This window comes from Patagioenas fasciata, chromosome 3 (assembly GCF_037038585.1).
Source record: "Patagioenas fasciata isolate bPatFas1 chromosome 3, bPatFas1.hap1, whole genome shotgun sequence".
Taxonomy (NCBI): Eukaryota; Metazoa; Chordata; class Aves; order Columbiformes; family Columbidae; genus Patagioenas; species Patagioenas fasciata.
In genome coordinates this window covers 19,647,187-19,791,365 of record NC_092522.1, presented here as the reverse complement: position 1 = coordinate 19,791,365, position 144,179 = coordinate 19,647,187, and the positions used below count along the sequence as shown (strand labels likewise).

The window sequence follows — 144,179 nt, the reverse complement described above, 5'->3', positions numbered from 1 at the left end:
AGCGAGTGAAAAATAATTTATTTATTCAAAATTGACAGTGTGTGAATTAACTTTGTTTTCATTTAATGGCCCAATTTTGATCACTTCTGTAACAACACAAGAAAGAAAACCGAAATTCTGCCACCAGCCCTGAAAAGATCTTTTTAGCGGTACTCAGTGCCAATGGCATTGATTTACAGCCTTAGAGCACTTGTAGTTGAAGGCATTTCCCCAAGGCTTCTTAAGAAAAAGCAAGACTAAATCAAGGCAGACCCTCCCTGAGCCATGGCTGGCGGGGCCAGAGTCCTGCCTGCAGGGGCAACCAGACCCCTGTAATGCTAGTCGTTACCCAACAGACTTTGGTATATCTGATATGGCAACCTCTGACTTAGTTTTGAAGGTAACTGAGGCTGGAGAAAGCATTTATCCTGTGAACATCTCCCCTCAAATGGCAAGTTTTTCAGGCAGTTCTCAAGTATGCTTTTGTGATGGCAATCCACAACATATGAATCTCAATTCAATTGCACACCATGGGATCATGCCGGATGAAGAATGCCAAGATTCCAGAGAGCAGTAAAGGAAAAACATTTATCCCCAGCAGACCAAGCTGTTGAGGACTTGATAAAACACAATAGTGATTTCTTCTCCACAATGACATGCTGACCCTATGGATATTTTCTCCCATGTCTCCATCCTCTCAGATCACTCTTGTTGATAGAATTGTAATATACAGGGTAGGATGGAACAGCAATACAGAGCCAGAAGCAGTGGTATCATGCTGATCAATAACAGAGTGGAGGTTTTTGGGTTTTTGCTTTGGTTTGTTGGAGTTCTTCATTTTAATAAAATAAAGCCCCTCTCTCATTGAAGTTGCACAGAAGGCAGGGAGATGGTAACTTTCTTGTCCTGCAGCAGGTTTGTTTCTGGAACGGGACAGTTTGGGTGATTTTCAGCCAAGAGGTGGTAAGAACCTAGTACAACAACTTCTGTGAGAGTCCAGTCGGTGTTGCGCTCTCAGAGAACACGCACACAGAATAACAGAATCACAGAATGTCAGGGATTGGAAGGGACCTCAAAAGATCATCCAGTCCAATCCCCCCGCCAGAGCAGGAACACCCAGATGAGGTTACACAGGAAGGTGTCCAGGTGGATTTGAATGTCTCCAGAGAAGGAGACTCCACAACCCCCCTGGGCAGCCTCTTCCAGTGTTCTGTCATCCTTACTGAGAAGAAGTTTCTTCTCAAATTTAAGTAGAACCTTTTGCGTTACAGTTTGAACCCACCACCCCTTGTCCTATCATTGGTTGTCACCGAGAAGAACCTGGCTCCATCCTCGTGACGTTCACCCTTCATATATTTGTAAACATTAATGAGTTCACCCCTCAGTCTCCTCTTCTCCAAGCTAAAGAGACCCAGCTCCCTCAGCCTTTCCTCATAAAGGAGATGCTCCACTCCCTTAATCATCTTCGTTGCCCTGCGCTGGACTCTCCCCAGCAGTTCCCCGTCCTTCTTGAACTGAGGGGTCCAGAACTGGACACAATATTCCAGATGGGGTCTCACCAGGGCAGAGTAGAGGGGAAGGAGAACCTCTCTCGACCTACTAACCAACCCCCTTCTAATACACCCCAGGATGCCATTGGCCTTCCTGGCCACAAGGGCACAGTGCTGGCTCATGGTCATCCTGCCGTCCACCAGGACCCCCAGGTCCCTTTCCCCCACACTGCTCTCTAATAGGTCATTCCCCAACTTATACTGGAACCTGGGGTTGTACCTAACCAGATGCAAGACTCTACAGTTTCCCTTGTTATATTTCATTAAATTTCTCCCCGCCCAACTCTCCAGTCTGTCCAGGTCTCTCTGGATGGCAGCACAGCCTTCTGGCGTGTCAGTCACTCCTCCCAGCTTCGTCTCATCAGCAAACTTGCTGACAGTGCACTGTATTCCCTCGTCCAAATCACTGATGAACATATTGAATAATATAGGCCCCAGTACTGAACCTTGAGGCACTCCACTAGATACAGGTCTCCAACTAGACTCCACCCCATTGACCACAACTCTCTGGCTTCTTCCCTTCAGCCAGTTCGCAGTCCATCTCACTACCCGATCATCCAGACCGCACTCCCTGCATTTAGCTATAAGGATGCTGTGGGAGACTGTGTCAAATGCTTTACTCAAGTCAAGGTAGATCACGTCCACCGCTCTGCCATCATCCATCCATCTTGTTATGTCCTCATAAAAGGCGATGAGGTTGATTAAGCATGACTTCCCCTTGGTGAAGCCATGCTGACTGCCCCTAATGACTCTCTTATCCCTTACATTCCTTGAGATGGCACCAAGGATAAGTCGTTCCATCACTTTCCCAGGGATGGAGGTGAGGCTGACCGGCCTATAGTTACCTGGGTCCTCCTTCTTGCCCTTTTTGAAGACAGGAGTGACATCTGCTTTTCTTCAGTCCTCAGGCACCTCTCCCGTTTCCCAGGACTTGGGAAAGATGATGGAGACTGGTCCAGCAATGCCCTCAGCCAGCTCCCTCAGCACCCGCGGGTGCGTCCCATCTGGACCCATGGATTTATGGATGTCTAGATTACTTAATTGGCCCCTAACCCAATCCTCATCAACTGAGGCAAACTCCTCCATTGTCTCGGCTTTCTCTGGGGCCTTAGTGATACGGGGCTCCTCAGGACAGCCTCCGGCAAAGTAGACAGAGACAAAGAAGGCATTCAGTAACTCTGCCTTCTCTATATCTTCTGTCACCAGGGCACCCACCTCGTTCATCAGTGGGCCTACATTGCCTCTGGTGTTAGTTTCATCTGCCACATATCGGAATAAGCTCTTCCTGTTGTCCTTGATCCCTTTTGCAAGGTTTAATTCTAAGGAGGCCTTAGCTTTCCTAGTTGCCTCCCTACACACTCTGACAACAGCCTTATATTCTTATATTCTCAAGTGGCCAGCCCCTCCTTCATGATCTGTAAACTCTCCTCTTCCACTTGAGCTTACCCAGCAGTTCCCTGTTTAACCACACAGGTCTCCTGGCTCCCTTCCTTGACTTCCTACGTGTCAGGATGCTCTGATCTTGTGCCCAGTAGAAAGAGTCCCTGAACACTGACCAGCTATCTTGGGCCCCTTTACCTTCAAGCAGCCTTGCCCATGGGATTTCCCCTAGCAATTGCTTGAAAAGGCCAAAGTTTGCCCTGCTGAAGTCCAGGGTTGCAATTCTGCTTGCTATCCTGTTCCTGCCACACAAGATCCTGAACTCCACCATCTCATGGTCGCTGCAGCCAAGGCGGCCCTCAACCTTTACTGCTTCAACAAGACCCTCCTTGTTAGTGAAGATGAGGTCCAGCAATGCACCTCTCCTAGTTGGCTCCTCCACTATTTGCATCAGAAAGTTATTGTCAAGGCACTGGAGGAACCTCCTGGACTGTGGCTGGCTGGCTGAGCAGTCCTTCCAGCAAACATCAGGGAAGTTAAAATCCCCCACCACAACCAGGGCCTGTGACTGTGAGGCTGCTCTCAGCTGCCTGTAGGAGGCCTCATCAACTTCCTCACCCAGATCTCGTGGCCTATAACAGACACCCACAACAGTATCAGCCCTGCCAGCCTGCCCCTTAATTCTCACCCATAGACTCTCAACTCAGCCCTCATCCATGCCTGGACAATACTCAATACATTGTAGTTGCTCTCTCACATAAATAGCAATTCCACCACCATGCCTGGCTGGCCTGTCTTTCCTGAAGAGGACATAGCCATCCATGACCACATTCCAGTTTGTGTGCTGCCCCACCATGTCTCCGTAATTGCCACTAGGTCATAATCTCCTGCCTGAACACAGGTTTCTAACTCCTCCTGCTTATTCCCCATGCTGCCTGCATTGGTGTACACGCATTCCAGAGAGCGAGCTGTGCATTCCAATTTCTCCTCACAGGTATGGGAGGTCTCCCAGCCTTCATGAACTCTAGAGTGATGCCCTACTGATGCAAGCCCAGCTACAACCCCATCCCCCTTTGAGTCTAGTTTAAAGCTCTCCAAATGAGCCCTGCTAATTCCTGCCCCAGGATCCTTTTGCCCCTGGGAAGAGAAAATCACTTGAGCCCCAGACTCTTTTACTATCCATCCCAAGGCCTTGAAATCTTTTTTCATTCCTGTCAGACTGTGGGATGCAGCTTCCTTCCCACCTGTCTGGAAGATCAGCAGTGGGTAGTAGTCCGTTGGGTGCACCAGGTTGGGGAGCGTCCTGGTGATGTCCCTGATCTGAGCTCCAGGTAGACTGCACACTTCCCTACGATGAGGGTCAACTCTGCAAACTGGGCCCTCTGTCCCTCTCAGAAGCAAATTGCCTACTACAATTACCTTTCTTTCTTTCTTATTTGAGGCAGTCTTGAGGCGTGGGGTCAACTGCCTCTTTCTGTGTGACCTTGTAGGTGGGCCTTGCACCACATTCTCACCTACCTCCTCTTCAAGATCCAGGGCCTCAAACCTATTACAGAGGGGCACCTGGGGAAGCAAAGCAGGTGGGAGGGGGTTGCCCACAGCCCCAAACTGGAACTAGCTTCCAACCCTCGTCATCTTTGCTGTCCCCTACCTCTGCTCGACAGCGACAGGGCAGGGGTTGTCTCAGGTCTTCTCCCTCTGCCCGAAAGGGCAAGGAGTTCATCATCTTTTGGGGGGTATCCCCCTGGAGCCTCTCTGAGTAGCACACCTACGCATTCAGATGTGGACTGTAGCGTGACAGCTTCATGCACCCCGGGTTGCAGCCACAACATGCGTTGACTCCTGCTTGGTGCCACCTGCACACCCTGGCAGGCCCGGGTGGCAAAGTCCTGTCCCCTCAGCTGGGCTGGCCAGCCAGACCCAGTCCCATGCCAAGTGGCCACAGGGTGTTTGGCCATGCGGAGGCAGATGTCACCAGTCTGGGAGCCTGGGCTGTACCTGCTCAGCTTGTACTGAGGTCGGTATGAAAGAAGATTAGGAAAGGCACAGGAGTGTAAGGATGAAAATCAGCCTTGGCACTAACTTTTCCAGTGCATCTCCACATTTTTGCACTAATTACTTTCATCGTACATGCAAGCTGATTGACCCAGGACTGGTTAGCTGTGATATAGATGACAGGAGTCTGAACTTTCCTGTGCCCCCTGACATTCCATACTGCAGTAAAAGACGTGTAAGACACAGGGGCTCAGGAACTACAACCTGAGATTGCCAGGGTAGCAGTTTAGCGTCAACGGAAAGAGTCCTGGAATGTGAAGTTCACTTTTTGGCGTGATTACACTGACTTCATTTCACCGAGCACACTGGCATTTCAAAAAATATTATCTCTCAAAGGTGTTCACTGGATTAGGAAAAGAGCAAATTATTGTTAATTATGTCATCCTGAAAACATAATCAGACTTAAATTTCTGTATCTTCTATTTAATCAAAGTGTACAAACAGCAATAGAAGTGTCCTTCTCATTAAACTGAGAAGCCTCTCCGCATTTCAGAGCCACTAGTATTTAAGTATACATTGAAACGTTTAATGATATGAAACTGTAACATGTAATAGGCAAAAGAAAACTTAATATTCTTAATGCAGTATGTTTCCTAGTTGCATATCACCTGAACATAAGATGTGTCAATCTACTGATCTCACTAGTTCTGTGATCTGCCTCCAGCACACAGTTGCTACACAATGCTTGGGAAAGAGATAAAACCCAGCAGTGCTGTAACACATTAAACAATTGTTACAGCATCATAAAGTGAAAAGAGGTCAGTCTTTTCTGACCCCTGCAAGATATTAAATTTGCTGCATTTATTCTCTTCCAAGGTACTGGACAAACTCAGACTCAATGATCTCACAGAAAGAAAGAAAATCCCTTTTGAATATTGGTTTGCTAAGGATAATAAAGTTGAAATACAAACCACCTAATCTGCAATGTGTAGCTTCAGACCTGACCCAACTTTTCTGAAAGTTCACAGGAATTTTTACTCCAAACAGCATCGATTTGAGGCCCATCATGAGCGTATAACATTTAGGAAAACACAGTTGGGGATACAAAACAGAGCTTTAACTGAAATGAAGAGACAAAATTCAGAGATCAGGGTTCCATTTGCAGACAAGAGAATCATAAAAATGTTGGTTGGAAGTCATCTAGTCCAACAGATACTAAGATGATGTGCACCGTGCCCTTTCCGCAGACAGGAATGGGGTTGATGAGTTCCCCAGGTCCTCCACTTTCTTGCCTTTCCAAAAATCTGGCATAACACTTGTTATTTTCAGTCGTGAATTTTCTGGCCTCCTTTTCAATTACCATAAGTTGTCATAGACATCATAGACAGCCCCACAAGCACATCAGCCTGCTTTTTCAGGACGCTTGGGTCCATCCAGATCTATGGGTTTGAATACATGCACCTCCTGTAAGGTAGTCCCTGACTTGTTGCTTCTCTGATGTTGGCCTCACTTCTCATTTCCAAGCTGTAATCACATGCACATAGGTCTCGGACCAGGCTTTGTACTCGGGTTAAAAAAAAATCCATCACTTTCACCTTTTCCTTTTACCAGTGGGCAAATACTTCCACTGAACTTGCTTGTACTACTAGAGTACCTTCTTGATGGCTTTCACGTTTGCTACTCTTTCATCTCCAGCTGGGCTTTGATATGATTTTGGATTAATTACTTAGGTCAATGTTTTCAAAAATGACCATTATTTTGGCTTCATAATTTCACTTGAAGGCAAGAACTGACACAAGATTAGGGTATCACTCAACTTAGGGGATCTATGTAAGGAATCTAAGCCCTCAAAACAGTCAACAGACAGTGAGGTTGGAAGTCGGGGAAATGGTGTGAAAATGCCCAATGGCATTGCTAGCTGGCCAATCAAAAATTCAGACAGACTTAGCAGATATAAATGTGTGGTTTATAGCACCTCCTGACTATGATTTCTGTGAAAGGAAATAACACCTATCTAGGGTCTCACTAGGGTGTCATTTCAAAACTACATGTGACCACTCAAATATTTCCAAAAGACTTTGCAGCCAAATGTTTATAATTTGGGTGCTACAACACCGCATATTCTTCAACAAGGTCCTAATGTTCTTCAAGGCTGAGGAAATTAAGATCAAAAGCCTTGCTCAGGATCATGGAGCAGGTCAACAGCCAAGCCAGACACAGAACTTCGTTCTCTTCCCAGCTCAGTCAATGACACTGGACTGCATTGCAGTGTACAATTGTATGCAAAACAGAGAGTACAACATATTATTGCAGAAGGACAAATTGCTAAGAAAGCAAACAGAGAAATTCTTGCACACTAAGGACACAGTGTAAACTGAGACCACATACTCTGTATCTCTTCATAGAGACACAGTCAGAAAAAAGAAGGCAATTAGGACCCTGGAGCAATGTAAATCTGTGATATACCATGTACACATGTAATATTACAAACAATATCAGGACTAAGGAGGCGTCAGATCCTAGTCAGTCAGACAAGCATCAAGAGGTACTTGAATTTTATTCAGTGCATTAAATGGATCTCAGGAGGGGTCTATGAGTCAGATTCTCTTTCAGGGGAATCTCACATGAGAATCTGAAAGCTGTCAGCACCAGCACCACAACAAAAATTGTATGGTACAGAGAGAGTAACACATGTATGGAGAGCTCAAACAGAGTGATGTCAATCAAGCAGCAACTGAGGAGAGAGGTGACAGCAGTGCATACAGAAATGCTCTAGTGAGTCATGTCAGGAGAAAGGGAGCAGATTAAGCTGTTAACTCATTGCACAGACATTCACTCGCTCCTCATAGAACCAACACACAGCTGTAACAGTTGTCACAACTCAAAGCCTCCTCCCAGAGTAATGACAATTATTCATACTTCCAAACATTACATCTGGGAGACAACTAATACTAACAAACAAGCTGTCTTTTGTAATACATGGCATTAAAACTACCTAGTCAGAGAAGGACTACATCTTTATAACAGTACCTAATATTAAAAATAATAAAAAGGATTTGTTAAGAAGACACTCTGTTGGGAATTATCTGGCTAAAGGTGTTTTTGTCTCAAATTGAAAATGTATAAGAACAAAATTTTTGATAGAAATATACCAATCTGAATTGTACTTCCATCTCTAAGTGGAATTTCTGTTAGCAGAAAGAGGGATCAATACTCACCTCACTGCAAACACCATTCAAATGGGCAAATCCCAGTTATGAGCCAGACAGAACCATATCTCAAGGCTGATACTCATTGGGAAGCAAGTAGTCTGGGCTGTGGGTCTACGGTGTGTGCAAGGAAATATGTCAGGCTGCTCTGCAGGACAGGAGAGAAAGGCCTGACAAGGAAACACACACCTAACACTTGAAAAGATGTTGTCTTCATTACAACATAAAACAATTAAAGGTAAAAAATTAATTAATGACAAACAAAAACTTTCCTAAGATATTCTTTTATGAACCTAATTCTTTCAAAGCCTAAAGCAGTTTTTAGCTATAGAAAATACTGGGCTAAGAAAGCAGGATAAAATCTATGATGTAGAAAAGCAGATAATCCAGCATCAACTTAATGCGAAGTTTTTCAAAAAGCCTGTTCCACTCCTGGAAACAGAATATTAGACTGAGAAAGATCTGATCTAGCCTGTGTTCCCAATAACTCACAAAGCCAAATCTCAGCTTCCACATTTGGTCCAATTCCCATGCTTGGCCCACTCTCCAAGTCCACATGGGAAAAGAGGGCAAGCCACATTGCCCATCAACACAATCCTACCACCTGTGTGCTTGGATCCATCACAGGATGCTGGCAGCCTGCAGAACATAATGCAGAAGGCTAAATGCCCTCCAAAATTGCTATATGCAGTTCTGTTTGAATGCCATGTGTGAGATCTCTATACTACACACCAGAAATTAGAAACGAAACAGTAGAAAGGAAGGATACCTAATTTAGCAGGTTGCAAGTGGACACATCTCCACTGATTCAGTCAGGAACAATGAATGAATGAATGAATTTCCAAAGACCACTTGAGATTTGAAGAAACTGTGTGTAACACAAGGACATGAAAGTTTTCAATACCAGCACTCTGTGCTGTGAAGATTCAACTTCCGTTGAAGAATCATGCTGAACTTGAAAGCTGATAATGATGAGTGAAAAAGAGCTAAAGAATAAAAAGAGAGCTCCACAGACTTCAAAACGTCATTCTTTATAACTGTATGCCTGCACCACTGGTATTACTTGTCTTCCCAGAGAAGGGCTTTCCTGCCACTTGTCCTACTTGAGGAAACCTGGATTGATTTGGCACTTATATCAACAGCTTCTGAGAGAGATGAATGTCAATAGTTGTTATAATGAGTAGAGATTCAGGTTAATCTTACAGTCTTTACAGCAGCAGAGACTCTGCATAGAATGTTTAGGATTGGTCTCATAATTTTAATTACTGAGTTGTATTTGTTATTTTGACGAGGGAAACAAAGAGTCCCTGTGCAAGGAGAAAGAGGAGTACAAAAGGGAACAACAGGGACACAGGGTTAGCTAGTGGTCCCAAGTCTGACCTAACCCTCCCTATGCTATAAAATTATCACCTGAAGTCTACCATCTTTTCAGGCAAGGCAACAGCAAAGGCTATGAGCTGTGCTAGGAAGAGAACACGCCAGCAGGTCAAGACAGTGTATTCAGCTACTAGGAAAATATTCTATCCATGTCACCATACTGACTAGTGCTGGCAATCTGTATTTACACTTGGCAAGAGTCCAGCACTACCACTTGTTTGTTGAAGGGATTACACTTGCTATATCAAGATAAATGGATAATAATAATACTAAAATATGAAATTGTCACAAGATTATCTTCCAGCCTCCTCCAGTCTGTCTGAAGGCACAAAACCGCTCCAGCCTCTGTGGTGGTGGTGGTGCAGAGTGCTATACTCTCTCTAAGAATCAAACATTTTGGAATCTCTATAAATTTCACGCTTTGTACAATATTCAGAATTAGGGCAGGTTCTCTTCATGCAAACGAATTTCCCAATGAACTCTGGAAGATATTTTAAGACATCATACCTGCTCTGGGCAACAGTTTACCCTGATCAGTGAAGTGAGCCCACCTGTTGTTCTGTTTTATCAGACTAAAGCCATAAAATCTCTCATTACAAAATTTCCTTTTAGCACGTAAAGAGCTGAAGGTTGGGATCCCGATTACAGCTGTTTGATGACGAAGCAGCACTCACAAAGAACAAAAAAAAAAAAAGAGAAATATAAATAATGTGATGAAAAAAAGTTCCTCAAGGGTCAGAGCAAGCATTCAGCAGGACAACGGCTCAGAAATGAAGAAGTCTGACAGTGCCACACACAACTGCGACACAGGACTGCTGGGCTCTGAATACAGAGCTGTGAACAGTCCCTTAGCATTGCTGTTCTTCTAATCAGCTATCTCTAAGTCAGCAGGAAAGATGTCATAAAAATCCTTATTATTTGATAAAGTCTGTCAGATTTTTACCTGAAAGTTGTTGCTGAAGTGCAAAGCATTAAATTACATATGGCTAATTCATATCATATATTAGAGTACCTTATTTGTTGCTCCGGCACAGGGGTGTCAAACTCATTTTCACTGGGGGCCACATCACCATCGCAGTTGCCTTCAAAGGGCCGAATGTAATTTGGATTAGGATTCAGCCTGTGGGCCTTGTGTTTGCCACTCAGTTACGTGCATTTTTCTCCTTTATCACCGACACTGTCTCATAACACGAAAGACATACTGGTTTTTGTCCTTGAAACACAAACATGTATTTGCATCCCATCTATCATTAAATTTCCTTCCTTCTGCATAAATCTTTCTCTTACTGGACATTTTGGGATTCAAATTGTACCACCAAAGATGGTACGGGGAATCACAGGATCACAGAATGTTAGGGATTGGAAGGCACCTTGAAAGATCATCCAGTCCAATCCCCCCACCAGAGCAGGAACACCCAGATGAGGTTACACAAGAAGGTGTCCAGGCAGGTCTTGAATGTCTCCAGAGAAGGAGACTCCACAACCCCCCTGGGCAGCCTGTTCCAGTGTTCTGACATCCTCACTGAGAAGAAGTTTCTTCTCAAATTGAAGTGGAACTTTGTATGTTCTAGTTTGCACCCATTGTCCCTTGTCCTATCATGGGTTGTCACTGAGAAGAGCCTGGCTCCATCCTCCTGACACTCACCCTTTACGTATTTATAAACATGAATGAGGTCACCCCTCAGTCTCCTCCAAGCTAAAGAGACCCAGCTCCCTCAGCCTTTCCTCATAAGGGAGATGCTCCACTCCCTTCAGCATCTTTGTTGCCCCGTGCTGGACTCTGTCCAGCAGTTCCCTATGCTTCCTGAACTGAGGGGCCCAGAACTGGACACAATATTCCAGATGTGGTCTCACCAGGGCAAAGTAGAGGGGGAGAAGAACCTCTCTCCAGACTTATCTGCCACACAGTAGATACAAAACCAGATAGATGTAAAAATACTTCATAGATGCAGTCATCGATTCCACCTATTTCAAAGCACATTAGGAAAGCAAAACACATCTAAAACAGAGCTGCACTCCTGGCTGATGATTTCAGACTCGACTGAAAGACTACTAAACTCTATGGACAGATTCATAATCAAGAGGGCTTGAAATGGACACATGAAAGACCTGATGTTAATTCACTGAAGACACACAGCATAAGATACCTGTTTTCCTATACATTAGAAACCTCATGTTCCACTTAAGTGATGCCATGCACACTTGAGGACACTCTTCCCATTGCCAGTTGCCTGAAATGTTTTACACACATTGCTGAATTCAGCCTTACAGCATCCACACTTGACAGGTTATAATATACAGAAGAAAGCAACAAGTGTGTTTTCAGCACCTATTTGATCTTTTAAAATCAGTTTGCTTTTATTCAGATTGTACCTGTTTCCTGCGAATATCACTATAAACACATTTACTACTACAAATGGTCATGGATGAGAAATTGTGAAAGAAACAGCAAAGTATTCATAAAAAAGCCCTCTTTGATCTCTCTGTTTTGGAGAAAAATGAATACCACAGGAAGAAAACTAATTTCCAAATACTAGAAATATTGAAATAAATAAAGGAGGAAACCCAAAAACCTTTCCTAGGTTAAGCTGTTTCATTTCTAATCAGCTGGACACTGATAAGCACCTGTGTATTATGCTGTACTTACTATATAGACTGGCAGCTGTGTTACCTCTACAAAAGTAAATAACATCATTTCATCACAGTATGTCTTTAGTGCAGTGCTAATTAAGATGTCTCCCTTCACACCTGAGCTCCAAGATTAACCTACTTTGGATGGGAAACCTCATGGCAAATCAACACTTGAGTTACTGTCGCTCTCACCCGCGTTTCTCCAGAACTTTTGGGGCTCGTACCTTCTTGACAACACATGGGACTGCAAGTAAATTGAGTGGCTCAGATCCTCTGCCAGACAAATGTGAAGAGGAAAAATATTCACTGTAATGTTAAATATAGAGACAGGATACTGGGGGTGCCACTATGGCTTGCTATCTCAATGTAAAAAAAAGGAAAATTAACTACTTTCATTTAATTTGAGAGTGTTTCAGTGGTTTGCTAGAATCATTTCTGGTTAGCAATACAGTACTTAGCAAAACTCTTTCGAGAAGAGCATTTTGAGAACACACTACTAAAGCAACACTATAATATCAGTAAGATGTTAATGATCTTGTTAACATAAGTTTAATGCAAGTATGAATGAAGGAATGGTGTTGCTGATATGGATCAGACATCCTACTTACTGTCTTGATGCAACATCATTAAGGCACAAACACGAGCAGTAGGTAAGACAGAAAAGGCAGGCTTTGCGCAGCAGTTCTTTGGAGCCTCCTCCAAGGCAACCATGTCCAGCATCCCATCCTGCCAGACCACAAGGAAGGTGAGCAGGGTGAGACAGTGGAGTGTTGCCAGAATGCAGCAATTATAACAGCAGAATGAAACCCATGTGAACCCCATCTCTTGATTTCTGCTAATGTCAGCCTAGGTCTTCTGTAAGTTCAGAGTGATTTGCCAGTCAAAGTGTTGAGATGTTACTTTGACCCCATCTAATCTTAGGTCAGCCTGAGAGTCTGCCAAACTGAAGAACCTTAAGATAAAACACTCTTTCTTCCTCCTGCCTTTTATATAAGCTAATGCAGAAACTGGAAATAGGACCCAGTTCTCCCTTCATTCAGTTTTCTGATCCTTAATGGAGCAAACATAGAACTAGGAACTTTGGTAGCAAGCGACCTTTGGAACAACTGTTGTCTCTAAGACAACTTATACACCCCGAAACTAACACACTACAAAAAATAATTTCTCTCTCACTTTCACACATATTTGAAGCCAAATTCCAAAGTGCAAGTACATATCAATAATTTCATTCAGAAATCAGAAGCTGGAAACTGAGGTGTGTGGTCAGAGCCAGCTAAACTCAGCTCAGAGAAGAGCTGGAGGGTGTTTCTTGGGAGCATAAAGGGAACAAAGTGGTGGACCACTTGGCTCTCCAGTCAGGGGAGGACAGTAGGTAAAGATGAAGAGACGACACTTCTTCCTCTAGGAAGGAGACTGGAGAAAGAAGGAGAAAAGTCATCATTTCAACAACACAAAAATAGCTTTCTGCTATCAGCACGTTCATACAGAAACTCTCAATGCTAATTGAAACTTCTTCTCCAAATGGTTGTGAAGACAACTGTGATCACCTGTGTAAGGTCATGAAATTAATTATAGTGTAAGAAAGGAATTAAAATAACCAGCTTTTCACACACAGATCCCTCCTGGATGGAGAGAGGGGAGTGGATGAAACTAAGCATTTAATTAATTCAAAATTTTTAGGCATGGTGGGAAAAATGCAGTTTGCACTTAGAGCACAGATACTGTTATTTGGTAATATTCAACTTCTACGACATGAGGTCTGTAGATCCAGTGTGGGAGACCACCTCTTACCAGATATATCCAGCAAGTCTCATTGGCACACAGGGATACCCTCTTCCATTTAAGCACAGTGTAAGTAAAGAGATTAATATATTCAGCCACTATCAGTGTAACCCAAACTACATGCCTAAGTCTATCAAGTATCCTATAACAAACTGGCTCATCATTCTGTGAAAGTATTGACTTAAATTTATAGGTTAGAACTAATACATCCAGATGCATAAAATCTTAATTATGCTTGCAGAAGAAATACTAACTGTATCTTTCATTGCTTTCCCTGTAACAGACAAAATTCTCCTTTGAAACAATAGTTGAATATGCAATAATAATTTGTAATGTGAAATATTGTTAATGTGTTTCCTCTGAGGGTCCCTTTTCTAGGACATAGCAGAAGATACTTTTATTGCTCAAGTTTTCATTACAGAAGTGGCATAGTACATATATCTTTGGTCTCCCATATACCTTACCACAGAGTGTGACAAGCTACTGACGAGGCTTTTTTCCTGATTCCCTCCCCCTACCCCCCCTTTTTTTCACTATCATAACTGCACTGATATTTAGATAGATTTACTTTGGAGCAAATAAATTGGAAGCTGTTTCCATTTCTCATTCTCATTCTGATTAATGAGCTGGAGGAACACTCTCTCCCTTCCTTCTCCTTCTGTCAATGAAAACATAAAGAGCTTATACCTCTTCTACAACATTAAAAAATAACTCTAGAATTGCATTCCCTAGCAAATGGATGGGACTCGCATAATACTGATGGCTTTTGCAAAAGGGAATAAGGATCGGCAAAGCCACCCTCCAGCAGTCATTCCAGGATGAAGGTTGTAGGATGATACAGTACAGATTATTGAAACAGAGTCAAAACCAAACAAATAAAACCAGGAATATCACATACAGAAAGAAGCAAATATCAAACATAGCTCAGTAAGTACTGGGAGTAGCCCAGAAGCAAGACTAAAGTGGCTTTTGGCCTACACAAGCTGTGGAAAAAAAAAAAATTATGGTGTTTGATGTCTCCAGTTTTCAGGAACACAAGGCTTTCCAATCAACAGGATAAATAAAACCACTGGCCTCACTGCCAACTTTTCTTCCTGACAAAGACAACCTGTGGATTTTCAATCTGCATAACTATTCTCAACAGAACAGGGAACTGCATAAAAAGACAGTCAATAAAGGCTATGTCTTTGTCCCCAAGAACATCTTGAACTTTCCAAGAGGATGTTTAAAATACTTTTCTGAGCTAAAATGGCATCAAAATCCATTCTACACTTAAATGCTGGGAAAAAAAACACAAACTCCAACCACTGTCACTAGAGCTGTCACAGACCAGGAACAGAAAACAAGATACTTTCTGATGCAGTAACCTGCAAAAGTTATTTCCAGGGCTTCCTGTGCCAGTACTGAACAGCTCCATTACAATGAATGTTGTCTGTAACACAAACTCTATGATCAGCCAGTAGATAATAACTGAGCACGACCACGGGATAAATTATTACAGAAGGCTACAAGCAAAAGTCATTAAGAAACAGTCAATACTGGGAAAAAGCAGTCACATCAGTCCTAGAAACAAAACAAGTTGGTAAAAGGCAACAAATACCAGATTTGAAATTTAGCAATTTGACAAACCATTTATTTTTCACTCAATAATTAATAAATTTTTCCTATACCAGAGTGTTTTTTATCCACAAAGTAACTTTACTCTTAAGTCTGAGAAAACACGGGACCCTTCGGCTTTGCTATTACACTTCATTAAGTTCAAAACACCTAAACACTGTGTAAAGCAGCAGCACAGTTGCATTTTTAAAGCAAAATAGGAATGTTCATTCATCAACATGTTTTGCTTTGCTTTACATAGCTGACTTGCGTTATTTCTCTCAGAGTCAGTTCATCATTCAGTTGCACTCCCTTATGATGCCATAGTACTGGATGGCACAGTCATACACTGACACTCAAATGGTGTCGATATTCCTTGTATAAAGAGTTTTCCCATCAGCACTCATGATGATGGTTCTCATATCATGCAACTTCCATGGCATGCCACGTTGTGGCTGGAGGAGACACACTTTCCCATTAGAGGGATAAAGAACGAACCCTGTGAAAAAGGACATAAAAACTTGGTTGTGCGTGAACTAAGGGAGAATCTGCAAGAAGGGCCAGAAGGAGAATATAGGTAATTATAGGCCAGCCAGTCTGATCCCTGTGCCAGGCAAGGTCACGGAGCAGATCCTCCTGAGTGTCATCATGTAGCACATACAAGACAAACAAGTGACCAAGCCCAATCAACAGGGGTTTATGAAAGGCAAGTCCTGCTTGACCAACCTGATCTTCTTCTCTGACAAGGCGACCCACATAGTGGATGACGGAAAGGCTGTGCATGGTGTGTACTTAGACTTCAGTTAAAGCCTTTTACACTGTATCCCACAGTGTTCTCCTGGAGAAGCTGGCAGCTCATGACCTGGATGGCTGCACTCTTCGATGGATCAGGAACTGGCTGGATGGCCGTGCCCAAAGAGTTGTGGTGAACAGAGCCAAATCCAGCTGGTGGCCGGTCACGAGTGGTGTTCCCCAGGGCTCAGGGTAGGACGGGGTAGGACAGGGTGGGCCTTACTGGAGGGAGATTTTTGGTTTGTTATATTTAGTTGGGTTTTTTTCTGTAAATATATATATTTATGTTTTTTCCGACCTGAGCTCTCTGTCTTTTTCTTGTATTTGCTGGATTGTGGTTGCTGCTTGCTCTGGGTTCCCGGGACTGGAGGCAGCTGGGGGTGCTGGCACGGCCACCTGGGGGGCAGGGGGTCCCTGTGCACAGATCGGGTCCCACTTGCAGAGGTCGGGGCACTGGGCACCAGTGGGGTTCATGGGCTGCTGGAGAGTCATGTCCCCAACAGCAAAGCCACCACCAGCAACAACTGAGCTCTGATGTGACCAAGCCCTGCATTGATGCTACCAAAGTACATAGAGAAGGACCCATGGGCAACGTGTCTGTTGGAGGTCACACAGTGGTCACGAAATGATTGAGTTTTGTATTCTTGGAGAAGTTAAAAGAGCGGTCAGCAGAACTGCTACTTTGGACTTGTGAAGGGCAGACTTTGACCCTTTCAGAAGCCTGGCTGGCAGAGTCCCTTGAGAGGCAGACCCGAAGGACAAAGGATTCCAGGAAGGATGGTCTCTCTTCAAGAACGTCATCTTTGAGGCGCAGGAGCAGGCTGTCCCCATGTGCCGAAAGGCGAGCTTGCGAGGAAAAAGACCCGCCTGGCCGAATACAGAGCTGCGGCTGGAAGTCGGGAATAAAAGGAGAATTTATAACCTCTGGAAGGAGAGGCAGGCCGCTCACGAGGAATACAAGAATGCTGCAAAGTTATGCAGGGAGAAAATCAGAAGGGTCGAAGCCCAACTAGAGCTGAGCCTGGCCACCGCTCCGAAAGGCAACACAAAATGTTTCTAGAAATAGATCAGCAACAAAAGGAGGGCTAAGGAGAATTTCCATCCCCTGATGCATGTGGGGGGAAACATAGTGACAGAAGATGAGGGAAAGGCTGAGGTACTTAAATGCCTTCTTTGCCTCAGTCTTTAACAGTCAGAAGAGTTGTGCTTCAGGTACCCAGCCCCCTGAGCTGGAAGAAAGGGATGGGGAGCAGAATGAAGCTCCAATCATTCAAGGGGAAATGGTTAGCAACCTGACACACCACTTAAACACCCACAAGTCTATGGTGTCAGATGGGATACATCCAAGGGTGCTGAGGGAGCTGATCAAGGTGATCACCACGCCACTTTCCATTATCTCTCAGCAATCCCTGTGTGATGCCCAACTACAAGAAGGGCTGGAAGGAGGATCCGGGGAATTACAGGCCAGTCAGTCTGACCCCTGTGCCAGGCAAGGTCACGGAGCAGATCCTCCTGAGTGCCACCACACGGCACATACAAGGCAAACAAGCCATCAGGCCCAGCCAACACGGGTTTATGAAAGGCAGGTCTTGCTTGACCAACCTGATCACCTTCTATGACAAGGTGACCCGCCTCGTAGACCAGGGAAAGCCTGTGGATGGTGGGTACTTAGACTTTGACACCGTATCCCACAGCATTCTCCTGGAGAAGCTGGCAGCTGATGGCCTGGGTGGGTGCACTCTCCAATGGGTCAGGAACTGGCTGGATGGCCGGGCCCAAAGAGTTGCAGTGAACAGAGCCAAATCCAGTTGGTGGCCAGTCACGAGTGGTGTTCCCCAGGGCTCAGTATTGGGGACAGTTCTGTTTAATCTCTTTATCAGTGATCCGGACAAGGGGATTGAGTGTACCCTCAATAAGTTTGCAGATGACACCAAATTGGGTGGGAGTGTTGGTCTGCTGCAGGGTAGGAAGGCCATACAGAGGGATCTGGACTGGCTGGATCGTTGGGCTGAGGCCACTTGTATGAGGTACAACAAGGCCAAGTGCTGGGTCCTACCCTTGGATCACAACAACCCCAGGCAGCGCTACAGGCTCGGCGAAGAGTGGCTGGAAAGCTGCCTGATCAATAAGGATCGGGGGTGTTGATTGACAGCAGCTGAACATGAGCCAGCAGTGTGCCCAGGTGGCCAAAAAGGCCTACAGCATCCTGGCTTGTATCAGGAATAGTGCAGTCAGCAGGAGTAGAGAAGTTATTGTCCCCCTGTTCTCAGCACTGCTGTGGCCCCACCTTTAACCCTGTGTTCAGTTTTGGGCCCCTCACTACAGGAAAGACATTGAGGTGCTGCAGAACATTCAGAGAAGGGCAACAAAGCTGGTGAGGGGTCTGGAGCACAAGTCTGATGAGGAGCAGCTGAAGGAACTGGGGCTGTTCAGCCTGGAGAAAAGGAGGCTGAGGGGAGACCTTATCGCTGTCTGCAACTGCCTGAAAGGAGGTTGTAGCATGGAGGGTGTTGGGCTCTTCTCCCAGGTAACAAGCGATAGGATGAGAAGAAATGGCCTCAAGTTGTCCCAAGGGAGGTTTAGATTGGATATTAGGAAAAATTTCTCTACAGAAAGGGTTGTGAAGCACTGGAACAGGCTGCCCTGGAAAGTGGTTGAGTCACCATCCTGGGTGTGTTTAAAAGATTAGTAGATGAGGTTCTTAGGGACGTGGTTTAGTGCCAGACTTAGGTTATGGTTGGAATCAAGGATCTTAAGGGTGTCTTCACATCAAAATGATTCTATAAAGAAAACATCCACTGTAATCCTGGACAGATAGCTAAGAACTATTCAAGGTCAGTTCACAAAACCAATATTTCATCTAGGTCACTCTAAGGGAAAATACTTTTCCCATGATAAGTTCTGATTTCATGGAATATTCAATTTCTGGATAAAAGAAATTGTGTGATTGTTCTGAATTACTTCTGGCTTTTCAACTGGACACAACATGATTCACTCCCATTTTGTCCCCTCTGATACATCTCCGAGTCTCCATTATATATTAGGTGTTCTAATCTTTGCAAATGGCAGTTTCCTTCCTATGTGGAGTCCACCTTCAAAAGAAAGAGAGTGCTCGTTTTACTGATTTGCAACATCTCACCCAGAACATAGGTAAAGCAGAACATGTTCTGTGTTCTGGAGCTAGAATGTAGCCTTTCCATTGTGGTTAAGCCTGTGGCTCTCTCAGAAACGTAAACCTAATAAGACAAAAAGTCCCACCAACCACACAACACCAAAAGGCATACTATTCAAGTTGACTGCAGAGTCAAATAACTACAAAAAAAAAGCCATCGAGATTTTGCAATTCTAATTTCTCTGCTCTTGAAGCTTTTTACTTTCAGGTAATTAAAATGAGGCATCAAATGCACAGGAAATTGGGATTGGGTACTGACTAATTTGAGAAAGAAATGTTCACAATTCAGTTAGATGGACACGATTCAGACATCCGTGTCTTAGGAGTAGGTAGTATGAACACAATAAGGGGAGCTGGGAGGGAAATAGGGAAGAGAACATGGAAGGAGTACATGCATTGCCTGTTACCTGCAGGGTAGAAATGCATCTGCCATGTGCTGCTCATGATGAGGACTAAGGAGCAGATGCAGAGGTAGGATTTTCCTAGTCTACAAACAATCCATTGCGCTTTTTTTCTCTTAACTTTGCCTCTACAAGTGTTTCTGCATTGCAATAAATGCAGAATCTAGATTTTTGTGTGTATGCTGAAATTTAGTGGATTAATACCTGCTCCTCAAACAGTGCCAGAGGTGAGGGAAACATCAGATTTATTTCTCCCCATTAAAACCTGCACTCTTCTACTAAAAATAATGCTGTAAATGCAATGCCACTCAGCCACACTCTGTTGAATATCAGCCTCACTAATGTTCTGCTAGAACATCTCTTTAACATTTGATTGTGCCCATCTGCGTAGTACCACCTACTTCAGCAGGGTCTTAATGTTCTTGAGAGTCCTTCAGATCACTTGATGAAAGTGCTTGCTTCATTTGCATGGCCCTTTCTGTGAAATTCACCTCCATGAGGCCAGTTTTCAAGCCTCTCACAACCTGATGTTCATGTCCTCTTGGCAGACATTTTTCCCCAGAAGTGGCAGCTGAATAGCCCAAGAGAAGGTGGGCAGCACTCACCCTGGGCTGCAGCGGGCAGCACCAGAACTGGGCACACAGAATAAGCTGCTCTGTGCCTCCCCCAGCCTTCAGACCAGAAAGGTGAAGAGAGATATGCTCAAGTCAAAGGCAAGCACAACAGGAGCAAGAGACAGGGAGTGAAGATGAAAGGAGAAATAGAAAGAGACCTGTTGAGGTGCTGGAAAGCCTGTTTAGAAGAAAAGTCTGGAAGACAAAACTAGAAGGGAAGAGTATGTTGAGACAGAGGGAGCAGGGAACAAGTGAACCCTTGGAATAACCAAGAAGAGATAAAAGAGCTGATGGAAAGACAGAAATTCTGTTGTCCAGGACAATACCACTCTCCCTGTTTTCAAATTATTATGGAAAGAAGTCAGTAAAATTAGATAGTATTTTTTTTCCTTTTGTAATAGAGTACTGGTGGCAAGAAATAAGTGAAAAGAAAGCAAGACATTCTTGAATAAAACATTCAAAAATTGATGGTGGTCTGATTGTTGATAACCATAGAAGTTGATGGTATCTCCCCTTGTTTGAGAGGAGCTGTTTTACTAGACACTGTCAGCTGCAACTGCCTTGATACTGGCAATCAAAATCCCCTATCTAAAATAGAAGTAGTAAGAGCAGAGTCAATTCCCTTTCAAATAGTCCAGATATGTGCCCCAGCCTTCACCTGGAGAAATTGCTGAAAGGAATGAAAGCAGCCCACATTTCCAGACAACTAACTGGCTTTAAAAAACAAAAAAAAAAAAGGAAATCAGCTTGTGTCAGATGTTATCTAGAGACCTCTTAGAAATGAGCCTCTGAATAGCTCATCTGGCATGAAATAATAACAAATTGCAATCATCATGGGTTTGATATGGGTCTGAATTGTCAAAAGCATTAGCCCGCACTTCCCACATCATGGCCTCCTGAAAGCCAGGCATTTAGAAAGGAAAGGAGCGAGGATGCAAAAACCAGTTACTAGAATTGAGAACACCGTCTCCGTTCAAACTAAGACAATATCCAGATGGATGACCTCAGGTTTTTATTTTCTGGTGTGGTAGTACATTTAACTGGACACTTCTAGGATGTTTAGCATCCTAAAAATAATCAGATCATCCATTGCACTTAACGTACTGATAGCAAGATTCTAACTAAAGTCATCTTAACATCTCTGAGCAAGCACATTGCACAGGGTAAGTTTCTTCTACATTTTGTATTTTTCTACTGCTGAAGAAAATCAGATTGACTTCTTTATTAAAAAGTATTTCAATGTAAATATTTTGATAAAATCTTCCCCTGAGTGTCATTTTATCCTGTTATAAAGGCATCATAATAACTGGCCACTGAGCTGAATATGAGAAACAGCTGAGTTTGTCTCATTTACTCTACTGCTTGTATTCCTTGCTAGATGAAGCGGAGTCATAAACACTTCATTGCCTTGTGAAAGATTTAGACTTGCGCCGATCTTCTGCAGTCCTGTCCTTAGGTAAAGTTCATCAAGGATGGCAGACGGTGCTGCTGATTCAAGTCCCAGATTAGAATAGCTTTGTTTTGTCAAAAGGAACTTGATTATGCATCTTTATGGACTCAATCCATCAGCATGAACACCAAGCCAGGGATGATCAGGAAAAGCTCCAGCTACATTCAGTAAACAAACTTTGCTGCTGCTATTTTCAACAGAAAATCATATTTAGGCAGCCTGATAGAAGAGGCAACAAATATCATAAGGTTACGGACTGACGTATAAAGAGCTGGCAACTGTACTCAGTGACTCAGAGAACTCAGTGTCCATAAAGAAAAACAGATGAACACAATCCTTGCAAAAGAGGTAGGGAAAAGGCAAGTATTTCCAAATGCGATGGGGAGGACTGTTCATTCCTGTATACAAGATACCAAAATGCTACTGTGCAAGCCATGAATGTTCATGGCTTCGCAACACTGATTCATTTTAAGAACAAGCATTATCCAGCAGTGTGTGGAAAAGCCTTCTGCCACAGTGCATTGGTCAAGAAATAAGCTGTATAAAGCCTTGTTCAAAGCAGATCTGACAACCCTGTCTGAAATCTGTACCTTTGGTGTTGACCCAAACCCATGTTTCTGCCAGACTAGCCTCTGACATTAATGGCTTGACATCGTCAGTACAAAAGAGCCCTTGAGACAGTACTTTGTTGTAGGAATAGAATTGCTACTGTACCAGATGTGTGCCATAGAAAACCATAAAATTGCAAAGCAAAACAAGGTAGCTATTTGACAGAAAAATGACAGAAAAATGCTTTCAAGTATTAGCAATACTAGTTAACAAATACGGTACATGGGTTTTAAAGGACAATCTCTGCAAAGTGCTTCATACTGGTGTCCACACTCCAGTCCTCACTGTATTTCTGTGGAAAGCCTGTTCAGCACTTTCCTCAGTCACAGAAAAGAACCCCAAGCCTCCTCCTCTGCCACTACAGCAAGTATCAGAATCTAAATAGTTTCTTAGACTTCATTTCCTTCAGTTTTCAAGTTTGGAATTTATTGAGAATTAACTTGCAAATTCTTCTTCAATAAATCTTTGATTTCTTTTTAATACGCAGAAGTAAATTGTAAGTTAGTGTTACGTTTATCAGAGTTGTCTTTCTTCTTTCTTGAGTGGAAAACAGCTAACTGACCAGCACTTGAGAACAACGGGCACCATATTTTGTGAGGCAGCAATACAGACGGTGCTCTTGAAAGTGCAGGTGCAAAGTTGCCCTATGGGACTCGAACCTTGTGGTGCAAGTCACAAGATAATTTAAGAGCAAGACCTGAGACCCTGGCTTAGGAGGCAGGATCAACGGCATTAGCACTGCACTAACACTCTTAGCAGCTGTATGGGTTAAGGACATGATCTTTAAGTCTTGCAAGGTTATCAGCAGCTAGTTAATAATTTCTCTCTGAATTTGAAGGGAGGAATACTACCTTGTAAATCTTCTGTAATACTTACTATCACAAGGTAGATCTGCCTTGAATAAGAAGATTCTTAATCATCAGCAGAGAAAGCCCCGAGGAAATTGCGCACAACGACAAAACCACACTCCAAGGTGGGGCAGCCACACAGGAGGCTGCACAGAACTCAGAAGGAGGTTTTTAAGGTCATAAATAAGTAGGATATACAAAAAGTGATTATACCTCAGGCTAGCTATAAAACTTTGCCAACAGCAGAACAACAGAGAGCTTAGCAATAGGGCAGCAGAAAAATAGCTAGAAACAAGGCTGGCAATATTAATTAGATGTGTTGCCTAGTCTCTGGAAACAAATGTTGGAAGCATTTTGGTGGTGGGAAAGCATACTTCGAAGCTACGCAGCAAAGGATCCTAAAGAGACTGCTTGTAATTCTGTGTAGCAGAAGGGATACCTAAACAAAGAAAAGAAAGATAACAAAATGAAGTGTGTGTATGTGCTTGGGAAGAGGAGGCCGGGTCTTGAGTGTATATGTACCAGACTGCTGCTTGTTCAGGTTTTAAGAAAATGAAATTCATTCTGGCATGTCTGCACTGATAGGAAGAGCAACATGGGCCAGCATCAACATGGGGCTGTACAGATTGCTTTGGGCTGACTTTTAAAAATCGAAGTAGAAGCCTCAGGTAGAGAGGAAAACAAGAAATGTTTAAAACAAGGTCTGAAGAAGGGGAAGGGAAAAACAGCCCAGAGTTTGGAAAGTGAGAATAGCATAACAACCAGAAAAGAGGAACCTGCAAATAATTCTGAAGGGTACAATGTATAAAAGTTTAAGATGACAGATTTTTGTGCCCATGATTTGGACAGTATAAAATCAGTTTGCTTAGAGTGCTCTGAAGAAATTCTTTCAGCCACACAAGAAATAATCTCTATTAAGGAATCTTTGGTGTCAAAACAACAAATAAGCAAACCAGCCACTTTCAAGGGTGCCCCAACTCTGTTACTGTGGTCAGTTTGGCATCATTTCTACAGGACCCGATGTGGCAGCCGCTGGGGTTTCATGCACAGAAGCAGCTCTCAGAGCCCAAGGAGGTCACCAACAGATGCTGCCATTATTTGGGATGCCACAAGGATCCCATTGCTGATGCACAAGAGGCATCCAGCTCACCACCTCAGCCCTTCTCCACTACAGCATTACATGAAAGCAGCAGAAAAGGCTGCCCCACTAGGTATCTGAAAAACTGAACTCTTACGCTGAAAAGTTTATTTTTCTGCTACGGTTTTGTTCTCTACACATTAAGTAATTTGTTTCTGTACTAAGCCAATGTGGAGAGTCTCTGGCTGTGTGCTGTGAACAAGCCAGGGCTTGATGCGGCTGTGCTACACGGAAGGATTTCCCTGAGACACCAGAGACAAAAGGAAAGTAAACAGAAGCTGCTCTGCCCTCGACCCAGGCTGCAGGAGGGGCGTTGCCGCTGCGCATGAACAGTCTGTGAACAGTGCCCTGCAGCCAATCACCATAGTGGGGGGGGATGAGTGACTGTGAGTGTAACCAATTGTAGCCTGCACTTGCCGCATGGCCTTTTGGTATAGAGTATATAAGGCTTGGAAAAACGTGGTCTCGGGGACATTGATATTCAGTGTTGTTTAAGAGTTCATTAAAGAGTACGGATGGTAAATTCACATTGAATTAGACTCCTTACTCTCGCCCGGCCCGCCCGTTCGATCAAAGAGCTTATGCCGGCGTCTGGATTCGTCGAATTTGCTACCACTACATTTGGTAGCAGAGGATGGTTCGTTAGCAAAGCATAACGCTCCGGATCTACAAATGGTAGCAGAAGGATGGATCGTTAGCAAAGCATAACGCTCCGGATCGAAATTACTGCGGTAAGCAGCGTTCATAAAAAACGGAGCCAAGCCGGGGTGTGGGATAGTGTGCTTAGTCCGATATCAAAAGACGGGCACCTGTCGAGCTGGCCACTCGCATCCTACGTTAAGACCGCGCTGATAAGATAATGGATATTGAAACAGCCGCGGCACTGCTGACGACTATTCTCTCTAAGAGAGGTACTGAATCGTCACAGGAAAAGCTAATCACATTGATTTTTTTAGCTCAGAAGTGGGGACACTTTGGAGAAGTTCCACTTTTGTTTTCCCCAATGGAATGGAGATCAGTGGGGGACACTATGTGGGACAAAACTATCAGAGGGGAAGAAGAGAAAGAAATTAAAGCTGTGAGAGAATTGTGGAAAACCGTATTAGAATCATTAGAAGTTATGAAATCGGAACAACGTGCCGCCCTAAGAGCCGCGGAGGTGCTTGTCCCAGAACAAACCTGGACTGATAAAACTTGTCCAAAAGAAAAGAGGTGCCTGTGGGCTACTCTGTGGGGTCTGCCTGCCGTTCGGGGTGGTCGCGGGGTCCCGGCTCAGCCAATACTTTCACAATCCGATCTGCAACGCGGATTAGAAACTGCGCGGCTCGTAAACAAAGGACCGGAAGTTTCCCCCTCCGAGTCTCTGGGGCAATGTGCCAAGAAGGCGGAAGTGCAACTCGTCGACTGTCCGGATGTGGGAGGCCCTGAGTGCCGCCCTCCTCCTACCGCTCCGCCTCTGCCCTGCCCCGAGCCGGACGCCCCCCCTCCCTCCGAGAAAAGCGTGGGGGCCGGGCACGGACCAGCCGCGCCGCCGCCGCGAGGGCCGGGGCCGCCTCAAACTTTGCCTCCGCAAGCACCCGCGGAAGTTTTTTTGTGAGCCTCCTCCTACATCATTGGGCTCACCCCAAGCAGTAGAGCAGTTACTGCAAGTCATTACCAACAAGCTTGAACAACTCAAGAGTGTCAAATGTAGAGAAAAATAAGGAACAAATTGAGTTTCAAAAACCAGCTTGCCCTTCACAAACAATGCAATCAAAGGTGCCTATAGATTCTACTGACCAGCCGCAGCCCCGACGTGGCAGATGGTCAGGGGTCATCAAAGATGCCATCCTAGAAGGTGATTGGTCTCCAGCAAAATTAGCCCTACCGGTAATTCAAAATATGAACACTCAGACAGCGGTATGGGAACCACATGATTGGAAAATTTTGCAGCAAGCAAAACAAATAATCACAAACTATGGTGTACGTTCAGCAGCTACCAGACACAAAGAACATCTCCGAACCTGTATCACAATCAGCGACCCAACTGTGAACCAGGCTTCTTTCACCTCAACAAGCCAAGCACCGCAGGAAGCCTCGGAGTTGATGTGGAGACAGCAGTAGATATAACATTGACCAATACTGCAATTCATAGAATACCAACTAATGCTAAAGGACCTTTATTTAGACAAGATAGTCACATTGGAGGCCTATTGATTGGCCGTTCTTCTGCTAGTATCAAAGGTCTTCTAGTAATACCAGGTATAATTGATGCAGATTTCACAGGAACTGTTCAAATTCTGGCCTACACTCTGCATCCACCAATTTTTATTCCTTCTGGGAGTAGAATAGCTCAGGTAGTAGCACTGGAAAACTGCCTACCAATGCTTCCAGGAGTTCCTCCAGCATCCTCAACACAAAGGCATGATAAAGGATTTGGATTGACCGGTCCTGCAGTTTGCTTCACCTCATCAATGACTCAGCGTCCCATGTTACGTGTGCAACTATTTCAGTCTGATTCTACTGTTGTTGTAGAGGTAAATGCAATGCTTGATACTGGAGCTGATGTCTCCATCATTAGTCAATTCAAATGGCCACGAAATTGGAAACTTCAAAAATCAATCTCTTCCACTGTTGCTGGAGTAGGGGGTCGAACTACTCCAAATATAAGTGTTGATCCCATTTCCATCAGTTTCCCTGAAGGTCAGTGTGTTACCCTTAGGGTGTATGTAATGGAATTGCCAAGCAGCCTTGAGGCGCTTATTGGCCGTGACGTCTTGGGGCAACTTGGTGCCGTGTTAACTACTTCACCTTTTCCTTAGTGGTCACTGGAAAGCAGTTGCCCAACCCTCCATTGACCTGGTTAACAGATAGCCCAGTTTGGGTTGACCAGTGGCCATTAACAGAAGAGCGACTGCAAAAGGCACGTGAATTAGTAGAAGAGCAATTAGTTGCAGGCCATATCAAGCCTTCTACTAGTCCATGGAATACCCCAATTTTTGTAATACCAAAAAAGAGTGGAAAGTGGCGATTATTACATGACTTGCGAAAGGTAAATGATCAAATGCAAGCCATGGGTGCTTTACAACCTGGATTACCATCACCTGTAATGTTACCAGAAAATTGGCATATTCTAATTATAGATTTAAAGGATTGTTTCTTTACCATTCCTTTACATGAGCAAGATACACAGCGTTTTGCATTTACACTGCCTTCAGTAAACAAAGCGGAACCAGCTAAAAGGTATGAGTGGGTAGTGCTACCGCAAGGTATGAAAAATTCTCCTACACTGTGCCAAATGTATGTTGCATGGGCACTTCAACCTATTCGTGCATCATGGAAACAAACAATTATTTATCATTATATGGATGATATTCTGTTCTGTCAACAAGCTGAGTTCACAGAAAGTTCCATAGTCCAAATTACGATCAAACTCAAAGAAAAGGGGTTGGTTATAGCTCCAGAGAAAGTTCAAAAGTCTGCACCTTGGAAATACCTTGGTTGGTCCATTTGTGATGCACAGATTCGTCCACAAAAAATTGAATTACATACTGATTTACAAACATTAAATGATGTCCAAAAATTGTTAGGGGACATACAATGGATTAGAAATTGCGTAGGCATTACTAACAATGATATAGCACCTCTTACTTCACTTCTAAAAGGAGGTGATCCAGCTAAGAAAATAAGCTTAGAGTCCGTGCATCTCAAATGTCTTTCTGATATTACACAAAAAGTACAGACAAATTGGTCTAGCCGAAGACTTTCTGATCGACCAATTTCCCTCCTTATTAGCAATCTAGAACATCCGTGTGCAATCATCTGCCAGTGGCAAAACAAAAACGGGGAATTCCCCATAGATGTTGCTACAGATTCTTCCTTTTGTGCCACTGTCAGATTGAAAACAGAAAATGATTTGCGATTATTAGAGTGGATTTTTCTCAGTGTCCAACCAAAATTCAGTATTCAAACGAGACCAGAAGCAATTGGAGAATTGATTCAAAAAGGAAGATCTCGAATATTAGAAATTAGCGGTCAGGAACCAGATGACATCAGTATTCCGATAAATGGAGCTGATTTAGAATGGTGGCTGAGACATTCGATGCCTATACAGAATGCATTATTAGGATTTATAGGCAAGGTACATTCACGACAACCAAAAGGTAAACTATGGCAATTCCTTAGAACAAATCAGTGGTTAGAGAGAAGCAAAGTAAAAGCAAAACCTGTTGAAGGCCTTACAGTATATACAGATGCAGGAAAACGAAGACACCAGGCAGCATGTGTCTGGCAAGAGAATAGTCAATGGAAACACCATTTAACTGAAGGTTCAAAAGAGGATTCATTGCAGACTTTAGAGCTCACAGCAGTAATATGGGCCTTAAATAATTGGCTGAAATCTGCTTTAAATGTTGTCACAGATTCTTTGTATGTAGCAGGTGTAATACCCAGAATGGAAAATGCTCTGTTAAGACAATTGAATAATCCTCGATTAGGAAAATTGTTTGTACAATTGAGAGCTATTTTAAATCAAAGAAAAGAACCCTGTCGTGTGATTCACATCCGCAGTCATCAATGGAATCTTGGTCTAGGTGAAGGAAATCAAATTGCAGATAGTTTAGTAAGTTCAGTACAGCACATGCCTCCAACAGATAAATTCCAACAAGCGAGACAAAGTCATGAGAGCTTTCATCAGAATGCCAGAGGTCTCCAAAGACAATTTGATTTAACTTTAAATGAAGCAAGAAGTATTGTACAGGCATGTCCTCAGTGTGGAAGCCAGATGTTAGGTATAGGAATCGGTGTCAATCCTCGAGGTTTAAAAGCCTTAGAAGTATGGCAAATGGATGTGACACATGTGCCAGAATTTGGAAAACTTAAATATGTGCATGTCACAATTGATACTTTTTCAAAAATGATATGGGCTACTGCTTTACCAGGAGAAAAAGCACTACATGTATGTAAACATCGCACAGCTTGTTTTGCTGTAATGGGTGTCCCAGAAAAGATTAAGACAGACAATGGCCCTGCCTATGTTAGCCAGAAAGTTAGAACTCTTCTAATGAAATGGGGAGTGAAACACGTTACAGGTATACCTCATTCCCCAACAGGCCAAGGAATCATCGAGAGAGCACATCAAATGATTAAAGGGTATTTGAGCAAACAGAAGCAGGAAGAGTTAGATTGTCAACAGCGTTTAGCAAAGGTGTTGTTTACCTTGAATTATTTATGTTTAACTGGAGACCATGAGGAGCCTCCTGTGATCATTCATCATTATCAGATCAGACTAGGAAGGAAAAACACTTTACCGGAATTCATGGTGAGATATCGTGATCCCACCACTGGATTGTGGAAAGGACCAGTACCTGTTATTTTTAATGGTAGAGGGTATATGTGTCTCTCCACAGATCAAGGTCCATTGTGGGTTCCAAGCCGAGCAGTAAAGCCGGAGTTGAAACAAACTCAACCAAGTCAACTCCCTGCAGCAGAACCCTCGGAGGTCACAGAGTGAGGTGTAACCTTTGCATTGATTTAGCTGTGACATGTATGCGTACTATAGTTATATAAGTAGATCTTTAAACACCACTACCTCTTGAGTAAGTTTATCAACACCCAGCACATCGTTTGTTATAAGTTGAGTATCTTTAAACCAAAGTTCTTGGAATTTGTTTAATCAATCCATTGCGATATTTAAATGGCAATGGAATACCTCAGGTTTATTGCAAAGTGCACTGTTTATGTTGATTGTTATTGTTATTTATATGTTATGTATAAGTTGTTTTTTATCACATATCAAAGAAGGATTAGAACACACAGCTAATCAATCCTGGCTTGTCCAAAAAGAAAAAAAAAAAGGAGGAATTGTGGAGAGTCTCTGGCTGTGTGCTGTGAACAAGCCAGGGCTTGATGCGGCTGTGCTACACGGAAGGATTTCCCTGAGACACCAGAGACAAAAGGAAAGTAAACAGAAGCTGCTCTGCCCTCGACCCAGGCTGCAGGAGGGGCGTTGCCGCTGCCCATGAACAGTCTGTGAACAGTGCCCTGCAGCCAATCACCATAGTGGGGGGGGATGAGTGACTGTGAGTGTAACCAATTGTAGCCTGCACTTGCCGCATGGCCTTTTGGTATAGAGTATATAAGGCTTGGAAAAACGTGGTCTCGGGGACATTGATATTCAGTGTTGTTTAAGAGTTCATTAAAGAGTATGGATGGTAAATTCACATTGAATTAGACTCCTTACTCTCGCCCGGCCCGCCCGTTCGATCAAAGAGCTTATGCCGGCGTCTGGATTCGTCGAATTTACTACCACTACACACCACTATTTTATGGTAACGCCTCTAGCTGACTGCTGCGCCAGCTCTGTTAGATGATGCACACATGTTTAGGAAGAGACAATTCCATCCCTTAAAGGGTTTATTGCCTTAAAAGAAAACACGGAGAAAGGTGAACAAGCAGCATTTCTGCTATGCTTGCTTTGCAGACAGAGGCTGGAGCAGATTAAGTCTTACCTGAAGCCTGCAACACGGCTGAGGCAGAATTTTTCTTGTGTCTGCTAAGGTCTAAAGCAGTGCAGGAGTCTGAGGGCAGTCCTCTGCCTCTTGTTTGTAGCAAAAGCAAGAAGTCTTTCAGGAGAATTCTCCTGTTTCATGCAGGAGATGGCAGATTTGGAGACCCATTTGCTGCAGTCAGTTCATTTTCTGCCATTCTACAATATATATAGGGTTGTTATTTTCTCATATATGTGATTACTCAGCCTTGGAGAAGCTGAGAGAATGGTGTGGTTTAAGGTGACTCATTGTAAGGCGGAATCCTTTACTCCTACAGTGCTGGTAACAACAGGGTGGCTTGGCAGTGACTAGAAGATAGTTCCCTTTGGCTTTGCTGCTGCTTTTACCAAGTGATGTGACAGTCACCTCCTCAAATCGCAACAGGGTGTGTGTGCTGCCTGTGCTAGTTGGAGAAGGATTGTTAACTCCTGCAGATGGTTTTCTGTGGGTTTTTTTCTCCTGTAGTAGCTGAATTATTGTGCATTTTTACAGCTAATTATCCTTCCCTACTTATCTGTTGGCTTACAGGTTGGGTACACTGGCTTGAGACTCGCTGCTTACTGTCTGAATTCCTTTTCTCATAACACTCATGGGGACACTTTCCATACAAATAATTGTAAAGACAGGTTGAGCTGCTGCTCCTCATGGTTAACAGAGAACCTCAGGTGTGCCCTTGTACTTCGGCACAAAATTTCCTTCTCTTTTTGTATACATGGGGTTTTTAAATACAGCCAGAAGCAACCTTGTTGTGGACGATATCCAAACTCAACATGGACATTATGAAAATATTATAATTTTTACATTTGAAAGTATCTTCTGAGTGAGCATAACTACAGCAAAGCTAAATTTCTGTTCTGCATTGCCTATTGCACAATTATCCACAGCAGAGGGGATAGGCATAAAATATTTGTAATGGGGGTGGTGGAGAATTGCTGTTTGGCAGCTTTTAGTGGAGACTGCAGTGAATGTGGCCATGACACATTGGAGAGGGCCAGGCTGAAGGAATAATTTCTCCGCTTTTCCTAATCTTGCCTGAATACAATGCTTTCTGTAGGGCTGGTATGGACTTAACACGATCTGAGAGGGGCTTCAAACTCACACTGCCCAGCTGAGCCATTTGCCATGCAGAGATGTCATCAAATCCTGCAGCAAGGGGGCTGGAAACATCCCCCTCCCTTTTATCAGTTTCCAGCACCTGCAGACTTTGCTGTTTGCTCGCACGCTGTGCAAAGCTTTAGGGATGATTCTCACGCAGTGGTTGTAGGTAGGCAGGGAGGGACCAGGAGCACAATGTGGTTCAGAGCGTGTCCCTGCCTGAAGCTCTGGGTGCTGCTGAGGTCCCTTGGGTGCTTTTGGCTGCAGCACTCAGGGACCTGCCTGCCAGCCCTGCAGGCAAAACATATTCCTTGCATCTCACGCTCAAGATTTCTTCAGAGAAGGGGTTGCTATGCAGCCTTGTTTATTCCTGGTATGTGACACTGTTTGCTTGCTGAGCTTGTACACCTGGAAGGGGGAGCCTGCTGTCCTCCTGGAGAAGGGGTCCAGCTTGACAAATGGCCATCCCTGCTTCCAGTTTTGAAAACACAGGGTCTGGAGCAGAAGAAATCCTCGTTCCCTTGTGGGTGGCAATCCGCAGCAGGGCTTTACAGCTCCTGAGGGCATTGCAAGCTTAACAACGTGGAGCAAGATTTCCAAAGTGAAGGACATGTGTGTTTGTGAAGGAGGTTGGTGGACAGCCCTGTCTCCTGTGCTATTGGTTTCTCAGCAAGGTGGTGCTCCAGGGGGGCTGGCAGTAGCCAGGCAGAGGGGTTGCTTTTACTCTGCTCTGGTAGAGGTTGCTTGGTGCAAGCATCTTTCCCAGAAAGCAATAAACTCTGGGAAAAAGAGTTGATGATTTTTTCTTTATTCCTTCTCTTTTCAACAAATTATTTCAAAAATTCTTGAAACTGTTGCTGTGTGACAGAGAGTTTGGGTGTCAGTTAAAAGAGACACAGTCCTGGGAAGTGTGGAAGGAGAGCGATGCTTGGGGTGGCAGATGGAAGGAGGGGAGAGGACAGGTGGGAGCTGCAGTGCAGATGCGGTGGTTTGTTGACAGGGAAGCTCCTCTTCATAAGAAGAGCAACAGCCTGGCCTCTGCCACGCAATGGGGAGCAGAGCAGGAGCTTCCACCTGGGCTCAGGTGCTGCTCCAGGGCTCCCTTTGCTGGTATGTGTGGGCAAATGGGCAGGTCTCCACTCAGCTCCTGCTCCAACTCCCCTTGCTCTGACTGGGGCCAAAAAGCAAAAACTGCACTGTTTGTCCTTCCTGGCTCATACTTTTATTTTCCAGGTAGAATTGAGGAAAGTTAAAATCAAATCAACTTTCTGACTCAGCCCCTGCTAAAGATTAGGTCACTGTTTATGGCTTCTGGGGTGCTGGTTCATCTGTGCAGGATGGTAATCGAGTCTGCTCTTGCCAATGGTTTAAACTGTTGTGTTTCACGAAGTTTAACCTTGGTGATTTGCTTCAAAGGATGTGGGGGAAAAGTGGAATCTTTTTACTCCAAGCAAAGAGAGAAGTGAACCTTAGTGAGCTTACAGGCTCTCTGATACGTAAATGCCTAGTCCCAAAGCAATATCACTCTGATCAACAAACTTGCCTCCAGGTTAGCTTCTGTTTTCAAAGCTCTTTATTACTTAAAGTATAAATCTCTGAAAATTTGATCTGGGAAAGATGTAGGAGGAGGATGAGGAGGGAAGATCCAGAGTATGACACATCTCAAATTGCTTCTGGGGTGCAGAGATGTCAGCCTGCCACAGCAGCAGAGGGACGACAAACCAAACTCTCTGAAGGATTGAGATATAGGGACCCTGCTCATTATCAAAGTGTTTGCTGGTTACTTTCTCCCTCTGCTTCTCTCTTTCTTTCTCCAGAGACAATGCCTTTGCTTCACTTTTTTTTTCATTCTATTTCTTCTTGGTAATACACCTAACAATTAGCTAGCTGGGGCTCTGCTGCAGAGACCACTGCTATAATGACAACAGTAACTGCTCATATTAGCTTAATATCCATCATCCCAGGGCCTTTGAGAGCTTTGCAAAGCTTCCAGGCATCATTTGCTATTTTCTGTTGGAGGATATGTAAGAAACTAAAGCTGACTTTTTAAAAATCTGTGTCCTGCAGAGGTCACATTTATAAGCTCCTAACAGTTTTCTGGCCCTAAGATTTATGTTTCTGAGCCTTCTTTTTCTCTGCAGGCCAGTGAATGAATCGTCAGCAGAGCAAGCCCTGCCTCTGCATTCTTCCACTTGTCATGCCGTTCCTTGGCTTCGCTCACTTTCGGACATTGGAAGTGATGGCAGTTGGGAAACATGGTGTTTTCTCCCAGGTTAGTAAACCCAACCATTGCAAGTTTCGTCAGCCAACTCTACAGCGTTGCATGTCCAGCTCTGGCAGCTCCTTTTTATCCTCTTCCCTGTAAGTTCTGCGGTTTGTTGCAGAGACAGGCTATTACTCCTTGGCCTCTTAGTGGCCTCGGGCTCATGCAAGGTAGATGCTGCCAGCTGGCAGGTATTGGAAAATAAACATTTGTCCACCTTGACTGAAGGTCCTGCTTTGGGTCCCCTGGTCACCGTGGTGTGGGGCTCTGAGCAGCAGATCAGATGCAAGAAAGCCCCTGTGTTTAGCAGGCATCAACCCGTGGACACTTGGGCACTCCAGGGATTTAAATGCCTGTGGAGTTAGGTGATGCCTTGTAGGTCAGAAGAATGGAGATTTTAACTATTTCAGTGATACCTGAATGGTGGACTTAGGACCTGAACAAGACAGAGGTGCTTGAATACTGTAACAGTGGGAACTGTTGTATTTCAAGGTTCATACGGCACTAAGAACAGTACTGGGACTTCAGTGGAATAGATGTAAAAGCAATAAAACGGACAATTAAGCTGGTCTTGTTACAGGATATGGTCTTGTTTTAGTATGTCAGCCCTGCACCTCATGCTCCCAATGCTTGTTACTCATAATGAAAAATTTCAATACAGACCTCAGATCCCATGCTGCAACTGAACGAAATTGCTTCAGATCATTGAGAATTTCCCTGCCTGATGATTACACAGGAACAGGACAGAGCCCTGTCATGGTTCAACCGTGATAGCCACTCACTCACCCCCTCCCTCTCCCCCCCAACAGAGGAGAGAATCAAAAGGGAAGAGAGAAACTTGGGTTGAGATAAACACAGTTTAATAAAATAACAAAATAGTAACACACTACTAGTAAATGTGTGTATATATATATATATACATATAATAGAAATAAAAGATACTCAAGGCAATTCCTCAGGAAGACACCAAGCAGCCACTCCTAGGAAACAGCACCTGTTCACAGAGAGAGAAGAAAGAGGAACAAAGGCAGAAAAGCTCAGAGGTCTCTGCAAAATGGCAAAAAGCTGAACTAAACATCCTGCACCAAAAACTCCCCCGGCTCCGAAAAAAAAAAAAAAAGAGAGTACGAAAAAACCCAACGTGTGCAAGAGAAAGCACCAGAGAGAAAGAGCAGAAGAGCCCGCAACCCGGAAGATCCTGACTTTTCTTAAATATGTGGCAGGATGCTAGTGCGATGGAATACTCTTATTGATCGGTGTGGATGTCAGTCAAGCTCTGCCCCATCTCTGCCCCCTTCCTCACTGCCTCACACCTGTGGGCAGAGCTCAGAGTGTCCTTGGCTCTCAGCCCAGAGCAATTAAAAACATTAACTCTGTCCTGGGGTGTTATCTCTTGCTCTCAAACTAAGTCCAAATAATGAACATGCTAGTTATAAAAAAAGAACGGTTTCTAAATGCATGAATAAAATTTACCCATTTTCAGTCAAACCAGCAGGGCCCTTAGAATGCTCACTTGCAGTTATCTTGGATTTATGCAGCTGTTTGTGGAAACCTGCTGTAGTTAGCATGCTTGGCATTGTTCCGTGCTTGTATGAAAGATGTGTGGAACACTATTCAGGGCCCTACCAGGAGAAAACTACTGTCCAGGGAATGTATTTTAGTAGCCCTGAGAGATGGCTTCACACAGGAGTACGAGGCAGGAGATCCCTTTCCCCGAGGCTACTGAGAGGAAGGCACTGATGAAGACGAGCCAAATATTTCTAAGGAAAATGCTTTTAGAAGAAACAGACGTGACCTGAGAAACAGCTGATCTAACATTTCAAGACATGGGCCACTGGTTGGACTTAATATGAGGATGCATCTAGTTCAAGGTGCTGATTGTGACTGCTTCTGTACCCAATCCTTGAGTGTTGGGCATCTAGGGCCTTCATCCACGGCAGAAATCCTATGTGCCATGAAGACCCGCTCTCAGAAGAGACGCAGCAGCTGATTGTTGCATGCTTTTTCTAGCACTAGCCCCTGCAGTGAGGACCTCTCTGCATGAGATGCTCTGCAAAACCCTGCATGGGCTCCGGATCTCACTTTTTGAAGGTTTTCTTCAAAATGTCTAGGTGAGGAGGGGAAATGTTTCGACGCTTTTGGTCGAGGTTGGGTTACACTCAAAGCAAAGGTGTGTCAGTGTACTTGGCTCTTTCTCGTCTCATTGTGTCATGCAGTCACAGGAGCCCACAGAGCAATCGATCACCCACCTTTGGGGAATGACCGCCCTAGGCCACATCTCCAACAGAGACCGTCGCAGTGCTCAGTGGGAGCAAACTTGTGTACAGTACTCAAATAACCGTGGTGTCCAGCACAACAGCTCATTAGAGCTGGCATGAGGGATTGCTCAAGTGCTTTTTGAAGGAGCTAATGAGGTTTGGCATTCAGATCAGCTTATTCCTAACTCTTGATTTGCTGCCCTGGGTAAGCTGCTGCTTGTGGTAACTCTTGTTTCATGGTTGAGCAGGCCCGCTCTGCTGAGAGGCAGCCATTAAAGGAATTTTCAATAGGGGCATTAAACTTTTAAGATCTTCTGAATGAAAGCTGAGGGCAGAACTTATAAAAAAAGCATCATGTGGGTGATGCTTTTAACATTACATCTTTGGTGTGTGCCAATTGGTTAATATTGCTAACAAATTAAGCAAAATTAGTAACAATTGTTAGTAAATATTTGAGAAAGCAGTTTGCTGGTTCAGAAATTCCTCAAAACAGTAAGTTCAACGGTAAGTGAAAGGAGATTTTGAATGTGTAATCCTACTTGCACCATCATGCAGAGGAAAGATACAGGAGCACTTCCTGAGAGCTGTGCCTCTAACCTAAGCAGCTTTGACACGAAGAACATAGAAAAAGGGTGAGAGATACAATTAGTAGCCCAGGGATCTGACTCGCAATTCTCCCACAGGTCTGGGGAAGCTGCCCAGTGCCACCGGGCGATGGCTGTTTACTCCATGTAAAAACTTCATGTTAAAGATGCATTAGGGCCCTGTAAGCTGAAATCCACTGAAACCCCAAACAACTGTCATCACTCCAAGTTAATTTTATCCTAACAACAACTCTCTGGCTGGTGAGATATTTGATTCAACTGCCACAGTGGCTCCAATCCTGATGGACTCTGCAGGGTTGTTGGTATCAGCATGTCTCACGTAATGCTACTGTATGTTTACTGCTCTAGGAAGCTACCAGAGAAACAGCTTGTTAGGTGGGAAAGAAAGTAATGGTAGCATTAAATAATCTCTGTTTGAATTTACTGGTTACTAATGATCCAAAGAAGCTGAAAATCCCAGAGGATGCATTTCCTTTCGATTAACCCAGCAGAAGGATGACAGGGAGCACATTTACTGTTGACTGTAACATCACAGGGCCTGGAGCTGTTCAAATGCAGTTGTATTCCATTTTTTCCTCTCCAGAAAGCCATTTTCAAACACTTTTTCGCTTTGTAGGGAACCTCTGCCACCGTTCTCCTCTGTACAGAGAATGGCACCAGCTTGTTTTCCGATCTCCTATCAGTAGTGGCAGAAGATGAGTCCTGCACACCCAACACTTCCCCCAGGCTGCAGACAAATTGCTCTGCCTAATGATAATTCCGGTTACAGTGGTTTCAGTGCAAGGGAGAAAGGGGTTGCCCTGCATAGCTGTACATTTTGGGTTTTCCATATCATGTACCTGGTCTGAATTAGGAACTATGCCCTGAATTTAGGCAATTAACCCTGTGGAGGCCACAGAGGTGTTGTAAGTAATGCCTTTCTTAGTTGCACTTACAGTGTGTTAGCATTTAGGTAGGACAGCCTGGCAGAGGAACAGACCTGAGGCATGGAGAGCCTGGCTTTGTGGTGCAGGGTAAATGAGTGGCAGAGGCAGCCTTCTCCCCTAGCTACAGAATACACTCATCCTGGTACTTACAACTTTATCTTGGGCATTTGAAATACCTTCAGAAATGTGGCATCCTCAGCTTCTTTTATGAGGTGATCTTAATCAGCCAAAATTGCCACTGGCATGTTTCTTAGGTATTTATCCTATGCAGTGAGATGAAAGAAAATATACCTTAATCCCTGCTTTATGCCCTAGTCCAACTCACAATTATAACTCCATTGCTTGTTTTAAAGTACGCAGTCCAAATAGACCTACATCTCTATTTTTAAAGGTATTTCGTCCCTGCCTTCCATTTAAAATAATGGGAATTAGCCTCTAAAATCCCTCTAAGCACCTTCATTCCTTGACCTTAAGCTGTCTCTGTGAATTTATCAACACTAACAAAATAAGGGTGAAAGCCAGAACTGGCCTGACTGTGTCAGTTGACTCCAGCCTTTCTGAAATCACTTGCTTTATTCCAGATGAACACTTTGACAGCTTTTGAGCAGAGTTAAATCTCTTGAGTAGGAGGTGGAGGAGTACAAGGCCTTGCTGCAATATGAACAATTTCTGTTGAAATTTGCTTGAGGATAGCATTTTATCTGACTGTAAGTTTGACTGATAGGAGGGTACCTAAAGTCTCTGTACAGGCATTCTTCGTTATTTGTTTGAAGCTTACAGAATACATTAATAGGAACCTGCCTTTGCTTCTTCCATCTAGTGCAGAGGCATTTTTCCTTCTGTAATAATTTAACTGAACTGTTCTGTGATTGATCCTTCTGGCTGCACTTAGCTAGCATGTGATAGTTGTTCTGTTTGCAGACCTTTAGAGGCACCTATGAGTGGATTTTCAAAAGCAGCTCACATTGGCATCCTTCTATACTCACTGACGTTTGTAGGAATTTTACTGCTGGTTTATCATCCTGACCTCTTATCCTAAGGTACACTCAGCAAAATCCCCTCTTACCTCTCATTTAGGCCATAAGAAACGGGTTAATCCATTTAAGGAAGCAAAAGCCCTGTATGGTGACTGAAGTACCTATCAGAAGGTGAAAAGAAATCTCTAGAGTTTCGAAGTGAAAGCAACCAAACTGTTAAGGAAACGGACTGCAGAGACTGAGGCTGAAAAATGTCACATTTTGCTGTAGCACTAACCTGAAGGGCTAAGCATAAACTTCCTTTACTCTCATATACCCTGTGCACTATAACACTGCCTACAACTCCTCGAGCCCCTTGGGATGTGTGCTTGCTGATGTGAGAATGGCAGGTAGTTTCTGGATAGCTAGCAGCCCTGACTATGGGTTGTGCTGTAGCCTCAGGCTTGCTGAGGTGCTGCAAGCATGATAGATACCTCAGCAACGCTATAAATGTAGGCAATTCAGCTACAACAGCAGTTGTTTCAGCTGCTTTTCTTCTTCCTTTCCCAAGGAGTGGCAGATTTGGAAGTATTTGGCTTGTGGTTTGAGTTGTGGCTCAGAATTACTCATGGATGTGTCAGAAAATCTTACCTACCCCTTTCTGCAGAAAAGGAGTCTTGCAGACTGGTGGAAAGTGCTACAGATATGAGTTACACACCAGTCTCCACTATCATCAGCCTTGTAAACCCCCTAAAATCCAAGTACATTTGTATTAAAAAAGAGCAAACTATTCTATCCCCCATTTTTCCAGTTGTTCTTGGGGTAAGTCCAGCATGACATTACAGCTCTTTGTACCAAATGTGTGAAACGATGCTCCTGCTGCAGTGGCAGCAGCACTGAGGTCAGTGGGAACAACCCTGAGACACTGTGCTGGGCCCAACAGCACTGGGCCTGGTGAGAGACTTGCCTCTGCTGCCGTGCCCATACAGCCATGGGGAGAGCAGCTGCTGGGGTAGAGTTACGTTACAGTAGTCTTTGTCCAGCGTTTGTACTTTATGGCTATGATTTTGACAGAACGTGGAAAATGTAGCTTGAATATATCTTAATGTTGTTTTGTACGCAGGAACCCTGTAGGCAAGGCAATGCCAGGAATCGGTGGCTGTCACTTGCACTAGCAGTGTTATTTTTCCATCCAGGTTCCTGATGCTGCAGGGGAACCCATCAGCAGCTGTATCAGGCCCACCGACCAGCAGCACATCAAGTAGAGTTTCATCTGCAAAGAATCCATTGCTCCCCCCCACCATGGCCACACAAGATGATTTCACAGCAGGTAAAGGGCTGCAGCAGACTGGAGACTCCTTCAGTTGGGCTTGTTGCAATCCTGTTTCTGCAGCTTTTGCCTGGAGGATGTTTGTCTGCAGCGGCAGTGCCAGTGCCCAGGAATGCTGCTCAGCTCAGGGAGGAAGAGCGTGTTACAAAAGCTGCATTCAAAGTGCTGATCATGAGACCCTGGAGATGCTGGCAACTGCAGCAGCTATTCTTCATGCTGTACAAGTGAGAGGCCAGCCTTAGAGGCTGGGGAATGGGGAAGACATTGAACAGGACATGAGGCAGGGAAACATGCTGTGTATAATCTTGAATTTTCAGGAACAGCCAATATCAGAAATTTTGGGGGGCAGGCTATGTTTTTGTTGCTTTTGGGTGTCTCTGCAGTAAAGAAAGCAGGGAGTAAAGCCCTGTAATGGTGAAGCAGAACAAAGGAGAAGATTTGGATGGACAGTTTGTGTCCTGCAGATACAATAATCAAATACGCCAATGGGGACATCTAATGCAGAGTGCAAACCTTCTTTTAGTTATGATACCTAGTGATTAATTGTTTGTGTCCTAGTATTTTCTTTGTTGTGAAGAGAAATCTAAAACTAAACCAAATCAAAACTCAATCCAAAATGGAGTGGGAATTACAGGAACGAAGGACTTTCAAACTATTATAACTTCAGAAAGTATCTACTTATTAGACATTGCCAAACTCTAGAGACCATTGTGGGTTGTCTACACTTTGAAAGGAGAGGAAAGAAATCCTGCAGTCATGGATGGACAACTAGCAAATCATATGCAAATATGTAGAATGTTGAGCTGTCACAATGCTGGAATGCAAGTGCACCAACCAACGGAATCATTTGAGGTTACTGTCGTGGGTGACTGCCACAGTTTGCCACGGTGCAGTGTTTACCTCACTTAGAGTGCAGCTTAAGAGAGCGACAAAAGGTACTCTGCTACCTACTGCGTGAAGGAGATATCAAGGAGAATTGGGTGAGAGTTGTTTAGAGTGATTCATATGGGGGCAGGAAATGTGAAAGGGTAGAGGGAGGCCCTCCCGTTGAGTCATGAGGTTCAGAAAGGATCCCCTTGCTTTCTAAACTCCTTCTTGCAGAGGAGTCTAGGTGTGGCTAGATCCAAACTTAGCCCCAGACTAGGTCAACAGTTTATGTCTAAGAGACACAAAGGGTAAAGGAAAACAGGCCAGGGATTATAGGTGTTTATGGCGAAAGGATTATATGGGCACATGCAATTCTTTATATTGCTTGCCTAGGATTTAAAAGTTTCACCATTCTGCATCTCAACCTGCTTATGTCCCCTCATGCAATTATTCAGTCCAATAGCATTATTTGAATCTGAGGTCTTCTTGCTTCTCATTGGATTCTTTCATCGTCTTCAGACAGGCCTTTGTTTTGTTTAATTGCAGACATGTTTATAGTCCATAGCCACTTTGTGCTGGCCTTGAAGGCATTATTTGGTTGAAATGAATCCTCTTTCGCTCAGCAAAGTACAAAACCGGCCTTGTCTTACGTGTCCATGATTGTCTGTATCTGCTTTTGTTTTCATTAAGTAGATACAAGTTCAGTGAATATGAGCAGAACTTTACAACATACAGTTTAAGATTTCAGCAAATTTAGCTTACTAAGTAAAGTGAGACAGACAGTATCTTAAAAATTACACAACCTTATAATCTAGTGATTAATTCTATTTCAAATGCATTTACTTGAGCTAAATGATTAGTATAAAACTTAAATTTGTGCTTATCCAGTGATCAGTGAATAGTAAAAGATCATTGCCCTACAGCCACGCTTGTCTAGCAGAGACAGCTCACTGTAGGCTCACCCAGGCTGTCATATTTATGGAATAAAGTGGTTGGCTTGAAGTCAAATTGCATACAGTGGGAAAGGTCTGCATGAGACTCCTTGCACCCACAACTTATCATTGTTCACTCTGCCATTCTATTTTCTTGTGGGTTTCCTAAAATAAGTTCTTGGCCTGGCTAAAGCTCAGGCCTTTGTCTCCTTTGGAGCCTGTACCATATTGCTGCTGGTGTGGCTGGGTGTAGGTTGAGAGCACACATCACAGTGACCATTCCAGAGGCCAGGACTAGTGTGTTAATCTTCTGTGAAAAAAAGTGTCTGGTGGTTTTTTTTTGTCTCCATATCAAATGTTGTGAATTTGAGTCTTTTGTACTGTTCTTATTTTAAAGCTAAATACCACACCTCAATTGCTGTCTACTACAGGAGCGTTCCCAAATTCAAACCCAGATACAAGGCTCTGCGAGGCAGAAGCATTGATTCAAACTTGCGGTTTTGTGGCAGCAGTTGGACTACTGAAGAAGGAGGTGAGGATGGAAGGGGGTTGAATGTGCAATGGTCGCCTCAGCCAAATGAAAAAAAATAAAAAATCAGGGAGAAAGGGTCCGTGGAGGTCAGTCCTCATGTGCTGGCTCTGCATCAGAGTAGGTGGCTGACAGAGAGCTGCAGATGATCCTGTCCTCCTTCAGTGGTGCATATGGCATCACATCTCGCTATCATTAGTTCATTACGCTTTCTCCTTCATCAACAGTAGCCAAATCACTACCACTGCCAGCCAGGACAGGGATTGTGGCCCAACTGCCATAAATCAGGCATCCTCTCCCGGATGACTGGGCCAGTGAGGCTGATGTGCATGACTTCAGCATTGGGCAAGGAGGTGACCACCCCCACCTTTCTCACCAAGCCTCGACCCAGGACCCCAAAGAGAGGGAGGCAAGCAGCGCTGACCCGGGTACCATCCAGATCAAAGACAAGCTGAAGATGAGGAGGATGTCTGACGGTCTGTCAGCCTCATACAGTGGTAAGGCGGGAACCTGCCTGCTCTCCTGTGGGAAGAAGGGTCTTTTCCCAGCCTAGAAAGCTAGTGCACATTCCCAGGGAACAGTTGTGCCCCCTGCAATAACCTTCCCTGTTGCTGTAGGGGTGTACAACTGTGAGGCAGGGAGAGGAGCAGGAGAGTGAATGTGCAGGTGAATAATTCTGGATATGCACAGGTCCATGGGCTCTCTGTTATTCGACAGGAGCTCAGAGGACCAGGATGCTCCTCTGGTGGCTCTGTGGGAGTGCCTAAGTGTTGTCCACTGGCCTGCTTCAAGTGGCTGCCAGCATGAGCATGTTTCCCTGTGCAGCTATTTAGAAGTTTCCAATAAATCTGTCCAATGAAATATCTAGCTTCAGGTGCTTTATGTTTGCAGTGCTGCTTCTATTATGCTTTGTGTCTCTGCTTTGCAGGCCTGACTGACTGTGATGACCCTGAGGGGGTTACCCTGAAGCCAGTAGTTTCCGGATCACCTTCCCCGAAGCTCCTGGAAACCTCCAAGACTATGTCTCCCAACCAGAACAGACCTATTTCCTCAGAGACCTGCATGTTAAGCGATGGAGAGCAGGAGCATGAGGAAAATGACACAGACTATGATGCCAGTGATGAGGATAACACGGAGCTGATGTCAGAGAGTGAAGGATGTAAAGTAAGGAAACCAAGCCAAATCATGTGTAGTGGGTCTTCAGTTTATTTCCAGTAGGCAGAGCTCTGAGATCTTCTTTTTCTGCAGTGTGAGCCCAGGGAAACAGCTGAGCCAAGAAAGTGCTCAGCTGGACATTGTGCTTCAGGCTGTTTCTGCAACATGCATGCTGCAGACTTGATGTCCTCAGTCTGTATCAATAGGAGAATAGTTTCTGTGCTCTCTAGTGGCTCCTGCTGTGTTTTCTGACTGAGAACACACCAGCAATGAATCAGAGCAACTAAATGTGTCTCACGTGGTCAAGCATGTTCTTCTACAGTTAGTAAAATCCACGTTTCTGTATACATGGTATAATAGTTACTGTTGCAGACACACCAGTGTCTTTGTGGCTTTTTATATCAGCTCTGTCTGGTTTAGACAGAAACAGATGTTTGCTGGTTTTTGCTCTAGGTTCTCTCAGTTTTTGAGTTATACAGCCACGTCCTTCTACAGGGTTATCTCTAATAATGTTTTTAGAGTTCAGTGGCTTCCGTGCAGCTTCATTATCTCCCATGGTTCTGCCCAGGGATAGGTGAAGGGAACTGCCAACTCTGGCCATGGGTAATGGAGTCCAGACTCCATCCACTTTTTCAGGATGGATAGAAGCTGCAGTTGTTTTGGGTTTGCTGTGGTGGTAAGGAGAAGGCAGATGAAAAACAATTTTTGTAAACTGGATAACCAATAAAAGGCTAATGTATTTGATTTCAGCCTTGCAGATACAGGGCCGACTGTATCCCTGACATTCGCTCTGTTGGTTTCACTGGAATTTGAACAGGTCTTGATTTGGCTCTTTATCTGTGACAAGAATGATGGGATACTAAGGAAGGGTGCATGTCTGCCTCCACTCCCTCCATCCCCTTCCTAGCCATGGCAGGGAGAGCCTGAAGTAATTTCAGCAGGCAGAGACACAGAGCTGCAGGGTGGGAGCTCTGCTGAACTTCAGAAAATGATGGTGAGCCTGAAATTAACTGTGTGGGAGCTGGAGAGCACCAAGTATCCAGAGAGCACAGTAGAATCTGGGCCAAAGGGCTAGTAGGGGAAAGGCAGAAAGCAGAAAAAAAAAGATGGGCTTGAGGAAAGCAGGTTTTGTCAGCCTGCAGAATGACTACGTGGGGACTTGGCTGGAGTTCAACAATGCCTGGTAGGTGCTTTAGGGACGAGAGGCTAGTGATCTAAGCCCATTCCCTTACCATCAGAAAGGCTTATAGAAGCAATGGCATGCAGAACATCCTTACGTCGAGCAGATGGATACCAGGTGGGAAAGCAGCCACTGCTAGAGAGGTGAGTGAGAGGAGAGAGCTGGCAACAGCATGGGGACATTGTCTCTCCCTCATCACTTCCCTTTACATCGCCCATCCTAGGTCAAGTTGCTCCACCAGTTTGACTTTTTTTTTCCTGGTATGTCCTAGCTAAGAGCATGGCTAAACTACTTCTGGCATCAACGGGGAACGCTGGATGCTCCAGCTGAGCACTGTTCTACTATTTCCAGGCTTCCCTGCTGCATTCGTATTGCAGTGGTGACAATGGGAACAAGCCACGGGGAATGGCTTTGCTTTCCCCGATCCCCGAGTCAGCAACATCTTCTGATGGGACTCCTGACAGTGCTGCAGGCTCTCAGAATGCGGATTTCGAAGAGGCCCCAGAGATGAGGTAAGCCAAAGTGTGCGCTTCTCCAATATGTTTTTCATCTCACACTTCTCATCTTGTGAGATTGTTTTCCACGGTCAGTTCTTCAATATATTTATGCAAACTTCTGTACTTTCACCACTTTCTGTATCTCTGGTGACCAGCACTGTGTCAAAGCCAACATCTAAGATTGGCTCTAAGCAACTCAACCAACTCTCACCAACTCTAAGATCAACTCAAAGCCACCTCTAAGATCTTGGGTAGTGGGGCACAGGAGGAGGCAGGACTTAAGAGGAACTTAAAAGCAAGTCCTCTGCTGAACTCTGATACTGATTCACTCTGTAATCTTTGTGGCACCCTTTGGGAACTGTATTGCATGGATCTGAATACAGCATCTGGTTTTGTGTGTGATCTTTGCCAATACCTGTACCTGCAAAGTTATGTTAGGGCAAATATTGACTATTGTAGAGCTGTCTGTAAATTCAGATGCTGCTTCTGTAAACATCAATTATAACTTCTCTGTGTCTGGGCCTTCACTGTAAAATGGAAGCCCAGATAAATCTCTGTTTATAGATGTCTAATTCTATAGATGCCTAATATTTGCATATGGTTTTAAGATCAAAGGGTGGAAAGTACTAGAGAACAGTTATGGGGCTGTAACTGATGGAAAGATGTTTGCTTCGATATGCGTGAGGAAATCTAGCTGTCAGCTTTATCCTAGTTATAACAATAAATAAGGAGTCATAGAAATATAGTTCCAATTCAAAAGCTTCAGCATAGCTTTTACAGTGCAATCTGAGTATACTTACCTACCAGCTGAGTTGGAAAAACCCTTCTTCTAAAAAGAACAGGGAGGTGTAAGATTATTCTCAGGAGACAGCAGTGGTATTTCCACGTGTAACAAGATACTGCCATCAGTTTAAGGCATGGCCAAGCAATGTTAGGCTTCTACAGCACTATAAAGGTAGCTGCACTCAATACAGACTTATGGCTGGCTTAACATCTCTTGCTGATTCAGAAAGGATGCATGAACAGTGAGAGCCACTCAACTCCGAAAGCAGAGACAGCAGAATTGGATAGTTAAGGCCCAAATTGAAATCCTGTGTTTCAGCTGGAGCTTGACCAGTTCTGTGTGACTCCAGCAGCTGAAAATTTAGTGACAATTAATCACCTTTGTGTATTGTTGGTTTTATGGGTTGCATTTTCTCCTTCATCAGATGGATCTTGCTAAGGAAGTTTGCCTCTCCTTCTGTATCCTCATATATTATTTTGTCCTCAATTTTCTTAAGGTCAAGATCAGGCAGCAGAAGTGAAGAGAAGACATTTAAATCTCAAGGTGGGTACAGGGCATGGTTGCCCTAAAAAGAACATAGGTGACTCATGGATGGCAATGTGAAAATTCAGCTGAAAACTGTCCTGTAACTTTTTTCATTCTTTGATGCACTCAGATGGCTCCTCAGAGACCAGCCACTGGGAAATGTGCTCTGTTGATCCAGTGAAAATGACTCCAGCATGGAGTTATGAATGGCAGGAGCTAGAAGAGTACCTTGGGGCCCTGCAAATGCACAGGAGGAAAAGAAAATGTTCCCCTAACTCATGCTTATACCTTTTAACCCCCAGCATGCTCTCTAATGTCACAAAGATTAGAGAAAAATGAGGCATTTTGCATGAAATGAGAAATGTGCCCACTCATTCCTCCAACACTTGAAGGAGAAAACCTTATCTTGAGCAGCTTCTGAACTGAACCCTTTCAGATCTGAAGTAGATTAATCAGCAGAGCCTATTTTTGCATTGGAAGAAATAGTGAAACCTTGTATGATAGCAAGTCCTTGTGAATTTTCCTTTTACAAAGAGACTTAAGGATCCAGCCTACGCAGGACCTGAGCTCTCTGTCCTTTTAAGTACAAGCCTAAATTCAATGCTGAGTAATGAGGTTTCCTTGTTGCAACTCATTTACCCCAAGTCACATATCCTGGGTTTACGATTACAAATCTCTTCCCCCACTCTATGTGCATATGTCAGTATTGCACACTGAGGCTGGGTAGGAGATGCTTACTGACTTTCCTCTGCTCCCTGCCTTGCGTTGTCACTAGCAATTAGAGTTCTGCAAGACAAAATCTGGTGTCTGGTGCATCTGTGTCAGCCAGTACTTCTAACCTGAAAACCTCAATGACACCGTTGCTGCCCCTTTGCCGTCTGTGGGTTTGTAGCAATAGGAGAGATGGGAATTTGAGAAACAATTGTGCTGATGCAGAAGAAGCAATAAGATCCACTGGTCCCTCAGCTCAGTATTAGTCCTGACAAATAATGGGCATTCCCAATAGGAATGATTCCTTTATTGCTGATATGCAGCTAGGATGCTGGGTGCAACTAGGGAGAACTATTGCTGAGCAAGTAATGTGACATTTTTGATGGATACATTATAGACTAGAAATGAGATATATCATTAAACCATCTTTCTCTCTCTTTTGTTATTGACCTGACCATTCTGCAGGGAAAAAATTCCTGATTTAAGAAAGTTATTCCTTTTTTACTGCTTGGCTATCACATGATTTTATCATCTGTGAAGCCATGTAAGGAATGATTAGTTCTCCGAGTTTTAATAGCTCTTTTTGGAGAGTATTTCAGAATGAGCTGTACTGTGCTATTCCCATTAAGAAAATCAGCCTTTGGTGAGTCTGCCCAGAAAGTGGGCTGACCTACTGCAATTTAGAATGAAACCCCTTGGGGAAAATGAATTCTGGCTTCAAGAGCACAATTCTGCTTTTGGTAACACTCTAGCAATCCTAAGCTTTTCTTTTAATGCCCTCTAAAATATTCCAGCAAAGAGGAGGAAATGTTAATTCTTACCTCTACAAAGACTATTAAATATAGCTATTAAAACCCAGTAGTTCTTTAGTAACTGGGGAAAAGAGGATGTTTACTAAAATCGAAATGGATAGGAACAGAGACAAACCCTTTTGGCAAGAGCAATCTCCATCTCTCTGTTCTTCTCTATCAAACACAGCTGCTCACCAGAATCCAAGGGCTGAGGCCTTTATCGCACAGTAGGTTTGAGTCTGGTGGCCAACAAAGCAATGTCATTTCTGCTGCCAGTGCAATATGGTAGTACGCCATCTGTTTGGAAAGGTGCTATCTTCCTTACTGTTATCATACACGATCTATATCCTTGTCTTATCAGAGGTCCAGACTTTGGAACCCATTTTGCCTCCTATCAAGCATCGCGTTGCTCGTGATGTGAAGTCTGCCAGACGTTTGCGTGAACCTGTGGTCCCATTGCCAAGCCTTCCACTCAGACAGGCCAAGGAGACAAACCATCGTGAGAGGCCTCGCCTTCTGAGTGTCGATGACTTCAAGATCAGCAATGAAAAGGTAATGGCTAAGGACAGGGGTGAGCAGGCTTCCTTTTCAATGACTGTTCAGTGCTTAGCACAAAATGTCACTGAAAATCATAATCTTCCCCTCTTGCGGAGCAGATTCTATTTGGAATACATTTGACAACTACAGAGCAATTACTTGAGTATTTTCCCTGGTGCAGAAGTCACTGGTTGAGAGGCGGTGCTAAGGTTAGGCAAAAAGCATTCTTTATGTGCGGAGGCCGATTTAGAGCAGATCTGAATGGCAGGGCAAGTTACACATCAGTGAACATGTGCACAGTGCATGCTTGGAAGCACAGAAGCAAAGATTATAATGTTGAATGCAAGGAAGGCTGCAGAATAAAATAGAAGACCTTGCTTTTCCTTAGTTACCTTTCTTGCTGTATCTCACAGCCATCTCATTCACAGTTTTTCTATTCAATAAGACCAATGTTCCTCCAACTTGTTTTCACATGACTCCTTTTTTGGACTCTGGGTTCTCAGAGAGCAGCTGAGTCATTCAGAAGCAAGGAAGTGAGAAGCAACTGCAATTACTGGCCATGACTGTTAAGAAACAGCAAATTACCTCTCATTGCTGGTTATTGCAGATGGGTTTTGTTCCCCTGCCATAGCCTGTAGGAACTGAACCACCTGCTCACAGTAAGGTGAGCTCTTAATCTGTCTTGGAGCGCTGCTATGACTCTCTTGGTTCAAGCAGGTCTTCTTGACATAGATTGAGAAACAGCATCTTGGGCCAGTAGAAGGTTATGGCAATGGAGTGTTACATATCACTAGCTGTAATTGTCTGCCAAGGTGAGGGAAGGAGGAATTCTTCTGAAACTATTGAGATGTATATGGAGCTGCAGTAAAGAAGATGACACGCTACCACTGTGTTCCTGATGAGGTGTTGTGTGTGGTTTGTGCATCTTTTTTCATGTGCTATGATTTATTTCCATTGCAACTAGATCCGCGTTGTCTTGTGCAAGTCAGCTTACAATAAAATGAGAGAGAGGAAGATTGTGCTTAGGGAGAGGGAGGAAGAGACAGAAAAGCCCTTGCAGCTCCCTGCACTGAACACTGACCCCAGGGATGCAGCCAACAAAAGTAAGTGGTTGCAATAGTTGTGAGCCTTTTTGTTTGCTTGCTTGCTACTTACTACATAGTGTTGCAAATGTCTATGAAATTGGACTGGAAGGCTGTTAAACTTGCATCTGAGTGGAAGCTTACACAGGACTTATTTCCACTTTTCAAAGAAAAATACAGAGGCATGATGTGTCTTGCTCCCGGCCCATACTGAGTCAGTCACAGTAAATCACTTTCCCCACTTCTCCTATGAAGTCTTTCAGACTGGATAATTCTGTCTTGCAAACTACACTGGGGATTCAGACTCTCTAATTGAGAGTAGCCTCCAGGAAAGGTGAATGGGTGAGTCCAAAAGAAGGCTTTTCAACCAAGGTGCCCCTGGAAGAAACAAAATCAAACTGTATCTAATTAAAACACAAAATATCTTGCTCACATGATAGGACAGATTATCCTGCTCACCCCACTCCTTGCTGAGGAGCTCACACTATAGAGCTGTGCTGGAGCCCTTAGCCAGAGCTTGCGTTTCACCCACATGAGCAAGCAGCATTGCTGACTTAATTGCAGCTGACAGACTCTGATTGTACAGCTGCACGCACTACCTTGAGCACAGCAGCAGCAAACTTAAGTGTCAGCACTCAGCCCAAGGGCATCAGACAAGGTTCTCTGCTCTTTTTCTTGCTATTATTTTGTGAAGTACTAGTGAGGAGTGCTGAGGTGGGAACCTCTAGAATGTAACTTCCCTATCCAGCCTCTGAAACAAGAAAGCAAAAGAAAAGCAGCACTGAGTTTTCCTCATTTCTTACGGAAAGCATCACCACATTGTGTGATCATTGTCTGGGATAACAAAGAGATGTTACCCAGCTCCAGCAAGACTTCTAGCCCTTTCCAAGCCCCCTGTTGAGGGATAGTCCACCCTGTTCAGATGTTTCCTCTTAACAAGATCCTTTTTGGTCTCTGCAGGCTTTGGCCCACCACCTGTCAATGGGACAGCTCCCAGCATGTGCAATACAGGCAAAGAGAGCACTGGTACTGCTTTGAGGAAGCGGTTCAACAGGCCCGCACTGCCCAGCATGCCTGTCATCAACAAGAACAGCAGCGTCCCACGCAACTCCTCAGGTGAGCCTGCTCCCCTGCAGCCCCCACACCAGTACGTAGCACAAGGAGCACAAACTGCCTCACTCCTCAACCACAGGTAAGATCTCAGGTCCAAAGCCTGTTCAGAGGACTGAGAGCAAACCTCCTTTGGATCCATTCCAGCTCAGTGATAACTGGAGCAGTTGGTGCTTACAGATCCACTGGGAAGTTGAGCTGCATGAAGTAGGGGTAAAGCCTTAAGCTATAGCTTTTGCCAGTACTGATAGTCCAAAACATAACACTGGTGCTGGGAAGCAGCTGTAACTGCAGGACTGAGCTCCAGTACTGTCTGGCAGGGTGTGCTCACCATGCACATATGTATACCACCATGGTCAGTTAGCCTGTGCTGCTGTCTGGCTCTGCAGCCAGTTTTTCTACTATCGCAGCAAGGGCTGCCTCTTCATGGAAATTAGAGAAGTGATACATTCATTCTATTGCATCTAGAAGTGCTTAACGACTTGTAGCATCTCTCATCCCACTGCCTGCAATGCAAACTGGGAACAAGCAGTGCCTGTATTTCCGACTGTATTTTGGTCAGCCCACCCAAATACAGTGGCTCTCTGTAGCAGAAGACGTACATGAGAGGTTACTGGTGCTCCCAGGCTGCTCACTCCCTGCAGCAAATATGCAGCAGATAGTGAGCATACTGATTCTCAGCTCTCCTTTGTGGGTGGCCTACCTTGTGTTATGATCCTGAGCACCAAGAGTTAGGAAAAAGGGAACTAAGAATGATATTTTGAATGCTCCTTCCTAGTGATGCTACTCCAGTTTTCAAAACTGATCAGAACTAGCCTGACATGGCTCTCCGTTCACCTCGAATATAGTTGTGTATATGCACATACTTGTGCATATGTACATATGTCACTGATGTCAGTGATAGTAGTATTGGTAACATCCAAATTAGTACCCATCTGAATATTTTTGATTTTACAGTTCCTCCATACTTCATAGAACACGTAAGGTAGCATAAAAACACTACAGAGTCCATAGTAGTGCCTAGATTCTATGTAATATTTATACTCAGTACTTTTAGACAGCTCAGATGTTTACGTCTACACTTTAGGAAATGAGCTTTTGCAGGCAATGCATGAAGTTTTTGACCTACAATGCTTTTGATGATAAATAGGTTTCATAACAAATGCATTTGTCATCTGAATGTTCTTATACCTGGTATATTTATCATCAAGAAACTGTATTTGCCAACAATTTGCATCTATATTTACATATTTTTATTCTCAGTTCACATTTGGAAGGCTTTTTTTTTGTCACAACTATCAAGACTAGGAATTGCCTTTTTCCACAAGAGAAAGCTTAGGCATTGCATAGTTTGCAAACAAATACATTTGATGACAAATAAATTTCACCTCAGCATCTTCAAAATACAGCCAATGGGTACCTCTGAAATAGTAAATATTCCTCATGCTCGGAAAATAGTGAAATCCATAAACTACTACTTTCCCAATGGTATGCTAAAATGTATGTGCACTTAGCTGCCTGCTGTCCAGAATAGTTGAGATAAATGGGAACAGAGGTGCTGTCAGGCTCAGCAGGTCAGGTATCACTATTCCCTGGCACTTGCTCCTTGTGGATTTGACCAAGCCCAGCAGGACTTGGTTGTTCAGGCTTGGTGCTCGCTGGGGACAGCTGGAGATGTTTCCTCAGAAAGTTACAGGGTCCCTCTGTCCTCACTGCCTCAGGTCACAGCAGGTGATACAGGGAGGTATGTGCACATCTCAGGAGCTTACTCCTGGGGTAGCAAGTCCTGCTGAGCAGCACTGGCTCCTGGTGAGTGTAAGCCCTGCAGCACTATCAATCTGCAAGCTGGCTGTGGTACCCATCCAGATGTGGGAGCTGGCTCAGTGTGTGCAATTTTCAGGTTCACACAAGGAGCTGATGCCCAACTGGGGATGAATGTGAGATGGTTGGGTGCTGGAAAAATGAACCAGACAGCAGGGAAGCCACTGAATCAATGCCAGTTTGCGCGCATATGTAATCTTGGCTGGGGACTGGGTTGCCATCTGCTCGGTGGCAGGGTGCCTCACCCTGGGGTACGCAATGCTGATGTCTGACACTCTCCTTACAGTGAACTCACTGTCGCCCATTGCTCTGGACTCCTCCAAGGGGAGAGATGAGCCAGAGTGCGGGGACGCCCGGGAAGCCAAACCCTACCCTAATGCACAGCAGGTGCTGCTCAATGCTCTCACATGGCTCAGCAGCGATGACTGGTAAGAAAGCCCCCTGTTCAGTCTTTCTCCCTCTCAGTGTAAAGGTAAGTTAGAACCTTTTTTCTAGTGCCTCTGAGCCCAGACATCCCAGATGTCCCAAGGGAACTACTGAAACCACTCCAAAGTAATCACAATATAAAGATGTGAGAGCAGCCTTTTATTTGCCTTGGTCCATAGCAGTCTTAGAGCCACAGCAGGTCCCTGCTGTTTCCTAGGTTGGTTTTTTGCTCCACGTAGCTGCAAATGAAACCTTCAGGGAAGAGAGAAAGTTGACAACAAGATGATTTGCTGGCTGAAGCCAGAAGCAGGATGGAAGTGGTCTTGAGTTTACAGATTTGGGTGCCTCAGGTCACTGGCCCGGGTGGGACTGAGTAAGGATTTATCTCTGGTCCTCCCGCAGCTAAGTTCCAGAAGCACCTATGGGGAGTTCCTATTTCTGAGAAATGGACTGAGATGTGGTACGGAGTTTCTCAGCCTGTCATTTCCCCTGAAAGCCTTGTGGCAGAAGACAAGTAAAAAGAAAAAAAAAAATCCTTCAGGAATCTTGCACTTTTAGAATGAAACTTTTTCTTCTTCACTGCTTAATATGGGCCAAAGATGTTTTTGTTGATAATCACAGTGTGTCCTGAAATTGAACACAGACAGGAGGAGACTCAGCAAATTTCAGGTGATATTGGTTTTCCCTTTGATTTCTGAGTCAGCATATGTGCACTAAGGCTCCATTCACACTGGGATAACCATGAAAAGTCTTCCATGATGCACCTCCTTGTGCAATATCACTTTGTTTTGCCCCTCTCTCCTTTCTCTTTCCCACTCCTGTTTGATGCCCTGTGAGGTGCAGGGAGCTGCTGCAGGGTCTGGGTTACACTCAGGGACCCCAGTGGGGGTGGATGCCCAGCCCTGCCCTGCCGCCCTGGTGAACCAGTGACTGTAACATGTCTTCATGTAGCTCAGGTCCTTCACTAAGAAAATGCTGAAAGAGGTGGGTTTTTACTACTTTTAAATAACATGTTGCTGTTGTAGGTGTTATTTTAAGTAGGGATTTTCTGGAAAATCCAGCTTTTTGTCTATTCTTGCCCAGGTATGGAGTATTTTATGACATGCTGTCTTTTTTGGGGGAGGGGAGGGCGAGGCTGTGGGGAACAAGACTAAATTGTAGAGTGCAAACTCAAGCTATGGAGTGGCAGTGAAGGCTCTCCCTCCTGCATTGCCCTATGGGGATGGCGAAGAGGGAAAACGCCCCAGTAACAGCCAGACGGGACTGTTTCTCAGACACAGGGTACAGGGAGGATGCAAGAAACAGAAACATGGCACAGTCTTCCAGCTTCTAGGAAGCAGTGACATAGAGACTTTGTGTGCCAGTGATTTCAGGAAGGGTGTCTTGTTTAACAGCTGCAAATTAACCCAGCCATTCTGAAACCATCTATTTGCCTTTTGCATTTATGTGTGCTTTTGAACACGACCGCATCCTGTAGCAACGAGTCCACAATTTAATTAAGTGCTGTATAAGAAGCACCTCCCTGTGCTTGTTTGAGCTGACACCCTGGTAATTTTAGAGGGTGCTGCCAAGTTCTTGGGTGGTGAGAAAAGTCGATCTTTTTGGTAATTGCCTTTCAGGGAGGAGAAAGTGAAGGGACTCACCAGCATCAGACGCCTGGCTGTCTCCCACTCAGAAGTCCTTCTTTCTAAACTTCATGATGTTTCCTTGGTAGTTATCAAAGAGGTAAGAATGTTATGTTCGATTGTGTCCTATGCACCTCGTACATGAGAGCATAGAGTTGATACGTGCTTCTTCATTTACGTGGGTGTCTGCCTTCATCACTATTTTATTCACTGTTTTTCTAAGGGCTATGTCACCTATCTATATGATCTGTCTGCACAATATAGCTGTATTTACAGGCATGCAGGGCTTCTGTGTCTCTTCTCTTTGAGGTAGGTGTCATTCTCATGCAATATACAAATACAGAAACTGCAGGTGATTTGCCACAGCCCAAGTCTCTGCCAAGCTGTAATTAAACACTGCAGCTTTTGCCTCCCAGCTTCCTCCCACTTCTTCCTCCTCCTCAGCAACCTGGGTGAGTGACTGCAGGTATTTATTTTCCTGTGTTTCCTGATGATGTTTTTTCCTCCTTCCTTTCTGCTTGCTTTTTGGCAATTTGCCCTTTCCACTAAACTGCTGACTCTGTGTGCCTGTGGAATTTTGCACAGCAGCAACTGGGTGCTTAGACCAGCCTGGCTGTGGGGTGAGCAAGGCAGTCACACACAGCTTCACTGTCTCATCTCTCAGTGAACACAGAGGTCTCACCCTAAGCTAATTAATAACATCTGTGGCTGTATTTCCAACTTGGCACTTAGCAGCCAGTTCAGGCCACAGACTTGTACTCTTACTGCATGATTGCCAAATATATTAAATTTTCCTTTGCTTGCAGAAGACAGTAGGACAGCTTATTTCCATGAAAGCAACTCCTCCTCTCCAATATTTAATGACATTGGAAGCTTGAATGTTCCTTGTGTTGTTGGACTCTTTAAACCCTTCTGTTTAGATATGCAGGACTCAGATTCTACCCCTGTGAGATCTGGCTTAGGGCAAGAAGCCCTTTCAGCTTAGCTCATCTGATTTTTATATCACTTTTATATTTCTGAGGAAATTTCCTCCTCTCTCTTCTATGATCATGCACAGAGACATCTTTCAGCTTTTGTTTCACTCCAGTCCCAGATTTTGCTTTCACAAGCACTTCTAGCACTTATATGGTTTTCTTTTATTAAGAGGCACAACTAATTCTGGCAGAAAGAAATACTGGTCTGTCCTTCAAAGTATTTTTCAAATGAAGCACGTGACTCTCAGTTATTTCTTCCTTACCCTTATGGGAGAGACTTTTGGAAGCAAGGGTCACCCAAGAACAGCCCTGAATGCTGCAAAACCCCATGGGTTGCAGCTGTAATTATATGTGACCTCCAAAATGCTTGAGTACCTTGAGTTCAACAGCTGGGGTTCTCCTGACCAGGCAGAGCAGTAGATGGACTTCAAGTCCATGCTGCATATTAGCCTGATTGTACACTTGAGCCTGCATTTTCAGTTTCCTCGTTGAGTGCTCAAACTGCCAGTGCTGCGATTTTGGACAGGAAGAAAGTACTACTTTTCCTCTGTCTTGTCTTTATGAATTGTACCTTTATAGTTTAAAAACAGCCATTGCCTTTATTTTTTTTTAAGGTCTAAAATCAAAGCAGTGCACATTATGGGTTGAGTAGCACACTTAGTTCTAGATTAAACAATATTTTTAGGCCTTCAGTCTCATTAAAATTGTATAAGTGGGCCTGAGAGAGAAGAAGTTGGCGTCAGAGTAAGTGTGTTCCTGTACTTGTGGTCCTCTGCTCTTACTGTGCTCTTATATTCCATCTGGACACAGTGAGAAGTCATGTTGTTTCATGGGACTTTCACCTGGAGAATTGATTTTCTCTACAGGGTGGTTCTTACATTTCCCCTCATGACTTCCCCAGGTGAACAATCTCCGCTCAAAGGTGTGTTGCTGTGCAATGAACACTCTTGGAGATCTCTTCAGGACCATGAAGAAGGACATGGACCACAAGGTGGATGAGATTGCTCGGGTCTTGCTGCAGAAGATGGGGGACTCCAACGACTTCATTCAGACAGCAGCCAATGAAGCCCTGGGGCTCATGGCGGGGAGTGTGACTCCTGCACGAGCAATGACTGCTCTCATGGCCAGTGGAGTCCAGTACGTCATTCTTTTCTTAGTGCTATCCTTCACCTTGAATTGTGTCGGTAGAGGGAAGGGATGGGAGGCAGAAGGGAATTGATGGGAGGGAAGGGTCCTGTCTCCTGCATCTTCTGTGAACTCGGTGATTAGATTCTCTGATCATAAACCTCTCTCCCTTCCTCTTGCATCTACTTCTGCCCTCCTGCAGCCTATTTGTTCCCACAATATGTCAATGCTGGTGAGATGTGGTGAATGATGGGGAAGCAAAAGTTCCTGCAATGCGTGGTGGTATAGTCTTGTGGCTTTGCAGGAAGAGGGACAATAGCTATTCTAGCAGTGAGTGCCTTTTGATATTTCACAACGCTAACCACAGAGGCACTGAGAAAAGCCATGCATCATCATTATGCCATTAACTTGAGAAATAAGGAGGCTAATTGCTAACACATGGAGCACACTGGGGAGAACGTGCTGGGTGCGGCTCAGCAGGCACAGCTCCTACTAAGTGGGCTCTGTCTGACCGTCATGTCCTTAGATCTCTACTTTCTATTCAAATTGATGTTGCAAGTCAGCCTTGAGATAGTGAGCAGCTTTATAGGTGCCTTCACAGGCTGACTCCCATAGGATAACTGAAGCAAATGCTGCCTTAAATCATAGAATCACAGAGTACCAGATTGGAAGGGACCACCTGGACCATCTGGTCCAACCTTACTTGGCAGAAGTGCAGTCTAGACAATGTGGCTCAGCACCCTGTCCAGCTGAAACTCACTTCCCTGGGGAGATTATTCCAATGACTGATTGTTCTCATTGTGAAAAATTTCCCTCTGCAGATTTGGAGATAAACAGGTGGAATAAGCCCCAGGACTGCTACAGTTCTGTTTGTGTAGTGGAGCCCTCTGATGAGTCAGTAAAAATTGTCTTTCATTTCCCTCTTTCCTAGACTAAATTTCAGGAAAGAAATTAAGTATCAAATAGTCCAGGGAGGTAGAATTCCTTCCTCTTACTTGCAGGTAGCCTCTCTGTACAATGCCAATTTTGTGTTTATCTGAGGACAAATCACCTACAGGTGGCTAAAATGGCAGTGAGAACTTGTGTGTCCTTTCCCTAGCAATGACAGGGACCATGCTGTGACCGAGGCCTGTGCTTCTGGCCCTCTTTTTCCCCCTACCCCAGTCTTTGTTGCCTTGTTTGCAGACACCGCAATGTCCTGGTGCGCAAGACTGCAGCCGAACACCTACTGACTGCGATGGAGCGAACTGGAGCCAATAAACTCCTCTCGGGCATAGTTACCAGTACTGAGGTGCTGGTGCACACGCTGGTGAATCTTGCTCTGGACTGTCATCAGGACACAAGGTGATGATCTTCATTTCACCTCCTAAAATTTGAAAACTGTTTGATGCCTGGCTATAAATTATAAAACCACAAAAGAGTGGAAGGTAAAATTTAAAAAGTTACTTCACAGTGTGGATAACGTCTGGGGAGATGACTGTACTGAGTAAGATGAGGTTGTCCAGCAAGAGAGGCCATTGACAAATTCCTGTGACTTGAATGATTCTTTATTCAGATCAGCTGAGCTCAGATTAGGCAGTCAAATAATTCTGTTTCACCTTACGTGTGCAATGTAAAGCTGAAGCATTGGCCACTGTTCGTCACTGAATGGTCCCAAACATCTATTTCTGGGAAGGTTAAGACTGTCCTAGAAAAAATCCAGCTGTTTTCAAGTGATATATTCAATCATTCTAAATCCCTTCTGCAGATTTAATTGCCTATTGTAGTCACAAATTTTTCTTCCCAATCATTGTATAATGTTGTTGGCTGTGGCTGAATGACGTCCAAATTTCCTCTTCACAGTAGCTGAAGTTTCATAGTAGCAAAACCAAAACAACTAACCAAAAACCAAACCAAACCATTAGTCTGATTATTAATTATATTCCCATTAATAGATGTGAAGAACACATGATCAATTAGCTGCCCATGTGCATACATGTCGTATAGAATAATAAATAGTAAGCATGAGGTCATCTGTCCTAGATTCTCTGTCAGTTAAGGGGAAGTAAATTATTGTGCAATGGCAGCAAGACACTGCAAATAAGCCATGACATCCAAGCAGGAGGTGGTCTTCACTTGTCCCATGGGATCTTCCGCTTCCACAGAAGCATACCCTCAGTTTCAGAGTGAAATTGTATTTTCCTGTTACCCTATGTTCTCCTCTTGTGTTCAGCTGGTAGCATTGTGCAGTTGCAGTAAGAGGAGGTAAATCTCTTTGCTGAAGAGGTAATACCTCCTCATGCAGGTATTACACATGATGAGTTTAAAATATCAGTTTATTAACGCTTTTCCTTCCTTTATTCACAAGGCCAGGGAGAAAAGACAGTAGTAGTCTGTATTAATTTCTCTTTTTCCTATGTTAGATATTATGGACGGAAGATGCTGAATTTATTGATGAGTCATCCAAAATTTGATAGTTATTTGAAAAAGTCTGCCCCCTCACGGGACTTGGAAGCTGTTATGGCAATGATTAAGCGGAAGGTAAGTGCTTGGCAGGAGAAATGTCTTCTTTATGCTAGTACTGAGATTGCTAATATGAGATTAAACATATATAATCTTTCTTTACCTCATTCTTCTTCTGCTGAATCATTTTGCTCCTGGGAATGAGCTGTTGATCCTTAGCCTGTTTATCTTCAGACAGTGAATGAACTAGTATAGTTAGAAAGAAAGTGGGTGTATTTTGAATATCAGCCACAAACAGGAAAGGAAAGTAGGAGAAAATGGTTCTACCATCAAGCATTAAAAAAACCCAATGCTACTCCCCACACCCCCCAATAAAGCAAGGAAGGGAGAATAGTGCTTCTGAAGGTAATAGAGTCTTTGCAACAGATGAAGTATTAGTGCCAAAAAAATTTCCAAATATACAAAAGATGCACAAGGCAATCATAATTAGTACGCATATTGTGTGTATTCTGGGAACACTGCCCTGCTGTTATGCTCTCTGAAGCCGGAGGAAGCTTCATGAATTCAGCATCCCATGGAAAATCATCCCTATTTTTTTTCATTCCTTTTCATTTACATTCTAGACAGGCATGTGCCTTTGTCGGGGATAGGGAGAATGAGCGTAAACCAAATTAACTCCCAACACAATGGGCCACCCTCCAGAAAGTCCAAATGTTTCCCACCAGTTTGTTTCCTTAACAGTTTGCATTATTCTTGTGCACAAGACTAATGAATTCTGGATTTTGTATTGCTGCCCATTATGGTAGCACCTATAACCTACCTTATGTTATTGAAAACAAATAGTAGACATCACTGGATCTCTGGCCCATCTCCCTCTCTAAGTTAGGAAATGTTTTCCTAAGCCTTTCTTGGTAGCAGTGATCCTTCCTGGTTATAATTTGTGTTTTAAACAAATAATTTCCTCTTTTATCTTCTATAGATTCATGTTTTTTTATATATTTGTGTAGGGGACAGAAGACCATGAATGTGAACCTCCTTCTGCCAAGGAGTCTGAGGAATCTCCTTCTGACAAGGAGTCTAAGGAACCTCCTTCTGCCAAGGAGTCTAAGGAACCTCCTTCTGCCAAGGAATCTAAGGAATCTCCTTCTGCCAAGGAGTCTAAGGAACCTCCTTCTGCCAAGGAGTCTAAGGAACCTCCTTCTGCCAAGGAGTCTAAGGAACCTCCTTCTGCCAAGGAGTCTAAGAAACCTCCTTCTGCCAAGGAGTCTAAGAAAAATGGCTTGATGATGCCCCAGGACAACTTGCCTTCTAATGAAGGGTACTGAGCACTTCTGTTATATCTGACAAAGCACATGACAAGCTTTGCATGTCTCTTCCTCAAAAAAATCTTTCTGGTGGAGACAAGGGGTACCAGAGATTGTTTCCTTGCCCCACAAATATTTCGTGATCAAAAATGTCTACTTCTACATTAGGCTGAACACAAGTTCTCTGGAGGGTTTTCCACAAAAATTGAGAGAGAGGAAGAGACACCCACCAGTTTTAGTTCAGAAAATCCAGTGCGGTGGCGAGGACAGTGTTGTGGAGGCTGCGAGAGGGCCATTTCTCTGCTGTTTGGTTTGGGACAAGTAATTTCAATCAGGGTATTATTATCTCAGTGGAGTCTTTTTGAGATGGGTGATTTGATGAGAAGTCCCATTCTAGAACCAAGATGCCATTCCCAAAAATAGCACTTCCTATGCATTTTGTTTGGCCTGTCTGAGTCATTGCTTTCTGACTCAAAAACAGTACTGGTAGTTCTGGTCAAGAGACATATCAATGTGGACTCTGTAGCTATTCATGTCATTGAGACCCATTATTGGTTGGTTGATGGACAGCATATTTTTTTCCCTTGTGCCTCAGTCAGCATTCAAGATAGGAGTTTGGTCCTTGCTGTCTCCCCATGCTGGTGAGAGAGCTACCTGTACCTGCCCTTCTCTGATAACAGAGTGGATTTATTTAGCTCTGTTGTGCTCAGCAGTGGCAGGAAGATCACCGCACACCTCAGTAGTGGGGTTAGGAGCTTCTCGTGCTCATGGCAGAGAGAGGCTGATCCAAGAGAATTGTTCCCATTGGGTTTGTCAAGCTGTGGATCCAGCTGCTAAGGAAGCAATAATGTGAGCGCAGTAGCGGGATGGCTGGCTTCAGTTTTTGCCTCTGTTACTGATCCTCTGGATCCCTTCAGTTATGCCCCTTGATCTGTCTGGGTAGGATTCATCTGTTCAGATGCATCTGAGCTATTTATCCAGATTCCCATACCTGTTGTAGAGGCACTTCTCCAGGACAATTAATTTCCTTATAATACAGACACCTGCCATAAGATGAGGCATTTAGACTTTGTAGTGCCTACTTTTCCACACATAGGGAAGCTGGATGAGTACCTGGGAAGACACCTGAAGATAAATGAGATGCATCCCATCCTTGGTGCCTTGGTTTTCCTCAGTAAGCACTAGTGATAATGTTAAGTCCAGATTGTCTCCTGTAATGATTGTCATGAGATCAAAGCTGCTTTTCAGATAAAGATCTAGCTGAAATCACATCATTAGGAAGTCTTCTCAAGTTGCATTCCTCACAATTAACCAAAGGGAGATATTATCACCAAAAGGTCTAACTTTGTTTTTATTTTCCATTTTAAGGTCTGTCTCTTATGTACCCATGCCACCCTCTCAGACAGTCCGTCAGACAGTCCGTCAGACAGCCCGCCAGACAGCCCGCCAGACAGCCTGCCAGACAGCCCGCCAGACAGTCCGTCAGACAGTCCGTCAGACAGTCCGTCAGACAGCCCGTCAGACAGCCCGTCGCCCATCACAGGAAGAGACTGAACAGCGCCAGGAGCTTTGCAAGCTCCTGACAGCTAAGGACTTTCAGACAAGAATGGAGGGAGTGCTGCTCCTCCTTGACCACTGCAAAAACAACCCCCAGCTCATCTCCACTAACATTTCCCAGGTAGGTAGGGCATCTCCATCGCTCCTTTCCTGTTAGGTCCCTTCCCAAGCCTGTACCAGTAAAGTTAAAACAGTGCGTCTTATGTTACCTACTAGCTGTCTGGGACAGGCTGGTCTCTTCTCACCCCAAATAATTTCATTCAACTCCAGGCATCAGGGCAAGCAATTTCAGTCCAACTGTATTTCTCTGGTAGGTGTCTCTTGGTGCTGTTCATGAGACAGAATTTCCTGTTGCTGTAGCTTTTGCTGTATCTTACTACCAGTTAGGTTAAAACAAAGGAAATACAGCCACTGAAAGGCTGGAAATTATTCCCTAGAAGAGAAATCAGTTGGGGTGGAGGAGAAGTATCAGGATGCATTGATTAAAAAAACCAAAAATTAAAGGATACTCCTGTAAACTTTCTCTTCTATTGCAGACACAACTCTGCCTATTTACTTCTATCCTCATCCCTTTCCTGATTGGGACCATTCTCACCCTTCCTGTGGGCCCTTTTTTCCCTTTGGAAAGAGGAAGACAATGGCTAGAGACAGATCTCTTCCTTTTCCTCCCAGCAGCTGTTTTTTTTCCCCTTTTCCAGCAAATGGTGCCTGATAATGTGGCTGTCAAGGGACTGAACCTGCTCTAATGAGAACTACACAACACATTAAACTTCAGAAGTCTACCTGTTAGCTAGACAAATGGTCTGGGTACTGAAGAGTTCATCAGAGCCCTGCACTCCTCCAGATGCAGGTTCTGAGACAGATAAAAACAAAACTTGGATCACATCCAGCCACAGTTTTGGCAAAATCAATACTGCCCTCAGTACTTGAGGCAACTTTATGGAAAAATGGGTATCATAAATACCTGTTTTCATACCTCTGCACCAAAGATATTGCATTATTAAAATGGGATTAATTTAATGATTTGTAGCGATGATTTATGTAAATAATAATGTAAATAATATAGAGAGAAACACCATATGAACTATCCTGTCTGCACTCAAACCTCTTAATAAAATATGAAGATCTTTCCAACCACCATTAGGTGCAACCACTACAGTGAGTAGCCCATAAGAAAACAGTGAAATTGTGCTAGTAAGTGCTGACCTAACAGAAAACATTATATTTTACATTTCTGGGTGCTTGTTTCTACATCTCTCCTTGAAGCAAGAACATTTTAATCCAGATTTCCTGTCCTTTGTTTTCTTAACAGATTTTTGACTCTTTTGTCCTGAGACTTCAGGATTGCAACAAGAAAGTGAACCAGCAGGCGCTGGAGGCACTGGCTTCGATGACACCCATACTTGGAGATGCCTTATACCCAGTCCTGACCTCTCTGATAGCAGCAGTCACTGAGAACCTGAACTCAAAGCACTTGGGGATTTATGCTGCAGCTGTGAAGGTGCTGGAAGCATGCATTGATCACCTAGGTAAGGCTGACCTCTGACACTGACTCTCCCCAGCTGCGGCTCCTCCATCTCAGAGCCAAGTGAGTGCTAAGTCTGTGGATGGCTGTTGTTGTCTGTGGGAACATCCAGCTGCTGCAAGATGTGTATGAAGTCCTGCCTGCATTCTTTTTATTCCAATCGGTTGTATCATGTTGGGATGTGTAGCTGAATGGACACTGCTTATCACCTGGGTCATAGATCTGATTATTACAGAGAGGACATTCTAGGGATTATTTTAAGTTTCCACTATAAGAGCATGAGGGAAGTGACTAGCATCTGTCATGACTGTTTTTCCTGGGAAACTGCATGCATTTTGTTTTTATTGAATTGGATTTCTAATATGTGCACTCTGTTAAGTTTACAACCACTAAAACAAGATGAAAGGAATGTGCTTTTTCCTTGAAACACATAGGGGGAAGTGTGGTGGAGGCTCTTTGCTCTTGCTGGGCTTCTTTCCCACTTCTTTAGAATAAACAAGTATAAATCAAGATAAATCAAGCTGTAAATGATGGCTTATTCCAAACGTTGTTCTGCATGGGGCAAGATTGCTATAGCCAAGGTCTGCTGTAAATTCTCTTGCCACACAGACTTATGTCAGCTGTGAAAATGCAGCACTGGGTGAATATGCCTGAAAAATTCAGTGTTGAAGAGGCAGGTGTTAAAGTGAAATTAACAACTTCTCCACATCAGCTGCTTTGCAAACTCAGTGAATCTGCTGACCTGCTGCCTTTCTGTATTCCAAGTATTGGGTTGTTCCTAATCATGAAGCAGGAGAGGAGGGTGAGACCTTTACTGCTCTTGGCCCTTACTGATTTTTTTGTGGTGCGTGGGAGAAGGTGTGGGAAAAGTTGCAGAATCCTGCTAAGAGAGGATGTGGCAAATAGATCCCTTCAGGGTTTTGTATGAAGCTTTCCGTCATTCCCCTCTCACCAATTCTGAGAGGTCACTGTAAATTTTCCATGCTGGCAGATGCTAGAACAGGAGCAAGGTGCATCTGTCTCTTATCACAGTGGCTTTACTCAGAGACAGGTTCTCAAGCAAACAGGGTGGGATATATATTTTTTGTTCTGCTCATTTTTGTGGACATTTGTAAAAGTTCAAACAGGTAACTGAATCACAGATATTTCAAAATTCAAGACCCTAGGGCTTTACTGGGGGAAGGAAGGCTCTACTGGAAAAATGCATGAGCAAAACCATACCATATGCTATAAAGTGACAAAACCACCCCAGAACGCTAAAGGATTGTTCAATGCTCCTAGCAAAGAGTAAGAGAGCACAACCTCTTGCCCCATTGCTCCTATGAGTTTAATAGCTAAGAGCCCAGCTATTGCACCGAGGCTCTGTGTTGACATGCCTCATATTCTGAGCTTTAGGTGAGACTTCCTCATCTGCCACCTTTAATGATCCATGCAAAAATGCAAGCTGGTTAGAAAATTGTTTGATCACTTGATGTGAAACAAAAAAACCCCAAATGACATACAAACAAATAAAGAACATAAAACACCCCCCCCCATCTGTTAGACCAAAATTCTACCTAAAACCAAACTAATTTGCTTCCCAATAGTGCCTGAATAGTTTGTTTACCTTAACCCTGGCATTGGTTTGGATGTCCCCAGCTGAAGACCACACACATTCATTAGCTGTGACCTGGGACCATAATCCCACTCAAGGGAGCCACCTTGTAGGTGGAGGTGAATCAGCAAATCAAGCTCAACTGCAATGGGACCAAGACATCTTGCTGTCTCCTCTGACATCTGTCCTGCCCTGTTCTCTGTCATGAAAGAAATGCCCTTCAGATGGCCACTGCCTGACACCAGGGCATGGAGTCAGACCAGCAGCCCCAGATGGTTCCCAGAGGAACCATCACTCTGAGAGAGGGGAGGGGGAATTTCCCTGTAGTTGTCAACATAGCAAAGAGGGGAACACAGTGAAAATGAGAGTGCGGAGAAGCAGATTCCTCTGCTCAATACAGCAACTGCGGGGCTGCCTGTCCTGTGGCCAGCAGGTTTAGCTGATACGTAGTACAGGGAATTAAAGCTGGGTTAGTAAGAACCAGACTGCCTGTTGCCTTGTTTTCTCTAGTAGCTATTAAAAGCTCCTCTGTCTTTAGGTCTCTCAAGGCAGCAAAAGTAACTGCTGGGTGAATTTGTTATTTACTTGAGCTTTAATGTTTCAAAATGTACCGAGCATTTGAAACTCTCAAAGTGAAAGTTGAATACTGCTAACATACTTATCTTCCTACAAAAACAAGAAAACAAGCAGCTCCCCCTCACCCATCCCAAACCCAAGTGTTCCCCTGAAAATCTATGTAGATACCAATATTAATGACAAATTAACATTTTGTGCTTCCACAAGACCTCCAGATCTTTTTTCAAAGCAGCAGCTGTAAGGTAACTCCCTGGGGAGGAAGAGCAAATGTGAAACAGCATCTGACAATACTGCAAGAGGGTGGGACAAAAAGTGAAGTGTCTGTTTGAAAAGATGAATGAGAAGAGTGTAATTACCAAAGCAGAAGCTTAATTAGCGTAGCAGAACGGATTCATTACTGCACACTCACAAGGAGATTGTTAGGGACTACCTTTTTTATATCTCAGGCAAAACGGAGCACTTAATAGCACAGTACTACTTAAAACCCCTTTGGGATTTGACTCTGTAGTGGTTCACAAAGAAGCAGGTTGCTTACTCTACCTATTGGTGCCACTCCCGGTGACACTGCGAGGTATCGTAGTGCATCCCACAAACATTCTACCTCCAAGAAAAGCTTTGCTTGGCTTATCAAAGCAGTGAGACTGGAGGCTTGCAGACCAATTCAGGCAGCAGTTTATTAATTAAAACAAGACCTCAAATCCAAAACAGGCAGCACAGGAGACGTTAAAATATATATGGCAGTCAAGTATTGGGAAATCAGGTTGTTTTTCAGTCTCTCTACCGAGATCTGATTTCAGAGATAGTATAAGAGCACCTGAGAGTGGATGGTGTTGGCAATGAGCAGCAATTATCTCTTGTAAGAGTAACTTGGAGTGTTGTCCATAGATCCCAACAGGTAGTTTAAAGATTTAACACCAGCTTATCCTTAAAGTGTGAATGGATGCGTGGACTCTTGAGCCTTCTCATCCTTTTCCTTAGACAAGGGAGGAGGTCACTTCTGCAAAGCTCCAGGATGCAAAACATTTTCATTGCTTACAGGTGATTTAAATTTTGAGGGCCCTGATGTGGAAGCTTTAACACAGCTCATTGTACAGCAGTTAACTCTGGATTTACAAATGTGAAATGAGAACTTTTCTTTTTGAATTTAAAATCCTCCCAAGTAAGCTGAAGGAAAGAAGTAAAGGACTCAGAAACTGGCATAAATTTCCTTCATTTTACAAAATGCAGTTACCTCTGCCTTTTCCCCTCCTTCCCTTTTTAACTATTTTTTTTTTTCTTATAACCTCGGAAGAGTGAGCAGAAATACATGTTTCTCTTTCAGATAACACATTGCTGCTGCAAATCTTTGCCCACCGAGCGCGTTACCTCAGCGGCAAAGCTCTGCTGGATGTCATTGAACGTCTCACAGGTATTGCCTTCTTCAACTAATCTCCACTTCTTGAAGTCTTCAGAGGGAATATTTAGAGGGAATACCTCAGAATAGACAGTGCAGTCGCTTATCAAACACCAGAAGGTCCTGAGCTTGTTCCTCCTGCAAAATACTTGTACTTGGTGTATTTGGCAGGGGTTTGCCTGGCCTCTGCAGAGGCTTGCAGTGTGTGAGAGAAGAACAGCGCTTGGGCTCCAGCGCTGAGCTCTCACTGAGGCATCTCAGGACCCGCCTCCAGGAAAGAGAAGGCCTAAAAATACCCTGGCTGACTTCTCTCTTTGAAGTACAGTACAGTAAAGGTCATGGAGGTCTCTAAGAGGTCCCTGTTCTACAGCGAACCAACATCCTTTAGAAAAAAAATTGTGGCAACTGGTATTTCTGAGGATCGGTTTGTTTTGTCATCATAGGATTCTTGTTGTCCTGTTGGAAACTTTTGAGGCGGAGTCCTGCAGAGCCTGGGGGGTCACAGTGTAGGTGAAAACTCAACACACATATTACAGGCAAGGACTTTGTGCAAGGCAGGATTTAGGGGCAGAAGGAGGCAGTTCAGCCCAACCCACTGAGGCTCCCTGCCTGTATTGCAGATATCATATGGACTCATTTCAGGATGTACAAACAGTCTACTGTATCAGCAGTGTGCAACACACTGGAAGTACAGCTGATAATTGATTTATAATAGTAGCTTGCTCTGTCCAGCAATAGCCAATGAATGGAAAAAATTATAATCTCAATATATACTAGAGAAGAGTATTTATAGCCTTGCTTTAATTAGGACTAAATCCACTTCTAGTTATGCCAGCATCTTTTAATCCAAGGTTTAATACACTTTGCTTCTTCATTATGAATCTCAAAAGGGCATGTTTAGCCATAACAAATATAAAAGGGCCTTTAAAGATAATTTGGATAAAGTAAATCTCTGTAAACATAAAATTTACTTTTACAGTTATTTTAATCTCTTTTTCAAATACAGCATTTGAACATAAATTGGAACTACTTTAGAAAGCGCAGATGTTCTCTCTGGGATTCAGTGGGAACAGACAGCTCTTTTTGTTCTGAAGCTCCATAGTGACCACTGTGTTTAATAGCATTTAAACATAAATTAACTCCTATTTTAAAATAGGTACCCTTTTCCTGCTTACTAGAGTTGGTTTTAGGTACTGTCAGGAGCCGTTTAAATGTTGATGACTGATGCTAGATTAACAGCATAGAGGAAATGAAGGTCCTTCCACTACAAAATAATAAATAGTTACTGCATAACGTTTCTACTGAACAGAAGATAACAAAGCTCTCTTCAGACCATTTCAGATTTTGATCTCTCAGCAAAATCTGCCATGCAAGGAGCTTATTGATAGTAAATTTTTGTTTGTATTTAATAGAGCTCAGTTCAGAAAATGAGCTGAGAACAGACGTCAGAGAGAATGTGCAGAATGCGTTAAATATCAGGCGCCTGTGTAAGATTTTTCTCTGTTCCCCTATTTTAGGGAATGTTGTGAGGGCAATTGCCATTAAACTCGTGAGATGCTCAAATGCCATGGCAATGGGGTTTGGGTAATTATCTAAGACATTCTGAAGTTTGAAACAGCTGTTCATTAGAAGCCACTAAGTATGAGGGGAAAAAACCTCAGTTTGGACCCTTCTGTCACAGACCTCAGTTAGTCACTGATGTTTGTAAGAAAACTGTCAAGCAACACACATCTTTTCTGGGCTGAAGTTTTGAAGTGTGGTGTCATACTGCTGTTTGCTGTGTGCCACTAAGCAAAAGGAACAGCCACACGGGACTTCTGTCATTCTTTGTCAAAGGTCACAAAAAAAGTAATCATCCTTTTGTTAGAAATCTTTCAATTACCTCTCTGAGCTGCATTTCAAAATCTTCAGCAGCTGGTTTAGACAACTTCTTAACGGAAATAAACAGCGATTTGCCATTTTTGGCATTTGTAATGCAGAAGCAGATAGTGAAATTATTTACAAAATGTGTATTATTCACTTTGATAAGTCTATCATGGATACAAAGCCTCTGATTTGGAGAAATTAAGGTCCTCAGAGGTTGGTTATGCTGTTCAGTGGATGATCAGCCACTGTTGCCTGTTTCTGGACCATTGGGCCCTTTGTGCTTGTTGATATTAGCCAGAAAAGCCTTCCAAGAACCAAAACTTGTAGGTACTTGTAGGTACAAGGAACGTACTTGTTTACATTACGGCTGTTAATCTGTTTGTCTCTCTCACCTGGCAGTGCTTGTGGCCACTGTTTATCCCCGGAAACCTCAATTCGTCCACCGCTATGTCCTGCCTGCGCTCTGGTTCCTTTTGGGAAACAAGGCCCTGCCTGTCCGAAGCGGCAGTGTCAGGGCTGTGCTCACCAAGCTTGCAAAGAGCCTTGACGAAGTGATGGGCCCCAGCCTGAAGAAGTATGCCACCAACCAGCCTCAGTATGTGACAAGAAACCTCTGGGATCTTTTGAACCTGAATGTGAAGGCTTGATGTGCTCCAGGAAACAGAAGGAGGGGTGTGGAGTGGGACAGCTGGAGGCAAAGGTGGATGTGGTGGTGGCATTCGTTTTATTCCGTGTGTTTGAAGAAGAGGATTTACCTGATAGAGTTTATAGTTACACATTTACTTAATATATTTTGATGTTGGTTTAAAAAAAAAAAAAAAAAAAAAAAAAAAAAAAAAAAACAACCCTTAAAAAACTTTAAAAAAAACTTAAAAATCTTAAAAAACTTAATAAAAAAAATTTAAGAATTCTTTAAAAATAAAAAATATTTTAAAAAAGAATTTTTCTAAAGTTTTATGTCTTGACCTCATGTTCCCTAAGAAGTTTGCACAGATACCAAAAAAATAAAACCTGTGTGTAAATGCAATTTGTAACTGTAAAAAGGAAAATACTATATTTATATACATAGAAATTAAGAGATGTGCACATACATATATTTTTACTTACAAAGTAAGAGATGGGCTTTGGAAGCATTAGAACTGTAGGAAGAGATGGTTTGATTTCAGAAGCATAGAATGAGAAGCCAGGACCTGCTTGCCCAGAAGGTACGCAGTGGGGTTATGGGAGGATGTGCAGCTCACTGTATATGCCAGTGTATGCAGCGGATGCCGAACTGCCGGGCAGCCCCTTTACAAGTCTCTGGTAGCTGCTGGTGCAATGGCCTGAGATGTCTAGGTCAGGCTCACAGCCCCAGTCCAATGACAGCAGAAACCTCACCAGATGCACTGAAATTTTCTTCCCGTTTCAGGGGATGCGTCCTGTCTGTGGTCCCCTGTGCACCACATGCAATGGACTGATGTGGTGAGGTGACGGGTGCCATCTGACTGCCACCCAGCACCCTGAGGTACCCCTGGGGAGGGGCAGGAGAGCGGTTTGTGGCAGGGGGCTGTGACACCTTGCACATGGGGTGCTGGCTGGGCAGTGAGTGGGCTGAGGGTGTCCTGGGCAAAGGTAAGCTGTGTGCAGGCATTGTGGGACAAGGTATATTTTTTTAAAACTATATAGATTTTCTAAATGTCTTTCCGTCTTTTGAGATGTGAAGAATTTGCCTTCTATGCAGACCAGTAAAGCACTTCTGAACCTGAGATTCAGGAAACAGTGAGGAGGAGATGTGCCAGTCCTTCACCATACACAGATTTGGAAGCACAAGAGGGAGGAGTGATGAGAGAAGAGTGGAAGGGCTGAAAGCAGCAGATGTTGGTGCATCTGTGTAGTCAGATATGAAAACAAAGCAGCCTTATCTGTGTTCACATAATCTTCCATATACTGGCAGGGTTTTGAAAGAAAGAAGAATAGAAGTTTTGGGGAGAAGAAAAAACAGGAAAATAACAGCATGAGACACACTGGGCCCATGGAAGTTTAAAAGCGCCTTGACAGGTTCTTGACAGATACAAGGACCTTGTAGGAAGCTGGGAGGTCAAAGAATAATCCAGGGAGATCTGACCATTCCAGGAATTTTATGGTCTTATGTTTATGTGCTGCATTGTTCGGTATGTCTGAAGCTATGCAGGACTCTAACTTGCCAGATAAAATGGTTGCACTGTGGCACCTCTTAAGGAATCTCTTTTTAGTACAGTATTAAAGTGGCAAAATTATTTAGTAGACTCTTCTAAAATGTTTTGTGCTGCTGTTTGTTTGTTTTTTTTTTTTGAACTCCCAACTTTTGGTAGCAGGGAGTACTCAGGAACTCATCTCTATGAAGTCTTGGTATGCGATCTAAGCCAGGGACCTGGCTCTGAAACACCAGTGTTTCTGGAGATCCTGCAGCGGAAGCCACAGTCCTTGCAGATCTCATATATAAGTGGAACCTCTTGTGTTCTAGTTGGTACCCATTGCCCCTTGTTTAAATTGCAGATCTGGAACTATGTCACTTCCTTAAGCACCTGCAGTTTGCTACTGCCTGAGATCTATTTCAACAGGTTGCTTTTCTGCCTTTTTTGTTTTGTTTTGTTTTAATTAAGCAACTGGCATCTCTCGAGGGCCTCCTGGTTTTGCTTCCTCTACCTCAAAAGTTATTCTTGCTGTTTTCCTCCTCTGCAGGTCTCTCCCTCCGGAGCCCCGTAAGTGCTCCCTGCACAGGCTGCTTTTGCTGGGCTGAATAACAGTCCTTTAGTTTTACTTTCTCTTTGGCTATGCTTGGGCCTTTGGGAATGTGGGGGGAACCTTCTGCACTTGGGGGGGAAAAAAGCTTTTGTGCACATGATATGAGGTCTCTAGAGCGTGTTTTCATGCATTTAGCTGTAGCACTTGCAAAGTTGGTTTGAAATGTAACCCCTGTAACTGGTTTCTTAACTCTCTGTTGGCCTTGAGTGGTGCTTTCATGCATACTGCTCCCCACAGCTGGTGAGAATAAAGCATTGCCTGCCAGTACCTATTCTGTCCAGGTGTTTTATTTTTTTAACTCTCCAGCTGAGGCAGTTTCCCTGTAAGAGGGGCAGTCCTACAACAGTGAGATCAAATCTAGCTGACAATGTCTCTGGTGACAAGCAGAGGGTTTAATGGGTGAAGGTTAATTCAGCTCAGACGAGCTCTCCTGCCACAGGTTTGCACAGGGGCACATCTCAGAAGCCATTAAGAAGCTACTAAGGTTTTTGGATGGCACAAACAAAAGGCAAATCAGTGTTGAACCTTCTTCCAGCACTGATAAGAATTTAAATATTTAACTTCTCAAACTTATTTTTATTATAATTTTATTACAGAAGTCTCACCAGAGAGGAAACTGCAAGCTGCACTTGCAGGCCCAGTTTAATTCATTTAATGTGCAGTGCAGTTGCTAAACCACAGAAGTTAGGATAGGAAAATAAATGAATGGCAACTTTGTACATTGGCTTACTCTTACCCTACATCCTTCCAGAGGCCCAGTACAGACCCTGGCTGTCACAGAAGGTTCTTCCTGCTTGATGAAGGTAGAGTTGTCATAAGGGAAGGCAGGGGAGAAAAGGTAAATATGGTGTCTACCATAAAGGAGTGAAGAAAGTTTACATTCCCCTGCAGAGTAGGGAGTGGTCTTTTGCCATCTCCCTGTGCAAGGGGGCATTAGAACTCTGAAGCTGCATGAGCAGAGAGACTGGTGCTACATACACTGAATCCAGTCTGCAAAATTCATCTTTTCCTCAAATGGGCACTTTCTTCTCACCGAGAGTCAAAGCACACACCTGATGGCATGACTTACCCGCTCTTCGGAGTGCATGTGCCATGCAAATGGGTTAGCTGGACCCTGAATCTGCCTGTGGAAGTGCAACCACAAACCCCTGCAGCAGAATGTACGTGCATGAACTTGGCAGTGCCAAGAAGACTTTGGGAAGGATATGGAAAAATGAATGGCAAACTGGGAGGACAAGGAAGGAAGGCTGGACCCAAAGCATGGTGCAGAGGCTGAAGGCTCCTGTTGTAAAGAATGTTGATTCTGCTTCATGGTGCTGCTGTGAGAGGTGGAGCAAAGAATTAAAGAATGCACCTGAAGGGAGCTGCTTTTGCTGAGGTGCAGCTGGGGCATGGATCATAATAAGGTGATTCTGGTAGAGTTTGCTCTTGCCAAGGTTAAAGGTGAGCTTGGGAACCAGGTGCTGCAATCCCTCTCTCAAGCAGAGGGAGGGGATTTGCACTGAGGTGGCTATTTTAGTCCTTGGTAAATAGTGACGATGGGAATAAAAGTGGTTGCATTGCTACCAAATCTCTGACAGCTGACACTGAATCCTGATACTGTGATACTGCCTTTGATACAGACAGAGGTGAGAAAACCACTCTAGTTAAAATTAGAGTTGACCCGAACCATTAAGCCTCCACTCTGCCTTGATATCTTTAGCTGAAAAAAACAGTAACTCTGGCCAACAAACTGCCCCTGTGTTTCCTTAAAAGCCCCCCAACAGCTTTGAATGCAGTTGGCAGTGGTAAAGGAGCTGTAAAAGCCATGCTCTGTGCTAATAGCTGTGCCCTGGATAAATAAAGGCTGTGCTATTTTCATGGTGGTTTAACATGTTTCACCTCTGCTGCATTTGAGAGCAGCACGTACAACCTCGGCCCCCTTTGGAGACTGGGGTGAAGGCTGCAGGATGTGCAGGTCTGTCACTCCCTGCTGCTGGCTCCTGGAAGGGACGTCGTCGGTGCCCTGCGGCCAGCACTGCAGCTGTGCCCCGGCTCTCGGGCACGGCCTCAAATGTCACATTCCCTCTGATTCAACTGCTGCTGCTGGGGCTTCCTCTGCAGATGCACACACATCTGTACGCACACATCTATACGTAGAGACACTTCCTTTTCACAATAGTCCTCGTCTGTGCATGCTGTCAGCGTATATAATAGATCAGACTATAAAACTGCTCAGTGTTGACACATTTCTGTCAGTGCAAACATACAAGTAGTAGTACGTGTTATTTCAAGAAGGGAAGTTGGCTATTCTAATAAGATGACTTTCACATGTGCATAATTGTGCCAGTACCAGGATCTCTATTGCTTTGATTACTGTATTATTCTGGCAGTTTTTTATTTTCAGTATCACTCAGTGAAAACAAAACATGCTCCTGTTTCCTCAGGGAACGGCCACCCACCAGCTAACTCAGCCCAGTGGTGCTGGTGGGTGGCCCTGCAGGCTGGACCTCCCTGTGATCCTGCCATTAATGCTCCATTTGACGGTAATGGTAACAGCGTGCCCCTCTTTTGGTCCTGCCCAGGGGTGACAGTAGTTCATGTTTCATGCCTGTAGGAAGCTATAGTTTTTGTTTGTTTGTTTGTTTGTTTTCAAAATTACAGATTGCACTTGTCCCAGTAAAAGCTGGCCTAAGATCTTCCTTAGTGCATTTCCAACAATGCATAAATCTGTCCCACTGTATCCTTTCCTTAGTGACCCTCTCCTCCTCTTTGTCTTTTGCCATGGCTTCTTTGTGTCATCCGCTGCTACTTTTCATTATTTGGCATTGCAATGGCATCATTTATTTACACGTTTGGGAGACAATGTACCCAAAAGGTCCTATATAGAATAAAGTTTTCTAACTAGATATATCCTTTGCTCACAACAGACCTGGAGAATACTTGGCCCAAATCTCAAAGCTTTGCACATTTGCAATCCGAGTAATTTCTGGCTTATAGCTGCCTTCAATCACAATTTTATATGTAAGAAGAGGAAACGTATTTCATGGGGAAAACATGCCCTGCTTTTCAGACGGCAGATATATGTGCATTTATCCAGAACAGCAGTAAAGTAGTGTTGTTTGTAACTTGTTTGTAGAGGATGAGCTGACCATAAGGCCAACAACAGGTGAGAAGGGTTTCACAAATCTATTTATACTCCAGCCTGGGTGCCGTTCAGCCCAGAGCTATGTGACAACTCATTGCCATGGGCCAGTGCTTCCCAGCGTAATGAATTCCTGTGTAGCTGGAACAAGCGCTTCTAGGTTTGGCTCTGACTCCTGATGAACTGCGTGATCATTGACATTGCTGCCTCTTAAGAAATTGTTTAACAGTTTTGTTTCATAATCATTTGAATCTGCTAAATTTACATTTTAACGTGTAGCTGCCATTATTCCTGTGCCTTAGGAAAAAACACTTCACAGCCCAGTGCAAACCATAACATTCTGTCAGCATATTCTGCATGGTTGCCAGTTTCTGATGTTACAAAAGAAAATGCATGTGTGAGGTATGAATTAGGATTTCTGGAGGAAAAAAATCTATTTTATGTAGCTGTGTGTGTTTGCTTAGCTATCATCTAATCCTGGCCTAGTAAAGCCCAGGCAGGGTAGCATGATGGAGGGAAGAACAGTCCGTGAGCTTACAGGGTTGCCATTACCAGCAAAGCGAATATGTCTTTTTTGTTTTCCTTGGAGACAAAATCATGGAAACAGACTGCCTGTTTACCCCCCTCTCTGCTCTAATATTTTCTCAGATCTTTTTAAAACACCGTAGTAAAGACAGTGAAACTTGCTGTTGGAAGGGTAGTATTTTTCCCTCTCCTTGAAGTCACTGCTCTTTCACATCAGAAACATTTCTTAGTCTTCAAACATGGTAATAAACAAACGTGGATGATGCATGGTCCTCCTGATGGTGCTTCAGAGTACTGCTAAGTGCTTGGCTTACAAAATTAAATTTAGATATAGCTCAGGTCTTGGCTCAGTATTATGCAAATTTAGGAGGAAAAAACAATTGAGATAGAAACCTCAAGATAACTGGATCCATTGGGCCCTGTGCTAGCTTTCTGCTTACCTCTTTGCTGGGCTGGCCTGCCATCCCAAAATGGGTGGTGGGAGATGCTCAGCCCCAGAGCTGTTGCCTTGAACTTCTGGAGCATGTCAGTCTCCTGGGAAGCATCATCTGAAGAACAGAGACGCTCGCACAAGTTCTAGTCTCCTTTTCACTGCAAGGAGTCTAAATCAAACCCATCGAAGGACTCCTAAAGTTACTAGTACACTGTTTATTTAAAGAAGTGCCTTTCTATTTTTGCTGGTTTGTAAACAGCCTCTGTGGCAGTTACGACAAACTTCACTGTGTGGCTGGAGCAGACAGGCTGCTGAGCCGTTGTGTTGGGAATACACTGGGCATCTAAATGCCTACTGCGCTTGTTGTGTGTTTCCAGCAGCTTTTTTTTCTTTTATTTCCCTGTGGAAAAGCTTTTCCTAGCTCTTTGGCTGTCAAGAGAAATCTGCAGGGCTGGATGGGGAAATTGTTGCCTCGCCTGGGCTGGCAGAGCTCAGAGGTGCAGTACGTGCTTTCTCCCACTCTTGGCTATTGGTAGGATAAGTAGTTCTGAAGTCCTGAGGTTTTCAACATGAAGAATGTAGCATTGTAATTTTATTTCAACTGTCCATGGTGCTTTCTAGATTATTTCTTCATTTTGCACCTTAGAGATATCCTGTTACCAGCTGTTGTTAATGTGATACGTGGATCGACATTATATTTGTCTCAGATTCAGAATTAGGTAACTGCTTACCAGGAGCCCTGTGTCTGTCTGCAGAGCGCTGAGCGCCAGCCGGGCAGCCCTCATGCTCCCCATTGCCTGGTTTATCCACATGAAAAAGCGTGCTATGGAAGCCTACTGGTATGCCATTAACGCATGTACGTATATGCATGTGTTTTCTCCGAAATATGAGGATGAAAGGATCTGCATTGGATATCAGGTTATTGATTAAAAAACATCAGTATTAAAAAACTCCAGAGAGATGCATTACCTTGTGCCCTCAATGTCTATGGTAACTCTATTTACAAGAAAAGACACAACACTTCGAAGTGGAGGAAAACATTAAAAATATTAAAAAAAAAAAAAAATTGTATTATACCGACAGGTTTAATTTAGAGTTTGAATATAAGACTCTTACACTGATATTGGGTTCAAGAGGCAGGAAGGCTGCAAGGTGCAAATTGCCCCATTAGGTTGACTTCTTAGAGTCACACTCAAAAGCCAAGCAGCCAGTGAATTTGTTGGTTTAGGTTTTACCTGTAGCGCCATGTCAGCCTTGCTATATATCTTTCTGTGTCTACTGGAATGCCTGGAAAGTTTTGTTCCCAGCTTTACAGTCACTGCCCTGGGGAGTCTCTTTAGTTTGGAGAAAAGGAGGCTAAGGGGGGACCTTATTAATGTCTATAAGTATATAAAAGGTGAGTGCCGTGAGGATGGAGCCAGGCTCTTCTCAGTGGCAAACAATGATAGGACAAGGGGTAATGGGATCGAGCTGGAACACAAGAGGTTCCACTTCAATTTGAGGAGAAACTTCTTCTCAGTGAGGGTGCCAGAGCACTGGAACAGGCTGCCCAGGGAGGTTGTGGAGTCTCCTTCTCTGGAGACATTCAAAACCCACCTGGACATGTTCCTGTGTGACCTCATCTGGGTGTTCCTGCTCCGGCAGGGAGATTGGACTGGATGATCTTCTGAGGTCCCTTCCAATCCCAAACATACTGTGATACTGTGAAGGACATTGCTGTGTTGGCAGCCCTAGGCCTCAGCTTTCATTCATTCATATGCTGAAGACCCAGTGGTTTAGTAATAGTAATAATAAATGAAGAGCAGCCTTTAACACTGAAAGCTTTCAGTTTCTTCTTAATTGCTATATAATCAATTCATCTATGCCTCAAGGAAAACTTTATTAAAGCAAGAGGGATTCATACAGAGTAAGACAGGCTTATAACCCCTTTCTCCTTTAAAAGAACCTTGATAAAGGCTGTACTCTATACAGTCTAACTCCAGAAATCCTCACAGGATTACTTAATGCAGTCACAGAGTGGAATATTACTAAAGAAAGGATGAGGACAGGTAAGCGGCCAGATTTTGAAATTCAGTATGTCAGTAAAGTGGAGAGCAATTAGGGATGGTGAAGGCTGCAGATAATTTTGTGCTTGCAGTGGTGGAACAGGGTATATGCAGGGCAGGCAGATGTGAGATGAACCAAAATGAGATCAGAGGGATAACGTGGTCCTGGGTCTTGACCACCTTGTCCAGCTGAGTGCCTACTGTCTGTATCTGCACATCTTTTTTTTGACATTTACATTTTCATTATTCATCCAAAATGGCCAAGAAATGGAAAGTTGGGATCTTTGCTCCAAACTTTCAGTTGATCCAATATACAGTAGTGAGTTTATATTTGTCTGAGGACAACATGGAAATGAGTCCCTAATCAATACTGCAAGCATTATGAAACCTGCAGTATCTTGCCCGGGAAGATCAAAATCTGAGTTTGAAGTTCATAACTGCAACAAGCATCTATACACACTGCAGTCATGATGGCACCGAGTGTATCTGCTGTGGATGGATTAATGATCTGCTAATCTAGAAGGATTTCTCTTCAGGAGATGTTGGCAGCTCCTTACTGATGAGACATGACAGTAAGAACAGGTTACTCTATCTCTGTGCTGAGATTTCTTTCCCTCCTACATAGAGCAAAGGGAACAACTTCTCAGAATATTCCTCTTAATGACGAAACTTCATAAATGATTATGAAATGCTTTGGGTGTTCAGAGGTGTGGCAGCGCAAACACTGTGACACGCTGGTTTTATTGATAACCTGCGTAGTGCTGTCATCCAGATTGCTAATATCTGGAGTAGTTCTTGTCAAAGAAGTAACTGGAGTATAAGTAGTGCTTTCATGTTCTTGTGGTCTTCAGATACTGAGGGTATGGAATGACAAGTCCCTGCAAGGTCTGAGATGTGAGCAGCGTCACTGGAAGCAAGGGCACCTGCCAGCTTTTTAAAGGTCTGCAGATAAAGTGCCACACAGAGCTGTTGGCCACTGTTCTTGCAGCAGTGAAGCCCTGGCTGGAAAACTGATACTGCTTCACTCTGTGCTCAGCCCCTCTGCAATGAGACTCCACTGCAGCAGGTGCACTCTGGTTTTAATCCTTAGGGGAAAACCACTACCTGCTGCTCAAACTAGCCGTGGTTGCATGCAGGAACTCTACTAAACAGAGTACAAAATTGCCAGGTAGCTCAAGCTTAAATCAGGGCACGGGAAGGGTGGAAGCACAGCTGATCTCTGCTCTGCTCTGTCAGTGTACAGGCTTGATCTTGTAGCCTAAAGAAGGCACGTTTGTGTAGTGGAAATGCAACCTTAATTGATGTACAAGTAAAACATAAAACAGGCTTGCACTGTGGTGAGGAGGAAGCAAATAGACTTTTTATAGCACAGGGCACTAGTTAGCGTACTAAGGAAGAAATCAGTAGTATAACATTGGGGTAAGATTTAAGCTGTTTGCATACAGAATGTAAGAGAGCTCAATTCATACCTTGCATATAAAAACTCTGATTTATTTACATCAGTAAAAAATAAATCTTAAATTTGAGTATGGTCTTATAAAACAATTGTATTCCAGAAAAATTACATTAATGAAAAATGAAAGTGTTGTCCAAAAAAACTGTATAAACGTTTTTTTTTAAAGTGACCACCCAAACTATAATTTCCTCCATACTATAGTTACTCTTAATCTCATGCTTGCGATACAAATTGAAGGTAAACACTTTATTTGCAATAGTCCTGTACATTAACTGTACTGAAGAGAATCTGTTAGCTGTATGTAGTCACAAATTCATATTATAAAGTTGTAGATCGCTCCTGGAGAAGCTCTGTTTCTTGAATATAATTCTCTGTTTTCTGCAGCGTCCTTAGAGCAGCATCCGAACCCTTCAGCAGCTGCAGTGTTCAAGTGGGGTTGTGTTTGCAATGAGCCTCCTGACGACCATGGGCTTAGTCAAAGCTGGGAGAGATGCTGTGGTCGGATGACAGTTTGTGTGCCAGGTTTTCAGGGGAGCCTGGTTTTTGGGGGAAGATGCTTTGGCTGACTCCACGTCTAGCTGGCACATGTGTGAGGAGGTTTCCAGCCTGATTGCTGAATTGAAGTGTTGCTCCATGTGCCGCTGTAGCTCTTGTACCACAGATTTTGGTGCCTGGGGTATATAAATGAATACTTTCTCTCATCACCCATCATGGGTGCCGGGACATTTCAGCATGAAACCATAAAGAGACAAAATGATTGTAGCAGCTGAGCAGAAGTTGTCCTCCCACTCTGTCACATTTTCATCTTCAAAGCCACATTTAGGCATGCAAAGCGCTGACTTTCTGCTGTCATGTTCCTGATTTGGTTCCATTCTGGGTAGTTCCTGCCAGCAGAACAGACAAACTCAAAGTGCACGCGAATGTATTTGTATCTCTGTGTATCTGGGAGGGAGCTACACTTCTGATGAGGGGGAAGGCCAGCCTGCAGTTTGCCCTGCTGTTGATCTTTGCAGTACCCGCAGTGATTTCCCAGTTCAACAGGGGACGGTGCATCTGCCTGTGTGACTGCAAGGTGGATGTGTTGACATCTCCTGGCTGTACACTCTGGGTAAGGCTGCTGTACCACCTCAAGCTCACAAAGCCCTGACGATCCACAGCATCTGCTTACCGGGAGTTGCTTCTTTCTGTTCAATACCTCACCTTAAATATGACAATTAAGGTGTCAGAAGATGGCACTGAAATAATTGAAGAAGGATCGTTGTGATTAAGGCACCAGACTAAAACCTCAGGAGCTCAGTATCCAAAGGGGTCCCTTGTACAGCACAACACGAGTCTCAGTTCTCCCACCATGAAGGTGGCAGGAAAGGTTAAAAATCCTGTGTGAAGGCGGAGTGCCCAGATGCCACTATCATGAAAACCATAAGAAAAATTTAAACTATTCCTATCAAAACAGGACCACAAATGGCTTTTTTTTTTTTCCTGGATCTCATTCTGTGCTGAAGTTGCATATAAAATCACATCAAATTAAAGTAATTAAAATTACATTAATTCAAATTTGCATCTTAATTGTGATGATAAATGAGGTGAGCAAGATCCAGTAAATTCTGAAACTGTATTCCACTGTAAAAGCCTGGGATTAATCGACTGTAAAGAACTTGTGTTTTTATTAACAAACATCTGTCTAGACTCTTCAGTGAAATGACAATAAATCCCCTCAAACGGCATAAATCAGAAAGAATATAAATCTGTTTCAGGGAGAGCAGGGTTCTCTATGCTAGCATTCTCTTCTCTTTAAAAAAAAGAAAAAAAATACATGTCCTTAGGTGCCTCAGGATTCATAATGTTTGATTGGGCTATTACAAAACTACTCTAATCAGGATTAAGCCTTGTACCCTGGAAACTAGAGGTGATGAGATTATATGATGATCAAGGGTGATTTAGAAGATCAAAGCCTTTTTTGAGGGAATAAGGTCCCTAATTTTACTCCTTTAAAAGAGGTTATTTTGTTTTAACTTGTATTGGTCTTATTCTCTTTCTGCATGTTGACAAATACCCAGTGTAAAGATGTGGTTTTGCTGAAGCCATTGATGTTTTTGCAAGAAAAATCAATTGGTTCAGGATTTTACCTCCCCCCTGGAAATGTCACAACAGACACTTTTTACATAACTGAAACTTTGGTGCCTCCTGAATAAATAAATTGTCAAATATTGATAATTTCTGAAAGTTTTTGAACTCCTTTAGCCAAACAGCGAAACAAAGGACTTCTCTCTGGGTCCTGTCTTTATCAAATCAAATTGCCTCAGACTTGACCAACTGCGAAGTATTTCTTTTGCTCAGTGTAAATCTTCGAGTTGCGCCACGAAATGCAATCCAAAGAAGAAGCAGCTGCCTACCCCTCTACTGATATTTCACTAGATTGTTGGGACCAGTCTGGGTTTTTCCATGTGATGCCGTCATATTGTTTCCTAAAAAAAACAATGGAGACAGGCTTTGGAGGTTTGGTTAAGGCCCCCTGGGGCCTCTGGCTTTGATTCTTTGCAGGTGCTTCTGCTGTCAGTCCCTCTGCAGCCCCTGGCCCACGATGTAGAGCTCGGGGTGGGACGCGGATCTGTTGGACTCTTTGATTTCGGGTACGCAAGGGCTGTTCCAAGAGTCGCCTGCTTTCCTAGGGCTCTCCTCCAAGCTGCAGAAGGAAAGATGCTTAAGTTAAGAGGCTAATGAATTGTGACTTTTTAAAACAGCACTGATTAGACCACATTAACCCTCAAAGCACAGATGCTGCACAATACTATGTAATTTCCTGTGTATATGCACTGTACTGTTCACTCCCAAAAGTCTACTGGGAAGCAAACGTTTCATATGTCGAACCGGGGATCAGTATGAATCTGGGTTTACTTGCAGGTGGACACAGACTTGCACAAAAAGTCTTGTTCCAGACCCTGCTGGAGGAAAGGTCTTACCTCTGTTACACATCTGTTGAGTGAGGTTACAGTGATTTCTGAGTATGCCAACATGACTGTGGGATGCTGCAGTCAGGAGAACTGAGACACGGAAAGTGTAAATGATGTTCCTGAAGTCACACTGGCAATCTTTAGGGTCACAGGGACTTTATGAATCAAGATCTATTATAGCAGTGGAGCTAGTCATGTATGTCTCACGCCTTGGGCCTTCATGCTGAAATGTGCCCTGTGTTGCTGTAACTAATTAAAGTGGTTTAAGCTCAACATGAGTTATCTGGGAATCATTATTGTGTTTTAAGTATATAAACTGTTAAACTGTATTAGCTTTCAACTACAGACAAGCTGTCGTGTTCCTACTCTGACTGCTAGGAGTTTAATTATTTGAACTGAGGAAGAGATTTCTGATATGTGACCAGTCATGAAAATAATCCAGACCCAAATATCACCCAGTTGCAGAAGGTCTCACTTGGGCTACTTGCTTTCGGTCTGATTGAGTCAACACAATCCATCCTCAAGCCCTCCTCGAACAATATCTTAAAGGCATGTAATCTTTTATCTTTGTTCTACCTCTTGGGAGATTAGGAATCTTAATAAAATATTATTTTGTTTAACTGCACACACAGAAATCCTATTACAGATCAGCAAGATTTCTGTGAGCAGAGCGATTGTACATGTTATGCCTTGATAAGATGCCAATAGCTGCTGATTGCTGTCAAACGACCAAGCTTAGAAACCAGCAAAGTCAGCTCATTCTGTCCATGTACTGGCTGTCCATGTGGGAACCAGTTGTACTGACTTGAGCACTGAAACCTGAAACTCTCATCAAGTACCCTAAGACTGGACACAAAAGCTCTAGCTCCCACCTTAGGGCTAATGATGTCTTAAGTCCTGATACTCCTTAGAGAACAGGATGGGCAGGAGACAATCTTGGGAAAGAAATGCTTTTTGCCTTCTAGGGGATCAGCGAGTGTACAGGAGACATGCAAGTCTGCGTATAGCAGTGACATTTAATGCCTGGCAACACCAGTTAGCAAGTGAGATGGAAGTCACCCCCCTTTTTTGGTGTTTCTTCTAAAATGGAGTGGGTGGGAGAGGGTGCTCAGCTGCCTAATGAGAAACATGTTGCTTGTACAAGCTCCTCTCTTAAACAATCTGTTTCTCAGCAAATTGATGTTTTAATTGGGCATGGAAAAATTGGAGGACTCTATCCTTGAGTTTGGGAGCATAGTAGAAACTGGCTAACTCACTGATTTTCAAAATGTTTTACCTGTAAAAGAGTGATGCTATTGCAGGTTTGCCTCTGCCTCTCCTCCCTCCTGTGACTAGTGCTTGGAGCTGCTAATAACACACAAAACCCCCACACAGACAAAAAAATAGGCATTGTTCTATTTGTAGAGGAGAGGTAGAGCAAGGGAAGGAATGAAGGAAAGGAGACTGACAGCTGGTTGGGAATAGCTTGTGAACTTGAGACCAGATGCAAACATGGCCAGAACGAGGAGGTTTAGGAGCACAACATCTGGTTTGGGGACATGTTTCGAAATTTCCGTCCGTCAGCTGAATGAATGGCAAGGCAGAGGAAGCCTTGTATGCTTAATGAACTTGAAGGAGAAAGACGGACCAGGGTATGGTGGTTTGTCTCTTATGGCATCTGCTGCAAGAGCAGGGGTCGGCATCTGTGCATGGGGATGTGGCGCTCACAGCTGTGGCAACCGTGCTGGTCCCCAGTGACTGGAGATGAGCAGCAGTGATGGGAGGAGCTCTTGGAGCTTCTGCCTTATGCTGGTTCCTAAAACAGTTCTCTGCCCGTCAGTGTATTTGCTGTGATATTCAAATAAGGCCATTTGATGTAAGGTCTGTAAAAGCTTCCTCCAGGCAGCTTATTTTAAATGTAAGAAAACACACTGTAGTGTATTGCATTTTAAATCACTGTATGTGGCAATTAATGGGCCAATTTTCCCTTTTGCTTATATTGATATAAATTTGGACTAACTCAGCAGGACTACTTTTGATGTCCATTTGTATAAATGGTAAGTTGAATTTGGCTCAGGATATATGTTGTTCTTCCAAAATGCTGTATATCATAACACTAGCATATATAATTTTTTTCATGAAAGGGAAGATTTTATTTACAGTGGTTTGTTTTGGTTTTTTTTTATATTACTCTCTATGCTCTGACAGACTACAATAGAAAGATAATACACCCCATTTAAGCATAAATTAGCTAACAATTTATAAAAGACTGTTTTTCACATTGATCCATAAAACTGCCAGGGCTTTTGTCTTGCAAGGTTTGATATAAAGCCTCTTCTGAAAACATTTATATCTGCTAGCAGGCACTGGAGTAGGCAAAGCTGACTTCACATAGTACACAACAACAACAGAAAACACAGCAACAACATATAGGACTTTTAGGAAACTTTCAAATGTCAGAATATATTGCAATATTAGAACTGGGAATGCAAACTGGTCTGCATTTCTCCGTGTTCTTCACATGTTTTGTTCAGCACTTTTCTCTACTGTCCCTGTGGGAAACTTGATCCTTTTTCTGTCTCTAGGGAGGGAATTCCTGGACACCTTACTTCAGTGCCTATGACTGTCCCTTTACTCATTCAGTATCCATGACTGTCCCAGTATTCACAATGTGCGGAGTGCTTGTGCACTTACAAGTGCAGTTTTGTCTCCTCCTAGTGTTGGTCTTGCAATCTCTGCTCATGGGGATGATTCACATGATTTCAGCTGTTCTCTGGCAAGAGTAACAATATTCCTCACATGAGGAAAGGCTGCCTGAGAAGGGTCTTAATCCTCTTGCGTAGCTTAGAGCTTAATGGACTTAAACATCCTAAGATGCTAAGAAACTAGAATAACAACCCTTTTTACTTCCGGGCTGTTACACTGATCTTTGAGTATTCCCAAATACCATTTCTGTTTCCTAGCTGGCTCTGAGTTGTTGTTTTGTTTTTGTTTTGGTTTTGGTTTTGTTTTGTTTTGTGTGGGTTGTTTGTTTGTTTGTTTTTGTTTGTGGTTTTTTTGGTTGTTTTTTTTTTTTTAGTGGTAGAGAGAATTTAAAGGTAAGCCCAGATTTTTTTAAAAATGGCCACCAATGCTTGCAAACATGGAACTGGTGTGTTGATGCTTCAATTTCTTTAAACTGACTTTTTCAGAGCAATTAATCTTCAGTAGCCATGGGAGGTTTCTCCACTTTGAAAACTGGGCTTGGGCTGTGGACTCATTAGACTTGAAATTGGCACCTAGTTCTGAAAGCCTACATGAGAAGCTCAGAAGCTCACATTATCTGTCATTCTTGCCAGCTGATTTGAAACATTTTAATAGAGATATCAGGTGAACAGTTTACTGGCTTAGAAGCTGAAGTTAGGAATGATACCCTTCCTCTTGGTCCAAGCCTACCTCCTAATGGTTATTTAAAGATGTGTGTAACCTGATGGTTACTTCAGAGCTTTTAAGAATTGAATGTGGCTATCTTTAGCCCCCATGCAAATAAGAGAAGTTCTGTGCCATGAAACCAACACTGAATTTTCCCTGGGGTACCTGTCACAGCAGATATGTAAGTGTAAGGCTTGAGCAACCCATGGAAGCTTAACTCCTCCCTGTATTCATACTGGCAGACTGAAATCTGGGGTGAGAAAATAGAACAGAATATTTCAGTTGGAAGTGATCTACAACAATCACCTAGTGCAACTGCCATGGTATCTTTGCCCAGCTGTCTGTTCTGCACATGAAGAGAGCGCTTTTCTGGGAAATCTCTCAACGACATTAAATTCTCATCAGGAGCTCAGAAAGCCAATGCAGTGCTACCCTTCCGCTTCCTTGGCCTAGAGTGGGAAGTTTCTTACCTTGCGTGGTTAAGCGCGGGTTCACTGCCAGATGTCACGGCAGCTGGAAGACGAAACAGGACCCCTGGTCGGCGGTCAGAGAAACTTCTCCTCACAAACGGCTGAGGATTGGCAGCGCTCAGGGATAGCTTTCTGGTCCGGTCTCCAGGCTGCCGGAAAAGCAGGCTGGTCTTTTGGGAAAGCGGTGAAGCTTCAGGCTGACTGGTCGCTTCCACAGAGGGTTTGGTGGGTTCCTGTGGAGGTCTGGCTTCAAATAAGGAAGAGGTGGCTGGGCAAAATATCGAATGAACATTGCTGCCTCTCTTGGAGGAGGAGAGCTGGTGCTCATCTCCAGCATCCAGCCCAGGTCTTGGCCCCTTGTAGGAGCGGGATGGGGAGGTTGGTGGGGAAGGAGCGGTGGAGAACGGTGGGGGACTTGCATCTCGGCGGTAGGCTGGGGAGCCCAGCATCCGGTATGGTGTTGGCGAGCTTTGCTTGTGTCCCGTGGGAGGGCTGAGCGGTTTTCGCTGGGGTGGTGGAGAAGGCAGCTTCTTCTGTGAGGGTGGGCTGGGCACCCTGGGACTTGCGGGGGGACTCGGTTTCCTTTGCGTGGTGGGTGAGCTTGGTTGCGGGTTGCTACAAGCCTGCAGAGAGCGTCTGTGGTGTGTTGGGGGGCTAAAAAGCCGTTTCTCCATTGGTGGAGAAGGAGGAGGAGGAGTTCTCGTTGGGGAGACCCTCCTGGCAAATGCTGAGCCTTTTTCATTTCTCCTGAGCAAATCAGGAGAACCTTGCTTCTGGTACTGCACCAAAGTCGCAGGTGAATTGGGCTCTTTGCTCTCTGAGCTGTTGATGTGTGGTTTTGAAACCCCGCTGGGATTTTGAAGAGGAATGATTTTATGGGTTTGCTTGTACAAATCTGCAGCCTCTTTCCTCTGGGTTTCCAGTATCTCCTCCTGGCTAGGTATGTGCACACTGGTAGGGTTCAGCTCCAGAGAGTACCTCTGCAGTTTCTCGTCCCCTGCTCCCGTATTCCTTAGACCTTTATTAGTGATCGCACTGGGGCCACTGATGTTTTTACTTGGCAGTAAGTCAATGGACTGGACAGAGGCTTTCATTTTTGGGGAAACTTGTGCTCTCTTAGCAGCATGAAATTCTGTTTTGGCAGGCTTTTTGGCATCTTCTGAAGAGTTTCCTTCTATTTTTGCAGTTTCTTCAGGCTCAGATAAATCGAAACACGTGTCCATTAACATTTCAGGTGGTGGTGGTGGCAGGTTCTCAAGGTCTTCGTCAGCTTCTTCCTTTGTGTCCTTCTTGCTTAATTCTGCAGTTAGTGCAGGAGGAAAGGCATTTGGAAAGCTAGAAGAAACTCCATTGGTGTCTGAAGGGTCCGTGTCTTCTACTGGTGAAATACGATGCTTAGGATTTAAAGGTGCCAGGCCTCTCTGGAAAGGAATGGTGGGTGGAATAACTGGAAGTCCAAATTTTCTGATGCACTTTATTGGTCCTAAAGATCTTAAAGGTGCGGCTTTTACAAGATCATCAGTAGGACTGAATGTCTCAATAAGCTTTTTGACAGACTGTCGGGGGGCACAGCTGCTGCCACTGAGCATTTGTGTTCCAGGAAGCTCCTTTTCTTTGCCTCCTGGTGTCTCCTGCATGGGCACAGTAGCTCTTAAAGGCTTTCTGCCTCTTTTTTCATCCAGCTGATTGGCAGGATTTTGATCAACCATGAACAAAGGGACTTTATCCTGGTTAGGCAGGATGCTGAAATTTTTTGAGAGGCAGGCCTTCAATTTGCTAGAGGACCTGGCTGTAACTTGTTCATCCTGTAAATAGGGTGCTGCTCTTGATTTCCAAGGCTCTGGGTTGCTATGTGTATCCTTCTTCTCATAAAACATTTCAAGCCTTTTGCTGAGCTCTTTCTGAGTTCTCTGCAGCTCTAGGAGGGTCGGGTCCTCTGCCTGGCTTCTGAGGGACTCCTCTGACCTGGACCGTCGTTGTTTCCTGAAGGTTTTCTGTCTGCCCATTGCTGTACTGGGCCTTGTTGTTAAAACCGCTCTTCCACTCTCATCCTCTGTCCATTCTTTATGTCTGGATTTAGCTGGGACAAACTTGATTTTTTCACTGATGGCATATTTCATCTTCAGAATAATTTCCTCTCTCTCTGCATTCTCTGTCCTCTTGATGGACTGTCTTTGCGTGTTATCAGTGACTGCAGGTGAAGACAGGGGCCTCCTCGGCAGGGCATCCTTCCCCATATCTGATAAACTTGTGTTGTCATCATCCTCGCCCAGGGTGCTTCCCTCATCATCTTCATCATCATCATAAGGAAAATCTGTTGATTCACATATTTTGAAATGTTCATCTTCCTGAATAGAGTCAGACTGGAAGGAGTTATAGGAATGACTTTTTCTCAAGTTTGCATATTGGGGCGTGGTAGAAATGCCTTCTGGTACTCTACCCTGACAAGAAGTTGCTTCTTTACTCCGCACAGATGAGTAAAATATATCTTTAAAATGCCTTTCAAGTGCACAGTCATGGGATGTGGCTGTGCCTGGCGACATTGTCCCATCACGCACTGTTCTGGCATACTTTTGGGATGGATGTCCCTGTGCATAGGAATCACAGCTTGCTTGTCCTCCATGCTGGCTGAGAGCACTGAAGTCTTTGAGGGATTCGTTGTCCACGCAAATGCCACTGTCCTCAGAGCAGAGAGTCCTGTCATCACCCTGGGACTGAGAGGATCTCACTGCTGAGGCTTCAAGCAGCCTCACCATCCTCAGCAGGCGCTCATCAAAGCTTTGCTTTGCTTTCAGTTTTCCTTCCAGGTTGCTTGCAGCAGACTGCAGGTAGCTGCATGTTTCCTGCAGGGCGTCAGACGTGAGAGAGGCCAGTGTCCCACTCACTAACTGCATTTTATTGACTGTGTACTGCAGTAGTTGTTGCAGAAGATCAGGGTGCTCCTTCAAATCACCTTTTTCTGCTGGCCGTGCCAGATTCCCACCTATGTCTTTGAGGAGACTTTCACCATCACTGGCAATTTCTTCCAAGAGCTGGTTGATTTCATCAAAACGAAGCACAAGAAAGCTTACCATCTGCTGTAGGAAGAGTTGAGTTTGGGTAGCCTGGTTGGCCATATGAAGTATAGTTTCATATTTCGAGAGGTTGGGATTTAAGTAGGTGTATGCACTCTGATGAGCCTTAACAAGCAGTTCTGGGAAATCTACTTTTTTCTCTGTCTCGCACGGTGACGAAATGGACTTTTCTTTACTTTTGCTAGATCGACCTTGTTTTGCCAGCTTGTGATTTTTTGCTTCTTTCCTTTCTTGGGAATTTGCTTTGCATTGCTTTCATCCTTGTCATCCCAAATGAAAGGTGACGCTTCTGATTCACAGGAGCTTTGCTTTCTGATCTGTATGGCCTCAGTGATACTTTTTTGAGACTCAATCAGTTTGGACATAACAACTTCAGCATCTGTGGCTGTCCTCTCAATTTCCTTGTCTTCCCTGGAAACTTGAGGATCTGAATGGGCCTTGGAAGATAACTGCAAATCATCTTTGTTGTCCTGGTCCAATAATTCATCCTCCTTTTCTCTCAGGTATTCTTTCCCCTGGATCCCATACTGGTGGAATTCATCAATATTGTAGCAAGATGAACCTTTAACAAGCAGTGGGATTCCTTTATCTCCCGGATCAATACGCAGAACACTTTTGGGTTTATTGAAAGCCTTAAGACCACTTCTTGCAATTGTATTCTCAATCTCATTGTGAGAGGGTGTGCAGCCCATCCTTTCTCTGTCTTTGGCTTTATCTTTGATTAAAAATCCAAATGAAATAGGAAAAATACAACAAAAATTCAAACTTACTGTTTCATCCTGAACTGCAGACTGGCATTCTTCTCACAGCTTTTCCATCACAATTCCAGTTTTGTTGTTGGTTTTCATTGCTGTTTGCCTCAAAATCTCACGTGCTCACTGCCCAGGATCTTCTCTTGAGTTGTGCACTGCCTCATTTTATGTTCCCACTCAGGTTTTCTTCTTCAATTCAAAAAAAGAAGTGTGAAAGCTCTGCTGGATTTAGAGCTAATGGATTAAGAGGACTTGTGTGCCTCACTTCTGTCTTGACAGATGTCCACTACAAATAAGAGTTTAAGTTCATTAGGGTAAGCAGGCACCAGCCAGTCAGCACCCGTGTTGTATTTATTAAGGCAGTTTTTTTTCTGCACTATATTGGGAGGCAAAGGGACTTGGTAACTGTCCCTCCTTTATTTCCCTTGTTGCAAAAGCATAACACACGCTGAATGCAGAGATTCAAAGGAAGATACTGTAGTTTAGAGGCCTTTTTGAAGGGAAACTATTTGAACAGGTGCATAAATGATACTCCTGAACTAAGAGAAAGGTGACCTTGACCAAGTATACTTCTATGGGAGAGTACAAGACACGAAATCCAAGGGGTTAGAGACACCTATTAGACTTCTGCCTTGAGGGGCTTCAATTTTTTCCCCTGCTTGCCAGTGACAAGCTGTTTACTCTTCCTTCTAAGACTTCCAAACAAGATTTTGATTTTTTTTCTTCCCCTCAGTTGATAATTCTTGGAAAGTGGTTTTTTTCCTCTTCTAGATAGTTTCACAACCTGAAAAGGTGAACTGCACGATAACAGTATTTATAGAATAAGTTTTGCATATGTTGTCGAGATGGTATTTGCCTCTAATGGATCTAAACTGTAAAATTTTAGATGAAAGAAAAATTAAATCCAAATTCATATTTTCCTTCCTCTGAGTGTCTTGGGATAAAATCTGAATGTTTTCTTTGCAGTCACAAAAGTGATTTGCTTACTTTTATTTCTTTTCATCACTTAGGGCTTAGTTCTCTGAACTGCAAAACTTTATGGGTTAAAACTATAAGAAAAAAGCTAAAAAATTAAAAACACAGACCCATTTCTGAAAAAAAAACACCAACCAACCAACCAAACCACAAAACTGTTGTTTGGTTCACTTCTGAGATCAGAACAGAATAATCCTTTCTGAAAGAGAAATTTAAGAAGCCAAAGTAGGAATTGAATGAAGCAGAAGATATTTATCTTTTCCAAGTATTGATTTATGAAGGGTGGTATGTGGATGAGGGTGAAAATAGCAATCCCCCCCACGCCAGTTTCCCTTTTCATTACTCAGACTGGCCTAAGTGGATTAGTCTTCTAATTTCCAGATACAGCTTTTCTGCCAAAGGTGGCCATTTCTCAGTGTCACAAGGTCACAGACAGCAGTGGCCAAATCTAATGCTGGGTAGACACCTGCAGCTTCTCTCTAGATTTCTAACTGCATGGTTGAGGGTAACATGTCTGAATCCTAAAAATCTTTGCATGCTACCAAGGCTATAAAACATTCTTAGACTTTAACGAACAGCTTACATGATTCATTCCTTGGTGCTGGACTGCAATAGCTGCATGGAAAGTTGTTATTCTCTGTAGCCTTGTTGTTGAAATCTCTTTTTATGTTCAATGGGGGCAATAAAATTATTGTGTTTGTTGAGGGTTTTGATTGTGGGATGACTATAAAACCGTGGTAGATGTATTGCTAACCCCCTCTCCCTTCCTCTTCCCCCTTTAGCCCCCCCCTCTCCCCCCTTCCCACTAGGGACAGACGATCAGGAGGGAAAGAAGGACAGAGAGAAGAGAGTTGGAAAAGTTAAAAATGTTTTACTAATGCTACTAATAAGAATAGAGAAAATAATACAAAATACACAAAACCAATCTTGAAAGTCCCAGCAACTGCAGAGCCAGCACCCAAAGTCCTGGATTGGACTCTGCAGCCAACCAGAGCTGGATTCAGTCTGTCACTGGGCCTCAGTTTGCAGGGACGGCCCACAAGGTCCTCTCCTAATGTCAGCCATAAGGAAAAAGGGACGAGATCCTCTTGATCTCCCACTTTTATATGAAGTATTCACGTGAATGGGATGTTATACTCAGTTGGTCAGTTTCTTGGTCACCTGTTTCTCGTTGCCCCTCTCACGAGATGTCCATCCATGCTTATCAATAACTTTGCATTCCATTGCTATGTTTACCAAAACATATATCTGGTTCTCCAGGAAAATGCAGCTAATATGAAGGCTTTAGCTGACAGGCAAATTCACTAAAAGAGAAACTTGGTTTTAACAAAACCAGGACAGTGTTTTACCAGGGACAGGGCATGTCAGTGATTCCCAGCAAAATTTTTAAAACGACGTGCTTTCTCTAAAATAATTTTCTGGAACACAGAAATTGTACTTAATATACATGGTGGCATAGTAATTTCCTTCAAAGCTTTTCTGGAAGGTATCAGGTAATTACTTCTTGGCTCTGCTTCTTGCAAGTCATGTAGCTCACTCTCTGGCTGCTTCTGGGTCTCACTGTGATGTGGTTTCTACACAATGGTCCCAGCTCTTTTTCCATTCCCTTTTAAGCACATATCTAGTATGTTCAAAGTGGAGAAATGGAGCAGATTTAGGCAGCTGCTTCATCCTAGTGATCCAAACAGTCAGGATGCTGTAGCCCTCCTTCGTAAGTCAAGGAAAACACAGTAGACCAAGCAGCGAGCCTTAGTGCACCTATTTTGGTTACAGTGGAAGTTAAGAGACATCTTTGGCTATAAAATATCATAAGACATTCCTTTGAAAAGCAGCTCCAAGAGTTCCATTGTTAGCACTGGGAATTTTGACAATTAACTCCATGTGAGTTATTTGTTGTATTTGGGAAGTCATTTTTCTTTACTTTTTTCCTTTGATTATCCCTTCATGTCACTTTTTTTTTTTTTTGTTATTGTCAGGCCATGTGTTAATATCTTCCAGGAAATACATGCATGGTTAAAAAATGCAAAATCCTGGTTTATGCTTATTTATTATATAGTCTTTTATTATTTTAAATATTAATATTAAAACAGTAGTAAGTTTATTATATATTTACTATTAACTAGAGAATCATGGTCATGGAAAACATGTTTTTAATAGGCACCTGTGTTATCCTAACTGTAATTGCAGTTCACATGTATATGCAACATGATTATTTAATGTTCTGTCCAATTTTTTAGCTTATGTGACAGCGCAGGAACTGCTTCCAACCACTTATGAAACTGTATTTCCCCCATCAATACTTCTGTTACTAAGTATTTATATATTGTTTGGAATGTCTGAGGTGCTTTAGAAAAACCAAATCCTCTACTTCGTGGAAAATGCTAAGGAAAATGCTTTGGCTCATGGTCATGCAACAAAAATAAAGACAAAATGGATAAATTAGGTAAAAAACAGTGGTAAAAGAGAATATCAATGAAGTGAACGACAGGGAAATATTTTTGAGTGTAAGGGGATTAGATGAATCTATAATCTGTGATTTAGGATAGCTGTATGTTGATGTCATTCCAAGTGCAGTTACTATAGTAATGTATTTTGGTTTACAATGCTACCACTTGCAGAACACAGGCTGAAAAGGCAACAGCTGGTCATGTTCAAGTGGATGCCCAAGTGGTGTTACCTGTAAACTTGCTAACTCAAGTGATTTTTACAAGTGCACCAGATGAACACAAAACTGTGTTTGAGGAAGGGACCCTATGAAAGCACCAAATATAAGATAATTAAGGATAAAAGGAGGCTTTTCCTTGCATGTGGATTGTGTATAAATTGCCTTTCCTCTTCCTTTCATATACTTTCTTCCTACTGTTAAAATTGGCAGTATTGTCATTTTGATGGGGCTGCCTGGTCATGCACTGCTCCTGAAGGGAAGAACTTAAATATTTAAACCCCATCAGACATAGTTGGTACAATAGATTATAAAAACCAAAGACTAGTCTGAAAGTGGCACTGTAAGTGCCTTAGAAAAGGCAAGAAAAAGGCCTGAATCTAGGCGAAGATGTGTGATACTCAGCCCTCAGAGGTGTTGCCAATGCTGTAACCACGGGATGGATTTTAGAGCCTTATGAAGGAAGAGTCAGTTGACTAAAACTGTATGAAATGACAGTGTAAAACCAGTAACATAAGTTTAAAAAATATGGAAATAAGGTAAATAATAATGAGGGACTGCTTGTGAGAGTGCCCTGGTTTCAGCTGGGATAGAGTTGATTTTCTTCCTAGTAGCTGGTATAGTGCTGTGTTTTGGATTTAGAATGAGAATAATGTTGATAACACACTGATGTTTTAGTTGTCACTCAGTAGTCAAGGACTTTTCAGCTTCTCAGGCAGTGCCAGGTGCACAAGGAGCTGGGAGGGGACACAGCCAGGACAGCTGACCCAGGCTGACCAGAGGGATATTCCATACCATGTGATGTCATGCTCAGTATAGATTCTGGGGGAAGCTGGCCAGGAGACTGGCTGCTCAGTAACTGGCTGAGTATCAGTTGGTGGGTGGTGAGCAATTGCATTGTGAATCACTTGCATCATCATCATCATTATTATTATTATTATCATCATCATCATCATCATCATTATCATTATTATTATTGTTGTTGTTACTATTATTATTTTCTCTTTCTGTCCTATTAAACTTTGTCTTCACCCACAAGGTATACCTTTTTATTTTTTTTTCCAATTCTCTTCCCCATCTCCTGAGGTCGGGGGTGAGCAAACAGCTGTGTGAGAAGTTTAGCTGCCTGCTGAGCTAAACCACAACAGAGAAGTTGCAAGATTTAAAAGAGAAATGTGCATAAATGCTCATACTGGATCTTAAAAATTTAAGGTTTGTATTTGTGGATGATTTCTGAGGAAAGTGCACTCTGCTCGCTGAGGAATTATGAAGCGCTTGAGTGATAACAGCAACTTTAAAGAGCTATTTTGCTCTGAAAGAAACCTGCTTTTTCTTCTTTTATATCAGCAAATTGAATATAACAAGGGAGCTGTTCATATTGTTGGCCTAGATATCACTAAGTAAATAAGAAATTGCTGCTTTTTATTTCAGCTTCTCCTGCAGAGCTGATGCTGTCCTGGGAGATAGAGTAGATTCTCTCTTTTCTGTAACCACTGACAGAAACACTTACAAAGCTTCATAGTGTTTCCCCTGTGGAAACCTGTTGACAACGGTAAGGAATAGGAGTAGCAGGGTTTGAAGGAAATCTGGTTGCAAATAATTAAATGAACCCAGTGAGTCTATACAGAGCCTTTATTAGTGGTGATGGTGCAAGTGAAAGACAAAATTCATATTGACTCTGGGTCAAGGATAAACTTTTCACAACTGGCTGTCTGAGGCTCAACTTATGCCTTCTCTTCTTTTATGTCTAACTTCTAAGCAGGTTGCTTCAGACTGATTGCATGACACAATAAATATGAACTCAATGTTTTCAAAAACCTCTTTTGCAAAAGCAGAACCTTTTTTTTTTTTTTTTTTTAACAGCAGCAGGACAAGAAGAAACAAGTTGTTGAAAACAGGTAGGGGAAACCGGTTTTGTGCTCCAGCAAAAATACTTTACAAAGGAACTAACAGAAGAAGAAATATATATAAAAAATTAAAGAGTTCTGGGTGTTTGCTTGCTCAGAGCTGTTGATACACCCAAGATGATCCAAAGGAGTAGAGAAAAATTGTGAGTTTAATGCCACCTGAGGTCAGCAATAGTTTTGTGAGATATATTTACATTTGTCTATTATTTTTGGAATATGTATTCTGGTCACTTGGTCATAGTTTCTCTTTGCTAAGAATGCCATGGATATTTAAAAGCTTGCTATCTGTTGTAACTAATACATTCACTGCTGCTTTCAATGGTTAAGACAGCAACTGCCAAAAGGTAAGAGTTAGGAGTAAGAATTGTGTGAAAAAGCATAAAGCTTTAAGTACAGATTTCCAGAGTTATGCAAATCTAGAAAATTGAAAGGGGACAGTCTCATTAGCCCAGGCAGTGGTTGGATCAGTTCCCACAAGTGGAAGCAGGTTTGTGCTTGCAATTTCAAGGAAAGTGAGTTTCTACAAGGTGAGGGACTGGCAACTCAACAGGTAGGCAGTGTCATTTCTAGTGGAAGGTGGTACGTGGACTTGAGATCTAGAAATGAGGTCCAGGTGACTCATATTCCTGAAAAATATCCCAGGATGCTATAGAAAAGGGAACAGATATTTAGCCCTGTGCCTCTTCTAGTTCCCAGTGGATTCCCTCACCTAAATCACTTGGGGTTTCCCTGAGAACAAAGATAATCACAGCATTCCTCCTGGCTCCTCCCGCAGAGCTTTCTCCAACCATGCTGTGCACTGACTGCTGCGTGAAACCACATCAAACCCACAGGCAGATGCAGCGTGGCAGCTGTGAGTCCTGATGCATGTGTGCAGAGCAGGTGTTTACTCTGGAGAGAGGATGATCTTTCAGTGCTGGGGCACTAATGAGAGAGGAACCGAGTGGCTCTTGCTGTGGATCCAGAAGCAGTTGATGTGATCTGAGAAGCTGGCACACCTGGCAGAAACTGGAAAGGGCAATGTACACAGCAGGGCACTGGCTAAAGCTCAGAGGGAAGAAGGGTGGCATGTTCCTTGGGAAATAATGGGCAGGGCTGGAAAAACTGACAGTAACCAGTGGCCTTTTTTGTAGGAGAGAAATATCCTGATTGTGGGTGGATGCACAGCTTCCTTGTTCCACGTCCAGCTCTGAGGGTAGCTCCTGCAGTATCCATGGTCTTTTGAACATGCTTGCTGTCCCAAAGCCACATTGAAAGTAGTATGTAAGTATGCTCCCTTTCAGAACCTCTCTGCTGCCCTAATCCTCACTCTGGAGTGGCTCTACTCAAAGCTGCAGTGTCTTCCAAAGCCACTTAAATTATCCCTTTGCCCTTGTCCAGTGTACAAATGAGGTTGCCACGGGCAAAGCCCAGGGGCTTGCAACCCAGCAGAAGTGGCTGTGAACAAAAAAGAAGCTGCCTGTGCATCAAGAAGCTGCCGCAAATGGCTGCGCTGCTCAGCAAGTGTTCTGTGTGAAAGAAAATGTGCTGAGAGGAATTGCTGAACAGGTTTCTGGATACCAGTGTGTAAGGTGCCATGATTTCCATCCCTGCTGCGGATGGGGCAAAAAGTCCTGCTCAGCCCAGTTGTCCTGCCTGCGGTGCCCTGAGGCTTCAAACCAGGGTGTGGAAGTTTAGCTGAATAAGTCCAAGATGTGTTTGTTGGCATAGAGATGCCATGATTTGTGTCTAGAGAGAGAGAGGATCTCAAGGCAATTTGTTTTGTTAACCTGTGAGGGATGATTGGACTGTTCCCTGTCAGGGGCACTGACAAAGGAGTTTTGGGGTGCTATGGATAGATGAGAGTGAGTTTGACCTTGTAGCAAGGTTTATCCCATGGCTGCCTCAAGGAATGTTGTGATAGCTGTCACCAAGTTCATTTCCAGGGCAGGTGTGAGCACATAGACACTGCCCCTTCTCCTATAACATAATGTGTCCTTACAGGGTGTGTAGGTGACATAAGAGCATGGCCATGTGGGTGATGCTGCTGGAGATGAAGTGGGTCTGACGCAAATTAGGCTCAGGAGGGAAGGTATTCTTTTCCCTGGTTATGGCTGCAATTTTTTTCTTCCTTTTAAAAAGCATGAAATAAAACTTTGACTTGCTGTTTTTAAGGCTAAGCACATAGGCTTTTGACTTTCTCTTTGGTTGAATCTGTCTCATCAGCTTCAGTATTACTGAACCAAAAGAAAAAAGAGTGTAGGTGCTCAGAGAGGGAGACTGGACATTAGATGCTCCTGAGTGGTCTTAGTCTGACCAGCTGACCATCTTGGCTCTACTTTTGCCACTTTTGGTGATACAATGACGATCACACTTCTCAGTGCTGCAAATGCTGTTTTCCTATAGAAGTGGTCATTTTGAGACACCCAGGATCTTAACTTTTTCTCTAGAGCTGAGAAGGTAGCTCATTTCTGGGCCCTTAATTAGAGACAGACCCAACACTGTATTGGGAAAAGTCTTTTGAAGAGCTGCTGCCACCACTGTGGAGAGTCTCTGGCTGTGTGCTGTGAACAAGCCAGGGCTTGATGCAGCTGTGCTACACGGAAGGATTTCCCTGAGACACCAGAGACAAAAGGAAAGTAAACAGAAGCTGCTCTGCCCTCGACCCAGGCTGCAGGAGGGGCGTTGCCGCTGCCCATGAACAGTCTGTGAACAGTGCCCTGCAGCCAATCACCATAGTGGGGGGGGATGAGTGACTGTGAGTGTAACCAATTGTAGCCTGCACTTGCCGCATGGCCTTTTGGTATAGAGTATATAAGGCTTGGAAAAACGTGGTCTCGGGGACATTGATATTCAGTGTTGTTTAAGAGTTCATTAAAGAGTATGGATGGTAAATTCACATTGAATTAGACTCCTTACTCTCGCCCAGCCCGCCCGTTCGATCAAAGAGCTTATGCCGGCGTCTGGATTCGTCGAATTTACTACCACTACAATTGGTAGCAGAGGATGGTTCGTTAGCAAAGCATAACGCTCCGGATCTACATATGGTAGCAGAAGGATGGATCGTTAGCAAAGCATAACGCTCCGGATCGAAATTACTGCGGTAAGCAGCGTTCATAAAAACGGAGCCAAGCCGGGGTGTGGGATAGTGTGCTTAGTCCGATATCAAAAGACGGGCACCTGTCGAGCTGGCCACTCGCATCCTACGTTAAGACCGCGCTGATAAGATAATGGATATTGAAACAGCCGCGGCACTGCTGACGACTATTCTCTCTAAGAGAGGTATTGAATCGTCACAGGAAAAGCTAATCACATTGATTTTTTTAGCTCAGAAGTGGGGACACTTTGGAGAAGTTCCACTTTTGTTTTCCCCAACGGAATGGAGATCAGTGGGGGACACTATGTGGGACAAAACTATCAGAGGGGAAGAAGAGAAAGAAATTAAATCTGTGAGAGAATTGTGGAAAACCGTATTAGAATCATTAGAAGTTATGAAATCGGAACAACGTGCCGCCCTAAGAGCCACGGAGGCGCTTGTCCAAGAACAAACCTGGACTGATAAAACTTGTCCAAAAGAAAAGAGGGTCCTGTGGGCTACTCTGTGGGGTCTGCCTGCCGTTCGGGGTGGTCGCGGGGTCCCGGCTCAGCCAATACTTTCACAATCCGATCTGCAACGCGGATTAGAAACTGCGCGGCTCGTAAACAAAGAACCGGAAGTTTCCCCCTCCGAGTCTCTGGGGCAATGTGCCAAGAAGGCGGAAGTGCAACGGGTCGACTGTCCGGATGTGGGAGGCCCTGAGTGCCGCCCTCCTCCTACCGCTCCGCCTCTGCCCTGCCCCGAGCCGGACGCCCCCCCTCCCTCCGAGAAAAGCGTGGAGGCCGGGCCGGCGCCGCCGCCGGGGCCGGGGCCGCCTCAGACTTTGCCTCCGTAAGCACCCGCGGAAGTTTTTTGTGAGCCTCCTCCTACATCATTGGGCTCACCCCAAGCAGTAGAGCAGTTACTGCAAGTCATTACCAACAAGCTTGAACAACTTAACTTAAGAGTGTCAAATGTAGAGAAAAATAAGGAACAAATTGAGTTTCAAAAACCAGCTTGCCCTTCACAAACAATGCAATCAAAGGTGCCTATAGATTCTACTGACCAGCCGCAGCCCCGACGTGGCAGATGGTCAGGGGTCATCAAAGATGCCATCCTAGAAGGTGATTGGTCTCCAGCAAAATTAGCCCTACCGGTAATTCAAAATATGAACACTCAGACAGCGGTATGGGAACCACATGATTGGAAAATTTTGCAGCAAGCAAAACAAATAATCACAAACTATGGTGTACGTTCAGCAGCTACCAGACACAAAGAACATCTCCGAACCTGTATCACAATCAGCGACCCAACTGTGAACCAGGCTTCTTTCACCTCAACAAGCCAAGCACCGCAGGAAGCCTCGGAGTTGATGTGGAGACAGCAGTAGATATAACATTGACCAATACTGCAATTCATAGAATACCAACTAATGCTAAAGGACCTTTATTTAGACAAGATAGTCTCATTGGAGGCCTATTGATTGGCCGTTCTTCTGCTAGTATCAAAGGTCTTCTAGTAATACCAGGTATAATTGATGCAGATTTCACAGGAACTGTTCAAATTCTGGCCTACACTCTGCATCCACCAATTTTTATTCCTTCTGGGAGTAGAATAGCTCAGGTAGTAGCACTGGAAAACTGCCTACCAATGCTTCCAGGAGTTCCTCCAGCATCCTCAACACAAAGGCATGATAAAGGATTTGGATTGACCGGTCCTGCAGTTTGCTTCACCTCATCAATGACTCAGCGTCCCATGTTACGTGTGCAACTATTTCAGTCTGATTCTACTGTTGTTGTAGAGGTAAATGCAATGCTTGATACTGGAGCTGATGTCTCCATCATTAGTCAATTCAAATGGCCACGAAATTGGAAACTTCAAAAATCAATCTCTTCCACTGTTGCTGGAGTAGGGGGTCGAACTACTCCAAATATAAGTGTTGATCCCATTTCCATCAGTTTCCCTGAAGGTCAGTGTGTTACCCTTAGGGTGTATATAATGGAATTGCCAAGCAGCCTTGAGGCGCTTATTGGCCGTGACGTCTTGGGGCAACTTGGTGCCGTGTTAACTACTTCACCTTTTCCTTAGTGGTCACTGGAAAGCAGTTGCCCAACCCTCCATTGACCTGGTTAACAGATAGCCCAGTTTGGGTTGACCAGTGGCCATTAACAGAAGAGCGACTGCAAAAGGCACGTGAATTAGTAGAAGAGCAATTAGTTGCAGGCCATATCAAGCCTTCTACTAGTCCATGGAATACCCCAATTTTTGTAATACCAAAAAAGAGTGGAAAGTGGCGATTATTACATGACTTGCGAAAGGTAAATGATCAAATGCAAGCCATGGGTGCTTTACAACCTGGATTACCATCACCTGTAATGTTACCAGAAAATTGGCATATTCTAATTATAGATTTAAAGGATTGTTTCTTTACCATTCCTTTACATGAGCAAGATACACAGCGTTTTGCATTTACACTGCCTTCAGTAAACAAAGCGGAACCAGCTAAAAGGTATGAGTGGGTAGTGCTACCGCAAGGTATGAAAAATTCTCCTACACTGTGCCAAATGTATGTTGCATGGGCACTTCAACCTATTCGTGCATCATGGAAACAAACAATTATTTATCATTATATGGATGATATTCTGTTCTGTCAACAAGCTGAGTTCACAGAAAGTTCCATAGTCCAAATTACGATCAAACTCAAAGAAAAGGGGTTGGTTATAGCTCCAGAGAAAGTTCAAAAGTCTGCACCTTGGAAATACCTTGGTTGGTCCATTTGTGATGCACAGATTCGTCCACAAAAAATTGAATTACATACTGATTTACAAACATTAAATGATGTCCAAAAATTGTTAGGGGACATACAATGGATTAGAAATTGCGTAGGCATTACTAACAATGATATAGCACCTCTTACTTCACTTCTAAAAGGAGGTGATCCAGCTAAGAAAATAAGCTTAGAGTCCGTGCATCTCAAATGTCTTTCTGATATTACACAAAAAGTACAGACAAATTGGTCTAGCCGAAGACTTTCTGATCGACCAATTTCCCTCCTTATTAGCAATCTAGAACATCAGTGTGCAATCATCTGCCAGTGGCAAAACAAAAACGGGGAATTCCCCATAGATGTTGCTACAGATTCTTCCTTTTGTGCCACTGTCAGATTGAAAACAGAAAATGATTTGCGATTATTAGAGTGGATTTTTCTCAGTGTCCAACCAAAATTCAGTATTCAAACGAGACCAGAAGCAATTGGAGAATTGATTCAAAAAGGAAGATCTCGAATATTAGAAATTAGCGGTCAGGAACCAGATGACATCAGTATTCCGATAAATGGAGCCGATTTAGAATGGTGGCTGAGACATTCGATGCCTATACAGAATGCATTATTAGGATTTATAGGCAAGGTACATTCACGACAACCAAAAGGTAAACTATGGCAATTCCTTAGAACAAATCAGTGGTTAGAGAGAAGCAAAGTAAAAGCAAAACCTGTTGAAGGCCTTACAGTATATACAGATGCAGGAAAACGAAGACACCAGGCAGCATGTGTCTGGCAAGAGAATAGTCAATGGAAACACCATTTAACTGAAGGTTCAAAAGAGGATTCATTGCAGACTTTAGAGCTCACAGCAGTAATATGGGCCTTAAATAATTGGCTGAAATCTGCTTTAAATGTTGTCACAGATTCTTTGTATGTAGCAGGTGTAATACCCAGAATGGAAAATGCTCTGTTAAGACAATTGAATAATCCTCGATTAGGAAAATTGTTTGTACAATTGAGAGCTATTTTAAATCAAAGAAAAGAACCCTGTCGTGTGATTCACATCCGCAGTCATCAATGGAATCTTGGTCTAGGTGAAGGAAATCAAATTGCAGATAGTTTAGTAAGTTCAGTACAGCACATGCCTCCAACAGATAAATTCCAACAAGCGAGACAAAGTCATGAGAGCTTTCATCAGAATGCCAGAGGTCTCCAAAGACAATTTGATTTAACTTTAAATGAAGCAAGAAGTATTGTACAGGCATGTCCTCAGTGTGGAAGCCAGATGTTAGGTATAGGAATCGGTGTCAATCCTCGAGGTTTAAAAGCCTTAGAAGTATGGCAAATGGATGTGACACATGTGCCAGAATTTGGAAAACTTAAATATGTGCATGTCACAATTGATACTTTTTCAAAAATGATATGGGCTACTGCTTTACCAGGAGAAAAAGCACTACATGTATGTAAACATCGCACAGCTTGTTTTGCTGTAATGGGTGTCCCAGAAAAGATTAAGACAGACAATGGCCCTGCCTATGTTAGCCAGAAAGTTAGAACTCTTCTAATGAAATGGGGAGTGAAACACGTTACAGGTATACCTCATTCCCCAACAGGCCAAGGAATCATCGAGAGAGCACATCAAATGATTAAAGGGTATTTGAGCAAACAGAAGCAGGAAGAGTTAGATTGTCAACAGCGTTTAGCAAAGGTGTTGTTTACCTTGAATTATTTATGTTTAACTGGAGACCATGAGGAGCCTCCTGTGATCATTCATCATTATCAGATCAGACTAGGAAGGAAAAACACTTTACCGGAATTCATGGTGAGATATCGTGATCCCACCACTGGATTGTGGAAAGGACCAGTACCTGTTATTTTTAATGGTAGAGGGTATATGTGTCTCTCCACAGATCAAGGTCCATTGTGGGTTCCAAGCCGAGCAGTAAAGCCGGAGTTGAAACAAACTCAACCAAGTCAACTCCCTGCAGCAGAACCCTCGGAGGTCACAGAGTGAGGTGTAACCTTTGCATTGATTTAGCTGTGACATGTATGCGTACTATAGTTATATAAGTAGATCTTTAAACACCACTACCTCTTGAGTAAGTTTATCAACACCCAGCACATCGTTTGTTATAAGTTGAGTATCTTTAAACCAAAGTTCTTGGAATTTGTTTAATCAATCCATTGCGATATTTAAATGGCAATGGAATACCTCAGGTTTATTGCAAAGTGCACTGTTTATGTTGATTGTTATTGTTATTTATATGTTATGTATAAGTTGTTTTTTATCACATATCAAAGAAGGATTAGAACACACAGCTAATCAATCCTGGCTTGTCCAAAAAGAAAAAAAAAAAGGAGGAATTGTGGAGAGTCTCTGGCTGTGTGCTGTGAACAAGCCAGGGCTTGATGCGGCTGTGCTACACGGAAGGATTTCCCTGAGACACCAGAGACAAAAGGAAAGTAAACAGAAGCTGCTCTGCCCTCGACCCAGGCTGCAGGAGGGGCATTGCCGCTGCCCATGAACAGTCTGTGAACAGTGCCCTGCAGCCAATCACCATAGTGGGGGGGGATGAGTGACTGTGAGTGTAACCAATTGTAGCCTGCACTTGCCGCATGGCCTTTTGGTATAGAGTATATAAGGCTTGGAAAAACGTGGTCTCGGGGACATTGATATTCAGTGTTGTTTAAGAGTTCATTGAAGAGTATGGATGGTAAATTCACATTGAATTAGACTCCTTACTCTCGCCCGGCCCGCCCGTTCGATCAAAGAGCTTATGCCGGCGTCTGGATTCGTCGAATTTACTACCACTACACACCACTATTTTATGGTAACGCCTCTAGCTGACTGCTGCGCCAGCTCTGTTAGATGATGCACACATGTTTAGGAAGAGACAATTCCCTCCCTTAAAGGGTTTATTGCCTTAAAAGAAAACACGGAGAAAGGTGAACAAGCAGCATTTCTGCTATGCTTGCTTTGCAGACAGAGGCTGGAGCAGATTAAGTCTTACCTGAAGCCTGCAACACGGCTGAGGCAGAATTTTTCTTGCGTCTGCTAAGGTCTAAAGCAGTGCAGGAGTCTGAGGGCAGTCCTCTGCCTCTTGTTTGTAGCAAAAGCAAGAAGTCTTTCAGGAGAATTCTCCTGTTTCATGCAGGAGATGGCAGATTTGGAGACCCATTTGCTGCAGTCAGTTCATTTTCTGCCATTCTACAATATATATAGGGTTGTTATTTTCTCATATATGTGATTACTCAGCCTTGGAGAAGCTGAGAGAATGGTGTGGTTTAAGGTGACTCATTGTAAGGCGGAATCCTTTACTCCTACAGTGCTGGTAACAACAGGGTGGCTTGGCAGTGACTAGAAGATAGTTCCCTTTGGCTTTGCTGCTGCTTTTACCAAGTGATGTGACAGTCACCTCCTCAAATCGCAACAGGGTGTGTGTGCTGCCTGTGCTAGTTGGAGAAGGATTGTTAACTCCTGCAGATGGTTTTCTGTGGGTTTTTTTCTCCTGTAGTAGCTGAATTATTGTGCATTTTTACAGCTAATTATCCTTCCCTACTTATCTGTTGGCTTACAGGTTGGGTACACTGGCTTGAGACTCGCTGCTTACTGTCTGAATTCCTTTTCTCATAACACTCATGGGGACACTTTCCATACAAATAATTGTAAAGACAGGTTGAGCTGCTGCTCCTCATGGTTAACAGAGAACCTCAGGTGTGCCCTTGTACTTCTGCACAAAATTTCCTTCTCTTTTTGTATACATGGGGTTTTTAAATACAGCCAGAAGCAACCTTGTTGTGGATGATATCCAAACTCAACATGGACATTATGAAAATATTATAATTTTTACATTTGAAAGTATCTTCTGAGTGAGCATAACTACAGCAAAGCTAAATTTCTGTTCTGCATTGCCTATTGCACAATTATCCACAGCAGAGGGGATAGGCATAAAATATTTGTAATGGGGGTGGTGGAGAATTGCTGTTTGGCAGCTTTTAGTGGAGACTGCAGTGAATGTGGCCATGACACATTGGAGAGGGCCAGGCTGAAGGAATAATTTCTCCGCTTTTCCTAATCTTGCCTGAATACAATGCTTTCTGTAGGGCTGGTATGGACTTAACACGATCTGAGAGGGGCTTCAAACTCACACTGCCCAGCTGAGCCATTTGCCATGCAGAGATGTCATCAAATCCTGCAGCAAGGGGGCTGGAAACATCCCCCTCCCTTTTATCAGTTTCCAGCAGCTGCAGACTTTGCTGTTTGCTCGCACGCTGTGCAAAGCTTTAGGGATGATTCTCACGCAGTGGTTGTAGGTAGGCAGGGAGGGACCAGGAGCACAATGTGGTTCAGAGCGTGTCCCTGCCTGAAGCTCTGGGTGCTGCTGAGGTCCCTTGGGTGCTTTTGGCTGCAGCACTCAGGGACCTGCCTGCCAGCCCTGCAGGCAAAACATATTCCTTGCATCTCACGCTCAAGATTTCTTCAGAGAAGGGGTTGCTATGCAGCCTTGTTTATTCCTGGTATGTGACACTGTTTGCTTGCTGAGCTTGTACACCTGGAAGGGGGAGCCTGCTGTCCTCCTGGAGAAGGGGTCCAGCTTGACAAATGGCCATCCCTGCTTCCAGTTTTGGAAACACAGGGTCTGGAGCAGAAGAAATCCTCGTTCCCTTGTGGGTGGCAATCCGCAGCAGGGCTTTACAGCTCCTGAGGGCATTGCAAGCTTAACAACGTGGAGCAAGATTTCCAAAGTGAAGGACATGTGTGTTTGTGAAGGAGGTTGGTGGACAGCCCTGTCTCCTGTGCTATTGGTTTCTCAGCAAGGTGGTGCTCCAGGGGGGCTGGCAGGAGCCAGGCAGAGGGGTTGCTTTTACTCTGCTCTGGTAGAGGTTGCTTGGTGCAAGCATCTTTCCCAGAAAGCAATAAACTCTGGGAAAAAGAGTTGATGATTTTTTCTTTATTCCTTCTCTTTTCAACAAATTATTTCAAAAATTCTTGAAACTGTTGCTGTGTGACAGAGAGTTTGGGTGTCAGTTAAAAGAGACACAGTCCTGGGAAGTGTGGAAGGAGAGCGATGCTTGGGGTGGCAGATGGAAGGAGGGGAGAGGACAGGTGGGAGCTGCAGTGCAGATGCGGTGGTTTGTTGACAGGGAAGCTCCTCTTCATAAGAAGAGCAACAGCCTGGCCTCTGCCACGCAATGGGGAGCAGAGCAGGAGCTTCCACCTGGGCTCAGGTGCTGCTCCAGGGCTCCCTTTGCTGGTGTGTGTGGGCAAATGGGCAGGTCTCCGCTCAGCTCCTGCCCCAACTCCCCTTGCTCTGACTGGGGCCAAAAAGCAAAAACTGCACTGTTTGTCCTTCCTGGCTCATACTTTTATTTTCCAGGTAGAATTGAGGAAAGTTAAAATCAAATCAACTTTCTGACTCAGCCCCTGCTAAAGATTAGGTCACTGTTTATGGCTTCTGGGGTGCTGGTTCATCTGTGCAGGATGGTAATCGAGTCTGCTCTTGCCAATGGTTTAAACTGTTGTGTTTCACGAAGTTTAACCTTGGTGATTTGCTTCAAAGGATGTGGGGGAAAAGTGGAATCTTTTTACTCCAAGCAAAGAGAGAAGTGAACCTTAGTGAGCTTACAGGCTCTCTGATACGTAAATGCCTAGTCCCAAAGCAATATCACTCTGATCAACAAACTTGCCTCCAGGTTAGCTTCTGTTTTCAAAGCTCTTTATTACTTAAAGTATAAATCTCTGAAAATTTGATCTGGGAAAGATGTAGGAGGAGGATGAAGAGGGAAGATCCAGAGTATGACACATCTCAAATTGCTTCTGGGGTGCAGAGATGTCAGCCTGCCACAGCAGCAGAGGGACGACAAACCAAACTCTCTGAAGGATTGAGATATAGGGACCCTCCTCATTATCAAAGTGTTTGCTGGTTACTTTCTCCCTCTGCTTCTCTCTTTCTTTCTCCAGAGACAATGCCTTTGCTTCACTTTTTTTTTTCATTCTATTTCTTCTTGGTAATACACCTAACAATTAGCTAGCTGGGGCTCTGCTGCAGAGACCACTGCTGTAATGACAACAGTAACTGCTCATATTAGTGTAATATCCATCATCCCAGGGCCTTTGAGAGCTTTGCAAAGCTTCCAGGCATCATTTGCTATTTTCTGTTGGAGGATATGTAAGAAACTAAAGCTGACTTTTTAAAAATCTGTGTCCTGCAGAGGTCACATTTATAAGCTCCTAACAGTTTTCTGGCCCTAAGATTTATGTTTCTGAGCCTTCTTTTTCTCTGCAGGCCAGTGAATGAATCGTCAGCAGAGCAAGCCCTGCCTCTGCATTCTTCCACTTGTCATGCCGTTCCTTGGCTTCGCTCACTTTCGGACATTGGAAGTGATGGCAGTTGGGAAACATGGTGCTTTCTCCCAGGTTAGTAAACCCAACCATTGCAAGTTTCGTCAGCCAACTCTACAGCGTTGCATGTCCAGCTCTGGCAGCTCCTTTTTATCCTCTTCCCTGTAAGTTCTGCGGTTTGTTGCAGAGACAGGCTATTACTCCTTGGCCTCTTAGTGGCCTCGGGCTCATGCAAGGTAGATGCTGCCAGCTGGCAGGTATTGGAAAATAAACATTTGTCCACCTTGACTGAAGGTCCTGCTTTGGGTCCCCTGGTCACCGTGGTGTGGGGCTCTGAGCAGCAGATCAGATGCAAGAAAGCCCCTGTGTTTAGCAGGCATCAACCCGTGGACACTTGGGCACTCCAGGGATTTAAATGCCTGTGGAGTTAGGTGATGCCTTGTAGGTCAGAAGAATGGAGATTTTAACTATTTCAGTGATACCTGAATGGTGGACTTAGGACCTGAACAAGACAGAGGTGCTTGAATACTGTAACAGTGGGAACTGTTGTATTTCAAGGTTCATACGGCACTAAGAACAGTACTGGGATTTCAGTGGAATAGATGTAAAAGCAATAAAACGGACAATTAAGCTGGTCTTGTTACAGGATATGGTCTTGTTTTAGTATGTCAGCCCTGCACCTCATGCTCCCAATGCTTGTTACTCATAATGAAAAATTTCAATACAGACCTCAGATCCCATGCTGCAACTGAATGAAATTGCTTCAGATCATTGAGAATTTCCCTGCCTGATGATTACACAGGAACAGGACAGAGCCCTGTCATGGTTCAACCGTGATAGCCACTCACTCACCCCCTCCCTCTCCCCCCCAACAGAGGAGAGAATCAAAAGGGAAGAGAGAAACTTGGGTTGAGATAAACACAGTTTAATAAAATAACAAAATAGTAACACACTACTAGTAAATGTGTGTATATATATATATATATACATATAATAGAAATAAAAGATACTCAAGGCAATTCCTCAGGAAGACACCAAGCAGCCACTCCTAGGAAACAGCACCTGTTCACAGAGAGAGAAGAAAGAGGAACAAAGGCAGAAAAGCTCAGAGGTCTCTGCAAAATGGCAAAAAGCTGAACTAAACATCCTGCACCAAAAACTCCCCCGGCTCCGAAAAAAAAAAAAAAGAGAGTACGAAAAAACCCAACGTGTGCAAGAGAAAGCACCAGAGAGAAAGAGCAGAAGAGCCCGCAACCCGGAAGATCCTGACTTTTCTTAAATATGTGGCAAGATGCTAGTGCGATGGAATACTCTTATTGATCGGTGTGGATGTCAGTCAAGCTCTGCCCCATCTCTACCCCCTTCCTCACTGCCTCACACCTGTGGGCAGAGCTCAGAGTGTCCTTGGCTCTCAGCCCAGAGCAATTAAAAACATTAACTCTGTCCTGGGGTGTTATCTCTTGCTCTCAAACTAAGTCCAAATAATGAACATGCTAGTTATAAAAAAAGAACGGTTTCTAAATGCATGAAGAAAATTTACCCATTTTCAGTCAAACCAGCAGGGCCCTTAGAATGCTCACTTGCAGTTATCTTGGATTTATGCAGCTGTTTGTGGAAACCTGCTGTAGTTAGCATGCTTGGCATTGTTCCGTGCTTGTATGAAAGATGTGTGGAACACTATTCAGGGCCCTACCAGGACAAAACTACTGTCCAGGGAATGTATTTTAGTAGCCCTGAGAGATGGCTTCACACAGGAGTACGAGGCAGGAGATCCCTTTCCCCAAGGCTACTGAGAGGAAGGCACTGATGAAGACGAGCCAAATATTTCTAAGGAAAATGCTTTTAGAAGAAACAGACGTGACCTGAGAAACAGCTGATCTAACATTTCAAGACATGGGCCACTGGTTGGACTTAATATGAGGATGCATCTAGTTCAAGGTGCTGATTGTGACTGCTTCTGTACCCAATCCTTGAGTGCTGGGCATCTAGGGCCTTCATCCACGGCAGAAATCCTATGTGCCATGAAGACCCGCTCTCAGAAGAGACGCAGCAGCTGATTGTTGCATGCTTTTTCTAGCACTAGCCCCTGCAGTGAGGACCTCTCTGCATGAGATGCTCTGCAAAACCCTGCATGGGCTCTGGATCTCACATTTTGAAGGTTTTCTTCAAAATGTCTAGGTGAGGAGGGGAAATGTTTCGACGCTTTTGGTCGAGGTTGGGTTACACTCAAAGCAAAGGTGTGTCAGTGTACTTGGCTCTTTCTCGTCTCATTGTGTCATGCAGTCACAGGAGCCCACAGAGCAATCGATCACCCACCTTTGGGGAATGACCGCCCTAGGCCACATCTCCAACAGAGACCGTCGCAGTGCTCAGTGGGAGCAAACTTGTGTACAGTACTCAAATAACCGTGGTGTCCAGCACAACAGCTCATTAGAGCTGGCATGAGGGATTGCTCAAGTGCTTTTTGAAGGAGCTAATGAGGTTTGGCATTCAGATCAGCTTATGCCTAACTCTTGATTTGCTGCCCTGGGTAAGCTGCTGCTTGTGGTAACTCTTGTTTCATGGTTGAGCAGGCCCGCTCTGCTGAGAGGCAGCCATTAAAGGAATTTTCAATAGGGGCATTAAACTTTTAAGATCTTCTGAATGAAAGCTGAGGGCAGAACTTATAAAAAAAGCATCATGTGGGTGATGCTTTTAACATTACATCTTTGGTGTGTGCCAATTGGTTAATATTGCTAACAAATTAAGCAAAATTAGTAACAATTGTTAGTAAATATTTGAGAAAGCAGTTTGCTGGTTCAGAAATTCCTCAAAACAGTAAGTTCAACGGTAAGTGAAAGGAGATTTTGAATGTGTAATCCTACTTGCACCATCATGCAGAGGAAAGATACAGGAGCACTTCCTGAGAGCTGTGCCTCTAACCTAAGCAGCTTTGACACGAAGAACATAGAAAAGGGGTGAGAGATACAATTAGTAGCCCAGGGATCTGACTCGCAATTCTCCCACAGGTCTGGGGAAGCTGCCCAGTGCCACCGGGCGATGGCTGTTTACTCCATGTAAAAACTTCATGTTAAAGATGCATTAGGGCCCTGTAAGCTGAAATCCACTGAAACCCCAAACAACTGTCATCACTCCAAGTTAATTTTATCCTAACAACAACTCTCTGGCTGGTGAGATATTTGATTCAACTGCCACAGTGGCTCCAATCCTGATGGACTCTGCAGGGTTGTTGGTATCAGCATGTCTCACGTAATGCTACTGTATGTTTACTGCTCTAGGAAGCTACCAGAGAAACAGCTTGTTAGGTGGGAAAGAAAGTAATGGTAGCATTAAATAATCTCTGTTTGCATTTACTGGTTACTAATGATCCAAAGAAGCTGAAAATCCCAGAGGATGCATTTCCTTTCGATTAACCCAGCAGAAGGATGACAGGGAGCACATTTACTGTTGACTGTAACATCACAGGGCCTGGAGCTGTTCAAATGCAGTTGTATTCCATTTTTTCCTCTCCAGAAAGCCATTTTCAAACACTTTTTCGCTTTGTAGGGAACCTCTGCCACCGTTCTCCTCTGTACAGAGAATGGCACCAGCTTGTTTTCCGATCTCCTATCAGTAGTGGCAGAAGATGAGTCCTGCACACCCAACACTTCCCCCAGGCTGCAGACAAATTGCTCTGCCTAATGATAATTCCGGTTACAGTGGTTTCAGTGCAAGGGAGAAAGGGGTTGCCCTGCATAGCTGTACATTTTGGGTTTTCCATATCATGTACCTGGTCTGAATTAGGAACTATGCCCTGAATTTAGGCAATTAACCCTGTGGAGGCCACAGAGGTGTTGTAAGTAATGCCTTTCTTAGTTGCACTTACAGTGTGTTAGCATTTAGGTAGGACAGCCTGGCAGAGGAACAGACCTGAGGCATGGAGAGCCTGGCTTTGTGGTGCAGGGTAAATGAGTGGCAGAGGCAGCCTTCTCCCCTAGCTACAGAATACACTCATCCTGGTACTTACAACTTTATCTTGGGCATTTGAAATACCTTCAGAAATGTGGCATCCTCAGCTTCTTTTATGAGGTGATCTTAATCAGCCAAAATTGCCACTGGCATGTTTCTTAGGTATTTATCCTATGCAGTGAGATGAAAGAAAATATACCTTAATCCCTGCTTTATGCCCTAGTCCAACTCACAATTATAACTCCATTGCTTGTTTTAAAGTACGCAGTCCAAATAGACCTACATCTCTATTTTTAAAGGTATTTCGTCCCTGCCTTCCATTTAAAATAATGGGAATTAGCCTCTAAAAACCCTCTAAGCACCTTCATTCCTTGGCCTTAAGCTGTCTCTGTGAATTTATCAACACTAACAAAATAAGGGTGAAAGCCAGAACTGGCCTGACTGTGTCAGTTGACTCCAGCCTTTCTGAAATCACTTGCTTTATTCCAGATGAACACTTTGACAGCTTTTGAGCAGAGTTAAATCTCTTGAGTAGGAGGTGGAGGAGTACAAGGCCTTGCTGCAATATGAACAATTTCTGTTGAAATTTGCTTGAGGATAGCATTTTATCTGACTGTAAGTTTGACTGATAGGAGGGTACCTAAAGTCTCTGTACAGGCATTCTTCGTTATTTGTTTGAAGCTTACAGAATACATTAATAGGAACCTGCCTTTGCTTCTTCCATCTAGTGCAGAGGCATTTTTCCTTCTGTAATAATTTAACTGAACTGTTCTGTGATTGATCCTTCTGGCTGCACTTAGCTAGCATGTGATAGTTGTTCTGTTTGCAGACCTTTAGAGGCACCTATGAGTGGATTTTCAAAAGCAGCTCACATTGGCATCCTTCTATACTCACTGACGTTTGTAGGAATTTTACTGCTGGTTTATCATCCTGACCTCTTATCCTAAGGTACACTCAGCAAAATCCCCTCTTACCTCTCATTTAGGCCATAAGAAACGGGTTAATCCATTTAAGGAAGCAAAAGCCCTGTATGGTGACTGAAGTACCTATCAGAAGGTGAAAAGAAATCTCTAGAGTTTCGAAGTGAAAGCAACCAAACTGTTAAGGAAACGGACTGCAGAGACTGAGGCTGAAAAATGTCACATTTTGCTGTAGCACTAACCTGAAGGGCTAAGCATAAACTTCCTTTACTCTCATATACCCTGTGCACTATAACACTGCCTACAACTCCTCGAGCCCCTTGGGATGTGTGCTTGCTGATGTGAGAATGGCAGGTAGTTTCTGGATAGCTAGCAGCCCTGACTATGGGTTGTGCTGTAGCCTCAGGCTTGCTGAGGTGCTGCAAGCATGATAGATACCTCAGCAACGCTATAAATGTAGGCAATTCAGCTACAACAGCAGTTGTTTCAGCTGCTTTTCTTCTTCCTTTCCCAAGGAGTGGCAGATTTGGAAGTATTTGGCTTGTGGTTTGAGTTGTGGCTCAGAATTACTCATGGATGTGTCAGAAAATCTTACCTACCCCTTCCTGCAGAAAAGGAGTCTTGCAGACTGGTGGAAAGTGCTACAGATATGAGTTACACACCAGTCTCCACTATCATCAGCCTTGTAAACCCCCTAAAATCCAAGTACATTTGTATTAAAAAAGAGCAAACTATTCTATCCCCCATTTTTCCAGTTGTTCTTGGGGTAAGTCCAGCATGACATTACAGCTCTTTGTACCAAATGTGTGAAACGATGCTCCTGCTGCAGTGGCAGCAGCACTGAGGTCAGTGGGAACAACCCTGAGACACTGTGCTGGGCCCAACAGCACTGGGCCTGGTGAGAGACTTGCCTCTGCTGCCGTGCCCATACAGCCATGGGGAGAGCAGCTGCTGGGGTAGAGTTACGTTACAGTAGTCTTTGTCCAGCGTTTGTACTTTATGGCTATGATTTTGACAGAACGTGGAAAATGTAGCTTGAATATATCTTAATGTTGTTTTGTACGCAGGAACCCTGTAGGCAAGGCAATGCCAGGAATCGGTGGCTGTCACTTGCACTAGCAGTGTTATTTTTCCATCCAGGTTCCTGATGCTGCAGGGGAACCCATCAGCAGCTGTATCAGGCCCACCGACCAGCAGCACATCAAGTAGAGTTTCATCTGCAAAGAATCCATTGCTCCCCCCCACCATGGCCACACAAGATGATTTCACAGCAGGTAAAGGGCTGCAGCAGACTGGAGACTCCTTCAGTTGGGCTTGTTGCAATCCTGTTTCTGCAGCTTTTGCCTGGAGGATGTTTGTCTGCAGCGGCAGTGCCAGTGCCCAGGAATGCTGCTCAGCTCAGGGAGGAAGAGCGTGTTACAAAAGCTGCATTCAAAGTGCTGATCATGAGACCCTGGAGATGCTGGCAACTGCAGCAGCTATTCTTCATGCTGTACAAGTGAGAGGCCAGCCTTAGAGGCTGGGGAATGGGGAAGACATTGAACAGGACATGAGGCAGGGAAACATGCTGTGTATAATCTTGAATTTTCAGGAACAGCCAATATCAGAAATTTTGGGGGGCAGGCTATGTTTTTGTTGCTTTTGGGTGTCTCTGCAGTAAAGAAAGCAGGGAGTAAAGCCCTGTAATGGTGAAGCAGAACAAAGGAGAAGATTTGGATGGACAGTTTGTGTCCTGCAGATACAATAATCAAATACGCCAATGGGGACATCTAATGCAGAGTGCAAACCTTCTTTTAGTTATGATACCTAGTGATTAATTGTTTGTGTCCTAGTATTTTCTTTGTTGTGAAGAGAAATCTAAAACTAAACCAAATCAAAACTCAATCCAAAATGGAGTGGGAATTACAGGAACGAAGGACTTTCAAACTATTATAACTTCAGAAAGTATCTACTTATTAGACATTGCCAAACTCTAGAGACCATTGTGGGTTGTCTACACTTTGAAAGGAGAGGAAAGAAATCCTGCAGTCATGGATGGACAACTAGCAAATCATATGCAAATATGTAGAATGTTGAGCTGTCACAATGCTGGAATGCAAGTGCACCAACCAACGGAATCATTTGAGGTTACTGTCGTGGGTGACTGCCACAGTTTGCCACGGTGCAGTGTTTACCTCACTTAGAGTGCAGCTTAAGAGAGCGACAAAAGGTACTCTGCTACCTACTGCGTGAAGGAGATATCAAGGAGAATTGGGTGAGAGTTGTTTAGAGTGATTCATATGGGGGCAGGAAATGTGAAAGGGTAGAGGGAGGCCCTCCCGTTGAGTCATGAGGTTCAGAAAGGATCCCCTTGCTTTCTAAACTCCTTCTTGCAGAGGAGTCTAGGTGTGGCTAGATCCAAACTTAGCCCCAGACTAGGTCAACAGTTTATGTCTAAGAGACACAAAGGGTAAAGGAAAACAGGCCAGGGATTATAGGTGTTTATGGCGAAAGGATTATATGGGCACATGCAATTCTTTATATTGCTTGCCTAGGATTTAAAAGTTTCACCATTCTGCATCTCAACCTGCTTATGTCCCCTCATGCAATTATTCAGTCCAATAGCATTATTTGAATCTGAGGTCTTCTTGCTTCTCATTGGATTCTTTCATCGTCTTCAGACAGGCCTTTGTTTTGTTTAATTGCAGACATGTTTATAGTCCATAGCCACTTTGTGCTGGCCTTGAAGGCATTATTTGGTTGAAATGAATCCTGTTTCGCTCAGCAAAGTACAAAACCGGCCTTGTCTTACGTGTCCATGATTGTCTGTATCTGCTTTTGTTTTCATTAAGTAGATACAAGTTCAGTGAATATGAGCAGAACTTTACAACATACAGTTTAAGATTTCAGCAAATTTAGCTTACTAAGTAAAGTGAGACAGACAGTATCTTAAAAATTACACAACCTTATAATCTAGTGATTAATTCTATTTCAAATGCATTTACTTGAGCTAAATGATTAGTATAAAACTTAAATTTGTGCTTATCCAGTGATCAGTGAATAGTAAAAGATCATTGCCCTACAGCCACGCTTGTCTAGCAGAGACAGCTCACTGTAGGCTCACCCAGGCTGTCATATTTATGGAATAAAGTGGTTGGCTTGAAGTCAAATTGCATACAGTGGGAAAGGTCTGCATGAGACTCCTTGCACCCACAACTTATCATTGTTCACTCTGCCATTCTATTTTCTTGTGGGTTTCCTAAAATAAGTTCTTGGCCTGGCTAAAGCTCAGGCCTTTGTCTCCTTTGGAGCCTGTACCATATTGCTGCTGGTGTGGCTGGGTGTAGGTTGAGAGCACACATCACAGTGACCATTCCAGAGGCCAGGACTAGTGTGTTAATCTTCTGTGAAAAAAAGTGTCTGGTGGTTTTTTTTTGTCTCCATATCAAATGTTGTGAATTTGAGTCTTTTGTACTGTTCTTATTTTAAAGCTAAATACCACACCTCAATTGCTGTCTACTACAGGAGCGTTCCCAAATTCAAACCCAGATACAAGGCTCTGCGAGGCAGAAGCATTGATTCAAACTTGCGGTTTTGTGGCAGCAGTTGGACTACTGAAGAAGGAGGTGAGGATGGAAGGGGGTTGAATGTGCAATGGTCGCCTCAGCCAAATGAAAAAAAATAAAAAATCAGGGAGAAAGGGTCCGTGGAGGTCAGTCCTCATGTGCTGGCTCTGCATCAGAGTAGGTGGCTGACAGAGAGCTGCAGATGATCCTGTCCTCCTTCAGTGGTGCATATGGCATCACATCTCGCTATCATTAGTTCATTACGCTTTCTCCTTCATCAACAGTAGCCAAATCACTACCACTGCCAGCCAGGACAGGGATTGTGGCCCAACTGCCATAAATCAGGCATCCTCTCCCGGATGACTGGGCCAGTGAGGCTGATGTGCATGACTTCAGCATTGGGCAAGGAGGTGACCACCCCCACCTTTCTCACCAAGCCTCGACCCAGGACCCCCAAGAGAGGGAGGCAAGCAGCGCTGACCCGGGTACCATCCAGATCAAAGACAAGCTGAAGATGAGGAGGATGTCTGATGGTCTGTCAGCCTCATACAGTGGTAAGGCGGGAACCTGCCTGCTCTCCTGTGGGAAGAAGGGTCTTTTCCCAGCCTAGAAAGCTAGTGCACATTCCCAGGGAACAGTTGTGCCCCCTGCAATAACCTTCCCTGTTGCTGTAGGGGTGTACAACTGTGAGGCAGGGAGAGGAGCAGGAGAGTGAATGTGCAGGTGAATAATTCTGGATATGCACAGGTCCATGGGCTCTCTGTTATTCGACAGGAGCTCAGAGGACCAGGATGCTCCTCTGGTGGCTCTGTGGGAGTGCCTAAGTGTTGTCCACTGGCCTGCTTCAAGTGGCTGCCAGCATGAGCATGTTTCCCTGTGCAGCTATTTAGAAGTTTCCAATAAATCTGTCCAATGAAATATCTAGCTTCAGGTGCTTTATGTTTGCAGTGCTGCTTCTATTATGCTTTGTGTCTCTGCTTTGCAGGCCTGACTGACTGTGATGACCCTGAGGGGGTTACCCTGAAGCCAGTAGTTTCCGGATCACCTTCCCCGAAGCTCCTGGAAACCTCCAAGACTATGTCTCCCAACCAGAACAGACCTATTTCCTCAGAGACCTGCATGTTAAGCGATGGAGAGCAGGAGCATGAGGAAAATGACACAGACTATGATGCCAGTGATGAGGATAACACGGAGCTGATGTCAGAGAGTGAAGGATGTAAAGTAAGGAAACCAAGCCAAATCATGTGTAGTGGGTCTTCAGTTTATTTCCAGTAGGCAGAGCTCTGAGATCTTCTTTTTCTGCAGTGTGAGCCCAGGGAAACAGCTGAGCCAAGAAAGTGCTCAGCTGGACATTGTGCTTCAGGCTGTTTCTGCAACATGCATGCTGCAGACTTGATGTCCTCAGTCTGTATCAATAGGAGAATAGTTTCTGTGCTCTCTAGTGGCTCCTGCTGTGTTTTCTGACTGAGAACACACCAGCAATGAATCAGAGCAACTAAATGTGTCTCACGTGGTCAAGCATGTTCTTCTACAGTTAGTAAAATCCACGTTTCTGTATACATGGTATAATAGTTACTGTTGCAGACACACCAGTGTCTTTGTGGCTTTTTATATCAGCTCTGTCTGGTTTAGACAGAAACAGATGTTTGCTGGTTTTTGCTCTAGGTTCTCTCAGTTTTTGAGTTATACAGCCACGTCCTTCTACAGGGTTATCTCTAATAATGTTTTTAGAGTTCAGTGGCTTCCGTGCAGCTTCATTATCTCCCATGGTTCTGCCCAGGGATAGGTGAAGGGAACTGCCAACTCTGGCCATGGGTAATGGAGTCCAGACTCCATCCACTTTTTCAGGATGGATAGAAGCTGCAGTTGTTTTGGGTTTGCTGTGGTGGTAAGGAGAAGGCAGATGAAAAACAATTTTTGTAAACTGGATAACCAATAAAAGGCTAATGTATTTGATTTCAGCCTTGCAGATACAGGGCCGACTGTATCCCTGACATTCGCTCTGTTGGTTTCACTGGAATTTGAACAGGTCTTGATTTGGCTCTTTATCTGTGACAAGAATGATGGGATACTAAGGAAGGGTGCATGTCTGCCTCCACTCCCTCCATCCCCTTCCTAGCCATGGCAGGGAGAGCCTGAAGTAATTTCAGCAGGCAGAGACACAGAGCTGCAGGGTGGGAGCTCTGCTGAACTTCAGAAAATGATGGTGAGCCTGAAATTAACTGTGTGGGAGCTGGAGAGCACCAAGTATCCAGAGAGCACAGTAGAATCTGGGCCAAAGGGCTAGTAGGGGAAAGGCAGAAAGCAGAAAAAAAAGATGGGCTTGAGGAAAGCAGGTTTTGTCAGCCTGCAGAATGACTACGTGGGGACTTGGCTGGAGTTCAACAATGCCTGGTAGGTGCTTTAGGGACGAGAGGCTAGTGATCTAAGCCCATTCCCTTACCATCAGAAAGGCTTATAGAAGCAATGGCATGCAGAACATCCTTACGTCAAGCAGATGGATACCAGGTGGGAAAGCAGCCACTGCTAGAGAGGTGAGTGAGAGGAGAGAGCTGGCAACAGCATGGGGACATTGTCTCTCCCTCATCACTTCCCTTTACATCGCCCATCCTAGGTCAAGTTGCTCCACCAGTTTGACTTTTTTTTTCCTGGTATGTCCTAGCTAAGAGCATGGCTAAACTACTTCTGGCATCAACGGGGAACGCTGGATGCTCCAGCTGAGCACTGTTCTACTATTTCCAGGCTTCCCTGCTGCATTCGTATTGCAGTGGTGACAATGGGAACAAGCCACGGGGAATGGCTTTGCTTTCCCCGATCCCCGAGTCAGCAACATCTTCTGATGGGACTCCTGACAGTGCTGCAGGCTCTCAGAATGCGGATTTCGAAGAGGCCCCAGAGATGAGGTAAGCCAAAGTGTGCGCTTCTCCAATATGTTTTTCATCTCACACTTCTCATCTTGTGAGATTGTTTTCCACGGTCAGTTCTTCAATATATTTATGCAAACTTCTGTACTTTCACCACTTTCTGTATCTCTGGTGACCAGCACTGTGTCAAAGCCAACATCTAAGATTGGCTCTAAGCAACTCAACCAACTCTCACCAACTCTAAGATCAACTCAAAGCCACCTCTAAGATCTTGGGTAGTGGGGCACAGGAGGAGGCAGGACTTAAGAGGAACTTAAAAGCAAGTCCTCTGCTGAACTCTGATACTGATTCACTCTGTAATCTTTGTGGCACCCTTTGGGAACTGTATTGCATGGATCTGAATACAGCATCTGGTTTTGTGTGTGATCTTTGCCAATACCTGTACCTGCAAAGTTATGTTAGGGCAAATATTGACTATTGTAGAGCTGTCTGTAAATTCAGATGCTGCTTCTGTAAACATCAATTATAACTTCTCTGTGTCTGGGCCTTCACTGTAAAATGGAAGCCCAGATAAATCTCTGTTTATAGATGTCTAATTCTATAGATGCCTAATATTTGCATATGGTTTTAAGATCAAAGGGTGGAAAGTACTAGAGAACAGTTATGGGGCTGTAACTGATGGAAAGATGTTTGCTTCGATATGCGTGAGGAAATCTAGCTGTCAGCTTTATCCTAGTTATAACAATAAATAAGGAGTCATAGAAATATAGTTCCAATTCAAAAGCTTCAGCATAGCTTTTACAGTGCAATCTGAGTATACTTACCTACCAGCTGAGTTGGAAAAACCCTTCTTCTAAAAAGAACAGGGAGGTGTAAGATTATTCTCAGGAGACAGCAGTGGTATTTCCACGTGTAACAAGATACTGCCATCAGTTTAAGGCATGGCCAAGCAATGTTAGGCTTCTACAGCACTATAAAGGTAGCTGCACTCAATACAGACTTATGGCTGGCTTAACATCTCTTGCTGATTCAGAAAGGATGCATGAACAGTGAGAGCCACTCAACTCCGAAAGCAGAGACAGCAGAATTGGATAGTTAAGGCCCAAATTGAAATCCTGTGTTTCAGCTGGAGCTTGACCAGTTCTGTGTGACTCCAGCAGCTGAAAATTTAGTGACAATTAATCACCTTTGTGTATTGTTGGTTTTATGGGTTGCATTTTCTCCTTCATCAGATGGATCTTGCTAAGGAAGTTTGCCTCTCCTTCTGTATCCTCATATATTATTTTGTCCTCAATTTTCTTAAGGTCAAGATCAGGCAGCAGAAGTGAAGAGAAGACATTTAAATCTCAAGGTGGGTACAGGGCATGGTTGCCCTAAAAAGAACATAGGTGACTCATGGATGGCAATGTGAAAATTCAGCTGAAAACTGTCCTGTAACTTTTTTCATTCTTTGATGCACTCAGATGGCTCCTCAGAGACCAGCCACTGGGAAATGTGCTCTGTTGATCCAGTGAAAATGACTCCAGCATGGAGTTATGAATGGCAGGAGCTAGAAGAGTACCTTGGGGCCCTGCAAATGCACAGGAGGAAAAGAAAATGTTCCCCTAACTCATGCTTATACCTTTTAACCCCCAGCATGCTCTCTAATGTCACAAAGATTAGAGAAAAATGAGGCATTTTGCATGAAATGAGAAATGTGCCCACTCATTCCTCCAACACTTGAAGGAGAAAACCTTATCTTGAGCAGCTTCTGAACTGAACCCTTTCAGATCTGAAGTAGATTAATCAGCAGAGCCTATTTTTGCATTGGAAGAAATAGTGAAACCTTGTATGATAGCAAGTCCTTGTGAATTTTCCTTTTACAAAGAGACTTAAGGATCCAGCCTACGCAGGACCTGAGCTCTCTGTCCTTTTAAGTACAAGCCTAAATTCAATGCTGAGTAATGAGGTTTCCTTGTTGCAACTCATTTACCCCAAGTCACATATCCTGGGTTTACGATTACAAATCTCTTCCCCCACTCTATGTGCATATGTCAGTATTGCACACTGAGGCTGGGTAGGAGATGCTTACTGACTTTCCTCTGCTCCCTGCCTTGCGTTGTCACTAGCAATTAGAGTTCTGCAAGACAAAATCTGGTGTCTGGTGCATCTGTGTCAGCCAGTACTTCTAACCTGAAAACCTCAATGACACCGTTGCTGCCCCTTTGCCGTCTGTGGGTTTGTAGCAATAGGAGAGATGGGAATTTGAGAAACAATTGTGCTGATGCAGAAGAAGCAATAAGATCCACTGGTCCCTCAGCTCAGTATTAGTCCTGACAAATAATGGGCATTCCCAATAGGAATGATTCCTTTATTGCTGATATGCAGCTAGGATGCTGGGTGCAACTAGGGAGAACTATTGCTGAGCAAGTAATGTGACATTTTTGATGGATACATTATAGACTAGAAATGAGATATATCATTAAACCATCTTTCTCTCTCTTTTGTTATTGACCTGACCATTCTGCAGGGAAAAAATTCCTGATTTAAGAAAGTTATTCCTTTTTTACTGCTTGGCTATCACATGATTTTATCATCTGTGAAGCCATGTAAGGAATGATTAGTTCTCCGAGTTTTAATAGCTCTTTTTGGAGAGTATTTCAGAATGAGCTGTACTGTGCTATTCCCATTAAGAAAATCAGCCTTTGGTGAGTCTGCCCAGAAAGTGGGCTGACCTACTGCAATTTAGAATGAAACCCCTTGGGGAAAATGAATTCTGGCTTCAAGAGCACAATTCTGCTTTTGGTAACACTCTAGCAATCCTAAGCTTTTCTTTTAATGCCCTCTAAAATATTCCAGCAAAGAGGAGGAAATGTTAATTCTTACCTCTACAAAGACTATTAAATATAGCTATTAAAACCCAGTAGTTCTTTAGTAACTGGGGAAAAGAGGATGTTTACTAAAATCAAAATGGATAGGAACAGAGACAAACCCTTTTGGCAAGAGCAATCTCCATCTCTCTGTTCTTCTCTATCAAACACAGCTGCTCACCAGAATCCAAGGGCTGAGGCCTTTATCGCACAGTAGGTTTGAGTCTGGTGGCCAACAAAGCAATGTCATTTCTGCTGCCAGTGCAATATGGTAGTACGCCATCTGTTTGGAAAGGTGCTATCTTCCTTACTGTTATCATACACGATCTATATCCTTGTCTTATCAGAGGTCCAGACTTTGGAACCCATTTTGCCTCCTATCAAGCATCGCGTTGCTCGTGATGTGAAGTCTGCCAGACGTTTGCGTGAACCTGTGGTCCCATTGCCAAGCCTTCCACTCAGACAGGCCAAGGAGACAAACCATCGTGAGAGGCCTCGCCTTCTGAGTGTCGATGACTTCAAGATCAGCAATGAAAAGGTAATGGCTAAGGACAGGGGTGAGCAGGCTTCCTTTTCAATGACTGTTCAGTGCTTAGCACAAAATGTCACTGAAAATCATAATCTTCCCCTCTTGTGGAGCAGATTCTATTTGGAATACATTTGACAACTACAGAGCAATTACTTGAGTATTTTCCCTGGTGCAGAAGTCACTGGTTGAGAGGCGGTGCTAAGGTTAGGCAAAAAGCATTCTTTATGTGCGGAGGCCGATTTAGAGCAGATCTGAATGGCAGGGCAAGTTACACATCAGTGAACATGTGCACAGTGCATGCTTGGAAGCACAGAAGCAAAGATTATAATGTTGAATGCAAGGAAGGCTGCAGAATAAAATAGAAGACCTTGCTTTTCCTTAGTTACCTTTCTTGCTGTATCTCACAGCCATCTCATTCACAGTTTTTCTATTCAATAAGACCAATGTTCCTCCAACTTGTTTTCACATGACTCCTTTTTTGGACTCTGGGTTCTCAGAGAGCAGCTGAGTCATTCAGAAGCAAGGAAGTGAGAAGCAACTGCAATTACTGGCCATGACTGTTAAGAAACAGCAAATTACCTCTCATTGCTGGTTATTGCAGATGGGTTTTGTTCCCCTGCCATAGCCTGTAGGAACTGAACCACCTGCTCACAGTAAGGTGAGCTCTTAATCTGTCTTGGAGCGCTGCTATGACTCTCTTGGTTCAAGCAGGTCTTCTTGACATAGATTGAGAAACAGCATCTTGGGCCAGTAGAAGGTTATGGCAATGGAGTGTTACATATCACTAGCTGTAATTGTCTGCCAAGGTGAGGGAAGGAGGAATTCTTCTGAAACTATTGAGATGTATATGGAGCTGCAGTAAAGAAGATGACACGCTACCACTGTGTTCCTGATGAGGTGTTGTGTGTGGTTTGTGCATCTTTTTTCATGTGCTATGATTTATTTCCATTGCAACTAGATCCGCGTTGTCTTGTGCAAGTCAGCTTACAATAAAATGAGAGAGAGGAAGATTGTGCTTAGGGAGAGGGAGGAAGAGACAGAAAAGCCCTTGCAGCTCCCTGCACTGAACACTGACCCCAGGGATGCAGCCAACAAAAGTAAGTGGTTGCAATAGTTGTGAGCCTTTTTGTTTGCTTGCTTGCTACTTACTACATAGTGTTGCAAATGTCTATGAAATTGGACTGGAAGGCTGTTAAACTTGCATCTGAGTGGAAGCTTACACAGGACTTATTTCCACTTTTCAAAGAAAAATACAGAGGCATGATGTGTCTTGCTCCCGGCCCATACTGAGTCAGTCACAGTAAATCACTTTCCCCACTTCTCCTATGAAGTCTTTCAGACTGGATAATTCTGTCTTGCAAACTACACTGGGGATTCAGACTCTCTAATTGAGAGTAGCCTCCAGGAAAGGTGAATGGGTGAGTCCAAAAGAAGGCTTTTCAACCAAGGTGCCCCTGGAAGAAACAAAATCAAACTGTATCTAATTAAAACACAAAATATCTTGCTCACATGATAGGACAGATTATCCTGCTCACCCCACTCCTTGCTGAGGAGCTCACACTATAGAGCTGTGCTGGAGCCCTTAGCCAGAGCTTGCGTTTCACCCACATGAGCAAGCAGCATTGCTGACTTAATTGCAGCTGACAGACTCTGATTGTACAGCTGCACGCACTACCTTGAGCACAGCAGCAGCAAACTTAAGTGTCAGCACTCAGCCCAAGGGCATCAGACAAGGTTCTCTGCTCTTTTTCTTGCTATTATTTTGTGAAGTACTAGTGAGGAGTGCTGAGGTGGGAACCTCTAGAATGTAACTTCCCTATCCAGCCTCTGAAACAAGAAAGCAAAAGAAAAGCAGCACTGAGTTTTCCTCATTTCTTACGGAAAGCATCACCACATTGTGTGATCATTGTCTGGGATAACAAAGAGATGTTACCCAGCTCCAGCAAGACTTCTAGCCCTTTCCAAGCCCCCTGTTGAGGGATAGTCCACCCTGTTCAGATGTTTCCTCTTAACAAGATCCTTTTTGGTCTCTGCAGGCTTTGGCCCACCACCTGTCAATGGGACAGCTCCCAGCATGCGCAATACAGGCAAAGAGAGCACTGGTACTGCTTTGAGGAAGCGGTTCAACAGGCCCGCACTGCCCAGCATGCCTGTCATCAACAAGAACAGCAGCGTCCCACGCAACTCCTCAGGTGAGCCTGCTCCCCTGCAGCCCCCACACCAGTACGTAGCACAAGGAGCACAAACTGCCTCACTCCTCAACCACAGGTAAGATCTCAGGTCCAAAGCCTGTTCAGAGGACTGAGAGCAAACCTCCTTTGGATCCATTCCAGCTCAGTGATACTGGAGCAGTTGGTGCTTACAGATCCACTGGGAAGTTGAGCTGCATGAAGTAGGGGTAAAGCCTTAAGCTATAGCTTTTGCCAGTACTGATAGTCCAAAACATAACACTGGTGCTGGGAAGCAGCTGTAACTGCAGGACTGAGCTCCAGTACTGTCTGGCAGGGTGTGCTCACCATGCACATATGTGTACCACCATGGTCAGTTAGCCTGTGCTGCTGTCTGGCTCTGCAGCCAGTTTTTCTACTATCGCAGCAAGGGCTGCCTCTTCATGGAAATTAGAGAAGTGATACATTCATTCTATTGCATCTAGAAGTGCTTAACGACTTGTAGCATCTCTCATCCCACTGCCTGCAATGCAAACTGGGAACAAGCAGTGCCTGTATTTCCGACTGTATTTTGGTCAGCCCACCCAAATACAGTGGCTCTCTGTAGCAGAAGACGTACATGAGAGGTTACTGGTGCTCCCAGGCTGCTCACTCCCTGCAGCAAATATGCAGCAGATAGTGAGCATACTGATTCTCAGCTCTCCTTTGTGGGTGGCCTACCTTGTGTTATGATCCTGAGCACCAAGAGTTAGGAAAAAGGGAACTAAGAATGATATTTTGAATGCTCCTTCCTAGTGATGCTACTCCAGTTTTCAAAACTGATCAGAACTAGCCTGACATGGCTCTCCGTTCACCTCGAATATAGTTGTGTATATGCACATACTTGTGCATATGTACATATGTCACTGATGTCAGTGATAGTAGTATTGGTAACATCCAAATTAGTACCCATCTGAATATTTTTGATTTTACAGTTCCTCCATACTTCATAGAACACGTAAGGTAGCATAAAAACACTACAGAGTCCATAGTAGTGCCTAGATTCTATGTAATATTTATACTCAGTACTTTTAGACAGCTCAGATGTTTACGTCTACACTTTAGGAAATGAGCTTTTGCAGGCAATGCATGAAGTTTTTGACCTACAATGCTTTTGATGATAAATAGGTTTCATAACAAATGCATTTGTCATCTGAATGTTCTTATACCTGGTATATTTATCATCAAGAAACTGTATTTGCCAACAATTTGCATCTATATTTACATATTTTTATTCTCAGTTCACATTTGGAAGGCTTTTTTTTTGTCACAACTATCAAGACTAGGAATTGCCTTTTTCCACAAGAGAAAGCTTAGGCATTGCATAGTTTGCAAACAAATACATTTGATGACAAATAAATTTCACCTCAGCATCTTCAAAATACAGCCAATGGGTACCTCTGAAATAGTAAATATTCCTCATGCTCGGAAAATAGTGAAATCCATAAACTACTACTTTCCCAATGGTATGCTAAAATGTATGTGCACTTAGCTGCCTGCTGTCCAGAATAGTTGAGATAAATGGGAACAGAGGTGCTGTCAGGCTCAGCAGGTCAGGTATCACTATTCCCTGGCACTTGCTCCTTGTGGATTTGACCAAGCCCAGCAGGACTTGGTTGTTCAGGCTTGGTGCTCGTTGGGGACAGCTGGAGATGTTTCCTCAGAAAGTTACAGGGTCCCTCTGTCCTCACTGCCTCAGGTCACAGCAGGTGATACAGGGAGGTATGTGCACATCTCAGGAGCTTACTCCTGGGGTAGCAAGTCCTGCTGAGCAGCACTGGCTCCTGGTGAGTGTAAGCCCTGCAGCACTATCAATCTGCAAGCTGGCTGTGGTACCCATCCAGATGTGGGAGCTGGCTCAGTGTGTGCAATTTTCAGGTTCACACAAGGAGCTGATGCCCAACTGGGGATGAATGTGAGATGGTTGGGTGCTGGAAAAATGAACCAGACAGCAGGGAAGCCACTGAATCAATGCCAGTTTGCGCGCATATGTAATCTTGGCTGGGGACTGGGTTGCCATCTGCTCGGTGGCAGGGTGCCTCACCCTGGGGTACGCAATGCTGATGTCTGACACTCTCCTTACAGTGAACTCACTGTCGCCCATTGCTCTGGACTCCTCCAAGGGGAGAGATGAGCCAGAGTGCGGGGACGCCCGGGAAGCCAAACCCTACCCTAATGCACAGCAGGTGCTGCTCAATGCTCTCACATGGCTCAGCAGCGATGACTGGTAAGAAAGCCCCCTGTTCAGTCTTTCTCCCTCTCAGTGTAAAGGTAAGTTAGAACCTTTTTTCTAGTGCCTCTGAGCCCAGACATCCCAGATGTCCCAAGGGAACTACTGAAACCACTCCAAAGTAATCACAATATAAAGATGTGAGAGCAGCCTTTTATTTGCCTTGGTCCATAGCAGTCTTAGAGCCACAGCAGGTCCCTGCTGTTTCCTAGGTTGGTTTTTTGCTCCACGTAGCTGCAAATGAAACCTTCAGGGAAGAGAGAAAGTTGACAACAAGATGATTTGCTGGCTGAAGCCAGAAGCAGGATGGAAGTGGTCTTGAGTTTACAGATTTGGGTGCCTCAGGTCACTGGCCCGGGTGGGACTGAGTAAGGATTTATCTCTGGTCCTCCCGCAGCTAAGTTCCAGAAGCACCTATGGGGAGTTCCTATTTCTGAGAAATGGACTGAGATGTGGTACGGAGTTTCTCAGCCTGTCATTTCCCCTGAAAGCCTTGTGGCAGAAGACAAGTAAAAAGAAAAAAAAAAATCCTTCAGGAATCTTGCACTTTTAGAATGAAACTTTTTCTTCTTCACTGCTTAATATGGGCCAAAGATGTTTTTGTTGATAATCACAGTGTGTCCTGAAATTGAACACAGACAGGAGGAGACTCAGCAAATTTCAGGTGATATTGGTTTTCCCTTTGATTTCTGAGTCAGCATATGTGCACTAAGGCTCCATTCACACTGGGATAACCATGAAAAGTCTTCCATGATGCACCTCCTTGTGCAATATCACTTTGTTTTGCCCCTCTCTCCTTTCTCTTTCCCACTCCTGTTTGATGCCCTGTGAGGTGCAGGGAGCTGCTGCAGGGTCTGGGTTACACTCAGGGACCCCAGTGGGGGTGGATGCCCAGCCCTGCCCTGCCGCCCTGGTGAACCAGTGACTGTAACATGTCTTCATGTAGCTCAGGTCCTTCACTAAGAAAATGCTGAAAGAGGTGGGTTTTTACTACTTTTAAATAACATGTTGCTGTTGTAGGTGTTATTTTAAGTAGGGATTTTCTGGAAAATCCAGCTTTTTGTCTATTCTTGCCCAGGTATGGAGTATTTTATGACATGCTGTCTTTTTTGGGGGAGGGGAGGGCGAGGCTGTGGGGAACAAGACTAAATTGTAGAGTGCAAACTCAAGCTATGGAGTGGCAGTGAAGGCTCTCCCTCCTGCATTGCCCTATGGGGATGGCGAAGAGGGAAAACGCCCCAGTAACAGCCAGACGGGACTGTTTCTCAGACACAGGGTACAGGGAGGATGCAAGAAACAGAAACATGGCACAGTCTTCCAGCTTCTAGGAAGCAGTGACATAGAGACTTTGTGTGCCAGTGATTTCAGGAAGGGTGTCTTGTTTAACAGCTGCAAATTAACCCAGCCATTCTGAAACCATCTATTTGCCTTTTGCATTTATGTGTGCTTTTGAACACGACCGCATCCTGTAGCAACGAGTCCACAATTTAATTAAGTGCTGTATAAGAAGCACCTCCCTGTGCTTGTTTGAGCTGACACCCTGGTAATTTTAGAGGGTGCTGCCAAGTTCTTGGGTGGTGAGAAAAGTCGATCTTTTTGGTAATTGCCTTTCAGGGAGGAGAAAGTGAAGGGACTCACCAGCATCAGACGCCTGGCTGTCTCCCACTCAGAAGTCCTTCTTTCTAAACTTCATGATGTTTCCTTGGTAGTTATCAAAGAGGTAAGAATGTTATGTTCGATTGTGTCCTATGCACCTTGTACATGAGAGCATAGAGTTGATACGTGCTTCTTCATTTACGTGGGTGTCTGCCTTCATCACTATTTTATTCACTGTTTTTCTAAGGGCTATGTCACCTATCTATATGATCTGTCTGCACAATATAGCTGTATTTACAGGCATGCAGGGCTTCTGTGTCTCTTCTCTTTGAGGTAGGTGTCATTCTCATGCAATATACAAATACAGAAACTGCAGGTGATTTGCCACAGCCCAAGTCTCTGCCAAGCTGTAATTAAACACTGCAGCTTTTGCCTCCCAGCTTCCTCCCACTTCTTCCTCCTCCTCAGCAACCTGGGTGAGTGACTGCAGGTATTTATTTTCCTGTGTTTCCTGATGATGTTTTTTCCTCCTTCCTTTCTGCTTGCTTTTTGGCAATTTGCCCTTTCCACTAAACTGCTGACTCTGTGTGCCTGTGGAATTTTGCACAGCAGCAACTGGGTGCTTAGACCAGCCTGGCTGTGGGGTGAGCAAGGCAGTCACACACAGCTTCACTGTCTCATCTCTCAGTGAACACAGAGGTCTCACCCTAAGCTAATTAATAACATCTGTGGCTGTATTTCCAACTTGGCACTTAGCAGCCAGTTCAGGCCACAGACTTGTACTCTTACTGCATGATTGCCAAATATATTAAATTTTCCTTTGCTTGCAGAAGACAGTAGGACAGCTTATTTCCATGAAAGCAACTCCTCCTCTCCAATATTTAATGACATTGGAAGCTTGAATGTTCCTTGTGTTGTTGGACTCTTTAAACCCTTCTGTTTAGATATGCAGGACTCAGATTCTACCCCTGTGAGATCTGGCTTAGGGCAAGAAGCCCTTTCAGCTTAGCTCATCTGATTTTTATATCACTTTTATATTTCTGAGGAAATTTCCTCCTCTCTCTTCTATGATCATGCACAGAGACATCTTTCAGCTTTTGTTTCACTCCAGTCCCAGATTTTGCTTTCACAAGCACTTCTAGCACTTATATGGTTTTCTTTTATTAAGAGGCACAACTAATTCTGGCAGAAAGAAATACTGGTCTGTCCTTCAAAGTATTTTTCAAATGAAGCACGTGACTCTCAGTTATTTCTTCCTTACCCTTATGGGAGAGACTTTTGGAAGCAAGGGTCACCCAAGAACAGCCCTGAATGCTGCAAAACCCCATGGGTTGCAGCTGTAATTATATGTGACCTCCAAAATGCTTGAGTACCTTGAGTTCAACAGCTGGGGTTCTCCTGACCAGGCAGAGCAGTAGATGGACTTCAAGTCCATGCTGCATATTAGCCTGATTGTACACTTGAGCCTGCATTTTCAGTTTCCTCGTTGAGTGCTCAAACTGCCAGTGCTGCGATTTTGGACAGGAAGAAAGTACTACTTTTCCTCTGTCTTGTCTTTATGAATTGTACCTTTATAGTTTAAAAACAGCCATTGCCTTTATTTTTTTTTAAGGTCTAAAATCAAAGCAGTGCACATTATGGGTTGAGTAGCACACTTAGTTCTAGATTAAACAATATTTTTAGGCCTTCAGTCTCATTAAAATTGTATAAGTGGGCCTGAGAGAGAAGAAGTTGGCGTCAGAGTAAGTGTGTTCCTGTACTTGTGGTCCTCTGCTCTTACTGTGCTCTTATATTCCATCTGGACACAGTGAGAAGTCATGTTGTTTCATGGGACTTTCACCTGGAGAATTGATTTTCTCTACAGGGTGGTTCTTACATTTCCCCTCATGACTTCCCCAGGTGAACAATCTCCGCTCAAAGGTGTGTTGCTGTGCAATCAACACTCTTGGAGATCTCTTCAGGACCATGAAGAAGGACATGGACCACAAGGTGGATGAGATTGCTCGGGTCTTGCTGCAGAAGATGGGGGACTCCAACGACTTCATTCAGACAGCAGCCAATGAAGCCCTGGGGCTCATGGCGGGGAGTGTGACTCCTGCACGAGCAATGACTGCTCTCATGGCCAGTGGAGTCCAGTACGTCATTCTTTTCTTAGTGCTATCCTTCACCTTGAATTGTGTCGGTAGAGGGAAGGGATGGGAGGCAGAAGGGAATTGATGGGAGGGAAGGGTCCTGTCTCCTGCATCTTCTGTGAACTCGGTGATTAGATTCTCTGATCATAAACCTCTCTCCCTTCCTCTTGCATCTACTTCTGCCCTCCTGCAGCCTATTTGTTCCCACAATATGTCAATGCTGGTGAGATGTGGTGAATGATGGGGAAGCAAAAGTTCCTGCAATGCGTGGTGGTATAGTCTTGTGGCTTTGCAGGAAGAGGGACAATAGCTATTCTAGCAGTGAGTGCCTTTTGATATTTCACAACGCTAACCACAGAGGCACTGAGAAAAGCCATGCATCATCATTATGCCATTAACTTGAGAAATAAGGAGGCTAATTGCTAACACATGGAGCACACTGGGGAGAACGTGCTGGGTGCGGCTCAGCAGGCACAGCTCCTACTAAGTGGGCTCTGTCTGACCGTCATGTCCTTAGATCTCTACTTTCTATTCAAATTGATGTTGCAAGTCAGCCTTGAGATAGTGAGCAGCTTTATAGGTGCCTTCACAGGCTGACTCCCATAGGATAACTGAAGCAAATGCTGCCTTAAATCATAGAATCACAGAGTACCAGATTGGAAGGGACCACCTGGACCATCTGGTCCAACCTTACTTGGCAGAAGTGCAGTCTAGACAATGTGGCTCAGCACCCTGTCCAGCTGAAACTCACTTCCCTGGGGAGATTATTCCAATGACTGATTGTTCTCATTGTGAAAAATTTCCCTCTGCAGATTTGGAGATAAACAGGTGGAATAAGCCCCAGGACTGCTACAGTTCTGTTTGTGTAGTGGAGCCCTCTGATGAGTCAGTAAAAATTGTCTTTCATTTCCCTCTTTCCTAGACTAAATTTCAGGAAAGAAATTAAGTATCAAATAGTCCAGGGAGGTAGAATTCCTTCCTCTTACTTGCAGGTAGCCTCTCTGTACAATGCCAATTTTGTGTTTATCTGAGGACAAATCACCTACAGGTGGCTAAAATGGCAGTGAGAACTTGTGTGTCCTTTCCCTAGCAATGACAGGGACCATGCTGTGACCGAGGCCTGTGCTTCTGGCCCTCTTTTTCCCCCTACCCCAGTCTTTGTTGCCTTGTTTGCAGACACCGCAATGTCCTGGTGCGCAAGACTGCAGCCGAACACCTACTGACTGCGATGGAGCGAACTGGAGCCAATAAACTCCTCTCGGGCATAGTTACCAGTACTGAGGTGCTGGTGCACACGCTGGTGAATCTTGCTCTGGACTGTCATCAGGACACAAGGTGATGATCTTCATTTCACCTCCTAAAATTTGAAAACTGTTTGATGCCTGGCTATAAATTATAAAACCACAAAAGAGTGGAAGGTAAAATTTAAAAAGTTACTTCACAGTGTGGATAACGTCTGGGGAGATGACTGTACTGAGTAAGATGAGGTTGTCCAGCAAGAGAGGCCATTGACAAATTCCTGTGACTTGAATGATTCTTTATTCAGATCAGCTGAGCTCAGATTAGGCAGTCAAATAATTCTGTTTCACCTTACGTGTGCAATGTAAAGCTGAAGCATTGGCCACTGTTCGTCACTGAATGGTCCCAAACATCTATTTCTGGGAAGGTTAAGACTGTCCTAGAAAAAATCCAGCTGTTTTCAAGTGATATATTCAATCATTCTAAATCCCTTCTGCAGATTTAATTGCCTATTGTAGTCACAAATTTTTCTTCCCAATCATTGTATAATGTTGTTGGCTGTGGCTGAATGACGTCCAAATTTCCTCTTCACAGTAGCTGAAGTTTCATAGTAGCAAAACCAAAACAACTAACCAAAAACCAAACCAAACCATTAGTCTGATTATTAATTATATTCCCATCAATAGATGTGAAGAACACATGATCAATTAGCTGCCCATGTGCATACATGTCGTATAGAATAATAAATAGTAAGCATGAGGTCATCTGTCCTAGATTCTCTGTCAGTTAAGGGGAAGTAAATTATTGTGCAATGGCAGCAAGACACTGCAAATAAGCCATGACATCCAAGCAGGAGGTGGTCTTCACTTGTCCCATGGGATCTTCCACTTCCACAGAAGCATACCCTCAGTTTCAGAGTGAAATTGTATTTTCCTGTTACCCTATGTTCTCCTCTTGTGTTCAGCTGGTAGCATTGTGCAGTTGCAGTAAGAGGAGGTAAATCTCTTTGCTGAAGAGGTAATACCTCCTCATGCAGGTATTACACATGATGAGTTTAAAATATCAGTTTATTAACGCTTTTCCTTCCTTTATTCACAAGGCCAGGGAGAAAAGACAGTAGTAGTCTGTATTAATTTCTCTTTTTCCTATGTTAGATATTATGGACGGAAGATGCTGAATTTATTGATGAGTCATCCAAAATTTGATAGTTATTTGAAAAAGTCTGCCCCCTCACGGGACTTGGAAGCTGTTATGGCAATGATTAAGCGGAAGGTAAGTGCTTGGCAGGAGAAATGTCTTCTTTATGCTAGTACTGAGATTGCTAATATGAGATTAAACATATATAATCTTTCTTTACCTCATTCTTCTTCTGCTGAATCATTTTGCTCCTGGGAATGAGCTGTTGATCCTTAGCCTGTTTATCTTCAGACAGTGAATGAACTAGTATAGTTAGAAAGAAAGTGGGTGTATTTTGAATATCAGCCACAAACAGGAAAGGAAAGTAGGAGAAAATGGTTCTACCATCAAGCATTAAAAAAACCCAATGCTACTCCCCACACCCCCCAATAAAGCAAGGAAGGGAGAATAGTGCTTCTGAAGGTAATAGAGTCTTTGCAACAGATGAAGTATTAGTGCCAAAAAAATTTCCAAATATACAAAAGATGCACAAGGCAATCATAATTAGTACGCATATTGTGTGTATTCTGGGAACACTGCCCTGCTGTTATGCTCTCTGAAGCCAGAGGAAGCTTCATGAATTCAGCATCCCATGGAAAATCATCCCTATTTTTTTTCATTCCTTTTCATTTACATTCTAGACAGGCATGTGCCTTTGTCGGGGATAGGGAGAATGAGCGTAAACCAAATTAACTCCCAACACAATGGGCCACCCTCCAGAAAGTCCAAATGTTTCCCACCAGTTTGTTTCCTTAACAGTTTGCATTATTCTTGTGCACAAGACTAATGAATTCTGGATTTTGTATTGCTGCCCATTATGGTAGCACCTATAACCTACCTTATGTTATTGAAAACAAATAGTAGACATCACTGGATCTCTGGCCCATCTCCCTCTCTAAGTTAGGAAATGTTTTCCTAAGCCTTTCTTGGTAGCAGTGATCCTTCCTGGTTATAATTTGTGTTTTAAACAAATAATTTCCTCTTTTATCTTCTATAGATTCATGTTTTTTTATATATTTGTGTAGGGGACAGAAGACCATGAATGTGAACCTCCTTCTGCCAAGGAGTCTGAGGAATCTCCTTCTGACAAGGAGTCTAAGGAACCTCCTTCTGCCAAGGAGTCTAAGGAACCTCCTTCTGCCAAGGAATCTAAGGAATCTCCTTCTGCCAAGGAGTCTAAGGAACCTCCTTCTGCCAAGGAGTCTAAGGAACCTCCTTCTGCCAAGGAGTCTAAGAAACCTCCTTCTGCCAAGGAGTCTAAGAAAAATGGCTTGATGATGCCCCAGGACAACTTGCCTTCTAATGAAGGGTACTGAGCACTTCTGTTATATCTGACAAAGCACATGACAAGCTTTGCATGTCTCTTCCTCAAAAAAATCTTTCTGGTGGAGACAAGGGGTACCAGAGATTGTTTCCTTGCCCCACAAATATTTCGTGATCAAAAATGTCTACTTCTACATTAGGCTGAACACAAGTTCTCTGGAGGGTTTTCCACAAAAATTGAGAGAGAGGAAGAGACACCCACCAGTTTTAGTTCAGAAAATCCAGTGCGGTGGCGAGGACAGTGTTGTGGAGGCTGCGAGAGGGCCATTTCTCTGCTGTTTGGTTTGGGACAAGTAATTTCAATCAGGGTATTATTATCTCAGTGGAGTCTTTTTGAGATGGGTGATTTGATGAGAAGTCCCATTCTAGAACCAAGATGCCATTCCCAAAAATAGCACTTCCTATGCATTTTGTTTGGCCTGTCTGAGTCATTGCTTTCTGACTCAAAAACAGTACTGGTAGTTCTGGTCAAGAGACATATCAATGTGGACTCTGTAGCTATTCATGTCATTGAGACCCATTATTGGTTGGTTGATGGACAGCATATTTTTTTCCCTTGTGCCTCAGTCAGCATTCAAGATAGGAGTTTGGTCCTTGCTGTCTCCCCATGCTGGTGAGAGAGCTACCTGTACCTGCCCTTCTCTGATAACAGAGTGGATTTATTTAGCTCTGTTGTGCTCAGCAGTGGCAGGAAGATCACCGCACACCTCAGTAGTGGGGTTAGGAGCTTCTCGTGCTCATGGCAGAGAGAGGCTGATCCAAGAGAATTGTTCCCATTGGGTTTGTCAAGCTGTGGATCCAGCTGCTAAGGAAGCAATAATGTGAGCGCAGTAGCGGGATGGCTGGCTTCAGTTTTTGCCTCTGTTACTGATCCTCTGGATCCCTTCAGTTATGCCCCTTGATCTGTCTGGGTAGGATTCATCTGTTCAGATGCATCTGAGCTATTTATCCAGATTCCCATACCTGTTGTAGAGGCACTTCTCCAGGACAATTAATTTCCTTATAATACAGACACCTGCCATAAGATGAGGCATTTAGACTTTGTAGTGCCTACTTTTCCACACATAGGGAAGCTGGATGAGTACCTGGGAAGACACCTGAAGATAAATGAGATGCATCCCATCCTTGGTGCCTTGGTTTTCCTCAGTAAGCACTAGTGATAATGTTAAGTCCAGATTGTCTCCTGTAATGATTGTCATGAGATCAAAGCTGCTTTTCAGATAAAGATCTAGCTGAAATCACATCATTAGGAAGTCTTCTCAAGTTGCATTCCTCACAATTAACCAAAGGGAGATATTATCACCAAAAGGTCTAACTTTGTTTTTATTTTCCATTTTAAGGTCTGTCTCTTATGTACCCATGCCACCCTCTCAGACAGTCCGTCAGACAGTCCGCCAGACAGCCCGCCAGACAGCCTGCCAGACAGCCCGCCAGACAGTCCGTCAGACAGTCCGTCAGACAGTCCGTCAGACAGCCCGTCAGACAGCCCGTCGCCCATCACAGGAAGAGACTGAACAGCGCCAGGAGCTTTGCAAGCTCCTGACAGCTAAGGACTTTCAGACAAGAATGGAGGGAGTGCTGCTCCTCCTTGACCACTGCAAAAACAAACCCCAGCTCATCTCCACTAACATTTCCCAGGTAGGTAGGGCATCTCCATCGCTCCTTTCCTGTTAGGTCCCTTCCCAAGCCTGTACCAGTAAAGTTAAAACAGTGCGTCTTATGTTACCTACTAGCTGTCTGGGACAGGCTGGTCTCTTCTCACCCCAAATAATTTCATTCAACTCCAGGCATCAGGGCAAGCAATTTCAGTCCAACTGTATTTCTCTGGTAGGTGTCTCTTGGTGCTGTTCATGAGACAGAATTTCCTGTTGCTGTAGCTTTTGCTGTATCTTACTACCAGTTAGGTTAAAACAAAGGAAATACAGCCACTGAAAGGCTGGAAATTATTCCCTAGAAGAGAAATCAGTTGGGGTGGAGGAGAAGTATCAGGATGCATTGATTAAAAAAACCAAAAATTAAAGGATACTCCTGTAAACTTTCTCTTCTATTGCAGACACAACTCTGCCTATTTACTTCTATCCTCATCCCTTTCCTGATTGGGACCATTCTCACCCTTCCTGTGGGCCCTTTTTTCCCTTTGGAAAGAGGAAGACAATGGCTAGAGACAGATCTCTTCCTTTTCCTCCCAGCAGCTGTTTTTTTTCCCCTTTTCCAGCAAATGGTGCCTGATAATGTGGCTGTCTAGGGACTGAACCTGCTCTAATGAGAACTACACAACACATTAAACTTCAGAAGTCTACCTGTTAGCTAGACAAATGGTCTGGGTACTGAAGAGTTCATCAGAGCCCTGCACTCCTCCAGATGCAGGTTCTGAGACAGATAAAAACAAAACTTGGATCACATCCAGCCACAGTTTTGGCAAAATCAATACTGCCCTCAGTACTTGAGGCAACTTTATGGAAAAATGGGTATCATAAATACCTGTTTTCATACCTCTGCACCAAAGATATTGCATTATTAAAATGGGATTAATTTAATGATTTGTAGCGATAATTTATGTAAATAATAATGTAAATAATATAGAGAGAAACACCATATGAACTATCCTGTCTGCACTCAAACCTCTTAATAAAATATGAAGATCTTTCCAACCACCATTAGGTGCAACCACTACAGTGAGTAGCCCATAAGAAAACAGTGAAATTGTGCTAGTAAGTGCTGACCTAACAGAAAACATTATATTTTACATTTCTGGGTGCTTGTTTCTACATCTCTCCTTGAAACAAGAACATTTTAATCCAGATTTCCTGTCCTTTGTTTTCTTAACAGATTTTTGACGCTTTTGTCCTGAGACTTCAGGATTGCAACAAGAAAGTGAACCAGCAGGCGCTGCAGGCACTGGCTTTGATGACACCCATACTTGGAGATGCCTTATACCCAGTCCTGACCTCTCTGATAGCAGCAGTCACTGAGAACCTGAACTCAAAGCACTTGGGGATTTATGCTGCAGCTGTGAAGGTGCTGGAAGCATGCATTGATCACCTAGGTAAGGCTGACCTCTGACACTGACTCTCCCCAGCTGCGGCTCCTCCATCTCAGAGCCAAGTGAGTGCTAAGTCTGTGGATGGCTGTTGTTGTCTGTGGGAACATCCAGCTGCTGCAAGATGTGTATGAAGTCCTGCCTGCATTCTTTTTATTCCAATCGGTTGTATCATGTTGGGATGTGTAGCTGAATGGACACTGCTTATCACCTGGGTCATAGATCTGATTATTACAGAGAGGACATTCTAGGGATTATTTTAAGTTTCCACTATAAGAGCATGAGGGAAGTGACTAGCATCTGTCATGACTGTTTTTCCTGGGAAACTGCATGCATTTTGTTTTTATTGAATTGGATTTCTAATATGTGCACTCTGTTAAGTTTACAACCACTAAAACAAGATGAAAGGAATGTGCTTTTTCCTTGAAACACATAGGGGGAAGTGTGGTGGAGGCTCTTTGCTCTTGCTGGGCTTCTTTCCCACTTCTTTAGAATAAACAAGTATAAATCAAGATAAATCAAGCTGTAAATGATGGCTTATTCCAAACGTTGTTCTGCATGGGGCAAGATTGCTATAGCCAAGGTCTGCTGTAAATTCTCTTGCCACACAGACTTATGTCAGCTGTGAAAATGCAGCACTGGGTGAATATGCCTGAAAAATTCAGTGTTGAAGAGGCAGGTGTTAAAGTGAAATTAACAAGTTCTCCACATCAGCTGCTTTGCAAACTCAGTGAATCTGCTGACCTGCTGCCTTTCTGTATTCCAAGTATTGGGTTGTTCCTAATCATGAAGCAGGAGAGGAGGGTGAGACCTTTACTGCTCTTGGCCCTTACTGATTTTTTTGTGGTGCGTGGGAGAAGGTGTGGGAAAAGTTGCAGAATCCTGCTAAGAGAGGATGTGGCAAATAGATCCCTTCAGGGTTTTGTATGAAGCTTTCCGTCATTCCCCTCTCACCAATTCTGAGAGGTCACTGTAAATTTTCCATGCTGGCAGATGCTAGAACAGGAGCAAGGTGCATCTGTCTCTTATCACAGTGGCTTTACTCAGAGACAGGTTCTCAAGCAAACAGGGTGGGATATATATTTTTTGTTCTGCTCATTTTTGTGGACATTTGTAAAAGTTCAAACAGGTAACTGAATCACAGATATTTCAAAATTCAAGACCCTAGGGCTTTACTGGGGGAAGGAAGGCTCTACTGGAAAAATGCATGAGCAAAACCATACCATATGCTATAAAGTGACAAAACCACCCCAGAACGCTAAAGGATTGTTCAATGCTCCTAGCAAAGAGTAAGAGAGCACAACCTCTTGCCCCATTGCTCCTATGAGTTTAATAGCTAAGAGCCCAGCTATTGCACCGAGGCTCTGTGTTGACATGCCTCATATTCTGAGCTTTAGGTGAGACTTCCTCATCTGCCACCTTTAATGATCCATGCAAAAATGCAAGCTGGTTAGAAAATTGTTTGATCACTTGATGTGAAACAAAAAAACCCCAAATGACATACAAACAAATAAAGAACATAAAACACCCCCCCCCATCTGTTAGACCAAAATTCTACCTAAAACCAAACTAATTTGCTTCCCAATAGTGCCTGAATAGTTTGTTTACCTTAACCCTGGCATTGGTTTGGATGTCCCCAGCTGAAGACCACACACATTCATTAGCTGTGACCTGGGACCATAATCCCACTCAAGGGAGCCACCTTGTAGGTGGAGGTGAATCAGCAAATCAAGCTCAACTGCAATGGGACCAAGACATCTTGCTGTCTCCTCTGACATCTGTCCTGCCCTGTTCTCTGTCATGAAAGAAATGCCCTTCAGATGGCCACTGCCTGACACCAGGGCATGGAGTCAGACCAGCAGCCCCAGATGGTTCCCAGAGGAACCATCACTCTGAGAGAGGGGAGGGGGAATTTCCCTGTAGTTGTCAACATAGCAAAGAGGGGAACGCAGTGAAAATGAGAGTGCGGAGAAGCAGATTCCTCTGCTCAATACAGCAACTGCGGGGCTGCCTGTCCTGTGGCCAGCAGGTTTAGCTGATACGTAGTACAGGGAATTAAAGCTGGGTTAGTAAGAACCAGACTGCCTGTTGCCTTGTTTTCTCTAGTAGCTATTAAAAGCTCCTCTGTCTTTAGGTCTCTCAAGGCAGCAAAAGTAACTGCTGGGTGAATTTGTTATTTACTTGAGCTTTAATGTTTCAAAATGTACCGAGCATTTGAAACTCTCAAAGTGAAAGTTGAATACTGCTAACATACTTATCTTCCTACAAAAACAAGAAAACAAGCAGCTCCCCCTCACCCATCCCAAACCCAAGTGTTCCCCTGAAAATCTATGTAGATACCAATATTAATGACAAATTAACATTTTGTGCTTCCACAAGACCTCCAGATCTTTTTTCAAAGCAGCAGCTGTAAGGTAACTCCCTGGGGAGGAAGAGCAAATGTGAAACAGCATCTGACAATACTGCAAGAGGGTGGGACAAAAAGTGAAGTGTCTGTTTGAAAAGATGAATGAGAAGAGTGTAATTACCAAAGCAGAAGCTTAATTAGCGTAGCAGAACGGATTCATTACTGCACACTCACAAGGAGATTGTTAGGGACTACCTTTTTTATATCTCAGGCAAAACGGAGCACTTAATAGCACAGTACTACTTAAAACCCCTTTGGGATTTGACTCTGTAGTGGTTCACAAAGAAGCAGGTTGCTTACTCTACCTATTGGTGCCACTCCCGGTGACACTGCGAGGTATCGTAGTGCATCCCACAAACATTCTACCTCCAAGAAAAGCTTTGCTTGGCTTATCAAAGCAGTGAGACTGGAGGCTTGCAGACCAATTCAGGCAGCAGTTTATTAATTAAAACAAGACCTCAAATCCAAAACAGGCAGCACAGGAGACGTTAAAGTATATATGGCAGTCAAGTATTGGGAAATCAGGTTGTTTTTCTCTCTCTACCGAGATCTGATTTCAGAGATAGTATAAGAGCACCTGAGAGTGGATGGTGTTGGCAATGAGCAGCAATTATCTCTTGTAAGAGTAACTTGGAGTGTTGTCCATAGATCCCAACAGGTAGTTTAAAGATTTAACACCAGCTTATCCTTAAAGTGTGAATGGATGCGTGGACTCTTGAGCCTTCTCATCCTTTTCCTTAGACAAGGGAGGAGGTCACTTCTGCAAAGCTCCAGGATGCAAAACATTTTCATTGCTTACAGGTGATTTAAATTTTGAGGGCCCTGATGTGGAAGCTTTAACACAGCTCATTGTACAGCAGTTAACTCTGGATTTACAAATGTGAAATGAGAACTTTTCTTTTTGAATTTAAAATCCTCCCAAGTAAGCTGAAGGAAAGAAGTAAAGGACTCAGAAACTGGCATAAATTTCCTTCATTTTACAAAATGCAGTTACCTCTGCCTTTTCCCCTCCTTCCCTTTTTAACTATTTTTTTTTTCTTATAACCTCGGAAGAGTGAGCAGAAATACATGTTTCTCTTTCAGATAACACATTGCTGCTGCAAATCTTTGCCCACCGAGCGCGTTACCTCAGCGGCAAAGCTCTGCTGGATGTCATTGAACGTCTCACAGGTATTGCCTTCTTCAACTAATCTCCACTTCTTGAAGTCTTCAGAGGGAATATTTAGAGGGAATACCTCAGAATAGACAGTGCAGTCGCTTATCAAACACCAGAAGGTCCTGAGCTTGTTCCTCCTGCAAAATACTTGTACTTGGTGTATTTGGCAGGGGTTTGCCTGGCCTCTGCAGAGGCTTGCAGTGTGTGAGAGAAGAACAGCGCTTGGGCTCCAGCGCTGAGCTCTCACTGAGGCATCTCAGGACCCGCCTCCAGGAAAGAGAAGGCCTAAAAATACCCTGGCTGACTTCTCTCTTTGAAGTACAGTACAGTAAAGGTCATGGAGGTCTCTAAGAGGTCCCTGTTCTACAGCGAACCAACATCCTTTAGAAAAAAAATTGTGGCAACTGGTATTTCTGAGGATCGGTTTGTTTTGTCATCATAGGATTCTTGTTGTCCTGTTGGAAACTTTTGAGGCGGAGTCCTGCAGAGCCTGGGGGGTCACAGTGTAGGTGAAAACTCAACACACATATTACAGGCAAGGACTTTGTGCAAGGCAGGATTTAGGGGCAGAAGGAGGCAGTTCAGCCCAACCCACTGAGGCTCCCTGCCTGTATTGCAGATATCATATGGACTCATTTCAGGATGTACAAACAGTCTACTGTATCAGCAGTGTGCAACACACTGGAAGTACAGCTGATAATTGATTTATAATAGTAGCTTGCTCTGTCCAGCAATAGCCAATGAATGGAAAAAATTATAATCTCAATATATACTAGAGAAGAGTATTTATAGCCTTGCTTTAATTAGGACTAAATCCACTTCTAGTTATGCCAGCATCTTTTAATCCAAGGTTTAATACACTTTGCTTCTTCATTATGAATCTCAAAAGGGCATGTTTAGCCATAACAAATATAAAAGGGCCTTTAAAGATAATTTGGATAAAGTAAATCTCTGTAAACATAAAATTTACTTTTACAGTTATTTTAATCTCTTTTTCAAATACAGCATTTGAACATAAATTGGAACTACTTTAGAAAGCGCAGATGTTCTCTCTGGGATTCAGTGGGAACAGACAGCTCTTTTTGTTCTGAAGCTCCATAGTGACCACTGTGTTTAATAGCATTTAAACATAAATTAACTCCTATTTTAAAATAGGTACCCTTTTCCTGCTTACTAGAGTTGGTTTTAGGTACTGTCAGGAGCCGTTTAAATGTTGATGACTGATGCTAGATTAACAGCATAGAGGAAATGAAGGTCCTTCCACTACAAAATAATAAATAGTTACTGCATAACGTTTCTACTGAACAGAAGATAACAAAGCTCTCTTCAGACCATTTCAGATTTTGATCTCTCAGCAAAATCTGCCATGCAAGGAGCTTATTGATAGTAAATTTTTGTTTGTATTTAATAGAGCTCAGTTCAGAAAATGAGCTGAGAACAGACGTCAGAGAGAATGTGCAGAATGCGTTAAATATCAGGCGCCTGTGTAAGATTTTTCTCTGTTCCCCTATTTTAGGGAATGTTGTGAGGGCAATTGCCATTAAACTCGTGAGATGCTCAAATGCCATGGCAATGGGGTTTGGGTAATTATCTAAGACATTCTGAAGTTTGAAACAGCTGTTCATTAGAAGCCACTAAGTATGAGGGGAAAAAACCTCAGTTTGGACCCTTCTGTCACAGACCTCAGTTAGTCACTGATGTTTGTAAGAAAACTGTCAAGCAACACACATCTTTTCTGGGCTGAAGTTTTGAAGTGTGGTGTCATACTGCTGTTTGCTGTGTGCCACTAAGCAAAAGGAACAGCCACACGGGACTTCTGTCATTCTTTGTCAAAGGTCACAAAAAAAGTAATCATCCTTTTGTTAGAAATCTTTCAATTACCTCTCTGAGCTGCATTTCAAAATCTTCAGCAGCTGGTTTAGACAACTTCTTAACGGAAATAAACAGCGATTTGCCATTTTTGGCATTTGTAATGCAGAAGCAGATAGTGAAATTATTTACAAAATGTGTATTATTCACTTTGATAAGTCTATCATGGATACAAAGCCTCTGATTTGGAGAAATTAAGGTCCTCAGAGGTTGGTTATGCTGTTCAGTGGATGATCAGCCACTGTTGCCTGTTTCTGGACCATTGGGCCCTTTGTGCTTGTTGATATTAGCCAGAAAAGCCTTCCAAGAACCAAAACTTGTAGGTACTTGTAGGTACAAGGAACGTACTTGTTTACATTACGGCTGTTAATCTGTTTGTCTCTCTCACCTGGCAGTGCTTGTGGCCACTGTTTATCCCCGGAAACCTCAATTCGTCCACCGCTATGTCCTGCCTGCGCTCTGGTTCCTTTTGGGAAACAAGGCCCTGCCTGTCCGAAGCGGCAGTGTCAGGGCTGTGCTCACCAAGCTTGCAAAGAGCCTTGACGAAGTGATGGGCCCCAGCCTGAAGAAGTATGCCACCAACCAGCCTCAGTATGTGACAAGAAACCTCTGGGATCTTTTGAACCTGAATGTGAAGGCTTGATGTGCTCCAGGAAACAGAAGGAGGGGTGTGGAGTGGGACAGCTGGAGGCAAAGGTGGATGTGGTGGTGGCATTCGTTTTATTCCGTGTGTTTGAAGAAGAGGATTTACCTGATAGAGTTTATAGTTACACATTTACTTAATATATTTTGATGTTGGTTTAAAAAAAAAAAAAAAAAAAAAAAAAAAAAAAAAAAAAAAACCTTAAAAAAACTTTAAAAAAAACTTAAAAATCTTAAAAAACTTAATAAAAAAAATTTAAGAATTCTTTAAAAATAAAAAATATTTTAAAAAAGAATTTTTCTAAAGTTTTATGTCTTGACCTCATGTTCCCTAAGAAGTTTGCACAGATACCAAAAAAATAAAACCTGTGTGTAAATGCAATTTGTAACTGTAAAAAGGAAAATAC

The 144,179-nt window shown here is 43.7% G+C and overlaps 2 protein-coding genes and 1 pseudogene across 2 annotated transcripts; 2 read left to right on the top strand and 1 right to left on the bottom strand.

Annotated features, from left to right (window-relative positions):
• Positions 1-40,326: 40,326 nt before the first annotated feature.
• LOC136099677 (TOG array regulator of axonemal microtubules protein 2-like) lies at positions 40,327-70,223 on the top strand. Its single transcript, XM_071805912.1, has 18 exons — positions 40,327-40,483; positions 42,714-42,814; positions 43,740-43,975; positions 45,498-45,658; positions 46,924-46,970; positions 48,816-49,006; positions 49,956-50,094; positions 51,034-51,189; positions 53,291-53,432; positions 55,050-55,155; positions 56,931-57,166; positions 58,340-58,498; positions 59,557-59,674; positions 60,604-60,914; positions 62,269-62,578; positions 63,770-63,986; positions 67,474-67,560; positions 69,811-70,223. Exons 3-18 carry the CDS (start codon positions 43,832-43,834, stop codon positions 70,056-70,058), a joined length of 2,772 nt encoding a protein of 923 aa, XP_071662013.1. The 5' UTR covers positions 40,327-40,483; positions 42,714-42,814; positions 43,740-43,831; the 3' UTR covers positions 70,059-70,223.
• A 9,680-nt stretch (positions 70,224-79,903) lies between these two features.
• On the bottom strand, positions 79,904-90,660 carry LOC136100066 (photoreceptor cilium actin regulator-like; annotated as a pseudogene).
• A 17,387-nt stretch (positions 90,661-108,047) lies between these two features.
• On the top strand, positions 108,048-143,938 carry LOC136099678 (TOG array regulator of axonemal microtubules protein 2-like). Its single transcript, XM_071805911.1, has 21 exons — positions 108,048-108,175; positions 114,109-114,242; positions 116,473-116,573; positions 117,499-117,734; positions 119,256-119,416; positions 120,682-120,728; positions 122,574-122,764; positions 123,714-123,852; positions 124,792-124,947; positions 127,048-127,189; positions 128,807-128,912; positions 130,688-130,923; positions 132,097-132,255; positions 133,314-133,431; positions 134,361-134,403; positions 134,584-134,644; positions 135,999-136,035; positions 136,105-136,296; positions 137,488-137,704; positions 141,189-141,275; positions 143,526-143,938. Exons 4-21 carry the CDS (start codon positions 117,591-117,593, stop codon positions 143,771-143,773), a joined length of 2,484 nt encoding a protein of 827 aa, XP_071662012.1. The 5' UTR covers positions 108,048-108,175; positions 114,109-114,242; positions 116,473-116,573; positions 117,499-117,590; the 3' UTR covers positions 143,774-143,938.
• Positions 143,939-144,179: the final 241 nt, after the last annotated feature.

What these genes read in the sequence shown, in the direction of transcription:
- LOC136099678 (XM_071805911.1), top strand. Translation starts at nt 117,591, where the DNA reads ATGTCTCCCAACCAGAACAGACCTATTTCCTCAGAGACCTGCATGTTA. An exon ending in CAGGGATGCAGCCAACAAAA is followed by an intron (nt 123,853 to 124,791) that starts GTAAGTGGTTGC and finishes TGGTCTCTGCAG; the next exon opens with GCTTTGGCCCACCACCTGTC. An exon ending in TGGCTCAGCAGCGATGACTG is followed by an intron (nt 127,190 to 128,806) that starts GTAAGAAAGCCC and finishes ATTGCCTTTCAG; the next exon opens with GGAGGAGAAAGTGAAGGGAC.
- LOC136099677 (XM_071805912.1), top strand. Translation starts at nt 43,832, where the DNA reads ATGTCTCCCAACCAGAACAGACCTATTTCCTCAGAGACCTGCATGTTA. An exon ending in GAAGACATTTAAATCTCAAG is followed by an intron (nt 46,971 to 48,815) that starts GTGGGTACAGGG and finishes TTGTCTTATCAG; the next exon opens with AGGTCCAGACTTTGGAACCC. An exon ending in CCTTGGTAGTTATCAAAGAG is followed by an intron (nt 55,156 to 56,930) that starts GTAAGAATGTTA and finishes TGACTTCCCCAG; the next exon opens with GTGAACAATCTCCGCTCAAA.